The following is a 130,561-nucleotide window of genomic DNA, read 5'->3' as shown; positions in this document are numbered from 1 at the left end:
GGAGCGACGTGTCTATCCTGAAAGCTTCCAGTGCGCCTTTGAACTTGGCTTGGCTGCGGATGAAAACCTCCCCCAGCCTCCCACAGATCCCAGACCAGCCCGCTGCGCGTCAGAACGCTGTTCCCGGTCCCTGCGGCCAGAAGCAGCCCCTGCAGTGCGCCCTGCAACCGCCAGCTGGCGCTCAGGTGCCGAGGCGCCGGCTCGGAGGCCGGGAAGCCGCGCGGTGCCGAGCGCATCACATCGCTTCCCTCCCCCGCCGCTCGCTCCCTTCGGGGCAGACCTGCGAAACGAGAGGCATCCTTTCGGAAGCTGGGCGGTTCACTCACGTCTCACTTGTCTACGCCTGCCTCTTTGTTCCATTATCAAAGGTGGCTTTAGGGGTTTATTTTTTTTATTTTTAAATTCAGATTCTTTTTTTTTTAACTGTATTTTATTTATTTTTTTCCCACCAAAGCCCCAGAGGATAGTTGTATGTCATAGCTGCACATCCTTCTAGTTGCTGTATGTGGGACATGGCCTCAGCACCGCCAGAGAAGCGGTGCATCGGGGCACGCCTGGGATCCGAACCCGGGCCACCAGCAGCGGAGCGCGTGCACTTAACTGCCAAGCCACGGCCTGGCCCGCTTCAGGGGTTTAATAAAACCAGTCTGAAACATTGCCAAAGGAAAGGGATCCGAAGGTAGAGAGGGCTGCAGAGTGGCCATTACTTCATTCACTGGGAAACATTTACAGACCCCCTACCAGGTGTCAGACCAGGAGCCAGACGCTGGGGATGCCGAGTTGAGTAAGATAATCCCTGCCTCCAAAAGGCCTCAGTCTGAATAATAATAGGGTAAAAGATAGTTAAGATGGGGCAGGCCCAGTGATGTATCTGTTAAGTGCGCGCATTGCGCTTTGGCGACCAGGGGTTCCAGATGCGGATCCCGGACGTGAACAGACGCACTGTCAAGCCATGCTGTGGCGGTGTCCCATACAAAGTAGAGGAAGATGGGCACAGATGTTAGCCCAGGGCCAATCTTCCTCAGCAAAAAGAGGAGGATTGGCAACAGATGTTAGCTCAGGGCTAATCTTCTTCACACACACACAAAAAGGATTAAAATGAAACCATTTTGTTCTGCTTTTGGCTGAAATGCCACAATAATAGATGTCACATATCAATGTGATGTGTGAGATCACCGTGAAAGACTTGAGAAAGGGATGGCTTTGAGACGCTGAAGCCTTCACCCCAATTGAAAGGGACCAGAAGGGGAAATTAAAGGAAAAGAGAGTGTTTAGAGACAGCTGTTGATGAGTTGAGTCCTCCCCCCAGCCCACCCTCACTCCCAGAGAGGGTGTGTGAGAGTACCTCCTAGTCATCTTAGAGAGGCTAGGGGTACAGTGGACTCCTGCCTGAGTGATCTACAACGTGTGGCACTGGGGCTGGGCTAGCTGTCCTGACTTAGGAGCAAAAAGACGTTACCACACTGGGGGCAGTCTTGCCCCCTGGTTTGTGGGGGCAAAGTATGGTGAGTGTTTCCAGGGGACCAGATGTAGATCACCTGCTAGAGAGAACTGGGGTGGGGCTGTCTTTGGTCTTGTCCCTGGAGGCCTCCTGGTGGGGTAAGGAGACCTCAGCAGAAAAAAGATAGACTCCTGGATACTCCAGATTCTAAAGGAAGGAATCCTTAAGCCACCAGCTGGAATAGAGATATGTTCCCTGAACCCAGTGAATTGCAGTGAGCTATTTCCAGTGCTCTGAGAAAGAGTCAGCCTGAAACAACGGCCTTGCCTAGAAAGTTCCAGCATCTATGGTGGCAATGTTGGTCAAGTCAACACTTTCTGGCCCCCTTAACTCTGCCCCCCACACCCTACTCCGTGCCACCACGAGTTCTGATGCTTCCTGGGCAGGGTGACCACATGCCCCAGTTTGACCAGGACATTTCTGATCTGCAGTCCTGGCATAATTATTAACAACACCCCCTTTCACTCTCAAAAAGGTCCCATTTTGGATGATAAATTACATGTTCATCCAACTAATGGAAAAATAGGGGTAGCTGCTTAGGCAGGGGTTATGGACTGAACTGTGTCCCCCCAAAATGGTATGTTGAAATGCTAATCTCCAGTACCTCAGAATGTAACCTTATCCAGAAATAAGGTCTTTACAGAGGTAATCAAGTTAAAATGAAGTCATCAGGGTGGGCCCTCCTCCAATACAACTGGTGTCCTTATAAAAAGCGGAAATTTGGACACAGAGACAGGCACACACACAGGGAGGGTGCCATGGAAGATGAAACCAGAGATAGACTGATGCATCTACCAGCCAAGGAATGCACAGATTGCCAGCAAATCACCAGAAGCTGAGGGAGAGGCCTGGAACACAGTCTCCCTCTCTGCCCTCAGAAGGAACCAACCCCACTCACACCTCGATCTTGGACTTACAGCCTCCAGAACCATGAAACAATACACTTCCATTGTTTAAGCTGCCCGGTTTGTGGGCCTTTGATATGGCAGCCCTAGGAAGGGAACCCACCAGGAAACAGAAACAGCCAGTCTTGCCCTCGGTCCCTTCCCAAATGTCCAGTCTGCAGCTGGCTCCAACTGGGGGGCAGGAGAAATTTTTATCTGAAATAAATTTTTTGGTTTTTTCGATTTCTTAAGACTAGACCTATTTGTTACTGATCCTGAAGTGTGTGCAGTGATTTAAAGTGACTGCAGGATGTTTTTGTTACATAAGAGTGACAGGGACAGGGGAAGAACCAGAGCACAGAGCGATGGCATGGCGGGGGCGGGGAGGGGATGCTGGGTGCAGCAATAAAGGGGTGCATTGTCTGTAGAGAAGGTAAACGCAATAACAAATCAACAGCTGATCTGCATTTTATTACGGCTGTGCTGGCAATATTGAACAGTGTCAGTGATAAGACACTCCTCCTGCCTGGGGGCCAGCCCTGCTGCTCCCACCTCTTGGTAGCCATGGCCCCAGAGTGGATTTAAAGAACACGACTGTGGGAAATAGAAAAAAAAAAAAACTATTGTCGAATCCAGTGGTTTTTAACGAGGAGCAATTTTGCCCACCAGGATATCTGACGATGGCTGGAGACATGTTTCGATGTGACAACTGGGGGCGAGGATGAGCTACCGGAACCTAGTGGGTGGAAGCCAGGGATGCTGCTAAAGATCCTACAGTGCGCAGGACACAACACAGAATTATCCAGCCCCAGATGCCAATAGTGCCGAGGCTGAGAAACCCTGGCCTCGACATTGCAACCACAGGACGTGTACGAAGTGCTCCTAAGGTGCCGATGAGGACAGCTCAGAGAGGACTGCCAGGGCACATTGCTGTAGACTGTGGACCCTTAGAAGAAGAGGATTGTGTGTGTCATTTTCTGGTAGGAAACACAGGAATGCAGAAAAGGGAATTTCCACATTAGGCATGAATCTCGGATGTGAGAAGTAAGAACAGTCCGATTTAATGAGCACTTTCTATGGGCAGGGCACCATGCTAAGAGATTTTGCTACATTGTTGCATTTGACCTTCATGACAACCCTGAGAGGGAGCTCTTGTCCCCATTTTAGGCTCAGGAAGGTGAAATAATTTGCCAAAAGTGGGAAGTGAGAGAAGTGGGATGCAACGTCATACCTACTTGACTCCAAAATACATGCTTTTACCCATCAAACCATATACTGACTAGTAATCAAATCCACCAAAAAGCAGTGATGACCTGGATGAAGCAGAGACCCATTTTAAAAAATTTAATGCTTCTATCCTATACTTCTATGTTCTTTGATTTTTCTATCGTTTCCTCTGCTTTGCTGCATTTTCTTTCATTTTCCTACCTCTTTTTGTTCTTTTTATAGATAGTCTTTGTTTTTGTTTTGAGTCTTAAATCTATTTTAGACAGGATTCTTACCAGAGCACTTGACGGAAACTCAGATCCAACTGGTTTAAGGGGAGAGAGAGAGAGTGGTTTTCTCATATAATTGAAAACTTCAGAATAACAGCTTCAGGCCTGGCTGAATCAGGGTGCTCCAACAAACAAAAATTCTTTGGATCCTTTCTCCTCTGCCAAATGGTCATGTAGAAGTTGCTGAGTTGCACCGATGACTCTTTTTTTAGTTTTTTTTGTGCCACTTGATGTTTCTTTGTTTCTTTTAAATATTAAAAATCATAGACTATCAAAGTTGAGAGAGATATCTCATGGATTTTTAGGGCATTCTGTATCATACAGTAAGGTGTATACATGACATTATGCACTTGTCAAAATCCATAGAACTGTACCACACAAAGAGTGAACTCTGAGGTACCCTACAGACTTTAGTTAATAATAATGTAGCAATATTGGTTCACTAGTTGTAATAAATGTAACAAATGTAATTAGTGAAGCTGGAGGGAGGAGAGGGTTATGAGAGCTCTCTGTACTGTCCGCTCATTTTTCTGTAAACCTAAAACTCCCCTACAAAAATAAAGGCTATTAAAAAAAAAGGAATTATTTCCTTTCCCATATAGGAATCCCTTCCTGAACATTTCATTCAGGCTGCTACGAAATCAGAAGATTTTAGAGATAAGAGCTTCTTGAATTTTATCTTATCCAAACCCTTCACTTCATAGATAGGGAAACTGAAGCCCAGAGAGGGGAAGTGGCTTGCCCAAGGTCACACAGCTATTTAGTTTTTAAAGCCAGAATGAGAACTTTCTATTCAAGATAAGGCTTTTCCTTCCTAGCAGAGTGCTCTTTGCATCACTCCACACTGTACTGAGTATCTGTTTCTACCTCTGGAATTCTCACACGATTGACTTTTCTTAAAATGGAATTGACTAGCTCAGTTTTAGAATAATGAGGAATGTTCCTCTAAAGAGAACTCCCTAACTAGTCCTTTCTTCCCTTTTTCTGAAGGCTGATCCTCTCCTTTTAAAAGAAAGAGCTGACATTCTACCCCTTGCAAATTTGGGGGGCTGTCTACATGACGTGGGGTGACATCCATGGCTAATGGAAAAATTCTAGCTCCTTGACTGACTTGGCCAAAATGCAGAAATGGCCTTTGGAGAAGGCCCATGTGCTGTCATTTTAAGATGCTATGAGGCTGATAATTAGGCGAGTGGGAACGTATGGAATGTGTCAGACCCATTTTATTCTTTGGCCAAAGCTATTATCCCCTTAGACAAATGCAAAGCCACCAAAACAGATGCCCGAGAGACGAGATTTCAGAGTCCCCATACTGACCGACTCGTTTACTCAAAATGACTTTATTGATTTAAGTAGAAATGGTCCCTGTTCTTAAGGAGATTGTAATTTAAAATCGCATCTCTAAGTGTGATATTGCGTCCACTGTGCCCCCCGTTTTCTGAGAGCTGAAGTTAGAATGGTCTTCGAGGATGCGTCCAGCTCTGATACCAGGGAATGTTACCTTTCTCACACAACAGCCTTATTGCAAGCTCACAGGTCAGTCTTACCTCTTGCCCCTGTCTCCCATCCACATCCCCAGGACACTGGGGTTCCTAACCTTTACATATGACTTGTGAATGTGTTTGAGCACAGGACCCTGCATTCCCACTCTTTTAACCTAATTCTAGACAGAGTTCAAAGGCAGTAGAGCACCCACAGGACTTTGTACACTATTGGACTGACTCCAGCAGAAAATGCCTCCTCAGTTAAAACATCAGATAAAGGTAGTATCCTTACCCCTATTTTATGGATGAGAAAGTGAGCCCCTGAGTTGTTAACCAAATGTTCCAAGCCACTATGTTCCAGAAATAATAACTAGCATTTAATGAATGTTAATGCTGTGCCAGGCACTATTATAAGAACTGTACGTGAACTCATGCATTCACTCCTCACAGTAATCCTTTGAGGCAGATAACAATATTATCTCCCTTTACAATAAATGCAGGCACAGAGAGGTTAAGCAACTTGCAGAGTTCACACAGCTGACGGGTAGAGGAGCTGGTAGCAGAATCAGTCATTCTAACTATGTAGGCTATATGCAGTAAGTATGTCATCCTGCCTTTCATTACTTTACTTAATCTAATTTAATATTATTTTATTGAGTCTTCATTCTATGCTCTGAATTAGGTATTATCAGAGGTGTGCTGGTAAATGCCTAACAACTGGCTCTCTGGGGAAGGGTGGGGAATCCTGATTTGTAGTGTTTGCCAATTTCCATGGTGTAGATATTCCCACTATGGCCGATTTCAAGCTGCCAATGTGACATCAATGAACACAGAGTCAGGAAGAGATGTTCAGTAGCTCTCTGTTATGTGGTATTTCCACCATACGGATACAATACACAGAAATAGCTTCAAGAACATAGATAATAGTAAACTGTAGTAAAATAATTAGTAAATGATGAGTTTTGAGTATTTATTGCCCTTATTTTCAATAAAATGTATTTAACTGTAAGTTAAGTGAACAAAGGAAGCTATAGAGTAATGCCTAGAACACGTTCCCATTTTTTATATATAAGACAAAACTCTCCACCCCACTTATGTGTATAAGTGTTAATTTGATCAAAAAGGGTAGACTGTCAAAATGAGTTACTTCCAAGATTAGAGATTGAGACAGGTTACCGTTTTCTTATCACACCTCCGTATTTGATTTTTTACAACCATCATATTGTGCTTTATGATAAAAAATTATAAAGTTCTTTTAAAATGGGAAGCTAGAATTGGAAGATAAGAAGTGACTTTTTCATGACACAATTTTAGAGATGAAGGGAATTACAATAATTGTAAAGGTTAAGGAATGTCCACTTTCTCATTTTGAAATGAGTTTATTTATTTGTTTACTTGTTCATTGTCTTTCCTGCCAGAATGGAAGCTCCATGATGATCAATACCTGAGTACCTGCAAAGTATTGGTCCTGGCCCCCATCATCACCCCCTTAAACTAACACAACAGCCTCCTACCCCATCTCACTGCTTCTGCTCTTTCCCTCTGTATCAGTTTGCTAGCGCTGCAGTAACAAAGGACCTTATATGCACTGGGTGGCTTAAGACCACAGAAATTTCTTGTCTCACAGTTCTGGAGGCTAGAAGTCCAAGATTAAGGTATTGGCAGGGTTGGTTCCTTCTGAGGCTGTGAGAGAGAATCTGTGCTATGCCTCTCCCCTCGCTCCAGGTGGTTCGCTGGCAATTCCTTGGTGTTCCCTGGCTTGCAGCTGCTACACTTCAGTCTCTGCCGCTGTCGTCACATGGCCTTCTCCCTTCTTGCATCTGCGTCTCTTCTCTTCTTCCAGCCATTTTGGATGAAGGGCCCACTCTGCTCCTGTAGGACCATCATAACTGATTACATCTGCAGTGGCCTTGTTTCCTAACAAGGTCACACTCTGAGGTACTGGGGGTTAGGATGCCAACATATCTTTTGGGGGTTGGGGACGCAATTCAACACATAATGCCTTCCTACAGCCAATCCTTCATGGAGCTGCCAAAGTGAACTTTTAAAAACGTAAACGGGCTCACTCTCCTGACTTCTCATCACACCAAGAATAAAATCTGAACTAGGGCCACTACTCCCTGTTTCATCTGGTCCCTGCCTTTTTCTCTATCTGCATGTCTTCCCCCTCCCTGCTTTATTAATGTGAGCTAGCCGCACTCATCGCCTTTCTATTCGTAGAGCGTTCCAGCTCCTTTCCCCTTCAGTGTCTTTGCTGCCCTTCTGTCTGGAATGTGCTTCCACCAGAATGTGCCTGGCTCTCCTTGTCACTTCTTCTCAAACCAGGGCCGCCTCCTCCGAGAGGTCTACTCTGAGCTTCTTGTCTCCTTCTGTTGTTCAGTTTTCTTTATAAATCTCAGTACTACGTGGCATTATATCATATATTTATTTGTTTATTATGTTACATGTCTCCTCACTAGAATGTAAGCTCCATGAGGGTGGGGATTGTTTTTGAATTTGAAAGCCTCATAGTATTTTTATTTATTTTTCAATTAAATTAGACTTTTGAGCAGGCAACTCATTTACGTTGTTGAAAGTCACAACGATGTAAAAAGATATCTAGAGAAGTCTCATTCTCATTCCTGCCTCTGCCTATCCGATTTCCTCCTCCTCCATAGGAAACCATTTTTATTAGTCTTCTAGTATTTCTTTATGCAAATACAATACATATTTGCATATATGTACATATATTCTTATTTTCCCAACTCACACTGAAAATATTATATACATATTCTGTACCTTGCATTTATGTTGTTGAAAATATTTCTTGGACATCATTCCATACCAGCTTATAGAGAACTTCCTCATTCTCTTTTTACAGCTGCATAGCATTCCTTTTGGAGGACCTACTATAGTTTATTTAATCAATTCCCTCCTGATAAACATTTGTGGCTTCCCATCTGTTGCTATTATGAAAAATGTAGGACAGGGATTTTTTTGCGTCTGTGTGAGGAAGACTGGCTCTGAGCTAACATCCATGGCCAATCCTCCTCTTTTTGCTGAAGAAGATTAGCTCTGAGCTAACGTCTGTGCCCATCTTCCTCTGTTTTGTATGTGGGATGCCGCCACAGGATAACTCGGTGAGTGGTGCCTCTGTTCGTGCCCGGGGTTCGGAACCTGTGAACACTGGGCAAGAGATGACGGACGCGTGAACTTAACCACTAAGACAGGGGGCCGGCCCCCAGCACAGGGATTTTTTTTGTGTGTGAGGGGATCGGCCCTGTGCTAACATCTGCCAATCCTCCTCTTTTATTGCTGAGGAAGACTGGCCCTGGGCTAACAACCATGCCCATCTTCCTCCACTTTATATGGGACACCGCCACAGCATGGCTTGCCAAGCGATGCGTCAGTGTGTGCCGCAGATCCGAACCCGCGAACCCCAGGCCGCTGCAGCGAAGCGCACACACTTAACCGCTTGGGCCACTGGGCGGGCCCCAAGACAGGGATTTTTATGCTAAATCCCCCAGAGTCTTGAAGTCTTTCTGCACAGAGTTGACTGTCAATAAACAATCGTAAAAAGAATGAACGATGAATTAACCAACATTAATGAGCGGAGGAGGGACGGTAGGAAAGGGAGCCCCAGGGCGGCCCGCGGGTACGCCCTGCTGCGGGGAGGCCCCACAAGGTGGCGCTGCAGGCGGCGGACGCGCCTGGCCGGGCGGGGCCCGCCGCTCTTGCCGTGGGCGCCCACGGCGGCGTGGGGAAGAGCGTAGGGGGCAGGGCGAGTCATATGACCCGCTCGGCTTCCTGGCTCCGGCCGCCGCCGCCGCCCGTGTCCGTGAGTGTGGTGCCGGGGCCCCGAGGAGCCGTTGAGGGGTCCGGGCCGAGGTGCGCTCGCGTGGAAGTCGTCGCTGCCGCTGGCCGCCCGCTCGCCTGTCCGTCCTCGCTCCCCGCCGCCATCATGCTGGCGCTCATCTCCCGCCTGCTGGACTGGTTCCGCTCGCTCTTCTGGAAGGAGGAGATGGAGCTGACGCTCGTGGGGCTGCAGTACTCGGGCAAGACCACCTTCGTCAATGTCATCGCGGTGAGTGCCCCCGGCTCACCCGCCCGGGGCCCGCAGCGCGCGAGTCCGGCCCAGCGTCGGCCCGAAGGCCCGGGTCGGGGCTCCCCTTGGCGCGGTGGGGCTAATGGGAGTGTTGGGGGGTGGGGATTGTGCAAGCCGTGCCTGTCACCTCCCCGAGGACCGGGAGTTGGAGTTTCCCGCGGGTTGGTGGCTGAGGTGTAGCGCCGAGATCGGCAGCCGAAGGGTTAATTCCATTTCGTTGTGTTCTTCAAAGGGCTGTGTCCTCAACGCAGCTGGGGCTTGGAAAGGGCGAGATGGGGCTTGCCACATTTTTGGAGCGATTGGGGTTTCCTTCGGGTTTGTTCTGTGGGGGCAGCTGAAGGGTTAACTCCAGCCTGTCACTTTCCCGAAGGGTGGGATTCGGCGAGTCCGTCTGTCCGGTGAGAAAGCGTAAGAATTGAGAGGCAGCCTAAGTCGCCGCTCGTGGACGAAGAGCCCTCTTGTGAGGAAAGCGGGAGACCTGTGTGGGCTCCTTCCTGAATTGTGTGGGCAGCTTGTCTCCTGTAATTCAGTTACTGGTTTTCAGTCGTTTCCCTTGGGGCCGAGATCAGGTTGATTGCTGCTGCGCTCACTGGGCGAAAGTGGGGAGAGACTTCCAGCCAGTCTGTAGTAGTCCACAGCATTTATGAAGCCAAGCAGTTAGGCGTCTCTGCTGTTCCCGAGCTAGTTGTCTTCAGCGAGAGGCTAAGATGGATCTGCAGTCAGCATCAAGTTAACTAGCTTGAAAAAGAAGGGTTGGTCTTTGTGAGGGTGTTTCTTACTTGAAGAGAAAACAGGGGACTGGGCAGGAACATAGCTTATTCCAGGCCCACGGAATGGGTGTCTGGGAGGGAGATTGCCCTGGGAACTAATATAGGATGTGGTGTGTATTCAGCAGTGACTGAAGGGAAGGATGTTTATTAAATTTTGCTTGTTTGGTTGGCTGGGGAAGGCATCAGCGGGAAAGATTCTCGTCAGTCTTGATTTAGAGCCCAGGAGTTGCTGTGACTCAGTCTTAGCCGATAGGGGCCTGTAGTTGTCAGGGATGAACTTTAGAACTGTTGTCAAGAAAGATGGCAGCAGTTCTTCTACCTTTTAGATGATGGTTGAAATCTTTATTTAATAAGAGACTAGCTGTCCAACTGGTTTGGTTACAGGAATGATTGAAATACAGCTCTCTTATTGGAGAAAATATGTAACTTGTGACTCTTCGTCTTTGTGTAATAGAGCAACAGGAAGTAGTACGAGTTGGAGAAAAAGAGATTAGCAGAAATCCAAACTTCCTTTGAGGAATGTTGCCTATAAGTATGAAGAAAAGTTACCTACTTGTTTGTTTTTGTAGTATGATTTTTTTTTTTTTTTTGGCTTGGGATGACTGTGTTTTCAGCAGGTATGGTAGAGTGGAGTGTGTATCTGATACCACTAAAATTGAAAAGGAGAAACTTTGGGCTAAGTATCCATACTAGAACTTTTATATGATGTGGAAAACATCAACCCGAGTGCAGCTGAGCTCAATTAACTGTAAAGTTTCTGGTATTCCCTTAAGAATTGGAGTCTCCTTATAAATCTTGTCCTTTTGACAAGATTGAATTAATTTATAGTGTAGATAGGTGTATTACAACAATCAGTTGTTGTATTTTTTGTAGAAAAATAGTTATGCATGGGAAACCTAAAAAAGTTTGGTGAATCTTTGAGGACTGTCTAAAAACATAGGCAGGATTTTCATGCATGTGTTGTTAGTAGACAGTGTAGCTTAATATAATGCGCATGAACTTTGAAGTCAAGCAACTCTGGGTTTGCAATATGGCTCTGCCATTTAGCAGCCTTGTATCCTCTTTCAGTCCTTGCTTCTCTTCTATTAAACATAGATAATAATAAGTTTCTTACAGAGTTACTCTGAGGAGTAAGTGAAATGACAGATGTTAAGTACTGGCACCATGCCTGCCCATAGAAGGGGCTAGGTAAATGGTAACCATTGTTATTATTTGTAATGGGCACACGTGTTTAATGCAGAAACAATATTTTTAAAACTTCAGAAGGGAATTAGTTGGGGTCCTTTCCTTCTTTGACTCTGTGTGTGTATCGAAATGTGGGCTGCCATAGTGGATTTATGGATTGTGGCAAGTAATCGCATCATGTATCCCCACCCTCCCTTTCTCTTTTGTATTAAATTGTTTTAACAACAACAAAACTTCTGGAAAACTGTTGAATTCAAAATGAACCAGTGGTTCCACTATTATTTTAACATTACACTATTCTTTTTGGATTATGATAATATGGGTAGGTTCTGTTAATAAAGAAAATCTGGGGTGTAATAGGCTATGGCCTTTAAGATGCTGAAAAAAAGAGACCTCAGTAAACTTCATACCTTTTTTTTTTTTTTAAACCTTAGACTGCACCCTAATCTGTGGTTCTTATGGAATATATTGAGGGTGAGGAAAAGGTTAGTAGGTAAAGGTGATTTTGCAGACTTTTAGATAGAAGCAGTGTCCAAAATAGCAAATTTAGCCGTATCTTTTAAAAAAACCAATTGCACTGTTCTTTGTATTTTGTGTAAGATGTTTGATTAATAGACTCAGAAATACAGATGTGTTGAGCACTGTTGTGTCACTTTAGAGTGTTGGCTATTTATTTACTCAGATTCAACAAGTAACTTCACAGGTATGAAAAGCTTCAGATGAAACTGTTTTTCTTTTAGTAAAAATGAACTTTTTGTAAACATCAAATTAAAATGTGGCTATATCTTCTGCCTTAAAAGTTAAGAAAAATGCAATAAATGTCATTTAACTTTCTCCAGAGGTTTGTGAAGCTGAATTTCTTCTATGTAGGGTTTGGTCCATTCTGAAATTAGGCAGTTTCCTTACAGAGGAATTCATTCCTAAACTTCATCTTCTTATGGTGTTACTTCATAAACAGTAGTTAATTTTATATAATATTTTATGAGAGACACTTAATATACCTAATGTTTATTAAACGTAGATAATAATATCTTTCTTACAGAGTTATTTTTTGTATATTTTTGGGTATTAAAGAAAGAAACACCTCTAGTCTGCAGTTTTCTGATTAGTGTTAGGGCATGAAATACTGCTGGTTGCTAAGTATTCTGGCAGTTATTGCATAATAAATCATGTGCCCTGCACGTGTAATGTATGTTGAGTAATTTCTGTTTTTAACTGAGCCTCTCAGATGGGTTATAGGATGGTTAATAAGAAATGTTTAGGAGGCCAGCCCTGTGGCTTAGTGGTTAAGTGTGCGCGCTCCACTACTGTTGGCCGGGGTTGAGATACCGGGTGCGCACCGACGCACCGCTTCTCCGGCCATGCTGAGGCCGCGTCCCACATACAGCAACTAGAAGGATGTGCAACTATGACATATAACTGTCTCCTGGGGCTTTGGGGGGGGAGGGGAAAGGAAGAGGATTGGCAATAGATGTTAGCTCAGGGCCGGTCTTCCTCAGCAAAAAGAGGAGGATTGGCACCGATGTTAGCTCAAGGCTGACCTTCCTCACAAACAAACAAACAAAAAAGAAATGTTTAATAGGATTTACCAATGTTATAGGATAAGTTTTATAGATATTGTGTATTTTTGAAATGAGTAGCTTAAAAATTTGTCTACGTTTTTGTGAAGTGTTGATACGTCAAAGCTAAATGCAAAGAAAAGTTGATTACTGCTGAGAATTAGGTAAAGGAAATATTTGGGAAGATTGTAGAAATCTGAACCTAGAATCAGTTTTTAAGAGTTTGTAGAAACGTTAAATAAGTGGTTTCATTTTACCTTCATTTTATAGATGTATCTGGGAGATCCAGAAAGGTTAAGTGAAATTCCTAAGGCAGCAAAGCTCATTAGTGGCAGAGATAAAATGAGAACCCAAGGCCAGTGCACTTTCTGTTTTTCTTCTCTCTCTCTGTAGATCCAGCTAAGGTTAGAACCACCAAGCTGTGAATTGTGATATGGTAATCCTTTAAAAATCCCTTTTGTATATAAATTTACTCCTTTTATGAATCTGGATAGCATTTTAAATCCAAGCATCTTAAGCATGTTGACTAACATTTGAGGACTATATATATACAATATGTGTTTATATATAAGTGTTTGTGTATATATATATTTGAGGACATGGATTATGGGAAGGAATGATAATCTATGGCAAGTAGGAGTAGTGGAATATTATAATATCATATTTGGACATTTAAATAATTGGCTAACAGGCATTGTTGGGATTTTGAACCGTGTTTAATATCTTTAGAAAGCAGAAATAATTTTGTTTATCAGAGCTCTTATTATTTAATTACTTTGGAGTAAGAAAGGCAAAAACAGTTTTTAAATAAAATATGCTGTGGCTCAAGTCTGAAGTTTAACACATCTGAAACTTTGCTATGGAAGCTAGCCTTCCAATGATACAGTCTTCAAATATAGATTCGGAGTTGTGGAACATGAGGTGTCCTGCCAGGGAGCACCTCTTCAAAGTTCCCTGTCCCCATCCCCTCTCCAGATATTTTTTCCATTCAGACCTAGAATCTCAAAAGCCAAATGTTCTAGCTAAGAAGCTGTTCGAGTGCAATAATGCATTTTAAATTAGTGACTTAGAGGATATTTCACCACTTAAAGCACTTTTTAAGTTTCTAAAAAGATAAAGTGGATCGTCACTGAACATGGATACAAAATGCATTGCACCTATAAAAACTAGTTATTTAAATGTTATTTTTAGGATCTTTTTTTCTGATTATCAAAATAATACAGGGCAATTAGTAGAAATTTGAAGAGTATAGAGTAGAAGAAACCACTTGTTATCTCCACCTTCCGAGGTTAACTACTGTCCACATTTCAAAGTATTTTCTTTTTGTCTTTTTAAAACGTGTATATCCAAATTCCTTTTAAAAGTTTTGAGATGATGCTATTTGTACTGTTTTTATCCTGGTTTGTTTTCTTTTAATTCTGGTGTATGCATTTTTCTTTTAATTCTGGTGTATGCATTTTTCTTTTAATTCTGGTGTATGCATTTTTCTACATCTAAAACCGTTTTTAATGCCTTCATAATTTATTCTATAATGGCCTGTCTTGTGGATATATCATAATATATTTGATCATTTCCTCATTATTGGACACTTGAGTGGTTTCCAGGGTTTTGCTGTTGTATAGCAATTTGATCTGCATTTCCTGAAGATGGGCTCCAGAGTTGGCATCACTGGGCCAAAGGATATGAACATATTTCATGTTAAATGGCCAAATTGCTTCCCAGAAAGGATGCCCTTCTACTAGGTCTTCTGAACAGATTTCATGTACAAAATTGGCCTTCAGTTAAGCACTTTGTCCTTTGCTATTTTTAGGGCAAAACATATTTAGTTTTGTTGCTAAGGTAAAGTAAACCAGCAGTATGTTTAAACTATCCTGTTAGATAATTGTTTCTGTGTTTAATGTTTTAAGAAGTACCTATTTATGTTTCAGCAACTGCTGAGACTATAGAGAACATAATTCTTTTTTCAATTTTCTGTTTTATTGAACTTTGTAGGCAAGCCGTATAAATGCAGCTCATCCCCTTTAGCTATCATGATCAAATTTGTTTTAAACTTGTTGGTGGATTGCATTAGGAGTTTGTATTCCAGGATTCTGGTATATTTCCACACAGTCCTTACCTAATCTTGTCCTGTTATAGTGGGATGCTGCTTTTCTTTTGGGGGGCGGGGTGTTAAAAAATATTCTTTTCTAAACCAGAGGCTAAGAAAGTTTGCCAGGTAGACCACTTTTTGAGTGTATGGCATATGAACTTTTTTTTAATTCATGATTTGAGTGTCATGTATAATTATATTATAAAAGTTGATTCATGTCCTTTAGGCTTGTATATGAAAAAACTAAGGAAAAAAATATTAATCTATTTGCTGAATAGGTCAAAATTAAGTGATAATTTAAGGCATTTAGTTTTTCTAAGATGTGACAAACCAAAATTGAAATCTCTAATGGAGTAATTTGAGTGAATTTCTTTCTTCAAAGTCAAAACCACAAGGCTTAAGTTCTATTGTGCTGTTTTTTTTTAAAGTTACATTGTTTCTTAAATTAGATATTGGATCTTGTATTTGGATCCCATTTCATAGTTTGCCCAGTGTTATACAGTAGAATCACATTCTTATTTTATATCTTGAAAGGAACTTTTAAAAAAATTTAAAAAATCAACAAAGCTTTAGAGTTTATTTAAAAATCATCTCTAAGAATACTGTATTTTTAAAAAATTATAGTACTGGTAAAACAATTTAGGTTTTGGGTATCTAAGTAGTGACATTTCTGCTTGAAAATTGAGGCCTTTCCTCGTAAACTGGGTTAGAAAATAATCATTTGTTGTAAAAAATAGCAGCAACAACACAAAAAAAGTTGGATAATGGACAAAATGATACTAAAAATGTCTTTTGTAACAATTTACTGGATAACAATTACTTTAGGATCTACCAAAATAGGATTACTTTAAGAATATTTTTTGAGCCTAAACTCTTGGCATATGAATGTGGTGTGGTTGATATGGTGGCATATTTATTTGGAATACGTTTAAATTAGGTGGCTATGTGAGTTTGAATGGCATGGAGGTTAGGAGCTGAGAGCCAGACTGTTTAGGTTTAAATCCTGACTCTTCCACTTGTGTTATTTTTGGCAAGTTATTTACCCCTGCAGTGTCTGTTTCCTTACTTGTAAGATAGGAATAACAGTAGCTTCTACCTCGTAGAGTTGTTATGAGTGAATAGTTGTAAAACACTGAACAGTGTTCAAAACAAGGCGTGATATGGAAGCACTTCATGTTAGCTGCTGCGTTACTCTAATGTCTCCTTGAGGGCAGGGATTTCTGTCTCTTTTGTTCGCTGATGTATTCCAAATGCCTGAAACAGTGCCTGGTACGTGCTAGGTGCTCAACTATATTTTTGAATGGAAAATATTATTATATTCAAAATATAAAATTAAGAAAAAATGTCTTTATAAGCTTATATTCATATTTCAGTATGCAAAGTGTAGCATAATGTTAAGGAGAGTTCTGGAGTCCTACCATTTGGAATTGAATATTGACTTGGCCATCTATCACTTGTGTTAGCGTCTCTGTGTTTCCTTTTTTCCTCCTCTGTAAAATGTAGATGATCATCGAGCTGCCTCTTAGAGTCGTTGTCAGAATTAAGTGAATGTATGCAAAGTGCTTAGCACAGTGCCTGGCACCTAGAAAGCACTCTGTAAATGGTGACTGTTATGTATCTGGAGTAGTGGTAATTATGAGCTGTGTTCAATTCCATTTAGATTTCTCTTGATTATGTTTTAAATATTAGTAGCTTTTGTTTAGGAAGTAAGCGTTTTTTGTTTGCTTAATTCTTGGGAAAATTTTGAACATGTTATAATTTATCATGTTGATGAATTTAATTGATAGCAGAGATGGGCTGGTGGAAGAAATGTTTCAGCCTCCAGGGCAGGCTAGTAACTTTTGATGGACGTACTCGTATGGTTCTTCCTTTTAGAAGATGAAATTAGATCTGATATGCTTGTCCTTGGTCAGTATATAATTAGAGTATTTGTTGTGGGAACAGTTCTGAGGAAAGAGTTGGAAATATGAGTTGTCCTTTTGCTTGTCCCACCACTGACTAATGGCGGAACTGGGGACAAGTCATTTAACTTCTCTGTTCTTCAGTTTTGATCTTTGTGCGGAGTGAATAATCACCGTGAGAACCTTGCAGTTTGAGAGTGAGTGGTGCTTTCTTGTACGTGGAGTTAGAACTCTTAGGGATCGATTGTAGAGTTAAATAAAAGTGTAAGGGCTCCAATATAAGACGCTGGTTATAAAATTCCAGCCTCTTGCCAGAACAAAAACTGAGTGGTTTGCAGCTTTATGGTAGGAGGTGGAAAGGTGCACTGATCTGAACAGGAGGAAGAGAGCACCTTGGCAGTAGTACCTGCCCTCTGGAATTTAGGTGCCCTGTACAAGTGTATGCTTAGATTCTAATTTTAAATTTGGGTAAGCCCATAATATTGCTGTCCATTTGCATGTGTTTGTTGTAATATTTGAAGCAGAATTTAAGATCAGAGTGGGTTTAATCACTGTTGACAGCCGTAAATTTGCAAGCTCCTACAAACAATGTTCTGTGTCTGCCTTAGCCCGTGGTCTCCCAGATGAGAAGTGGGCTCTGTAGACTGCTCGTGGGCTGGGCCAGAAAGAGCTTTTGGCAGAAAGAGTTGCCTCTCTTAAGGTGGCTTAAGGTCTGGTTTAGACACTGATCATTAGGCCTACTTTTTCTTTCCTTTTTTCTTGAAAGCTCGTTTTGTCTGGAGAATGTTTTAATGCAAATATATAGACTTGATTATTTCTAAATGGTTCGTTTCAGAGGAAAAACTAGGAAATGGAGGAAACTCACTTTTTTCCCCCTCCAAAATCTAGCTGTTTCACTCCACTAGCTTTTGGTTTCCTTATCTTGATCTTATTTCTTCTTTCAATGGCTAAATTCAAAAACTTAAAACATTTGTTTCTTTAAAAGAACGCACATAATTCATATTGTTTAAAAACATAGTACAGATACACAAACAGCAAAACATCGTCTTTAACACCATTAAGATTTAATAGAAAAAATAAACAAATGGGACTACATCAAACGAAAAAGCTTCTGCACAGCAAAGGAAACCATCAACAAAACGAAAAGACAACCTAACAGTTGGGAGAAGATATTTGCAAACCATACATCTGATAAGGGCGTAATCTCCAAAATATACAAAGAACTGATGCATCTCAACAACAAAAAAACTAACAACCCAATCAAAAAATGGGCAAAAGACCTGAACAGACATTTCTCCAAGGAAGATATACAGATGGCCAACAGACGCATGAAAAGAAGTTCAAAATCATTAACTATCAGGGAAATGCAAATCAAAACTACAATGAGAGATCACCTCATGCCCGTCAGAATGGCTACAATTAACAAGACAGGAAACAACATGTGTTGGAGAGGTTGTGGAGAGAAAGGAACTCTCATACACTGCTGGTGGGAGTGCAAACTGGTGCAGCCACTATGGAAAACAGTATGGAGATTCCTCAAAAAATCAAGGATAGAACTACCATATGATCCAGCTATTCCACTGCTGGGTATTTATCCAAAGAACTTGAAAACACCAATGCATAAAGATACATGCACTCCTGGGTTCATTGCAGCACTATTCACAATAGCCAAGACTTGGAAGCAACCTAAGTGCCCATCAAGGGACGATTGGATAAAGAAGATGTGGTATATATACACAATGGAATACTACTCAGCCATAAGAAACGATGAAATCCAGCCATTAGTGACAACATGGATGGACATTGAGGGTATTATGCAAAGTGAAATAAGTCAGAGGGAGAAGGTCAAATACCGTATGATTTCCTTCATTAAGTAGTAGATAATAACAACAATAAACAAACACATAGAGACAGAGATTGGATTGGTGGTTACCAGAGGGGAAGAGGGGAGGGAGGAGGGAGGAGGGTGAAAGGGATAGGATAATTCAGCACATGTGTGTGGTGATGGGTTGTAATTAGTATTTGGGTGGTGAACATGATGTAATCTATGCAGAAGTAGAAGTATAATGATGTACACCTGAAATTTATTCAATGTTATAAATCAATGTTACTGCAATAAATAAAAAATTAAAAAAAAAAGATTTAATCACTATTAATATTAAGCTGTATATCCTTCTCAGTTTTCCCTGCCCTTATATATATACAAATATATGCTTTCTTTTTTTAAATTGAGGTATCATTGACATATAACATATTAATTTCACGTGTATAATATACTGATTCTATATTTGTGTATGTTTTGAAATGATCACCACAATAAGTCTAGTTAACATCATCACTACACATAGTTATAAATTTTTTTTCTTGTGATGAGAACTTTTAAGATTTATTCTCTTAACAATAAATCTTAGTAAGCAGTAAATAATTCTTGGGAAAATTTGAACATGTTATAATTTATCATGTTGAATTTCGTTGATAGCAGAGATGGACTGGTAGAAAAAATGTTTCAGCCTCCAGGGTAGGCTAGTAATTTTTGATGGACTTACTCATATGGTTCTTCCTTTTAGAAGATGAAATTAGCAAAAAATCTTAATAAAAGCAATAAATTTCTCTTTCAAATATGCAGTACAGTGTTATTAGCTATAGTCACCATGCTGTACATTACATCCCATGACTTATTTATTTTAGAACTGGAAGTTTGCACCTTTTGATCCTCTTCTCCCATTTCACCCACTCACCCACCCTTCGCCTCGGGCAACCACCAATCTGTTCTCTTTATCTATGAGTTCGGTTTGCTTTTTGTTTTAGATTTCACATATATGTCTCTCTCCGTCTGACTTATTTGACTTAGCATAATGCCCCATAAATGCTTTCTTGATAATAGTGACGGGATCATGCTGTACATACTGAGTGATCTCATGCTGTCTACTTGATATCTCTACTTTGATGGGTAATAGGGAACTCAAGTTCAGTCAGTACACAGTGGAATTCTTTTTTTTTTTTTTTTTTGTGAGGAATATCAGCCCTGAGCTAACATCCGTGCTAATCCTCCTCTTTTTGCTGAGGAAGACCGGCTCTGAGCTGACATCTATTACCAGTCCTCCTCCTTTTTTTCCCCAAAGCCCCAGTAGATAGTTGTACGTCATAGTTGCACATCCTTCTAGTTGCTGTATGTGGGACATGGCCTCAGCATGGCCTGAGGAGTGGTGCGTCGGTGCGCGCCTGGATCCAAACCCCGGGCTGCCGGTAGCAGAGCGTGGGCACTTAACCACTAAGCCACAGGGCCGGCCCCACAGTGGAATTCTTGATCCCCTCCTCCCTCAATCCAAGGAACCAGTATCTACCTTTTTCTTAAAAATATTCAATCAAATGGATGTTGTAGGCTTTAATTAACTCTTAGATGTATATTTTGGTTACAGACATTATTTTCCATTGATCGAAATGTTTGTGCCTAAAACTTTCATTTTTGTGATTTTCTTCGGAGTTTCAGAAAGTAGGCCAAACGGTTTGACCAGTTTTAGCCTTTTGGTTTTCTTGTCATCCTGTCTGTAGTAGGTATCTTCTCAAGTCAGGATTGATCATATCAACTCCATCATAATTTTTACCACACTTCTCATCATCAGAACTTATCTTGTTTATTGTCTTTGTCTCCTTTATGAATATAAGTTTCAGTAGGGCAAGGCTATTAATCAGATTCTTACTGATATACCAATCAGATATATATTCCTGTTATATGACTCAAGAGAAATGTTAGATTCACTGATTATGTTGCAATGTGATTAATCTTCTGATTGATTTGGCTAAAAGATACAACTGGAAAGTATTTTCAGAATCATGCAAAATGTTGGCATATCTGGACTTATATTCCTTTGAACATTCTAAGCAATATTTCTTACTTTGTTTAGACATACAAGCAAGAACAGACAAAGCGCGATTCCACACCCACGATATCGTCCCTGGAAAGTGACCATTTAAATGCAACTGTTGAGGAATGTGCAAAGAGGGTGAGAGTTTTGCCATCATATTATCCTTAGAAACCTGTCTGACATTCAGAACATAGCAAATTGAAAGAAAAAAGATTGAATTTAAGACAACATTGAAAATGAACGAGACACGTCGGTACTTTCTTTCAGCAAGGTTACTGAAAACCTCTCTTTCCAGTACTAACCACAGAAATAAAGGAAAGGAAAAAAATCTTTTAAAGAATATTGCTTTAATCTAAATGAGAAGACTGCAAAGCATGCAATTATAAGTGTATAAAAAGTCAGGAAGTGAAAAAGCCAAAATAATGAGAGATTCTTATATCTAGTGTTACAAAGTTGCAGTTTTGTCAGAAGTTTTGGTCTCAAGAGGTGTCTTGGAAAGGAAAAAAAAAGCCTCAGGAAATAATAACTAGAACTTGGCTAGGAAAGCTCCTTTATGAGAAGTGTCTGCAGGGCAGAAATAATTGGAAGCAGAGGCTTCCTTGCCCTGACAGGTGCTCCTAGGTTCCACCAGGAGTGGACTCCCTGAAAGATCCAAAACAGTATGATAAAGAATCATCTGGGGGTGATCCTGACATTGTATTTGGACAAACAGAGGGAAAAGTGAAGAGAGACATTTACGTAAGTGGACGTTCAAACCATGTCCACTGTGGAGCTAGAAGGCAGTTATTGGGATAGCTCAGGCCAAAACATGCTTTAGCCTGAAGTATCCAGTGGGTGTGCCCCTCGAGTGACTGGGATAATTGTTTCCATGCCCCCATCCATTTTTTTTGAGTGTTGAGCTGGTGTGAGAAACGTTAATGTTTGGTGGAAGGAAGCTTTTTTCTTGGTGACAGTGCAGACAGTGCCTTTGAGAGTTCATTTCATCTAGTGGAAGGGTCAGCACTCATAAGAGCATACTGGTGGAGAAGAAGGTATGATATCAGTGACTACCGTTTCAGCTCCAGTGATGGTTTAGCTGCCAAGATAGCACCAAAAATTTGACTCCAGTAAAACAAGTCTGAGTGCTTTCATAATGTATAAAAACGATAAACAAACACATAGAGACAGAGATTGGACTGGTGGTTACCAGAGGGGAAGGAGGGAGAGAGGAGGGCGAAAGGGATAATTGGGCACATGTGTGTGGTCATGGGTTGTATTAGTATTTGGGTGGTGAACATGATGTAATCTATGCAGAAATAGAAGTATAATGATGTACACCTGAAATTTATACAATGTTATGAACCAATGTTACTGCAATAAACAAAAAATTAAAAAAAAAAAAGAATACAGTATCAGAACTTCAATTTCTTATTATGTAATGAAGCAGTTTAAAATCATCTATCATCTGTCTACCTACCTACCTATTTATCTACCTACCTACCTACCTATCTGTCTGTCTGTCTATCTATCTATCTATCTATCTGTCTGTCTCTGTATCTATCTATCCCAGCTAGCTAGCTATAGAGAAAAAAGTAGAACAAGCGAGATAGAGAGGAATCTAAACAGCTATTTTATGAACATCTTCACAGTAAAGAGCATTGCATATTTTTAAAAGGTTTGGTGGATGAGAGACATTGAAAGGGACTGAGGTTCATTGAGGCTCATAATAATATTATGGAAATTAAAAAATATTTGTAAAACTTATATTTCACTCGTTTCACTTCAGAACTTTGTTCTAAAAATAATTGATTTAGCAGAGTGATGCCTGAAGAATTTTACATTTAGAAGGTCAAAGGATACCATTTGGGGTGGTTTTATTGTGACAGCCTGGTTAAACTTGAAACTCTATTTCCCAGAATCCCCTTCACTGTATGGTGACAGGTTAAATTTGGCCAAAAGAGAAACGTGTGTGAGATTTTGATGGTGTGAGTGAAGTAGCGACTATTACTTTCTGGAGCTTATTTTAGTCAGATGCAGTCCTTAGGTATCCTCTCTCATCTACTCTGTGTCTGCTATTCTTCCTGACTCATGGCCTGTTGACCACAATGGTCCCATGTCTATCACCAGATGCTTGGCTGCATAACCACAGAGGAGTCACATCTTTCCGTTGATCTTCCTCCCTTCCTTTCATCATGCTGTAGAGAAAAAAGTACTGGATTAGGAAGTAGGATGGTCTCCATTCTTATCCAGATTTTGCCATAGCTTCATGACCTCAGGCAATCACTTACTCTGTACCTCAGTTTCCTCAATTATGTAATAAAGGTATTGGACTAGAGAAGCTCTCAGGTCCTTTACAGTTCTAAAGGTTGATCTGTGTCTTTGCTAGACTTTTAAAATTACCAGTTCCTTTGGGAGGGAGGTGAATCAAGTGAATGATTTCATCACTTCCTCAGGTATGCATACATGCTTGACCCAACAAAGGCTGCTGCCTTCTGAAATCAATTTAGTGTTCGATGCTTTACTTCTGCTCTGATAGACAAAACACTAGATACTCTGCTTTAAGAAATTTATTTTACTGTCCTGGACTATTTTTTTAATGGATGAAGAAGATGAATGCAAGTGACTTTTTCTGAGTAGGATGAAATAATTACCTTGTGGGCATAGGAAAACATTGATGTAGCAGTTTTCTATGTTTTTAGTTATTTTCAAATAAATACAAATTATGCCACAGTTCAGTCTATATGTTTAGAGTTAAAAGAGCGAAAGAGAGTTGTAAGGAGAGATTTAAAATACGGACAGATTGGACTCTTTTATTGTTTGGAGTAAAATTGAGAGATAAAAGTAAAAAGATTTCAGAGTGTTCTTAATAGTCAAGAAAGAAAATATTTCAATTGGAAAGTCATTAGTAATAATTATTTAATTATTATAGTAAACAAAACACTGATATAATCAATCAAAAATACTTCTAAAGAGAGATCTTGTATGTTTTACTTTGTAATGATTGAATAATATCAAGTCCAGTCTACATCTGTTTTGACCCTAAGCTAAGCTCATAAGATTTGCAACCAAATAACATGCTCAGGTCACCAATCCTCAGTTCAGCTCAGAGCTTAGTACCACACTCGTTCATCTTCCTTTAGTCATGATAGTTAGCTTATAATTATTTTAAATCATTTAGGGAAAACTGGGGTATCTAACCATTCATTCACTCATTTGATGGCTAATGTGAAACCACTTACCATGTGCTAGAAACGTGCAAGGGACTCAATGCATTTTCCCATTTAATCTTTATTGGAACTAAGGTAGGTAATATTATTATCTGCTTTCTACATATTAAGAAATTGAGGCTGAGAAAGTTCAAGGATTGGCCAGATAGCACATAGCTAGAAAGTCTGGAACAAGGATTTGTAATCCAGTGTCTGAATGCAAAATCCACACTTAACATTTACAATATACTGGCTGTTAAGTATAATCACATATAGCATTCAAATTTAACAGTATATAAGTCTCCTGCTCGTGGTTGTGGAAAATGAGTCCAGTGAAGTTAAGATTAAGAGACTTGTCCCTGGGTTACATAGTCAGAGGCTACAGCACACTCAAAAGATTGGAGATGCTTGTGTGTAGATACAGATAGAGTTCAACTGGGAGGGGGAGTATCAATTGTATTCACTCAAGATCTCTTCTTTTAACCTCTGTTATTTCAAATGACTAGTCCCTTGCTGTTTTGTGTACACAGTCTAAAAATGTCACTAAATATAGAATTCTGATGAGAGAAAGATTCCATCTAAAGTCAGAAAGATGAACCAGATGACCTTTCATATTCTTTCAAGACAGCCAAATGATCTTTATATTTTCCTAAGGTTATTGAACAATTCTGAGTAAAAGTTCATGACCATTTGTTTTTATTTTTGTATTGATATAATCATTCATTTTTGTTATTTTCTTATGTATTAGGATGTTTAAAACTCCTATTATTTCTAAAAATTTTTAGTGAGAAGGGAAAACTTGAACACATGGTTAACATCGACAATTGCTATTTTTTTTAGAAAGTTCGGTAAACTACAACATGATAATATATGCCTGTGACATTCCTAATTGTGCCAGTCTGACACTTGTACAATCTCTCGGGTTGAATCCACAATTAAATCCTTTGGGCTCTGTTGTAGCTAACTATGGAAATCTTACAAATAGTAGATAAACTATATTAAAATTACATTTTAAATTTAATCAGTTCATTTAATAAATGTAATTTCTTCTTTACTTCATTTTTTTCAACCATTAACATTTACTAGAAATTAAAATTAGAACATTTTTCTTCATAAAGTTAATATCGTAAAGCTTCAATTATTTGCATTATTAGTACTCTACCCCTTTATCTCCAAATGTGCCAGACCACTCCTTTTTTTTATTGTTGCATACATAGCATTCATCTAACTCTTCAGCTTAGCTCAACTGTGACCTCTTTAGAGAGATTTTCTCTGATACCTCCCAGTCTAATTTCTACTCCAGTAGGCTGGTTAAAAACATGTCCCCAACTCATCACCTCTTTCTATTTCCAAGCCCTTTGCAATGTGACTTTATAGCTCTTCCCTTCATGAGTAGAGTCTGTTTCTCTACCCCTTGAATCTAGGCTGGTTGTGTGAATTGTTTTGCAAATAGAATACAATGTATGTCAAACTGTGCCAGTTCCAAGGCCCTGCCCGCCACTGCTTACTCTCTTGATACTACCGTGAAAACATACTCAGGATAATCTGCTGGATAATAAAAGACACAAGGCCTAGTCGTCGTGCCAGATGACTGCCAGCCAATCGTCAAGATGTGAATGAGGTCCATGCTAGGACCCCTAGCCCCCAGCTCACACGCAGCTGAGCACAGATCCCAAGATGGGCCAAGCCTGACCCAGATCAGCAGGACCATCTAGCTTACTCATACATGTAAGAGCAACCATGAATGCAGATGAGTTTAAACTACTAAGTTTTGGGGATAGCGTCTTACACAGTATTATATGATAGACCTTCCTTTGTTGATGTCAAGTGCTTATTCCTCTTCCCTCACAATTAACACTTTTTACATTTGATTTTAATCTCTAATCATTTCAGCTATGCATATCTTGAATCCTCAAGTATTTTAAAGACCATATAAGAAGAGCTGTGTGTTAACCATTTTTTAAAAGTTATTTTTAATACTCAACAAAGGACCTGTAATAGTGGGAGGTTGCATGGGGTAAAGAAAAGAACTTTGGGAGAAGCATCTGCTAGGCTAACTGCCTGTACTGCTTCTTTCACATAAGCGACCTTGTTGGGCAAGACTCTTAACCTCTCTGAACCTTCTAATTTTAAGCCTAGAGTGTTAGCCACCACACCATGCTTTGGAGAGAACAGTATCTGGATACTATCCTCCTGCTTTGGTAATGAAGCCAGAGGACGTGCAGTTCTATTTTCCATTTTACAACATGGACCCAAATTTGAAACCCTTACTCCAGACTCTCTTGGACATCTCTATCACTTTGTACCACATTAGCGTTTCAAATCATCCCTCTTTCCAGCAGCTCTTGCCTTTGCCAATATGTTGAACAGGATAGATGTAAATGAACTGATTTTTTTGATCAGGAATGTAAATAATATTGATGTATTACTTGTAGACCTGGTTAATGATATACTGAATGTTGTCTCCTCTTGTGTTAAACACGTGCTTATATTCCTGGGTAATTTCACTCACTGTTTCCATACAAAAGCTTAAAACCATAGTGGAGTTTAACTGAAAGAAACATACTATTCTGAGGATGCTTGAACTATGCATATGTGGATATTAAAAGTACTGATATAAAACAAGCAGAAAAAAATCATCTGATAACTAGCTAATCACTAGTGATTATACTCGATTTTGAGAGAAATTTGTAGGTGTCACAAATCTCATCATGCTTTTGCTTAGCTACATTTAATTATAACTATTTGCAGATTGCAAATAATTATTTACATATAGATGGATCTAAATAGCAGATTGTAAACACAAATGGTATATTTTATAAATAGTGAGCTGTCAGTAGAACTACATTATGAATCGCTTAGCAAGAAAACTACTTTCATACCCTAATATTAGCCAAATTTTTTAAAGAAAATGGTTGGCTCTCATAATTCTAGAGCACTTGTTTTTTGAAACAGTGCACTTGGTTTGAAACCAGAGTAATTAGCTGGATTTGGCCAAGTTTCCGTGGTTACAGGACATGTTTGTGGTCATCGCGAATGCATAGGGACCTACCATTCAGCGGTAGCTCTTGTGTTTATTCTTCAGGAAATTTGGAACTATAGATAAGCAAATGAGCTTACAAGAATCTTAGAAACCTCTGGATGATATCCCACCCCAACAATTATTAGACTTGCTTGATACCATCAGATTCAACTTGCAGAGCCCAGATACTTATAAAAATTTTATTCATTTCCTCACACTAAATAGAGAGCTTTTCAGAGCTGTGTTGATGTGTGAAGTGCTGGCACAGTATAAGTTTTCATTCATGTTATTTAGGGCTTAGGCAATGGAAGTAACCAGCCAACTAGTTTGGTTTGTGATTCTCATTCAATTCCTTCACTCTAGGTAGGCAGGGTCGAATTCTTTAATTTAGAAAGGCTCTAATATGACTTTGACATGGCCTTTGGGTAGGGGGAAAAATGTAATTCACCTATATCCTACTGGATGTCACTGTTGGATCCATCAAGAAACCAAAATGTGCTGATTAAATTATTCTGGGTCTAGAACAATATGCACTGATAATTGAGATACAATTTTACCAGTAATACCATATTTTATTGATTCTAGTATGCATATTTTTCACAATTTAACATCTCTAAAATAGAGATGCGCCACAATCAGAAACATCTTAAAATTTCTATTGGCCAGACAGCATTTATGAGGTAGTTGCTTGCACACATGCAAATTTTGTAATTTTTTTTGGTGGCATCATTGGATTCCAGAAACCCTTTAACATGTAAATTGTTAAACCACTTGAGAATCACTGGAGAAGGACTGTGAGTTCCAGATATTGTCTAAAAACCTTCAATTGTTATCATCTGGTAAAGTCAGGAAAGCAGTAAAACTTGCAGAACCAGTACCAGAGCTTAAAAGAGAATCTTGGAGATGACAGTGAAGTAATCTTTCAAGAAAATTGCGCCTCCAGTGCCTTGGGTGGTACAGAAGACAAACGGTGTAGAAAACCACTGACGTCAACAACTCGAGTTCAAAAGTGATTCAAAAGTATTGTATTTTTAATGGTAAGACATTTTGGAAGTACCTTAACTGTTTTCAAAGTTGTTTCCCTTTTTATATACACACAAGAGTTTAGTTTTTAATTGTCTAAAAAACCTAAATTATCTTATTTAATAAGTATAAGATTGTATGGGGCTGGCCCTGTGGCGTAACGGTTAAGTGTGCGCACTCCACTGCTGGCGGCCTGGGTTCGGATCCTGGGCGCGCACCGAGGCACCGCTTGTCAGGCCATGCTGTGGCGGCGTCCCATGTAAAATGGAGAAAGATAGACACAGATGTTAGCCCAGGGCCAGTCTTCTTCAGCAAAAAGAGGAAGATTGGCATGGGTGTTAGCTCAGGGCTGATCTTCCTCACATACACACAAAAAACTATTAATAAGTATAAGATTTTAGTGAGAAGACGACACAATGAAACAATAAGAGAGTGTTGGGGGCCAGCCCAGTGGCATAGTGATTAAGTTCACGTGCTCCTCTTCAGCGGCCCAGGGTTTGCAGGTTCGGGTCCCAGGTGCAGACCTACCTGCCACTTATCAAGCCATGCTGTGGCAGGCGTCCCACACATAAAGTAGAGGAAGATGGGCACGGATGTTAGCCCAGGGCCAATCTTCATGAGCAAAAAGAGGGGGATTGGCAACAGATGTTAGCTCAGGGCTAATCTTCCTCACCAAAAACAAAACAAAACAAAACAAAACAAAACAGAGTGTTGTATCATAGTTGATTTGGCAGCAATTTGTCTTTTTTTAGCTTTACGAAAAATAATGTGTCAATCAGTGGCATCTTAGATTTAATAAATAGGGTACTATTTATTTGAGAAAGCATATTAATATTTGCACTCTAGGAATATGAGTTTAGCTTTAACATGGTCATAAAATTGACACTGACTCAAGCATGCTGTAATAAACCCAATAGTATATTGCATGAAGAGAAAATTATTAGTCAACTCATTACTGGACATTGTAAAAATATTGCTTAGGATAGTAAAAGTCATCCTTATGTTTTATTAAATTTGAAACTTATTTTTAAAAAAAATTTTTTAAAATATAACATGCCTTAAAATCCATAAAGAGTTTTTTGTCTCACTGAACAGTTCTAAGGCACTGCTTTATATATTCGGGGAAGAAAGATATGACTTTAAGAAGGATATGACTTTACTTGAAACACTTTCTTAATCTGAGAATCCTGGAGATGCTGGGAAGAGAGAGAGTTTTATTTATGAATCCAGCAAGTCTTGGATCTGCTTTATTTAACACGTCCTCATTTAGCTTATCCTCTTCTTTAGCATTTTATTATAAGCAGCTGGAAGCCAAGGGGCATCTTCTATATCCTGCTTAGAAATATCCTTAGATAAATTATCTATTTCATTAGGTACATTTTCTACTTGCTACTTTATCACAAGTAGTATTGCTAAACTTTCTGCCAGGACATAACAATGATTCTCTTTCTTTCACTTCCAAATTTTCTTCCTTTTTCTATAAGCTCTCACTGACAGCCTCCTCAGAGGCAATCAGGTTTCTCCTAACAATCTATTCAAAGCCCTTTCGAATTCTGTCTCTCTCTCCTCTATAGCCACTGTCAGTCATTCTTTATGCTCCTCACTTATTCTTCAATTTCTTCCTCAAGGATAGTGATGTTTTATCACTACCTACTTGAAGATCACTTAATGCATTTAATTCTTTCCAATGGTCGGGAAACTCGGAAACAACCTTTGTACATACTTTCTATAGGTTTTGATAGTTTGCATTGGTTGTTTTTGGTGTTATCACATCTACTGCATATTTAATATGAATAAGGAAATAGGGGCATATCTTGTGCATAAAATTAAATTTGTGTAAGTTAAATACATTAATTATGCAATTTCATTGTATTGCTTCTTAAGTGAATATAATTAGCTTAACAACTTAAAAAAAAAGACCCATCTCCCAATAGTTTTATTAAAACTTCCAAATTCCCCCACATCTTTGTTTCTTTCACATATATTCATCATCTTGAAAAGTAGTGAGTGAGTGGTTTCTTTTGGACTTTGACATTGCGTTCATAACCAATAGCCACAGCATAGTAGCCAAACTAGCCTGTACCCGTTCTCTCCCTTCACAGTAACTTGCTTTTCTATATGCAGACTGTCACATTGTTGTGTTTACAGGATTGCTTCCAGCAGCTAATTATTGTAAACAACATAATGCTATATGGTACTGACAAGAGTAAATATGATAATGACCATGCATACTCATCATAGCTTCATCTTTGGAAAACTATTTCTGAAAGTAAGCAATTGATGATAGTTGGAATACAAAGTGAGGGAGAGGGGGAGAATTTGATTACTAGGTTTTAGAGGTTTCAGTTTGCTGAAAAAGTAAATCTCCAACCTAATGACATGCAAGAATGTGGAAGAAAAGGCTCCATCACCACTTGGGCAGCTGTTTACATTTTCTTCCATCTGGAGCACAAGTGAAAAGAATAAAATTTTGTTTGATTGCAGCGACGCAGGTCAGGGAGTTAAAAATGCAACAAAATTTCCCTAAAGCAGTATGGTCCACAGACTGATTTCCCCTAAGCCACCACAAATTTATTTCCTTCCCAAAGCAATCGGCCTTCTGGGCATTGAATAAGATGGAGATTTTCCAGCCGTTGTTTTTCCCTTCTCCCAACCTCTGTTGTCATTCATTGTTTCCTTTTGAGGTACCATGTCAACCACAAGCCTCATTTCCATGTAGTTGGATCAAACAAGACAACATTCTTAACCATAGGGAGACAATGATATAAGTTTTGGGAAATTCTAACAGATCTTCTTTGTCTAATCATACACAATGAGATAGACACTGATTCCTGGTGAGCAGCGTAAGACAAATTACATTAGTAGAGAAATAAACAAACACAAAGAGAAGTTGGTCTACAGCGAAATCAAATTTACTATGATATGGAAAACAAATTGAGGCTTTAAGCTTACTTACCAAGCTAACCATAAAGGCATTAACATCTACAGTTAATTCCAAATAACAAACAAGCATACAGAATGAAGAGTTAACTTCTATATGAGCCGAAATTTTGACGAGAAAGAAAGACTTTACCCATAAACAAAAGGACAAATAAGCTTCTAATTGAGGAATAAAGTATCTCTATGATGTTTCCATATTGTATTACAAATGTCTCAGAGTATTTGTATACACATTACTCTCCTCTCATTTCATACTGCTGTAAAATGAATTGAAAACAGTTTGAAAATTATATAGTCATTCTGCATGTGTAAAAAAGTAACTGCATTACTTTTGCGATGAAAAATATAAATATGTAATACATTGTGGCTTTTAACATTCTTTGATTGTTTAACTCAGTTACCGTATCAGTCATTTTCAGTCTTCTTCCTTCACGTGATTTTCTCAAAACCTGGGTATATTTAGACCTATATTAGTTTTCTATTGCTGTTGTAACAAATTGCCACAAACTCAATGGTTTAAAGTAACATGAATTTCTTACTCTATAGTTTTGGAGGTCAGAATCCCAAAATCAAGGTGTTGGCAAGGCTGCATTCCTTCTGGAAGCTTTGAGGGAGAATCCATTTCCTTGCCTTTTTTAGCTGCCTGCATTCTTTGGCTGTTGGCCTTTGCCTTACACTACTCCAGCTTCTTGTCTCCGTAGTCCCACCTCCTACTACCAACTCTGGTCTCCCTGTTTCCCTCCTATACGGACCCTTGTGATGGATTACGTTGGGTTCACCCAGATAATCGAGGATAATCTCCCCATCTCAAGATTCTTTGCCTTGCGGCCGGCCCGGTGGTGCAAGTGGTTAAGTGCGCACATTCTGCTGCAGCGGCCCGGGGTTCGCCGGTTCGGATCCTGGGCACGCACCGACGCACCGCTTGTCAAACCATGATGTGGCGGTGTCCCATATAAAGTGGAGGAAGATGGGCACGGATGTTAGCCCAGGGCCAGTCTTCCTCAACAAAAAAAGAGGATGATTGGCAGATGTTAGCTCAGGGCCAATCTTCCTCACACACACACAAAAAAAGATTCTTTACCTAACCACGTCAGAAAGGTCACACAAGCTAACATATTGACAGGTTCTGAGGATTAGAACATGGACATTTCTGAGAGCCCGCTATTTGGCCTATTGCAAGACCTTATAATTTAAGTATGAATTGATTCTTTTCCACGTCACCTAATGCCATGTAAATATCACATTAATCTTTGCTCATTACTCATCTTTCATTTTTGGAATGTTTAACAATTTTCTATTAAAGTTTTATATTTCTATACTATAACAACAAAAATCTCATTCAGGGGGCCAGCCTGGTGGCACAGCGGTTAAGTGCACGCACTCCGCTTCGGTGGCCCGGGGTTGGCAGGTTCGGATCCTGGGCGCGCACTGACGCCTCGCTTGTCAAGCCATATTGTGGCAGCATCCCATATAAACTAGAGAAAGCTGGGCAAGGATGTTAGCCCAGGACCAATCTTCCTCAGCAAAAAAGAGGAGGATTGGCATCAGATGTTAGCTCAGGGCTGGTCTTCCTTACAAAAAAAAAAAAAAAACTCATTCAAGTTTGCAGTCCATATTCTCAAGCTGTCATTTAAAATTCTTTTCCTTTCACAAAAATAAGAAGTCATTTTATAATGCTTTCACAGAGAATATGTGTTATATATACATATATTTATCATTTATCTTAAAATAGTAAATTTTTCTGAAAGCTGCTTTTCAGATGTGATGACCAATATCTTATAGGTAAGGGAACAATTAAACTACCACTTTGTGTATACCTACTATGCGCTAGAAATTATAGATACCTAATTTTAAATTATCAGAACAAAATTCTAAAGGTAGATATTATTATGTCCTTTTTAAGAATGACAAAACTGAGACTGAGAATGGACTGATGAGTTCTTCAAGGCTGTGCGGTTGGTAGACTATGGACTTATCATTTGAATCTAGACCTTAGTCAAAAGATAGATTCCATTAGTAGAAAATGGCTAAAATCCATTCTGCAGATTATATTATTGACAGAGTTTTACATAACGGTTATTTAAAAAAGTATTCTTGTATGTATTCTAGTCTGGCTTCTGGGTTCTCTTATGAATGACTGCTTCCCCCATAAGTCTCCAAATGAGTTTATTACAATAATGGTATAATAAGTGAAATGTATCATAACATGAAGTGGACTTCAAGTTTCCATGGACACTCCAGGGGAAGTTGTCTGCTCCTTTGTCATTCTGTTTTTTTCTTGGAGGTCTTCAAAGGTTGTTTTCATATGTGATTTTCTCTTGGAGGCTGTCCTGACCCTCTCCCCCTTGGACAAAGTTAGTCGTCATTGCTTCTGTGCAGTTTTCTGGTCCTGTTCTCCATCGTCTCCCCACTCAGCAGACTGAGTGCCGCTCTTCCTTTTTATCCCTCTGCTGCAAGCTCAGGGAAGGAAGGTCCTTGCTCATCTGGTTTAAAAACCGCATCACCATAACCAGGGCTTAGGTGCTAGAATGCCTCTCATGGGCACTAAATTCTGGTAAGTACTAGATGCATAATTGATGATAGAATGGATAAATGAATAAATTAATGAAATGTCAGTTTTGCAGAAATTTTGAAAATAATTGCCAGGACTTTATGTTGGGTTAATATTTAATGGTGTTTTTCTAATTTTTCTTTTGATTTGCAATATGTTCAACATATCCCTGACACGGTGCTGCATTGTTTGTAAATCTGCTCAGTTGGGTTAACACCCCTAAAAACTTTGATAAGAAAATAAAAAGTTTTTTTTTTTGGCAGTATTTCGTGTAAGAATGACAGTGTAGAGAAAAAAAGCACATCTTGGGGACCCATTCAATAGACACAGTGATTAAGTAAAACCTGTACTTTAACAATTGTATTTACTCAATGGAAGATAAGTAGTTATTTTTGTTAGAAAATAAGCGGATTGTTTTATTAAAATGATAAATTGATTAACTGATTTTAATTTTTTTTAATTTTTAAATTAATATTTGTATGTCTCCCAAATTGGAAACTAAGTCACACTATGTAAAGGGACCACAGTTCAGATTTTTACAGGAATCTTTCCTGCATTATCTTTTTTTTTTTTTTTTTTGTGAGGAAGATCAGCCCTGAGCTAACATCCATGCCAATCCTCCTCTTTTTGCTGAGGGAGTCTGGCCCAGGACTAACATCCATGCCCATCTTCCTCTACTTTATATGGGACGCCGCCACAGCACGGCCTGACAAGCGGTGCGTCGGTGCGCGCCCGGGATCCGGACCTGGCCGCCAGCAGCGGAGCAAGTGCACTTAACCGCTATGCCAGGGGACCAGCCCCATCCTGCATTGTCTTTTATACAGCTATAAGTTCTTATTCTAAAGCAAACATTTGGCCCAGATTAATCTTTTTTTATAAATTTATGTTTTCTTATATAGATCTTGCTTAAGGCAAGGTACACCTGCATAGGCAAAAGCCATTTTAATTTTACAACACTTTCTTAAAGAAGAAGAAAAATAGCTACAAGGCACTTCTTAGGGATTGGAAAATGACAGGTTATTCACAATTGAACTACCGCAAAGTGACTAAGTTGCTTTTTTTCCCCAGAGAAGATCAGTTGGATTCTTCTTTCTCCTGGAAAAAATCCATTTGTCAGAAGAGAATTGAAACTACATCTAGTAGAAACTGTTCACATATTTTTATATGACAAAATCTCAGTGACCTCAAAAAAAATTTTCAGTATATTCATTGATACTTTTCCTTTATCAAGTTTTTATTTCAAAGACCTTGGTTACATTTTTATCTGAATTTGTGCTGAACTCAAATTCTGGCCCAGGATTTCTCAACCTCACGCTGTTGACATTTGGGTGTCAAAGGAGCGTCCCTGGTCTTCACCCATTAGATGCCAGGTGTGAAGATCAAAAATGTCTTCAGACATTGCCAGATGTCCCCTGGGGATGAGGAGGACGGCAAATTCACCCCTTCTTGAGAACCACAGTAGTCCTCCCTTATCCAAGGTTTCGCTTTCCACGGTTTCAGTTATCCGTGGTCAACTGTGGTCTGAAAATATTTAATGAAAAATTCCAGAAATAAACAATTCAAAGGTTTTAAATTGTGTACCGTTCTGAGTAGTGTCATGAAATCTCTTGTGGTCCTGCTCTGTCCTGCCCAGGATGTGAATCATCCCTTTGTCCAGCGTATGCATGCTCCATAGGCTATGCGCCCTTAGTCACTTAGTAGCTGTCTTGGTTATCAGATCAACCGTGGTGGTATGGCAGTCCTTATGTTCAAGTCAACCCTTATTTTACTTAATAACAGCCCCAAAGTGCAAGAATAGGGATGCTGCCAATTCGGATATGCCAAAGAGAAGTTATTGTTGTTAATCTCTTACTGTGTCTAATTTATAAATTAAATATTATCATAGGTATGTATGTATAGGAAAAACACAGTATATATAGGGTTTGGTACTATCTGATATTTCAGGCATCCACTGGGGGTCTTCAAAAGTCTCCACACACCCTAGCCCCTTGCCGCAATAAGGGGGGACTACTGTTTGGCCTAGCCAAATGGAAGAACCAAATAGAATCAGTTCTGTGTGAAACAGAGAGACATGGTCTCTGATATTTCTGGACAGCACAGAATGAAGCACTTTATTCAGTAATGATCAGGGTCACTGCCTGTGCTCTAAACCGTGGATTTTGTGCCTGACTTTGAAAACCCGAGAGATACATTATACTCTGAAACTGGGCAGAGGGCGTGTACAGATATTCCCTGGAAACAGAACTAACCCATTTGATTATTTCTCCTGCTGAGATTTATGACTTTAGAGTCAAAACCTCCCCCTCACTTTCCAACCCTTAGTTATGACAGCTACCCTAGTTAACCCAAGTGAAAGCGTGACGTGAATTCGGCCACTCTGACCCTACGCATAGTTCCTGGCTTTTCTCAACAAATTCCAAACATTGCTGAAGTGAAACTGCTGCAAGTATTAGTCATAGATTTACACAGTGAGGGAACAAAAACAACAACAACACACACACACACACACACACACACGCTTAAATTTTGCATCAAAAGTTTATAATATATGCCCCTCTCCAATAATGTGTTACATATCTACAACACGTACTGGTTTTAACTTTCTTTCTCCCTGTGATCGTATTAAATTAGTTGTTTGTGTTTTGGCCTAGTGTCCTCTCTAAAATGAGGAAATGGCTTTCTCCTTTCAGGTCCAGTTCTTCCATTTATGGTGTTCCTGAAATGCTGACAAACAGACTGGCCTTTTCAAACTCGTCTGCCTCCTAGGTGAGCAGCTACCTGTTCTTCAGTGATTATCTAATTATTTCCACCAAAAGGGAGTGCTCTGAAAGGACTAACACTTCAAAGCTGGGTTTTGTTTTGTTTGTAAGTAAACAGGGAGCTGGGAGGCAATATTTACCTAAGGGATTTCAAGTAGGGTCACAAGAAATATTATTCGCTGAATCTTGTTACCTTGTTCGAGGTAAGGCAGTGAGTATGTGCATTGAGTATTAGCAAAAGTTACCAGAAGTAAAGAGCCTACACTTTTTAACTAATTTGATAAAATGCAGAGATAATTAATTGGATTATGGATTAATTATCCATACACACCAAATTATGGGTTTGGGGTCTAATTCTCCAAGTTTAGCTGGTTCCCTTGACTGTATAGAGCAAAACATGTATGTTGTTCCTTTGTAGTAGCCTGGTAGGTGCGTTTGTTTGGGTAGAGGGAGAATGAGGCCCAAATTCTGCCAAAACACTTCAGAGGGTTAATTAAACTCAGACAAAAGAATTAGCGGTAGTTTAGTCATCTCCTTAAATCTCCAATCTTCGCCTACGCAAGGGTGTAGCATCAATTTCTTTTCTTGAGGGCTGACAAAAATTTGTAATATTTGGCTGGGATTTTTCCGATTTGTCTGTTTTTGGGGTAGATGTTGCTTCACAACTTAGTTCAAACTCTGAAGTGGCTTTGCCCTCAATATGTGGTTTATATTGAAGCATGACAATTATCTGACACTGTGAGGTTATCTTGTGAAGCAAAATGTATATACAATGTTATAAAGGAGTTTCAGTCCATCTGATGATGCACATTAGAATATCATTTCAATTAAAAAAATCAATGGCTCACTTACATCACCTCATTTATTCCTCACAGCAACTAAATGGGATAAATTTTATTAACTCCATTACATGGATGAGGAAACTGAGTCTTAGTTTCATGAACTGGGTATTACATGGAAGCTGGCCCTTGTTCGTACAGCTTCAAGTAGAACCAAGACTCAGAACTATTTGTCTGAATCAAAACCATATTCTTATCTAAGAATTCTTTCTTTTTTCCAACTACCCACCAATTTCTTCCATTTGAAAGTAGGTGAGTATGCGTACCAGATAATTTAAAAAACATCTTCCACAATGCTTAATAGAAAAGAGCTCTAGACTCAAGCTTATTTTCACCTAAAAACGATTCTATTAAGAAAGTAAGTTGATTAAATACGCACAAGAGAAGTTCGTACTTCCATTAGACACATTCCTATAGAGATTTGAAGACCAATACTTGCAATTTATTTCCATTGAACAAAAATGTATTGAGGGCCGGCCCCGTGGCTTAGCAGTTAAGTGAGCGCGCTCCGCTGCTGGCGGCCCGGGGTTCGGATCCCGGGCACGCACCGACGCACCGCTTCTCCGGCCATGCTGAGGCCGCATCCCACATACAGCAACTAGAAGGATGTGCAGCTATAACATGCAACTATCTACTGGGGCTTTGGGGAAAAAAAAATAAATAAATAAAATTATTTAAAAAAAAAAATGTATTGAGTGTCTCAGGGACAAGGCGACAAGCACCATGAGGCTACAATCATTCGCGTATGTGCAAAGCATAGAGTCAGTTAGCTTACCTTATAAGCCTGGGTATAAGACTCCAGCACTTGAATTTTGATATGGGACAGGAAATCTATTAATAAGAAGCCAGATTTCTTGTGGATAACCTTATTTCAATATTAACCTAGAATTTCATCTTTCTACAACGTGTATCTTTGAGTTTCTCCTTAGCTTTAAAAGAGAAGAAGAATCTGTAATCTTCCATAAACAAAGTATAAATAACACTTAAATCGAAGTCAAAATCACAATATATTTTAGGACACATGGATCAAATCTATGTATCTCAGAAGTTCACTTTTTAAAATGTACATCAAATATATTACAAGTAACATATTGTTATGTTTGGCTTTGCTCAGAAAGCAATAAATAAAATCTGCGTCTAATGGCATTTACAAATTAGTAGTAGCTAAAATTTTATAGATGCAGTTTTATTGCCAAAAAAGCAGTTATTTTGGGATCTCTACAGCTATAAACCTGCACATAGATTTTTATAGTGCTGAGTAAGCTTGGATAATACTAAAGCATAAAATTTCCCCACACGGCTACTTTGGTTATCTTTGGGAATATTATTCATTTGAGGATTTTTATTTCAAATAACAAATGTGTGGAAGTACTTTTTTTTTCTTTTCTTGATGTGGACCGAATTAATGAAACTAATATAACAAGCAGACAGAACTAATCTGTCAAAGACGCTTGCAAGACATTTTACATAGCAATGCCCTTGTGTTTGAACATTCTGATTTCTTGTTTTCTGACAATGTTGTAATTTGCTTTAAGAATTGTTTTAATCAGTTGCCAAATGTTTCTTATGCTGTGCTGGATAGAAATAATTGAATTTTGTAAAGATGGAGCAGAGTAACTGGGGGTCTGTTAATATTTTTTTCATTGACTCTTCTTGCTTTCAAAGCCAGCTTCTAATTAAAAACAATGCTTCCTAAAAGAGATGATCACCAAAGATAGTTTTAATAAATCTTTACAGGTTAGTTCTGATGACACTGTCGGGGTTTTTTTTAACTAGAGGACCGATGTCATTGCTGCAATGACAAAAGTCAGTAATTAAACATCTCTTAGCTAGCCCATGTTAAACCTACAATTTCTGAGAGTTTATAAAAGCATGAAAATAAACCTCTCTGGGGCCATCTCAACTCAAGAAGGATATTTTTAAATGAGCTATAGAATTGAACCTTGCTCTTTCCCTAAAGTGTGTCGCAGATTGCAGAACGCTTATTTATAGAACTACTTTAAATACAATCATGGCCTCTTCTTTTGAAAAAAATATGTTTTCACTAAATTTTTCTCATCTCACTTTGAGATGAAAGCCGTCTTCCTTTATTTATGAGATTCTATTCACATAAGGCAGGGTTGTATATTAAAGAAAAGAAAGAACACCTAAAAAAGGTGAAACACCATATCATGATCTTATATCTGTTTCTAGAATTTTTACAACTTGTAAAGGCCTTAGAAATCACCTAAGGAGTAAGAGGTGCTTTGGGGACAAACATTTTCCTTTACCTGTCCAGTATTAATTGTCTTTTCTGTTAGTGATAACACAGCACATAGTCCATTTTCTCCTAATTCCTGCTACCTAGCTGTCTGGAATTCATTGGCCTGTGGTCTTTCCAAGTCCTGGTTTTCCAGCTTCCCATTCCAGTCTGTCAGCTACCCTGGGCCCTTCTAATTAAGTTGTTTTTGGCTGGTGAGACCTCAAGTTGGTTTCTGTTGCTTCCTCTCAAAGAATCTTTGTTGACTTTAGCCCATTAAATAAAAACTCAATTAGGACAAGAACTGTGTCTATCATTGCTTCATGCCCTAGTGTCTGAAACACAATAGGTGCTAAAACAATATTTGTAGACTTAATGAATAAAACTTAGAGGAATAGAGTGACATGTCAGGTCTCACAGCCAGATTGTGCCCGAGTTTGAGTCAGAGATTAAGTTCTCTTTGACTTTTTCTTACATTATTTCTTCCCAATAGACAGCCTTCTCTTAAACTATCCACACCCTTCTCCAGTGTTTCTGAAGACAGAGCTGGTTCTGGATATGTGTGCCATTTCTTTAACATGGTCAATTTACACTCTCCCGATGCTTCTGGTGTTTTATCTGAGCATAAAAGTATTCCAGGAATGCCATTGGATGACAAATTTATTAAAGTCATAATCCTTTAAATCCTCTAAAAGTCATAAACTAAAAAATTATAACATAAAGTTAAATACAGATTGTGACCAATTATTTTCTCATTCATATTCATTCAACACACAGCATACTGTACACTGTTTAGATAGAAAAAAGTACAAGATCACGCAAATTTAGGTAAGAATATAGATAGAACATAACTCCTTGGCTTAAAAGATTATTTTCCAAAGGGTAAAGTTAAACTCCTGAACGTATCCTACAAGGTTGCCCACTGTCTGGTCTCACTTTTTCTTTTTCATCTCAAGTCCCTCTTGCTGTGAACAACCAGAGCCTTCTAGCCCCACTCCCATTTTACCACACATCCTCCACATACACTGGAATCTCAAAGAAATGTCGTAGGCCCTTACTCATACCCTTGCACATACTGCTTGCTCCAGCTCTAATGCCATTCTCTGGGCATCATGTTGTCATCCTCTGAGTCACAGAAAAACATCGACTCATTCATGAGCTCTTTTCCAGTTGACTCAGATGTATTTATGTCTCCCTCCTTTATCTCTTACAACACATTTTATAAACATCCATTCTAATATTAAATACATTTGACCATAATTATTCTTACATGTTTCTCTCTGAATATTTTACATGCTCTTCAATGATAAGAAATGGATCTTGTCCGTTTAATTATTTCCTCCACTTCTCTCCATGCTAACTGGCACATTGTAGGCTCAACGTGTATTTGACAAATAGAAGCATAAATGAATAGCAACAAGATAAAAAGCAAGAATTCTTAACTCTCAGACCAGGGTTCTTTCCATTGCACCAAGCTGACTTTATCCATAACAGACATGGCGACAGATAATATGTTATATCTAACTATAAATCAAAGTAATTTCCTTTAATTCCAGACATATTTATGAGTCAATTGTGTAAGACTAGAAAGAGGAACATAGACAATTATTTTGATGATTTAGGCTACACATTTTCTAATTCAAATATCTATATGTTTCAGAATATATTCTTTTGGTTAGAAATACCTGTTTAATTATTTCACTTCTTGACTTTACTTTGTGTTGGATATGTGCAAACCTTAAGTTCATCTTAATATTGTGGTTAATAGTCACTCAATTCCAACTACAAATGTAATTCAAACTAGATAAATAAATAAACAAATCTCAACCCTCAAGCTTTGCTTTGGTTGAATATTATGAAATAAACACATTTTGTAATCCTGGTTGACTGGGTAATTGGTACTGCGTAGACTTGGTCTGTGTTTGCTTGTTAGTACATCTTCATTCTCAAGCCATGGTTTCTATTAGACTTAATTATGCTCCCCTGCTACTTTAAATTGAGGGTATCCTCAAAATGAGGATTGTGTCTATTAAATTTAATTACTTCCCTCTGTGGATCAGGTGCCTAAGATGCCGCTATTAAAAGGAGTTTGTTATTGAGAAGCTGCTCCTAAACTGGAACATACATTTATAAAACAACTCCCAATTTCTTCGCATCATGGTTCCAACCAGCTGTGCGCAGTTCCTGCATGAGTCCATTCTTTTTCAGTAAACATGCTTTATGGAGTAAAATACTCCAAATAAATATGCATACGTTTTTCTTCCCTCTGCATGTCCTCTGAACATTGATCATTTAGTTCTACTTGACTGGTATTTCAACAGGGAAATGGCATATCTATTCTAGGCATATTGTGGCTGATGGCTACTGGTACATGAACCTTGAGGCTATATATGCTTTTGCAATAATTAATTTATTAATAATACCCTGCAGGGAGTTGTAATAGAAACCGAAGGGTGGTGGAAGGAGGAAAAACACAACCGAGAATTGTGCCAGCTGTTATTAATAATAAGGTCTATTATTTCAAACACCTTTAACTCAGATAATTGAACTCTGGGGGATTTCATCACTTGAATTTTCATTTTAGAATTGTCCCAACTTAATTCCATTGATCTTCAGATGCGTTTACGAGCAACCTTAATACTGATGATTTGTCTAAAATATCTCAAGCAACATTAGAAAAATAGAATACATGACACTATTTCTGTTAATAAGAACACTTACTTGGAGTTATAATACCTCCAAGTCCTACCAAGTCTCTGCCTGCCATCTACTAGCTGGGTGACTGAGCAAATTCCTTTGGTAAAATATAGGTGGTAATTATAATTCTTGTCTTATTTATCTTCCAAGATTGTAAAGATAATGAAATAAGAATTTCCATGTTAAATTTCTGTGTTAAAATTAATTTAAGATATTACTATTCATAAAAGTATATTAGTTCAAGATAGAAAAGAAGAAAACAGCAGAGATGAAGCCAAGCTTCATACATGGCACGTTTGGTGAAAAATGCCCATCCTGTAACCCAACTTTGTTTACATGATTCTGAATAAGTTTGACTGAATTTTTGACCCAACTGATGGGATGTTTTGGCATCCTGAAGACATCGCTTAAAATAGCAATTATTGGGGCCGGTCCTGTGGCTTAGCGGTTAAGTGTGCACACTCCGCTACTGGCAGCCCAAGTTCGGATCCTGGGCATGCACCAATGCACCACTTGTCAGGCCATGCTGAGGCAGCGTCCCACGTACAGCAACTAGAAGGATGTGCAACTATGACATACAACTATCTACTGGGGCTTTGGGGAGAAAAAGTGGAAAAAGGGAGGAGGATTGGCAATAGATGTTAGCTCAGGGCCAGTCTTCCTCAGCAAAAAGAGGAGGATTGGCATGGATGTTAGCTCAGGGCTGATCTTCCTCACTAAATAAATAAATAAATAAATAAATAAATAAATAGCAATTATTTTCTCACCTTTTATTACCTTCTCCCAGACAATAGCATATGCCAGAAAATTAATTATTAAAAGCAGTTTTCACCATGTAAAAAAGGTGTTCAGTTTATTTGGGTCAGTTCCCAAATAAGTAGTTTTATATGATCTAGATATATCTAACTATATATATAATCTCAATAGGTATAAAGTTATTAAACTTTTAATATTTCCTGAGAATTCAAAAACTCCAAATATATGTTGCTAGTTCTACATTATTTTTCATCCTGAATAGAAAAGAGACATGTTATGGTGTGAAAGTTATCATTAGGGGCAATAAAAAATAAAAAAGGTAAGATTCATAACAGATACTATATTATTAGTCTTTATGGTGAATTGTGATCACATTGTCACTTATACATTTAAAATGAATTCCAAGTCTTTCTATCTCAGAGAGAAGCAGGGAAAACAGGAATTTCAGGAGCTGTCAGATACTCAAGAAGTGACCACTGACACAGTTGGTGAATTGGAAGTTTTTCAAGGTCAAAGTATTAAGGAAGTGCCTAAATGGATGCCTCTATTACGTGCAATAGGCTTATCCAGCTGTTTGTAACTTTGAATCACTGACTTTGTATCAAGACCTGTGAACAATGGACTGACTTTATGGAGGTCAAGGCATAGAGGTCAAGGGAATTATTGAATAGATTGATTACACAGCAAGCTTAGTGTGAGATTATGTCTAATTTTCTTAAGTGCTACTTAGACAATAAATAGACCTGGAAGAAGCTCACAACATGCTAATATTGTGATATGTCTCTAGACAGCTTTCAAAATATAGGTAGTCACATCAAAAACACTAAGTTCTTTCAAACTATGACTGAGGGATAAAATTCTATTTTCAGTTGATTTATTGCACCAAGGTGACTCTCCTCTATGAGTGATTACAACTTAATTTGTTAAAGAAAAATCTGTAAACTGGAAAGAGAATTAAAAACCACTCCATGCTTCTCATACCTCCCTCCAGTTTTAGTAATTAAAAACAAGATTCAGCACCAAAATATCAGCTGCACTTTTCCTATGAATTCACAGCCTTAAACTAGTGGTGTCCCTTCAAGAAAACATATTAAAAATGACAAGGACAGAATATCACTAGGCAAAGAGCCATTAACTTTCAACTCTTCCACCGTTCTCTAATGTTTTGTGAAAAATATGGTAGTAACAGATAATTTATCTGCCTCATTCTAAGCCACTCCTCACCAAGCCATCCAATCTTTTGGGGCATCTTTCTTTCTCCCAGGTTCACATTTTTGCATATCGTTCCTGCATGGAGCCTCCTTTGACTTTCAATAGAGATTCATATTTTAGAAAATGAAGTCAAAGCAAACAAAAATATGGACTTGGATGGGAAAAGAATTCAACCAAAAATGGAGTCAAAATTAAGAAAAACGATGAAAATATATAGACCCGAATAACTTCAATTTCAGTTATTAGGATCATCCAACGTTTTGTGTCTTTAGGAGATTGCTTCCTAATTTATCATTCATTTTGATGACAACAAACATGATATTATCAAGTAAAATTTTATGAAAGAAGAAGGGATAACGTAGCTTATTATATAGGTTGGGAATTTTATTACTTTTTGAGGAGGCTTGAGGAATAATGAATGTTCTCCTTGGTACACAGTTGTACACCACTGTTGTCCCTCTCATCATTGCCATCATCATCATCACCATCATTCCTTCATTAGTTAACAAATACCAAGTTCTATGCTCATCACTTTACATGATTATCTTCTTAACCTGACAGAGAAGTAGGAAAAAGAGATGGCAACTAATCCATCAGGTAGGTAGTAAAATCATCTGAAATTTGCTTATAAAGAGAAGTAAATAGGGCTGGCCCCGCGGTTTAGCGGTTAAGTGTGCACACTCCGCTACTGGCGCCCCAGGTTCGAATCCTGGGCAGGCACCGATGCACTGCTTCTCCGGCCATGCTGAGACCGCATCCCACATACAGCAACTAGAAGGATGTGTAACTATGACGTACAACTATCTACTGGGGCTTTGGGGAAAAAAAAAGGAGGAGGATTGGCAACAGATGTTAGCTCAGAGCCAGTCTTCCTCAGCAAAAAAAAAAAAGAGGAGGATTAGCATGGATGTTAGCTTAGGGCTTATCTTCCTCACACACAAAAAAATGAAGTAAATAAATGCTCAGACACCTAGAAAGAACTGGTATAGAACCCAAGATTTGAACTCAAGCAGTTTGAGAGTCTTGCTTTCAATCCAAGTTCTTCATTCAGCACCACGTAGCATTATGTGACATAATGTAAAATGTAAAATTTTTCAATAGTATGTAAATTAAATGTTACTCAAAAAGTGAAGATTACTGAAATTTGAAAGCTTCTCAACACTTTCAGAAAGTTGCTTGAGGGCAAGGCTTTATTCCTAGCATCTATCACAGTAGCCAAGCACAAGTAATGTTGCCAAATAACTTTTAATTAATACTTTATCAAAGTAGAACAAGCATAGGGTTTAAAGAATTAAATAGTGCCAAGTGTTTAGAATAAGCACCATAATTTCCTGCTACTCTTATCCCAACCTTAGAAGAAAAAACTTGCTTCTCTATTTCCAAATAACATGCTTACATTGCTGTCCCTGGATGGATATATATATATAGACTGATATTTATTAAAAATTTTCTATTGCGGGTGAGGATTTTAGCTCTCTTGCTGTCTACTTTCTCTAGGTCTATTTTCCCCACATAGTTATATCAAATCTTTTGTTAATTCCATGTTCAGCATTTTAATTATCATGATCATGTAAATATTGTTCACTATTGAGTCACAGTGTACTATGATTACACTTTGTTGTTATTCCCTCTTTTATTTTTCCTGCAGTTAAGCATCGTTCATTTTTATTGCTTAATAGTCTTTGATCTTTTGCCAAGACTTCCCACACTCTCCAAGAGATCTGAAAATCTTCTCAATACTGTATTCATATACTCAGACCTGTAAAGAAACTCTGTCAATTTCATTTTTTTTTTTTAATCCCTTGTAGATCTCTCTTCTGGAGTCACTTTCTTTCTGCTCCAAATTATGCTAATTGCTTTTATCAAGGCCTGTCGTCCAGATATTATTACAGGTTTTTCTTTGACCTCATCTTGTGAATTCTCCAGATCTCTCTCCTGCAGTAGATCCTCTGTTCTCTGGATCCAATGCCTCTTCTTTCTTGTCTTCTTTCTCAGTACCTTTGGAGTGCTTTCAATTCCCATAAAAGAGTGGATGAAAGGAAAATTTTTGAGACACTGAATATCTCAAAACATCGTTATTCTAGCTTCTTACCTAATGTGTAAATCTATATTCAGTCATATTATTTATTAGAATAAATAAATAAAAAGAAAATCTTCACTCTGGTTTTGAACACATTTGATCCAATTTTCTTCTAGCTTTCAATGGGGATGCTAAAGAGTTTCCTGCCATACTGATTTTCAATTCTTTGTATGAAACTTTCTTATTATCAGTATCTGGAAGATTTCAGGATCTTCTTTTTGTGTGTGTAAGGAAGATCAGCCCTGAGCTAACATCCATGAGCATCATCCTCTACTTTATATGGGGCGCCGCCACAGCATGGCTTAACAAGCGGCGTGTCGGTGTGCGCCTGGGATCCAAACCTGCGAACCCCAGGCCTCCAAAGCAGAGCGTGCACACTTAACCGCTTGCACCACCTGGCTGGCCCCAGGATCTTCTTTTTTATAACTAGTATTTTGAAAAATAAAATCATGACCATGTGCCGCAGAGTGGATCTTGTCGAATTCGTTTTCTTAGATACTTGGTGGACTCTTCTAATGGGAAGACTTGTTTACCTCAGTTCTGAGATTGTTTTTTCCTATATTATTTCTCTATAAATTTCCATTATTTTCTCTGTTGTCTCCTTCTGGAATAACTCTTAGAGGAATAGTGGACTGGCTGACTCATTCACTGAATTTTCTTATATGTTCCCTGCTGTTATCTAGATCTCTGTCCCCCTAATTTCCAAGAGAATTACAGATTTATAGTTTGTAAAATTTTACAGATGTTTTTAATTTCATCTAATCATTTCTTTAATTTCTAAGATCCTTATCTTGTTCTCTAATTGCAATTTGTATAGCTTTTGTAAAGCTTCCTGCTCTTATTTTGAGATTTCTCTGAGGATACTGATTATACATTTTGTTTGAAATGTTCTACTTTCTGCAAAGTCTTGTTCATCCTGAGTTAGTTTTTTTTTTTTTAATTTATTCATTTGGTCATCTTCCACCTTGGAGAGGTTCCCAAATGTGTTCCTCATTATGGCTAATTGTTTTTATTTCATTTGGTACTCCCTAATATCAATATCTAGATGTCTCTTCTCAGGAGTGGTTCAATTTAGCCAGAAAAGAATGCTCCTATATCTTTCATTGAAGATTATGAGCCTCTCTGCCAGTTTTATAAAAAACAGGAAGGAAAAAAGAGCTCAAGTCCCACAATTCCGTAAGCAGCATCCTACATTCCCCTGATCCTCGATTTGGGAGTAGCTAATTCAATTATTCCAGAGATTAGATCTCCCATCTCTTGGGATGTAGAAGATTTATCCACCTGACTATGAATAAAGGAGTGACAGTCGTGGTTTCCTCTTGCTCTATCTACAGACTTTTAATCAATATCTCTTTGAAGTATATCCACCACCAACCTCAACTATATGTTTTTCAGCAATCTGTGCCCTCCAACTTGCAGCCTTCCGGGAGTCCTGTGGAGTAAGTCATCTTCTACCTTGTTAGTATTTTCTTCATCTACCATGGAGATTTGACTTTTTTTTCTGTTTTGCTTATTCTATTTCCATGTCTTCAATTCTCTATCTTTTTATATTGTGATTTGGAGATATTGCTTTATCTTAAATTTATTAAGGCCAGAGTTTGCATTTCTGTTTCACATACTTCTTACAGTATAGGAGGAGAAAGGGCCTAAAAACATTTCTTTACCACCTTAAAACTAAAAGTCTGCTAACTATAAGATGGTAGCTATCAATGAATAAATGGATTAATAAATGACTAGAAATATCAGTGGAACTGTTGGTTTGGTGGTCATTGTAAATGTGCCTCAAACACTTGTTGAAAATTGAGTATGAAGCCACAACGAAATAGTAAAATCAGATTGACTACATTTTTTCCTTTCCAACAAAGCTTCTCTCCTTTCTAATTTCATAGGAGATGCTGAAATTGACTAGTGAGTGTGGAAAAAAAGGAAATTGATGGTTAAGTAAACACAGTGCTTAAGTTTAAATATATCTAAGAGTTCAGCTATTATTCTTAAGTACCTCCGCCATCTCCCCAAAGTCTATCCATCCAATTATTAAGAATGCAAGGAGATTCCACTGGTTACTCCACTATCTTCAGCGGATAGACAATTACATCTATAACTACAAAAATGCTGCTTTGCAATCTACACCATACTCTCTAGGAATTTTACGTGACAAATTTGGGTGATTCAAGCAATGGTACTTGCTAACTGGTCACAATTGCTGATTGGCTGCTCCTTCAAACAGAATCTTGTGTTAAATTTCTCAAAGATTGAGAAAGATAGGGCATCTTTCTTTGTATCTTTGTTCTTATGTAGAACAAAGATATTATGAAAAAAATAAAAATATGACTTTTAGAATTGATGATATAAAACAATATATTTAGCATAGAAAATTATAATATACACACTGTAGTTTAGGAAGTACTCAGCTTTGCAGAGTCCAAATTAAGCAGGCGTTAAAACTTATTGGCACATATAGAGCTCAAACATGCTCTTCAATGTTTCAAAACTTCAGTAACTTTTACCATAACTATTTAACATTGTGGTATACACAGTTGCTTACTTAATGGAGAATTCTCTGAAATATCACCAAACAACCTGTTAATAAGTCAAAACTAACTTTTTAAGAACACACAGTAAATGAGAACACTATCTTAACAGAATCTTACCAGTTTCTCAGAAAGGGAAAGTCATAAGGGGGGTATTTACAAGACTTGGGGTCTGGATTCAGATATTTCAAGGCAAGGCTTTCAGGGCAGGAAAATGATTGGGCTAGAACTTTGTGTGTGTGTGTGTGTGTGTGTGTGTGAAGAAGATTAGCCCTAAGCTAACATCTGTTGCCAATCCTCCTCTTTTTGCTGAGGAAGATTGGCCCTGGGCTAGCATCCATGCCCATCTTCCCCTACTTTATATAGGATGCTGCCACAGTATAGCTTGATAAGCAGTGTGCAGGTCCACGCCTGGGATCTGAACGTGTGAACCCCAGGCCGCTGGAAGCGGAGTGTGCGAACTTAACCACTATGCCACCGGGCCGGCCCCCTCTTGTAAACTTTTTTGACTTGAAGTCTATTTCATCACATATTAGTACAGGAACCTCAGCTCTCTTTTGGTTACTATTTGCGTGGACTGTCATTTTCCACTCTTTCATGTTCAACTTTTTTGTGTCGTTGGGTCTAAAGCGAGTCTCTTGTAGACAACAGACAGTTGGAGAATGATTTTCTATCCGTTCTGCCAGTCTGTCTTCTGATTGGAGAGTCGAATGCATTTACATTTAAAGTAAAGGAGAGACTTACCTCTGTCATTCTGCTGTTTGTCTTCTATATGCCTTATGGCTTTTTTTGTCGTTACCGCGTGACTGTCTTCTTTTCCATTTAGTTCATTTTTGGTAGGGAAACATTTCAATTACCTTCTCAATTCCTTTTGTGTATATTCTATAGCTTTTTCCTTTGTGGTCACCATGGGATTACACTTAACATCCTGAAGTTACAGCACTCTAATATCAATTTATACCAGCTTAACTTCAGTAACACACAGAAACCCGGCCCCTATGCAGCTCTGACTCCACCCCACTTCAGTTATTAATGTCACAAAATTACATCTTCAGGCATTGTGTGTCCAAAAACGTATATTAACAATTGGGTTTTTTGATACTTTAGTCTCCTAATGTAGAAAACAGAAAGGGGAGCTACACACCAAAGTTCCAATAGCCCTAGCTTTTGTAATCGTCCACGTGCTTGCTTTGACCAGAGATCTTCATTTCTTCATAAGGCGTTGAGTTACTGTCCCCTGTCCTTTGGTTTCAACCTGAAGGACTCCCGTCATCGGAGGGCAGGTCTAGTGGCAAGAACTCTCTCGGCTTTGATTTATGTGGGAGTGTCTTAATTTCTCCCCCCAATTTTGAAGGACAGTTTTTCCAGATACAGGATTCTCGGTTGGATTCTTTTTTCCTTCAGCACTTGGAATACGTCAACCTGTGCCATCTGGGCTCCAAGGTTTCTGTTGAGAAATCTGCTCATGATCTTATTGGGGAAAATACAGTGAAAGTTGTTTTCCTCTCAGCTTTATAAATGCTGATGATGTCCCCTCACGAGTCTTACGTGACAGAACGTTTTCTTATAGTATTGTAATATCAGTTAAGTTATAGGAGCGTTTTGAGACTAATCAGAGTTTAAGGAAAAGGAATTGAATATTTTAAAGTGTAGACATTATGAGGTCTTTAAAAGCCAAAAATTATTACAGATTTTTAAATTAGAAATGAAAAGGCCACTGAAGCATCCTACAGATTTTAATTTCTAATAAAGTAAATATCATTCTCTAATATTCCACATAAATAAAAAGCTCTCTGGGGTCCTTTATTTTAAGAGTAAAGGGTCTTGAGACCAAATGCTGAGAAAACTACTATGGTTTATCCCCAGCCGTGACTGGCCCATTTGTTGCTCTGACCTCGTAAGGAGCCACTGTGATGGGGTTTACAAATACCTGTATAAGTCTCTGGCCGGGCCTAGGTTTTTTGTCCTTATAGCCCAGGAAGCTACTTGTGGTGACCTGTCGGACTTGGACTGCGGTTAGTTAGCTTGTTTTCCCGTTTGTCTTTTTTCCCATTTTGCTTATTTTTCCTCATTTTGTTGTTTTCCTTTTTCCCCATTTTGTTTATTTTTTCCCTTTTTTTCCCCTCCCCATTTTGTTTTTTTTTCCTTTTTCCCCATTTTGTTTATTTTTTCCCCATTTTGTTTTTTCCCCATTTTGTTTTTTCCTTTTTTCCCCATTTTATTTTTTCCCCATTTTGTTTTTTTCCCATTTTGTTTTTTTGTTCCCCTTTTGTTGATAAATTTATTTTGTTATTTAGTGTTAGTATTGTTAGTACAGTCAGTATAGTTAGTATTGTTGGTACAGTTAGTATAGTTAGTATTATTTACTAGTGTAGTTAGTAAGTGTAGGTGGCATTGTTCGTATCATTAGTTAGTATTAGTTAGCATACTATAGTTTTGTTTGTTAGCATAGTTAGCATCGTTAGTTAGTATAGTCAGATAGTGTTAGCAGGTCACCATGCTTCCGGGCCATGAGGCCACCTCTTCTGAGAAGAGGACCAGTATTAACCATTACAAGTTCATTAAGACCATAGGCGAGGGCAGCTTTGCCAAGGTAAAGTTAGCCCTCCACATCCCGACCGGGACAGAGGTGGCCGTTAAAGTCCTTGAAAAGAACCAACAGAGCTCCTCCAACATCAAGATACTTGCCCGTGAAGTCCGCAGCCTGAAGGCGCTGCGGCACCCGAATATCGTCCAATTGTTTGAGGTGATTGACACCAAAGACAGGTTATGCCTTGTGATGGAGCACGTTACGGGAGGAGACATGTATGATTTCTTAAGAATCCACGGCCGCATGACGGAAGAAGAGGCCCGAGGGAAATTTCGACAACTAGTTTCCGCGCTCCACCACTGCCACCGGAGAGGCATTGTACACAGGGACCTGAAGCCGGAGAACATTCTTCTCGACGACGACCTGAACATAAAGCTGACAGACTTCGGTCTGAGCACTATGTTCCTGGGCCGGAAGCTGACTAGCTTCTGCGGCACCCTCTCTTATGTGGCCCCGGAGATCTTGCGGGGCCTAGAATACGACGGCCCCGCGGTCGATGTCTGGAGCCTGGGTGTCGTCCTGTACGTCATGGTCACTGGGTACCTGCCTTTCCCGGGGGACGACATAGGTACCGTGAAGCGGCGGGTCCTGACGGGGCGAGTCCATCTTCCTTTATTTTTATCAGGTGAATGTAGAAATCTCCTGAGAAAAATGTTGACCATTGAACCCAGCGAGAGAGCAACTCTAAAAGACATCCTGAACGACCCGTGGGTGAATGTGGGCCACGAGAAACTCAGGCCTCACAGGGAGCTGCCCTGTGTCAACATGGACCCCTCGGTGACAGAGGTAATGGTGAGGGACCTGGGCTTTGAGTGGGGCAAGATCCGGCCTTCATTAAGGGCAAGAAAATACGACCACCTGATGGCCACGTACCTCATCTTGAAATCCAAGCAACAGGAGGAGGGCCCCCCGACTGTAATCCCTTCCGCTGGCCCCCAATCTTTCCCAACCGGCGAGGGGCAGCTGCTCTCTGCATCTTCACTGAGACGAAGTCACAGCGAACCTCTTCTTCCCACCTGGTTCCACAAAGAAGATCAGCGGCCCGAGGAGAAGCAGGAGTCAGGGCTGAAGGCCGAAGAGCCCGCCAGTGCCCTCCCCAGCCTGGAGTCGAGGACCGCCAGGCCCAGCTCAACCCCTTCGAGGAGCCCTGGGGCCTGCCCCCGCACCCACAGCACCAGCAACGGGACTGGAGCCCCAGAGGAAACCAGCTGCCCCCAGGGTGTATCCTACCACAGAAACTCCCCCCACGCCGGGCAGCCTGATGGGGAGACCCCAGCCTCTCCCTCGGGCCCCAGCCAGGGCTGGCGGGGTGCCGCTGGGAGATTCATAAACTTTATAAGTCGCTTCTGTTTTTGTCTGCCCAGCAAGAAGAAGCACGTCAAACTCAACCAAGTAAAGCCGCTTTAAGCTCTGGCAGGGACAAATCAACGATTGTGGGGAGGTCAAGCTGCATCGCCCCCATTTTAAATGGAGAGCCAGCTGCTGAGCTCCAGGGAGGCTGGCAGCGTGGTGTGGGAGTTTGGCCAGAGGCTGGAGGCCTTCAGCGGGGAGTGGGAGCAGGACAAGCAGTACGGGCCGTACGTGCACGGACTTCCTGGCGAGAGGACTTGGTCAGGTGGACGACGGAGGGGTGCAAACTGCTGAGGGATTCAAGTCAAAATGGTATCTGGCACCTCCGTGGCCTTCAGAAGCATCGTATCCAGAACACTTGGTGAACTTAGAGGACAGCCTGGAGGCGCCTGGGGGGCGCAAGAAGAGGCCTCCCTAGCTGCAGGTCTGCCAGAACGGACTGTTTTTCCTGGGGCACTTCTTCCCTCCCCTGTCCTCTCTGTCTCTTCTTCCATGTTTGTGGGGAAGAGGCACGGTTCTTATAAAGTACTTGGTTTTCCAAGCCTTTAATAAACTTGAAGTTCTAGAAAGATGTGTCACAGAGACGCTGTTTTGCATCCTCCTTGCACAGGATGGGGCTGTGCATGCTGCAGTGTGAGAAGCGTGTAGTGATGTAGTGCTTGGAGTTAGTCAGAACGACTAAATGGGAAAGTGACTTAGAATTATGATGGTAACTCACAACAGCAACGAATGTGGTTCTGAAGGGAAAAGGCTGTGAGGCATATTGCAGGGCAGAAAGACAGAAACTGGGTACTGACATTACCTAACGTTTTCAGAAGGACCAAGGGAAACTTCTGATCCTGTGGCCTTGATTAACTACAACCAAGAGGTCCATAATAGGATAACAAAGTCCCGTGAGCTAGCCTGTGTGGGGCGTCAGACAAGTGACAAGGGTGTGGGCCCCCAGAGCAGTTTAAGGGTCACTTACAAGTGCAGCTGAGTTTTCTGACTATAATGCAGGAGTTAGGCCTTTCCACTGTGAGGATTTCTCCTGTTTATAACAGTGGCACAGAGCAGTCCCTCTAAGAGGCCCGCCTGAGGTGTGGGCTGTTCAGCCAGCTCAAGGTTCCAGGGGAGCTCCACTGGCAGCCAGACATCCTGGGCGGGGGGTGGTTCATCAGAGGGAGGCTTCATCTATCAGGGAACGTCCACATGGGCTCCTAAGAAGCCCAAGGAATGTCCAGAAGGCCGCTGGCTGCTGCTCGTGAGGCTGGGTTGCAGTGTGTGCAGAGTCTGTCAACATGCTCATGAGACTGCCCAGGGACGGTCTTAGCGTCTGGCCGGTCAGAGAAGATTTTCCTTCTCCCTCTGAGAGCAGGGCCAGGATAGGTAAGAAGAGGGCTGGGGATGGGCTGGGTGTCTTGTCACTCCCCCTTCACGTCCCCTGTTTTGGTTTTCTTTAAACAGCCCGATGTGTGGTCACCCAGTGTTGCTCTCCTTGAAATCTGTGCATGGCTCTCATTCCCTTCAGGGCAAGTCCCAGTTCCTCAGTGGGCTTTGGGGACCCTCTGTGACCTGTCCTCCTGTGGACCTTTTCACTACCACCCCCTCCTTGCACTTGACTCACACTGAATGGTTCCGTTTCCCACAGACGCTCTGCCCATGACGTTTACTCTCTGGGAAGCCCACACGCCGGGCACTTGGCCAGACTCCATTGGGCATTCAGCCTGTAGGCGGGGAGGGGAATTTGAAGAACTGGAGCGTGCGTGGAGCAAGGGGTGAGGTGGTGTTTTAGTTATCGGTCGTTGTGTAACAAACCACCCCTAAACTTAGTGGTTTAAAACGAGAATCATCATTTATTTACTCAAGATTTCACAGTTTGGGCAAGGCCCAGGGGGCACAGCTCCTCTCTGCCCTTTGTGACATCAGCTGAGGCCTTGCTCACAATGGCTGGCAAGGGGGTGCTGGCTGACAGCTGGGCGCTCGGCAGGGCTGATGGCCAGGGGCCTTGGTCCTCCTCCACGTGGCTGCGTGGCCTTCCTCACCGCGTGGTGGCTGGTATCTAAGAGTGAGAAAGCACAAGTTGCCAGTCCCTTTAAAGGTTGGGCCTGAGCCTGGCAGGAGTGTCATTCCTGCCATCGTAGAAGTCACAGAGTCCAGGTACAGCTACTGGGCGTTCATATCACAGACCTCGTCTTTTTGTGTGTGTGAATAAAGATGGTATATATTTAAGGCATACAACATGTTTTGGTATACAGATACATAGGGAAATGGTTGCTACAATAAAGCTAGTTAACGTGTCCATCTCTTTACATAAATGTCTTTTTTTTATGCAAGCACCTGAAATCTGTTCTTACCAAATTTCCAGTATATGAAACGGCACTGTTAACTCCAGTCATCGTGCACACTTAACCGCTAAGCCACAGGGCTTGCCCTGAAATTGCATTTTTAAATTAACATATATTGCTGGTATATTTGCTTATTTGTAAAAATAAAATTAATCTATACAAGGAAAGCTTAATTCAGTGTATAAGAAAGAGAATGGAAAAAATGGAGCCATGCTTTTCATGCTTAGATCATGGTGAAATGGGTTGATTTGGTCATCTGAAAATATAGTTATTAATTCATTCAATTAACTTCCATATTTTAAAGTCTTGTATGATCCCTTTGTAAGTTCTTTCCCAATCTGAATGATAGCATTGAATAGATAAAATACACTTTTTTCCTATCACTCTAAAAATACTTTCCCAAAACTCATCATATTCAGAGAAAAATCAGATTCTGTGTTGCTTCAAATGACTTTTGTAGCAAAACTGTTGTTGAATAAAATCATATCATTTTGGTTAGGGACTAAATCTTGGTAGTCTGCCCCAAAATAATAATAACAGTAATTATATATATATGGGGGGTGGCATTGGTTAAGAAGAAACTAGAAAATGGAATCCTCTTGTGAATTTACTATTTCATCATTTTTTAAAACTAAGGCAGTATGCCAAATGTATTGATCCTACACAGTTATATCCTTCTCAGTGGGGACTTTATTTTCAGATGTATCTTTTTTTGTGTGTGTGTGAGGAAGATCCGCCCTGAGCTAACATCTGCCAATTCTCCTCTTTTTGCTGAGTAAGACTGGCCCTGGGCTAACATCCATGCCCATCTTCCTCCACTTTATATGGGACGCCGCCACAGCATGGCTTGCCAAGCGGTGCCTCGGTGTGCACCTGGGATCCAAATCGGCGAACCCCGGGCCGCAGCAGCAGAGCGCAAGCACTTAACCGCTTGCTCACGGGCCTGCCCCCAGATACATCTTCTGTAAGTCAGTCAGATTTATTATTATATTTCCTTGTTTATGTTACTCAATTTTTATTAAAAGGATAATATTGTTATGTTTTCATTGTATACATTTTACAATTAGCTCTTATTTATGGCAAACAGGGATTTTCCAGTTGTTTTAGCCATATAAAATCTCCATTTGAAATAAATTTAAGAATATTAATTGAGTCAATTTAGATAATATTATTAAATATGTATTAGTACATGGAAATGGCAAAAATAGATGGAATGTGACTACAGCAGAAGAAACTTCGTCTTAAAATTAAAACAAGATACTTTCACACTTGGAAGAACATAGTTCTGGGACTATCCCTTGTGACCTGTATGAACTTATTCACTTTATCCTCTTGGCTACAGTTCCCCCTCTGAAACTATTGTCCCTTCTAACCTAATATTTTTTGATTTTGTAATTACTAGTCATAAAACTTCCTATTTTTCAGTAACCTTGCACATATATAATTAAAGTTTCATTTTTATATTTTTCTACATGTCAACCTTGAGGGAGTGCTGAATCTCCTACTTCTTCATTCTGCTAATTATGCCTCATATTGGATCACACTTTTGGCTGTGATTTTCAATGAAAACTCATCTTTAGTGGGTTCTTTTTTTTTTTTTTTTTTCCTATGGGAGACCCAGAGCATCAGGAACTTTTTACTACTTGAAATAATTTCTTTGTTGCTAGCATCTTGAGATTTTCTTTCTTTCTTTCCTTTTTTCCTTCCTTCCTTCTTCCTTCTGCTTTTGTTATATTTTATCCAGAAAATTTCTACGTACTTTTAGGGGAGGGAGGCATCATTCCACATTAGGTCAGCTGCCATATTACTAAAAGTTCATTCATATTATATAATATAATGAGAGCTTAGCTTTGTATTCATATTAGGCAATAAATATGTTTGTAGCTAGATCAACTTTTTATTTTTTCATCATAACTAGATTCCATTATAAAATCTATCTATTCACATTAAAAGATGTTAAAACAAGTAGAGAAAGCTATTTTTCACAGCATTCTCACTATCTTTAGTTACTTATATTTCAGCATATAATTCTTTTGTTAAAATCCCAAGGTTTCAAAAAATCTAAGTAGTGTTAAGAAAATTCACAATCCCATTTAAGGGTACATAATTCTTTTCATTTAGTTATGTAATGTGTTTTCCTGTCAAATGTGATTTACTATGTAATTGAATAGATTTTCATTTCAACATGAAGCATTTTCTGAAAATCATTGACATGTGGAAATGGCAACAATTCCCCTTAAGCTTTGAAAACAATTATGTTAAAGGACCAATTTTGATTGACTTTAAGAAGTTCAAGAGTTCAGTAAATAAAGTAGGTCAAGTATTAGTCATATTTTTATCCTGTAGCAAATGCAGGTGGCCCTTGGACACATTAATATTTCACTAAGTTCTATGTCCTCAATCACACTCAATCGTTACCTTTTGGTTTCTGCTAATAAATATTAGTCCTTCAGAACTTAGCTTAAACATTTTTTATTACAGGAAAACTCCTATGACCACTTAAATTGGGTTATGATATATGCTTATATAATACCTGATCATGGGGTGTATCACACTTCATTGGGGTTACATGTTTAACACCTGTCTTTTTTCCACCACCCTATAAGCTCTCTGAGGTCAATGACTGTGTTATGTGGTTTCCCTCTCTATCTCCAATCCTTAGACTCTTTGAACCAGGAAGGTGCTCAAGAAATAGATGTTAAATGCAAGAATAGATGAATAAACAAATATATATTCAGAACTATTCCTACACGTAATTTCAAGACACATCAGGTTAAAAGGTTTTGAAAAAGAACAATGTGATGTAACGAAATCAGAATAACTGCTACTTTCAAGTGTTGGTCAAATGTGATCTCTGGAACCATGAGCTTGACTGATCATAAAGACCATAACTGTTCTTGGCTGACACTTCTGATATAGCTTTTATTGTTTCTATGGTTGAAAAATATGAGTCTTCACTAAGCCAAACTCATGTGTTCATCTTCTTTTGTGTTATCCTTAATGCTTGGGTCTCAACTTCCTTTTATATAAAACGAGGACAATGCACTGGAATGATGATCTCTAGGGAACATTTTGCGATTAATTTACTAATCCAGACTTTTCGTGTTTGAGATTCACATTTTCTAAAGTATACCTTGTTAGTTTCTTTCTAATATTACAGAAATTCCTGCATTCCAAATGAGTGCTGAACAAAAACAAAAAAAGAAATAGCTGTCGATCTTGAGTCTATATTTTTCTTTTTTGGCATTTTTATTCCAGGAAAAGTCATTTGATTGATCCAGGATTTTCATACATCTTGACCATCCAGCCTATTTGAGTACCTTTAAAGGAGCTGCTTATTTAGGCAATAGAAAAGGAGACCAGAAATCAAGTTAATTGATGCTTCCATGTCCATGATACATATTTTATGAGCAAAATCTCTTTTTTTTTTTTTTTTTTTTGGTGAGGAAGATTGACCCTGAGCTGACATTTATTGCCAATCTTCTTCTTTTTGCTTGAGGAAGATTGTTGCTGAGCTAACATTTGTGCCAGTCTTCCTCTATTTTGCATGTGGGATGCCACCACAATGTGGCTTGATGAGTGGTGTGTAGGTCTGTGCCCAGGATCCGAACCTGTGAACCCCAGGCCACCAGAGTGCAGCGTGGGAACTTAACCACTACGCTACCAAGCCAGCCCCAAAATCTCATTTTTGCTAACAAATCTCACTACTCTGTAGGGGTTTCTCAGAAAGACATTAAATTCTGTTCACTTTTGTAGACTTTTTCTTCCCCCAGCTTACAGCATTTAGATGGTCCCTGACTCTGTTTTCCATTACTTCCATTGTTGCAAGTTTGTAGCAGACAATTTTCTAGTCTATTTATTTAAAGACCACTTTTGAATACAGCTAAAAGAAATATGATGTGGTAACCTATAAATTAGAATTAAGATAGAAAATGTACCATTGTCCAGGCAGGATTTTACTGGTATATTCATTCTTATTGTTGCCTCAGATAACTGGGTTATAAATAGGCACATATCATAAACAATTCAACTCCCTACAAGTTTAGAAATACTTAAAACTGCTTTTTCAGGGCCTCGTTCATTCATTTGACTAAATAAATCTGTAAAGTGCAGTTGCAAACTACCAATGAATCTATGATACTGCATTAAAAAAGAAAGAGCAGAAAATTTCTGTTTATGCACTCCTGGGAACCAATGTGTTATTTGTGGAATATTCTTTGTAGCTAAAATTAATACCTGGACACTTCAGAGTTATTTAGTGCTATACAAATCAGCATTTGAATCTTATTAGTAATTCTCCCCCTACATTTTTTTTTTAATTATAGTTATTTCATTCTAGTACAAAACACTTCAAGTTTAATTTGAATATTAAAGAGGTTTATCGCAGCATTTTGGCTACTTCTTATAGTGAGTTCTGTTTGGAATTGCAGTCTTAAGTTTCATAAGGCTTTTTAAGGAAGTGATTAATTATTTTGCTGTGGTGGTCTGTAATGTGTGACTCTGATTACTTCAGCATTACATAGGCTCTAGTGTTGAATTTATCTCTTTTTCACTTAGTTTGAAGGCTCTCTTTACTTTGCTGTTTCTTAAATCTGAGAAAAAAGAAAAAGGAAAAAGGAAACAAAAGTCAGCCATTGGAATCACGTATGAAATTTGAGACCACATAGGAATCCAAGAAGAGAAGTTGGAATTTTTAACTCTGAAATCTAGAGAGGTAACCCAGAAGTATAAAGAATCTTATTTTAAAGTTCAAAGGGACTTTAAAAATCATCTTATTCAATCATAATACAGTTCCATTAAGGATCCCATGTTTTGATATATCCTGTCTCCCATATAATCTATACTTTAAGAACTAGTTATTAATATAGTTCCTATTTTCTTTTCACCGAAGTCATGTGTACCTAACATGCAGAATTTCTAATCAATATATAACAATGATTGGAACATCAAAGAATTAATTTCACCCCAAAGCACAGAAACTTGATTTTTTGGTACAGTTTGTGCTTGTTTATTAAAAGCTCAATTTTTTTGAAATAATAAAAAGAGCCTGCACGCACCCTATTACTACTGTCAAGAATTTCATTTCATAAGGAACAAAGGGCAGAGTAAGTAGCCTGCATTAACATGGATTGGTCATTCAGATAATTGTTACCTTAGAAAACTGAGACCAAGGGATTGCATAAAACAGGCTATATCACAGAGATTCAGAGCTTGGGTCATTGCTGGTATTTAAGTTTCTTAATAATGTGGACTATTGTTTTATTCCCAGAATCTGCACTGTGCCTGGCATATAATGGGTGTCCAATGAAAGTTTCTTGAATGAAAAAAACACCAAGGAACTTTAGGATTGTGTTGTGAGTGGAAATTTGAGATATGTGTGTTCCTACATTGGGGGGTGGAGAAGGGTAATCTTAGAAATCTAGATGAAAGAGAATTTAAAAATAATTTAGTCTAAATTCCTCCTTCTACAGTCCCAGGATATTGATGTCATGTGATCAAGATCACACAGCTGGCTACCTAACCGAGAACATAGCCAAGTCTTGAACTCAAGGCTTCCAGGTGTGATGAAAATAATTTTGCTTACTTCATTTTTCACATACAGCAAAGAAAGATGAGTGTATTTATACAACAAGAAAGTGAAATCAATGCCTAAAGACCCCTGTTTTATACATTCTGCTTCCGTTCAGTTCAGCTTCAAGTCATGAGAAAGGTTGTTAGCAATCCTGATAGAAGACGTTGCTGTTGAATTTCTTGATCATAGTGTTTATAACGCTTCAAGCAATATCATTCAGTAGGCAGCTTAGTTGATATTGATTTTACTAAAGAGAAAAATTTCTCCATATAGGATTTCTGAATCATCTGTTGGCAGACTGGCTGTTAGTCATGGTCTTTATCTATTACATTTAGCTCTGGTCAAATGGCAACGTAGGTGCGGTAGTTGAATCCTCTCTATCAAGGATGATGTGGGATATATTTTAATTTAACAGAATGCATCTAGTTTGAGCCACAAAATTGAAAATTGGCTGTCTATGCACCACATTGAATCTTCTGGTCATTAGGAGGTATCTTTGGTGAGGATTTGAAGCCAAGAACATAAAATCACAGATTGTTCTGCCAACTACTACTGGGTACCACTTGTACCACTGTAGCCACAAGACAACAGGACTCTAAATAGCTATTTTTAACAGCTAGCAGGAAGGTCCTACTCAATCAGATTGAATTAGCCAGAAATGGAAAACTTTATGTGTCTCACTTCTCCATGGCTCACTTCTCCCTGTGCCTAGACACATCTTTTAGATCATGTTTTTGCCACAAAAGAGATGTTTCTCTAAAACTATAATATCTTTTTCCTCTAATCTCCTTGGTAAGAAAGAATAGGAAAACCCACTTTCATTCTCAGTTATCCCATAAAAAGTCTGATTCTGGATAAGTGATTTATTACCTCATTTGTAATATCAGAGGGTTGAAATATATGATTGTATGTACTATAATATTAACATCTATATGTTAGATTCAGTAAAAAATCTTTAACCTAGGTGACCTCACCTAATTGTTATAAAACCTTAAATATAGTTATCTTCATTTTATTGATATGGAAACTGAGATTCAAATACAATTTGTTACTTATCTAAATTACAACAGAGCCAGGCTCTGAATGCTGGTGGCTGTGGTTCCAAAGACCACTTTTACTATATCCTACTGATACCCTGCTCATTAAGGATGCTTGTGTTTTAGTCACTTCTGGAATATATATTGTAGAGTGATGTCCTTGGATTCCTGTGGCAAAGTAAGCCACTCACTCAGTGAATCTGTCTAATTTACAAATGGAAAATGGAATTCAAACACAAATAACATTTGCAAGGTTAAAAATCTAAGAGAAGATGGTTTCCATACATGCTCTGTAATGTTTCTGAATTGACTATGGGTTTGTGTGTGATCCTTGGAGGGATCTGAGGGCTTCTCTGGGGTAATCCTTGTTCAACCAAGATTTTTCTGATTTCTAACTGAAAAATTTTCTCGCCTTGGTATGCTTCCTCAAGTTTTCTCTATGATCTCCATCTCACATCATCCCCCTAAAGAGATTACATGAGAAAAATCTGGCTCACAATAATAGATGGCATTAGTTAACATCAACAGTTCCATTTGTTTAAAAAGCATCAATTTTCCCTTTATGTAGAGTTAAAAAGAAAATAATATTTAAGTAGTATAAGTAGTGTTTAAAGCTTACAAATTTATGCTTTAATTATTAGTGTCCCAATGGTCTTTTCAATTGACTTGAAGTTGTACAATTATCCAAAATTTATTTACGTATAATTAAAAGTGTCAATTTTTAGTTTATTTTGTAATTAGATTATTTTGATTGTGCAAATGTATACATGCAGACACACATGCAAACACACATTACTTTAGAACCCAAATTAGACAGATTGCAGGTTCAAAGGGGTAATTTTAAGTTACACATAAGTGCTATTGCTCTGAACTTGAGCAGGCCAGATCTACAAAACAGTATTAAAATTAAGGGGATGCTCAATCATAGAGTTTCAGAATTAATCAGATATATATTCCTTCTATGTGACCCAAGAGAAATATTAGATTCACTGATTGTGTTGCAATACAGTTAATCTTCTGACTGATTTGGCTAAAAGATACAACCGGAAAGTATTTTCAGAATCACGCAAAGTGTTGGCATATCTGCAACTTATTTTCCTTTGAACGTTCTCTTTCTAAGCAATATTTCTTACTTTGTTTAGACATACAAGCAAGAACAGACAAAGTGTGATTCCACACCCACGCTATCGTCCCTGGAAAGTTTCCCTTTAAATGCAACTGTCTAGGAATGTGCAAAGAGGGTGAAAGTTTTGCCGTCATATTATCCTTAGAAACCTGTATGACATTCAAAACATAGCAAATTGAAAGAAAAAAGATTGAATTTAAGACAACATTAAAAATGAACGAGACACATTGGTACTTTCTTTCAACAAGGTTGCTGGACACCTCTCTTTCCAATAATAACCACAGAAATAAAGGAAAGGAAAAAAATCTTTTAAAGAATTCTGCTTTAATATAAATGGAAAGACTGCAAAGCATGCAATTACAAGTGTGTAAAAAGTCAGGAAGTGAAAAAGCCAAAATAATGAGAGATTCCTATACTATCTGGTGTCACAAGTTGCAGTTCTGTCAGAAGTTTTGGTCTCAAGAGGTATCTTGGAAAGGGAAAAAAAAGGCTCAGGAAATAATAACTAGAACTTGGCTAGGAAAGCTCCTTTATGAGAAGTGTCTGCAGGGCAGAAGTCATTGGAAGCAGAGGCTTCCTTGCCCTGACAGGTGCTCCTTGGTTCCACCAGGAGAGGACTCCCTGAAAGATCCAAAACAGAGTATGATGATGAATCATCTGGGGGTGATCCTGATATTGTATTTGGACAAAGAGAGAGAATAGTGAAGAAAGACATTAACTTAAGTGGACATTCAAACCATGTCCATTGTGGAGCTAGGAGGCAATTATTGGGGTAGCTCAGGCCAAAACATGCTTTAGCCTGAAGTATCCAGTGGGTGTGCCCTCGAGTGACTGGGATAATTGTTTCCATGCCCCCAACCATTTTTAATGAGTGCTAAGCTGGTGTGAGAAACATTAATGTTTAGTGGAAGGAACGTTTTCTCTTGGCGGCCGTGCAAACAGTGCCTTTGAGAGTTCGTTTCATCTAGTGGAAGGGTCAACACTCATAAGAACATCCTGGTGGAGAAGAAGGTGTGATATCAATGACCACACTTTCGGCTCCAATGATGTTTTAGCTGCCAAGATAACACCAAAAATTTGACTCCAGTAAAACAAAAGTCTGAGTGATTTTATAATGTATAAAAACGATAAACAAACACATAGAGACAGAGATTGGATTGGTGGTTACCAGAGGGGAAGGAGGGAGAGAGGAGGGCGAAAGGGATAATTGGGCACATGTGTGTGGTCATGGGTTGTATTAGTATTTGGGTGGAGAACATGATGTAATCTATGCAGAAATAGAAGTATAATGATGTACACCTGAAATTTATACAATGTTATGAACCAATGTTACTGCAATAAACAAAAAATTAAAAAAAAAAAAGAATACAGTATCAGAACTTCAATTTCTTATCATGTAATGAAGTAGTTTAAAATCATCCATTATCTACCTATTTATCTATCTATCTATCCATTCTGGCTAGCTTTTTATGGAGAAAAAGTAGAAAAAGAGAGCTAGAGAGATATCCAAACAGCTATTTTATGAACATCTTCACAGTAAGGAGCACTGAGTGTTTTTAAAAGATTTGGTTGATGGGAGATGTTGAAAGGGACTGATGTTCATTGAGGCTCATAATAATATTATAACATGGAAATTAAAAAATATTTGGAAAACATATATTTCACTCTATTCACCTTAGAACTTTGTTGTTCTAAAAATAATTAATTTAGCAGAGTGATGCCTGAAGAATTTCACATTTAGAGTAGGTCAAAGGATACCATTTGGGGTGGTTTTACTGTGACAGCATGGTTAAACTTGAAACTCTATTTCCCAGAATCCCCTTCACTGTATGGTTACAGGTTAAATTTGGCCAAAAGAGAAATGTGTGTGAGATTTGGATGGTGTAAGTGAAGTAGCGACTATTACTTTCTGGAGCTTATCTTAGTCAGATGCAGTCCTTAGGTATCCTGTCTCATCTACTCTGTGTCTGCTATTCTTGCTGACTCATGGCCTGTTGACCACAATGGTCCCATGTCTGTCACCAGATGCTTGGCTGCGTAACCACAGAGGAGTCACATCTTTCCATTGATCTCCCTCCCTTCCTTTCATCATGCTGTAGAGAAAAAAGTACTGGATCAGGAAGTCAGATGGTCTCCATTCTTATCCAGATTTTGCCATAGCTTCATGACCTTAGGCAATCACTTACTTACTCTGTGCCTCAGTTTCCTCAATTATATAATAAAGATATTGGATTAGAGAAGCTCTCAGGTCCTTTCCAGTTCTAAAGGTTGATTTGTGTCTTTGCTACACTTTTATTACCAGTTCCTTTGGGAGGGAGGTGAATCGAGTGAATGATTTCATCACTTCCTCAGGTATGCATACATGCTTGACCCAACAAAGGCTGCTGCCTTCTGAAATCAATTTAGTGCTCCATGCTTTACTTCTGCTCTGATAGACAACACACTAGACACTCAGCTTTAATAAATTTATTTTACTGTCCTGGACTATTTTTTTAATGGATGAGAAAGATGAGTGTAAGTGACTTTTTATGAGTAGGATGAAATAATTACATTATGGGCATAGGGAGACATTAATGCAGCAGTTTTCTATATCTTTAGTTATTTTCAAATAAATACAAATTATGCCACAGATCAGTCTATATGTTTAGAGTTAAAAGAGCAAAAGAGAGTTGTAAGGAGAGATTTAAAATAAGGAAAGATTGGACTCTTTTACTGTTTGGAGTAAAATTGAGAGATAAAAGTAAAAAGATTTCAGAATGTTCTTAATAGTCGATAAAGAAAATATTTCAATTGGAAAGTCATTGGTAATAATTATTTAATTATTATAGTAAACAAAACACTGACATAATAAAAAATACTTCTAGAGAGATGTTGTATATTTCACTTTGCAATGATTGAATAATATCAAGTCCAGTGTACGTCTATTTTGACCTTAGGCTAAGCTCATAATATTTGCAACCAAATAGCGTGGTCAGGTCACCGATCCTCAGTTCAGCTCAGAGCTTAGTACCATACTCTTTCATCTTCCTTTAGTCATGATAGTTAGCTTATAATTATTTTAAATCATTTTAGGAAAACTGGTATCTAAACATTCATTCATTCACTCATTCACTCATTTGATGGCTAATGTGAAAGTACTTACTATGTGCTGGAATGCGCAAGGGACTCGATGCATGCATTGTCCCATTTAATCTTTATTGGGACTAAGGTAGGTAATATTATTATCTGCCTTCTACATATTAAGAAATTGAGGCTGAGAAAGTTCAAGAGTTGGCCAGATTGCACATAACTAGAAAGTCTGGAACAAGGATGTGAAATCCAGTGTGTCTGAATGCAAAATCCACACTTAACATTTACAATATACTGGCTTTCAAGTATAATCACATACAGCATCCGAATTTAACAGTATATAAGTCTCCTGCTCATGGGTGTGGAACGTGAATCCAGTGAAGTTCAGTGACTTGTCCCAGGGTTACATGGTCAGAGGCTACAGCACAATCAAAAGATTGGAGATGCTTGTGTGTAGATACAGATAGAGTTCAACTGCGAGGGGGAGTATCAATTGTACTCACTCAAGATCTCTTCTTTTAACCTCTGTCATTTCAAATGACTAGTCCCTTGCTGTTTTGTATACACAGTCTAAAAATGTCACTAAATATAGAATTCTGATGAGAGGAATATTCCGTCTAAAGTCAGAAAGATGAACCAGATGACCTTTCATATTCTTTCAAGACAGCCAAGTGATCTTTATATTTTCCTAAGGTTATCGAACAATTCTCAGTAAAAGTTCATGACCATTTGTTTTTATTTTTGTATTGATGTAATCATTCATTTTTGTTATTTTCTTATGTATTAGGATGTTAAAAACTATTCTAAAAATTTTTAGTGAGAAGCAAAAACTTGAACACGTGCTTAACATTGACAATTAATATTTTTTTTAAAAAGTGCAATAAACTACAATATGATAATATGTGCCTGTGATTTTCGTAATTGTGCCAGTCTGACACTTGTACAATCTTTCAGGTTGAATCCACAATTAAATCCTTTGGGCTCCGTTGTAGCTAAATATGGAAATCTTACAAATAGTAGATAAACTATATTAAAATTACATTTTAAATTTAATCAGTTCATTTAATAAATGTAATTTCTTCTTTACTTCATTTTTTCAACCATTAACATTTACTAGAAATTAAAATTAGAACACTTTTCTTCATAAAGTTAATATCATAAAGCTTCAGTTATTTGCATTATTAGTACTCTACCCCTTTATCTCCAAATGTACCAAACCACTCCTTTTTTTTATTGTTGCATACATAGCATTCATCTAACTCTTCAGCTTAGCTCAACTGTGACCTCTTTAGAGAGATTTTCTCTGATACCTCCCAGTCTAATTTCTGCTCCAGTAGGCTGGTTAAAAACATGTCCCCAACTCATCACCTCTTTCTATTTCCAAGCCCCTTGCAATGTGACTTTATAGCTCTTCCCTTCATGAGTAGAGTCTGTTTCTCTACCCCTTGAATCTAGGCTGGTTGTGTGAATTGTTCTGCAAATAGAATACAGTACATGTGAAACTGCGCCAGTTCCAAGGCCCTGAACGCTACTGCTTACTCTCGTGATACTACCGTGAAAACATACTCAGGATAATCTGCTGGATAATGAAAGTACTCTCTTGATACTACCGTGAAAACATACTCAGGATAATCTGCTGGATAATGAAAGACACAAGGCCTAGTCGTCGTGCCAGATGACTGCCAGCCAAGTGTCAGACGTGAATGAGGTCCGTGCTAGGACCCCTAGCCCCCAGCTCACACGCAGCTGAGCACCGATGCCAGGATGGGCCAAGCCTGACCCAGATCAGCAGAACCATCCAGCTTACTCATAGATGTAAGAGCAACCATGAATGCAGATGAGTTTAAACTACTAAGTTTTGGGGATAGCGTCTTACACAGTATTATATGATAGACCTTCCTTTGTTGATGTCAAGTGCTTATTCCTCTTCCCTCACAATTAACACTTTTTACACACGATTTTAATCTCTAATCATTTCAGCTACGCATATCTTGAATCCTTAAGTATTTTAAAGACCATATAAGAAGAGCTATGTTAACCATTTTCTACAAGTTATTTATTTATTTTTTTTGTGAGGAAGATCAGCCCTGAGCTAACATCCATGCTAATCCTCCTCTTTTTGCTGAGGATGACCGGCTCTGAGCTAACATCTATTGCCAATCCTCCTCCTTTTTTTTTTCCCCAAAGCCCCAGTAGATAGTTGTATGTCATAGCTGCACATCCTTCTAGTTGCTGCATGTGGGACCCGGCCCCAGCATGGCCGGAGAAGCGGTGCGTTGGCGCACGCCCGGGATCCGAACCAGGACCACCAGTAGCGGAGCGCGCACACTTAACCGCTAAGCCACGGGGCCGGCCCAAAAGTTATTTTCAATACTCAACAAAGGACCTATAATAGTGGGAGGTTTCATAGGGTAAAGAAAAGAACTTTGGAAGAAGCATCTGGTAGGCTAACTGCCTGCACTGCTTCTTTCACATAAACGACCTTGGGCAAGACTCTTAACCTCTCTGAACTTTCTAATTTTAAGCCTAGAGTATTAGCCACCACACCATGCTTTGGAGAGAACAGTATCCGGATACTATCCTCCCGTTTTGGTAACGAAGCCAGAGGACATGCACTTTTGTTTTCCATTTTACATCATGGACCCAGATTTGAAAGCCTTACCCACTCCAAACCCTCTTGGACATCTCTATCACTTTGTACTACATTAGCATTTCAAATTATCTCTCTTTCCATCAGCTCTTGCCTTTGCCAGTATGTTGAACAGGATCAAATGTAAATGAACGTATTTTTTTGATCAAGAATGTAAATAATATTAGTATATTACTTGTAGACCTGGTTAAACGATATACTGAATGTTGTCGCCTCTTGTGTTAAACATGTGCTTATATATCTGGGTAATTTCACTCACTGTTTCCATCCAAAGGCTTAAAACTGTTTAACTGAAAGAAACACACTATTCTGAGGATGCTTGAAATAGGCATATGTTGATATTAAAAGTACTGATATAAAACAAGCAGAAAAAAATCACCTGATAACTAGCTAATCACTAGTGATTATACTCAATTTTGAGAGAAATTTGTAGGTGTCACAAATCTCATCATGCTTTTGCTTAGCTATATTTAATTAATAAAATTATAACTATATGCAGGTTGCAAATAATCATATACATATAGTTGGATCTAAATGGGAGATTGTAGATACAAATGGTATATTTTATAAATAGTGAGCTATCAGTAGAATTACATTATGAATCTCTTAGCAAGAAAAGAACTTTCATGCCCTAATATTAGCTAAACAAATTTTTTAAAGAAAATGTTTGGCTCTTATAATTCTAGAGCGCTTGTTTTTTGGAACACTGCAGTTGGTTTGAAACCAGGGTAATTCGCCAGATTCAGCCAAGTTTCCGTGGTTAGAGGACATGTTTGTGGTCATCGCGAATGCATAGGGACCTACCATTCAGCAGTAGCTCTTGTGTTTATTCTTCAGGAAATTTGGAACTATAGGTAAGCAAATGAGCTTACAAGCATCTTAGAAACCTTGGGTTGATATCCCACCCCAACAATTATTAGACTTGCTTGATACCAGCAGATTCCACGTGTAGAGCCCAGACACTTATAAAAATTTTATTCATTTCCTCAAACTAAATAGATAGCTTTTCAGAGCTGTGTTGATGTGTGAAGCACTGGCACAGTATAAATTTCATTCATATGATTTAGGGCCTAGGCAACAGAAGTAATCAACCAACTAGTTCTGTTTGTGATTCTCAATGAATTCATTCACTCTAGGTTGGCAGGGTCTCATTCTTTAATTTAGAAAGACTCTAATATGACTTTGAGATTGCCTTTGGGTAGGGGAAAATCTAATTCACCTTTATCCTACTGGATGTCACTCTTGGATCCATCAAGAAACCAAAATGTGCTTATTAAATTATTCTGGGTCTAGAACAATATATGCTGATAATTGAGATACAATTTTACCAGTAAAACCGTATTTTATTGATTCTAATATGCATATTTTTCACAATTTAACATCTCTAAAATAGACATGCATCACAATCAGAAACATCTTAAAATTACTATTGGCCAGACAGCATTTATGAGGTAGTTTCTTGCACACATGCGAATTTTGTAAATTTTTTTGGTGGCATCACTGGATTCCAGAAACCCTTTGACGTGTAAATTATTAAACCACTTGAGAATCACTGGAGAAGGACTATGAGTTGCAGATACTGTCTAAAAACCTTCAATTGTTATCATCTGATAAAGTCAGGAAAGCAGTAAAACTTGCAGAAGCAGTGTCGGAGCTTGAAAGAGAATCCTGGAGACGACAGTGAAGTAACCTTCCAACGAAGTTGCCTTTCCAATGCCTTGGGTGGCACAGAAGACAAAAGGTGTGGAAAACCACTGACGTCAACAACTTTGAGTTGAAAAGTGATTCAAAAGTATTGTATTTTTAATGATAAGATATGTTAAGAGTACCTTAACTGTTTTCAAAGTTATTTCCCATTTTATATACACACAAGAGTTTATTTTTTAATTGTCTAAAAATCCTTCTAAATTATCTTATTTAATAAGATTTTAGTGAGAAGAAGACACAATGAAACAATAAGAGAGTGTTAGATCACAGTTGATTTGGCAGCAATTTTTCTTTTTTTAGTTTTACAAAAAATAATGGGTCAATCAACGGCATCTTAGATTTAATAAATAGAGTACTATTTATTTGAGAAATCACGTTAATATTTGCACTCTAGGACTATAAGTTTAGCTTTAACCTGGTCATAAAATGGACACTGAAGACTCAAGCATGCTGTAATAAACCAAATGGTATATTCCCTGAAGAGAAAATTATCAGTCAACTCATTACTGGACATTGTAAAAATATTGCTTATGACAGTAAAAGTCATCCTTATGTTTTATTAAATTTTAATTTGAAACTTATTTTTAAAAATAGTTTTTAAAAATACAATATGCCTTTAAAATCCATAAAGAGATTTTTGTTTCACTGAACAATTCTAAGGCACTGCCTTATATATTCGGGGAAGAAAGATATGACTTTGAGAAGGGTATGACTTTACTTGAAACACTTTCTTAATCTGAGAATCCTGGAGATGCTGGGAAGAGAGACAATTTTATTTATGAATCCAGCAAGTCTTGGATCTGCTTTATTTAACGAGTCCTCATTTAGCTTATCCTCTTCTCTAGCATTTTATTATAAGCAGCTGGAAGCCAAGAGGCAGCTTCTACATCCTGCTTAGAAATCTCCTTAGATAAATTATCTATTTCATTAAGCACGTTTTCTACTTGCTACTTTATCACAAGTAGTATTGCTAAACTTTCTGTCAGGACATAACAATGATTCTCTTTCTTTCAGTTCCAAGTTTTCTTCCTTTTTCTGTAAGCTCTCACTGACAGCCTCCTCAGCGGCCATCAGGTTTCTGCTAACAGTCTATTCAAAGTCTTTTCAAATTCTGTCTGTCTCTCATCCATAGCCACTGTCAGTTTTTAAAGTTTTTGTTGCATAGGACCCCACTTGTGGTACCGAAATCTTTCAGTTATTATAATTAGAATACAAAAATTCTCAATACTTAGTGGCTTAAAACAACATCGTATGTTATCTCGCACAGTTTCTGTGGGTGAGGAGCTTAGACAGGATATAGTGGGGACAGTTTGTCTTGGCTCCCTGACGTTTGGAATCTCAGGTGGAAGACTGAAAGGCTGGGGAATGAAAACCTTGCAAGGCTTGTTTTCTCACCTGACTGAAAGCGGGTGCTGCCTGTTGACCGAGGACTTCACTTTCTCTTCCTGTGGCATTCTCCACGTTCTAGTTTGGGCTTCTCCATAGCGTGCTTGGGTTCTTTTTTTTTTTTTTAAAGATTTTATTTATTCATTTTTTCCCCCCAAAGCCCCAGTAGATAGTTGTATGTCATAGGTTCACATCCTTCTAGTTGCTGTACGTGGGACTCGGCCTCAGGGTAGACGGAGAAGTGGTGCCTTGGGGCGTGCCCGGGATCCGAACCCGGGCCGCCAGCATCAGAGCGCGCGCACTTAACCGCTAAGCCACGGAGCCGGCCCGCGTGCTTGGGTTCTAAAGGCGAAATTTCAGAGAAAGAGCGGGGAGGGGTGATGAGAGAGGAAGAGAGAGAGAGTGTGTCAGAAGAGAATCATTTTATGACTTTACCGTGGAAGTCTCACAGTACTTCCATGTACTGTGTACTTCTGCCATACTTATTTATCAGAAGACTCACAAAACCCAACTAGATTTAAGGGAGAGAACATAGACCCTCTCTCAGCGTGGGAGTGATGCCAGTCACACTGGTAGAAGAGCACGTTTGGAAAATGCAGGCTGACTCAGTGGGGTTCTACAGGTAAATTCTCTCAAGTTTTGTTTCGTGAAACATACCTTTATTTCACCTTTGTGAGTGAACAGTGTTTTCACTGAATATGATATAATTCTAGGTTAGGAGTTTTTTTTTTAATACATCGATAATACCATTCCAGTGTCTTCATTGTCACTTTCTAGAATTTAGTTGTCATTCTAGTTGTTGCTCCTTTGAAGGCATCCTGTTGTTTTTTCCTTTTTTTCTCCCAGATTCATTTATAATTTTATGTTTTTATTTGTTTTTCTGTCATTTTGCTATAATATGACTAGGTGTTAATTTTTGCTTATACTGCTTGATATTTGTTAGGCCTGTTGATTCTGTTGATTCATGTCTTTTATTATTTGGGGGCAACCATCAGCGATTATCTCGTCAAATATTGCTTTTGCTCCATTCTCTTTCTTCTTTGCTTCCATGCCTCTTCTGTTAGACCTTCTCATTATATCTTTTTGTTTTTTACAAAATTTTCTGTATTTTGCCCCTTTGACTATCTTTAATCTGGATAGTTTCTTTGAACATTTCTCTCAGCTTATTACTTCTTCTGTTAACTAGATATCCTTCAGCCAAATCTAGTTTGTCACTGAAACATCCATTATGTTCTTAATTTAAATTATTTTATTTTTCTATTATTGAATTTTATTTGGTTATTTATTAGATATGTTATATTAGATTTTATAGTTTCCCATTCACAGGAAAGTTGCAAAATTACCTGTTATTTTTTTAAATGGATTTTATTTTTTAGAGTAGTTTTAGGTTCACAGAAAAATTGAGAGAAAGGTACAGAGATTTCCCCAATACCCTTTTCTCCCACACATACACAGCTTCCCCATTATCAGTCACCCACCAGAGCGGTACATTTGTTACAATTGAACCTACGTTGACACATCATTATCACCTAAAGTCCACAGTTTACATTAGAATTCTTTCTTAGTGTTGTACTTTATATGGGTTTGGACAAATGAATAATGGTATGTATCCACCATTATTGTATCTCAGTGGCGTCACTGCCCTAAAAATCCTCTGTGTCTGTTCATCCCTCCCTTCTCCCAATGCCTGGCTCCCACCGATCTTTTTACTGTCTCCATAGTTTTGCCTTTTTAAGAATGTTGTATAGTTGAAATCACACAGTATGTAACCTTTCACGTTGGCTTCTTTCATTTAATAAGATGCATTTAAGTTTCCTTCATGTCTTGTCTTTGCTTGATAGCTCATTTCTTTTTAGTGCAGAATAATATTCCATTGTCTGAATGTACCACAGTTTATTTACCCATGTACTCACTGAAGGACATCTTGGTTGCTTCCAATTTTTGTCAGTTGTGAATAAAGCTTCTATAAACATCTGTGTGCAGGTTTTTGTGTGGACAAAATTTTCAGCTCCTTTGGATAAATGCTTAGGAGTGCAATTGCTGAATCATATGGTAAAAGTATGTTTAGTTTTGTAAGAAACCACAAACTATCTTCCCAATTGACTGTACCATTTTGCATTCTCACAGGCAGTGAATGAGATTTCCTGTTGCTCCACATCCTAGCCAGTATTGGGTGTTGTCAGTATTCTGGATTCTGGCCATTCTAATAGGTATGTAGTGGTATCTCCTTGTTTTAATTTACATTTCCCTAATGACATATGATATGGAGCATCTCGTTAGCCCATTTTGTAATCAGGTTGTTTGTTTTCTTTTTGTTGAGTTTAAGAGTTCTTTGTATGTTTTGGAAAATCATCCTTTATCATAGATGTGTTTTGCAAAAATTTTCTCCTAGTCCATGACTTGTCTTTTCATTCTCCTAACTGTGTCTTATATCTTTTCTATTTCCAATACCTAGAGTACCTGTACTTCTGTTTCTTCTATCTGTTGTTTATGTACCAGTTTCTTCATCTGCCTGGATATCTTTCATTCTGTGCTGGACATGTATTTGAAATAATAATTGTAGAAATAATTTGAGATCTTGGGTGATGTTATCTGCTTCCAGAAAGGATTTTCGTTTGCTTCTGTCAGGTACCAGGGCACTATCAATCCTGAATCTTAGTGAAAACATATCTGTAAAGTACCTATCATATGCTGGGCATACTTTTGGATTCTGAAATATAGTAGTAAACTAAGTAGACAGAGTCCTTGCCTCATGGAAGTTATATTCTACTTTGAATTTATCAAACTTTGAATAAAGGGAAACTGTTCTATTTTTGCTATTTATATCAAATCCACACTCTTGGCATAAAAATCTTTATTTCCTCCTAAGTGACTACTTTTATCCATTAAAAATATTTCTAATGGAGCTATAAATTATGGGTCCCTTCTGTAGTGTTTTGTGGACATGAGGAGGCAAAATTATAATAAATCTAAATATTAGTTGTTTCAGCAGTAACTTTATACCCTGAGGAAAATATGGTAAGTAACCAATTATTTTTAAAACAATAAATATCTTGAATTTATCCCTTTAGATTGAATATTAAATTATATAATGTGCATATTTATAGAGAGACTATATTGTTCTTTCTTTGAAATGTGAATTTGATCTTTTTATAGTAACCTCTCATAGACAAAAAAATTTAAAAGGCTCAGGTATATTTAATATATTTACATAATCTTTGTTATGTTTACAAATATACAAAATTTGCTAATTTTTCAATTAGCTTCTCCATAGGAGAAATAAGTTTACAACAAAAGTGATTAACATCCAAATTCTCTGCTGCTAGAAATACTTAAAAAATGCCTATCATAATTGCAAGTCCTTTGAATAAGGTTTATCATCTGTGATATAATAGGCCAAAAAAAAAATTACTGTTTTTATTCTGAAAATGTTAGTTGAAGCTATGCTCTTTGTGTGTCTATTCAAAACTATCAGTGAAGTTAAGATTATAAACTTACAGCACAATGAACGTACTTTACATTTAAAGTGCTTAACTTTTTGTAAAGCATTTTATATTCATAATTCTATTTGGTATCTAAATAACTCTTAAATGCAATGCTGGTATTACATATGCCATTTTACAGATGAAGAGACTGAGGCTCGGAGAAGTTACTTCCCAAAGTTTACGTGGATGGCAGTGTTTGAGTTAAAATCAACAAACTTCTGACTCCTAGTCTTGTTCCTTTCTTAGACTTTACTAAATATACTCTGGAGACCACTATCCTGAAGGATGCAACATTAAACGTATTCTTTTAAAGCCTCTATGGCAGATAAATTTGAAAAATGCCAATTACTGCAGATTCACAATGTATGTTAACATATGAAAAACTCTGAGAAGTCTGTTGGTACTGTTTAACTTTGTTTAGTGCCCCCTTTCTCATATTTATTTGTGCATGGAATTCTTTTTCATGAAGATACACATTCATATTCTGGGTAAAGGGGTTCTGTAAAATATATTACCCAAAGAGCAATGCTGTATTATGTTCTATTGCTGGTCTTATCTTTTATCCATTGTTTGTTTTTTATAGACCAAAAGCACCATACCAGATTCCAACAGATGTGCCATGTAGTTTCTATCCCCAGATTGTTTTCAGTTCTCCTAGGAGATAAATAACTTCACTGACCTGAAACGTTTCACAAATTTCATTATATCACAATGGACACAGCTAATAAGTGATGTGGTTGCTGAGAAGATGGGGAGATGGAGTGATCAACAAGGGCAAAACTTTCTCAGGTATGTTTTCATGGGGAAGGCTGTTGTAAAAGACTACTGAACGGATTTCTATTTTAATTTTTGCCTCCACTTCTCTGTGTGATCCTGGATAATTCCATTCATTTAACATCTCCATATTTTTTTTCATTCTTCTATAAACTGGTGTTTAACGAGATCATTAGTTTTCAAACTGTAGCTGATAAAGTTCTTGAGAGGCCATGGCAGGGAGGAAGTTAGGAAACGTTTTGTAGCGCCCAGGTCCCTTCTGATTCACCCAGAGAAGCTCCTCTGCTTTTCGTGTTGGTCTTGTTCATCAGACTTCATGTGAACAATGTGTTCACTGGATGAAACTGACTTTGAAACCAATTCCTTTGGAAAACCATTCCTTTCTCTTTTAACATTCTAAGCATCTCACTCTATGGAAAACTGAGAATGAAAAATATGACCTCTTTTCATTTTTGTAATATATAATTGATCTGTATACAGTATTTATATGTTCAAACTTTTCTTAAAATATTTATAAGAATGGTATCATTAACTGATAAACAAAATTTCTTAACTGATCAGTTTGGGGCACTCAGAATTTGAATCTTGAGTATTTCACACTAATATGTGATTACTGACAAAGCAAAATTGCAGAGTATTCACTTACTGTTCAATATAACGTTAAATGCTAATTTAGAAAGTAGTCTTTTTATATTTTGGTTTCTGGAATTTTTGATCAATCACCAGCAGAAAGTTTGCACACTGAGGAGAAATTACTTTGACTATTCCTAAAGACTAATTCAGAGTGCAGGATAAATTCCTTATGACCATGGATTTATAGCAGTATCAGAAACAAAGACGCATTTGAGCTTTAGAAGAAGTAAGATCTGGGGAAGGATTTCATTTTTCAAAGACTATTTAAATATCCAATTGTCCTTCTCTTGAAGTGATTCAGATTTTCCAAAAGGGGACATTTCAAGATGAAGCAAAAGGTGTTCATTCCTTTTCATCTCAACAATGACTCTGAATAAAATTATATCTAAATTGTACTACCCGAAATAAATGAGACTCCACCATCACATTCTGTGGGATTTATCAGGCGGGTCAATAAAGCTAAGTGGGAGTAGACTGCCTTTTGGAGATATGTTAATGGGCTTCTGCTGTAGAATGGTTCTCTAATTACTTACCTTGATGTATTTTCAAAAATTAAACAATTTATCCCTTATCTCCTGAGAAACTTAAATATTGGGGATTTTTCATTCCTGTGTCCACATTGTTTAGGATGAATTTCTTTTCAGGACAGTGATGAGGTTGGAAAAATATACAGATTTACTGCTTAAAATCCCTTTGTTATAAAAAAATTGTTGAGTCCCTAAAGTACTATGAAAAAGTTTAATCTGTAGATGTATAAAGCAACAGAAATAATAACAATAACTTTTAGTTAGAAGATTTCCCCCAAACTACTTTTTTTTCCTGTGTAACATTTTTTTTTTAAATTTTTTGTTTATTGCAATAACATTGGTTTATAACATTGTAAAAACTTCAGGTGTATATCATTATACTTCTATTTCTGCATAGATTACATCATGTTCACTCCCCCAAACTACTTTTATGCTGTTCCCATCACGTTTTTTTCCTTAGCCAACATACATGGAGAAAACAAAAAAATAAAATTATTCTGCCACAAGATGCAACATGCATCTTCTCTTTTGATTTTGTTACTGTATGGATTGATCAGTAGTCAACTGAAACCCACATTGGAATGGGGTTGATAGGTATACAGTTAAACACAGCCTGATTCTATGCATGTCGCCAGGCTTAAAGTGAATTATTTCTGTTACACACAGAGAGCAAACTACATGACAGTCTGTTGTACAGTATACAGTGTTACAAAAGAAAAGAAAGAAACAATAGGCCCAAAATGGAGTCACTTGCCACTTTGCCACAAACCAAGACTTAAGTGCAGTTTCAGCCTCTCCCAGGAATGTGACCTTGAGCCAGTCAATCTGAAATTACCTGATCAGCACTAGTGAGGTCTTCTACATCCTAGACCCCTGCTCTTCCCCCAAAGGAAGGTGACCTTGCCTGAAAGAATCCACTTTTTGTTTGAAACTTCTTTTTTCCACCCACTTCTGACTACAAAAACCTTCCATTTTGTACAGCTCCTTGGAGCTCCTCTCTATTTGCTAGATGGGATGCTGCCCGATTCATGAAGCCTGTTAGATCTTTAAATTTACTCGGTTGAATTTTGTTTTTTAACACCAGCGATGAAACCTACAATCTGTGCAGGTTTGAAGCAATTCACTTAATTTGTCTGAGCATCAGTTGCTTAATCTACGGAAGGCTTACATCAGAAAAGCCAAGTAAGTGCAAGTGCTGAGGATAGTTATGATGGATACGTAAACAAAACATTTCTTACCCTTGAGAGGCTTCACTCCCTGACCATGACACCTAGGGTACGGAGTGGTCGGCTGGTGGGAAAGAACATTAAAAGGGGTGTGGCAGAGGTAGCCGATTTTGCCCTCTGTACCCTGCCTCTCACCATCATTTTGAAGGACGTCTGGGCCGTGCCCTTGGGGGCACCTGGGTGTGGCAGGAGCCAAGCAGGTTCCATGCGTCCTGCTCCATTGCCCAGGAGATGCGTCTGCTGGCCCCGTCCTCGAGCCATCCCTCCCTGGTGTGCCGAGATCCCTCTCCTCATTGCTCTATTCAGCCCCAGCTCAGATTGCCTCCTAAGTTTTCCCTAATTAAATGTTCGCTTCCTCCCTCTAGACTGAGCAGCTCCTCCCCTGGAAGGGAAGAGGAAGAGTTAACATTAATCGAATGTGTGCCACATGTGGCCTTGGGGAGGTGTACAGGGAGCCCAGAGAGGTTACATGCCCACCTGAGGGCAGACAGCGTACAGACCACAGAGCTGGGATCTGGGGTTGGGACCCTCCCTCGATCCCCTGCCCCACCTGCCCTATGTCGTATCCTCATGGGAGAGGGCAGGCATGAGGAACACAGAGAGGAGTCAGAGAGACCTGGGTTGAGAGTGCCCCTCTTCCACCAAGCCTCTGCTTGCTCATCTGTAAACTGGGCACAGTGATGGTCACCACCTCACAGAGTGGTCCTGAGGATCCAATGAGGTCGGGAGGGAAGGAGGAGGGACAGAGAGTCCTTGTCCTGTCTTTTCAGGGTCTGAAGGTCACTGCTGCTGCAGACTGCTCAGCTGGCGTTGCGTGCACCCTCATCCCTGAGCTGGAGTGGTTGGCAGTGTGTGTGCATTTAGCTCCTCACATTGTCCCTGTGCCAAAGGAAGGCCTTCCAAGGAAGGTGCCGCCAAGGCCAAAGACAGTTTTCAGAGCCTTCCCAGCGGAGGGAGAGCCAGTGGAGGTCCATCCCTCTCCCCCAGCCCAGTCTTTGGCCACCTCCCAGGCAGGGCCGCAGAGAATGGAGGAGGTTGTGCTGGGCTAATGAGGTGGGGCACGGGGGGCCCCCCATTCTTACAGAGAGGCCGACAGGAATGCCATGCTGCCTTGCAAGAACCACAGCTGTGCCATGTGGCAAAATCAGAGTTCTGGGTCCACACTGAACCCTGCTGCCCCTCTGTCAGCTTCGTCGTCATCCGTCCTGATCATTACGTCCACAGCGCCCTTATTCTGCACCCACTCAGAGCCAGCTGTTCTCGACACTCTGTGCCAGGGGTCCAGAAACCACAGTGTATCCAGCCCACTGACTGCTCTTCTCTTTCTTTTGTGAAAGGTTTTGACATTTTTTTCCTAAAAACATCAGTCATCACGGGAAAAAAAACCCAGAACTTTGTTGGTCTTTCTTATGCCTATTCTGCAGTTTATTAATATCTCTATATTAAATTAGAAACCATGAAATGCAACATGGAGACAGTATCATGCCATCTTAGGTTAACGCTGCTCACCGTTCAAAACCTACAACCAGTTCCCCTCGCCCTGCTTCCGTCACCACAGAACTGTCTTTACAAGTTTGTTCTTTAAATTATTGTTGGCAGAAGCAGATTTCCAGCTAAAGAAGCTTTAGCCTTGAGCCTCTCAGTTCCCTGGGTCCGTTTTTAAGGATGCGGTTGGAGGGACTGAACAATATGTTTACATGGGCATATGCTTTTTTTTTTTTTGCAGTAAAATATACATAATATTAAATGTGTCCATTTTTAAGTGTCCAGTTCAGTAGCATTAAGTATATTCACATTGTTCTGCAACCCTCACCACCATCCATCTCCAGAACTTTTCCATCTTCCCAACCTGAAACTCTGTGCCCATTAAACACAACTCCCCATTCCCCTCCCCCAGCCCCTGGCAACCCCCTTCTACTTTCTGTCTGTAGGAATCTGACAACTCTAGGGGCCTCATGTGAGTAGGATCATACAGTATTTGTCCTTTTGTGACTGGCATATGTCACTGAGTATAATGTCTTCAGAGTTCACCCATGTTGTAGCATATGCCAGACTTTTCTTCCTTTTTAAGGCTGAATAATATTCTATTGTAAGGATAGACCACATTTTGTTTATCCATTCATCCTCTGATGGACATTTGAGTTGTTCCTACCTGTTAGCTATTGTGAAGAATGCTGCTAATAAACATGAGTGTGCAAATATCTTTTCAAGACCATGATTTGAATTCTTCTGGGTATCTACCCAGAAGTGGAATTGCTGGATCATATGGTAATTCTATGATTAGTTTTTTGAGGAACCACAATACCATTTTCTGCAGCAGCTGCACCATTTTACATTCCCATTACCAATGCACAAGGGTTCTAATTTTTCTACATTCTCACCAACACTTGTTTTTTTGTTTGTTTTTTTAATAATAGCCATCCTAATGGGTGTAAAGTGGCATTTCATTGTGGTTTTGATTTGCATTCCCCTAATGTCCAGTCATGTTGAGCATCTTTTCACGTGCACATTGGTCATTTGTATATCTGTTCAAGCCCTTTGCCCGTTTTTGAATTGGATTGTTTGGTTTTTTTGTTGTTGAGTTGTAGGAGTTCTTTATATATTCCGAATACTAGACCCTTATCAGACATGTGATTTGCAAATATTTTCTGTCATTCTGTGGGTCTTCTTTTCATTGTATTGATTGTCCTTTGATGTACAGAAGTTTTTAATTTTGATGAAGTCCAATTTAACTGTTTTTTCCTTTCTTGCTTGTGCCTTTGGTGTTGTATCCAAGAAATCATTGCCAAATCCAAGGTCATGAAGCTTTTCTCTGTTTTCTTCTAAAATTTTTATAGCTTTAGCTCTTACGTTTAGATCCTTGATCCATTTTTAACTGCTTTTGTATGTAGTGTGAAGTATTGTCTTGACATGAATAGAGCCATGTTTGGCTGCTCCATTGACCTACAGCCACCAGCACAAAAAGAAATATAAAAGCTGCTTTCTGCGTGGTGGGAACCGGCCCTTCTCCCATGGAGATAGTTGCAATGTGTAAAAATTTCAAGGCTTTTCAGGCGCCGAAGCCTGGGACAGACTGGCCATCTGTGCCGGGCTGGGACGATAAGCAAGGTAAACAATGCATGTACACAACTACTGGGCTGGGACAACAGCTGGGGGGGCCTCAGTACACGTACGCCACTGATAACCATTTGTGCATGGGAACACTAGATGCTTGCTCTGCAAACTCTGTAACAGCTTATATAAACTGCGGGAAACCGAGGCCTGGTGAGAGTTCCACCTGTGGAAGGGACGCCTTGCCCAGGACGTGTGACCCTTGCCCAGCCGCATCGATTGACAGGACTCTCCCGGCAGTGGGGTGTGGATATTGTGAGTAATTGATCTGATGTATTGTCTTTTCGGTCAACCTGGTGTTTCTCTTTCTGGTTGATTTGTGTCATTTCTCTTCAGTCGATGTGGATGTTTTCCCTTTCCAGTCGAGCTGATGTTTTTTCCCTCTTAATATTTGACCTATTCGGATCTGTTTGCAGACTATCACCTTTACTATCCTCTATATAATAAAATATACCTTCAGTTCATTTGTTTGGAGTGGAGAGTGTCTTTTATGTCTCCGATCGAATCCCCGAACCTCTCATAACAGGTATGGGTTCTACTTTATTCTTTTGCATGTGGAATTCAGTTTTCCTGGCACCATTTGCTGAAGACAGACCTTTCCCCATTGAGTGGTTGTGGCACCCTTGTCAAAGATCATTTGAATATGTCTGTGAGGGTTTATTTCAGGGGTGTCTATTCTATTCTGTCTCTCTAAGTAAAGTTTTATTGGAACACGTCCACGTCCGTTCATTTATGTATTGTCTAAGGCTACTTTCAAGAGAAAACTGGCAGGGTCAGAGTAGTTGCGACAGAATGTTTGGCTCCTGAAGCCAAAAATACTGAGGCACCTGGTCAGCCCTCCCTGGGCCATGAGCTCCCTGGCTGGTCCCATCTGTCTCCCCCTACAGGCAGCACAAGGCCCAGCACGGAGCAGGGCGTCAGTCAACCTTATTGGTTTGCTGCCCTCTCCTCAATCAGGAGGATCTCCAACTGCCTCTGGCCTGGTTCATTCCCAGGGATAAAGTGACAAAAAGGTTAAAGTGTTACAAGACCCTTCATTCATTCCCTGAGGGCTCCTCCTCCCTATTGATTTAGCTAGAGGAGAAACTGAGAGGCAGGGGCATCATTGCAGAGGAGTGGTTAAACTATTTCACAGCATCTTGGAGGCTCGCTGCTGTGCCAGATGTTATACTTTTAGTTGCTGAATTGTGGCAGAGTGAGGAGCAGGTCCAGGCAGGTGACCAGGTAGTGCAAGGGGCTCAGGGCAATGGCTGCTTACCAGTAGGACGAAGGTGTTTTACTGTTTAACGGTGGGCATCAGCCTTCAATAATAGTACCCACCTCATCTGGTGAGATGGGCCTGGGGCGGGCTCTCGCCCACAGTAAGTGCCCCTCCAGGCGCCTGGCCCTGGCCACTTGTTGGGGCCACAGATGCAGAAATAGGGGCCATAATGTTCTGACAGGTCCAGGTCAGGTCCAGCAGCCAGTGTGTGCCACTCTCAATTGCCTTTGTGGGCAAGACGATGCAGTATTGTTCCTGCTGTACAGATGAGGAAACACCTTCAGAGAGCGGGGGAGACTTATCCACGGTCATGGAGGGGATGGTGCGCTCCGCCAGGGACATCTTGGGGCCCCAGACCTCTGAGGGACGCAGTGAATCAGCCCCATTTCTCATCTTGAAACTGGGGCCTGCTGAGCACGTGGTGAGGTGGGACACCCCAGAGGAGGAAAGGAGAGGATTTGGCTGGGGACAGGGGAGCGGGTGCAGGGGGGAACCGCCCCTGGATTGGGGAGGAAAGCTTGCTCAGTTGGGCCAGACGCTCTGGGTATTTGATTGCTCACTCGGCCTTGGCACGCACCAGCTCAAAAATCATCTATGGCTCCCTATGGATGACAGAAGACAATTCAAATCCTATGGCCCTATATTCTAGGCCTTTCCTGAGCTTGCCAGCCCCCTGCAGCCCACCTGCCCAGCACCCGCAAGGTCTTACCACACTGCCCAGCCGTGCCCTCCTGCTTCTCCCGCCCCCCTCATGCGGGTCCCAGCCTCTCCTGCGGCTGGGGCTGTGGTGGTCCCCACGCCGTCCCTCCCACCACATTGGCTGAAACACCTCCTCTACGAATCGCCTTGGTGCCTGGCCCTCCTCTTCGGCATGGGGCACCATTTGTTCCAGGTCACGTATTCTTAAATTCTTTTGTTTTGAAAAATGTCAAACTCCTGGAAAAGCTGAAACAACAACATAATATATACCCATATAGACCTTGCCTGGGTTCCCCGGCTGGTAGCGTCTTCTGCGGCCACTCCATCTCTCTCTGGAAATACATACCCATGTACCCCTTTTGCCAACCTGCAGGCTGCGGACGCCGTGACACCCCACCCCACCCCAACACTTGAGCGCGCATCTCCCTGAGAACAGGGACGCTGTCCTAGAGAACCACACCTAAGGAAAACGACACTAATTCAGTAACTTCATCCACAGCATCCACATTTAATAAACAACACACAAGCACATTCTCCTGATGACTAATTAAAGCGGTCAGGAGGCTGGAGCGCCTTTGGCCGGTGTTCCCAGCCGGGCCCCTCCTACAGGTACCCACTGTCGTCTGTTTGAGTGTATCCTTGCAGAAGTTTTTTGGGCCGTGGTACACACACACGTTAAGCCTACAGTGTTCTGCGTCAGTGTTGCCCTCTTATGAAGAGAATCGCATTGTACACAGAAAGTTCTACAGCTGGCTTTGTTCTCCCAGGACTTTCCCACACGTCATTCTGTGACGTGCAGCTGAGCATGCGTCACAGAATGTCTTAACCAGTCCCCCACCAAGGGAGATCCAGGCCGCTTTCCTGTTCTGCTTTCCTTTATCTGACGAGCCCCTGCCACGTGGGCAGGATGGGAGGCTCGTGAGGGGTCCCTCACGGCCAGCACCCACCACCTCACATTCCTGCAGCCACGTCCCCTCCTCAGCTCCCTCAGGAGACTGAACTCCCGAGGTCGGAGGTCTTGTTCCCTCGCGGCCCCCCATGCCTAGGGCAGCGCCCCCTTCAGTATGCCCAGGAGGGGATGTTGGCAGAGTCCTGGTTGTGTGCCATGCTCTCCTTTGGGTGCTGCACCTGCTGTGACTTCCCTAATCCTCACCACACCCTGCTGCGGTGGGCAGGCATCACCCTCACTTTACAGATGCACCTGCTGAGGCCCGGAGAGGTCACGAGCTGGTCAAGGTCGTGTGGCAGTAAGGAGCAGGCGGATTGGCTCCAGGGCCTGTGGACTTGACTGCTGCCTTCGACACCGAATCACCCAGAAGAATTGAATCCACCTGTCCCCTCGACCACCTCAGCGACAGCCTTTTCATCTCTAGCACCTGCCTTCTTGCCTCACCCTAGACCAAGGCAGAGGGGCAGCAGACCAGGGTTCAAATCCAGCCCTGCCTCTTCCTCTGAGGCGTGTGACCGCAGCTGGTTACTTGCCTTCTCTGAGCCTTCATTTCCTCACCGTAAGAGGGGCTGGCAGCAGGACCCTCCTTGTGGAGGATGACGTTGGAGAGCCCCCCCAGGCCAGGCGCACAATAGGAGCCTGATAAGTGAGCGTTGCTCAGCCAAGAGCAATTCGGGGATCCGCTGCTTACAACCCAATGACTGATGTTCAGCCCTGCAGCCGGAAGCCAGAGTGAGTTTATGATGCTCTGGCTGGTTTTTAATCACAGTAAGATGAAATTTGGCAGATTCAGATGCTGATTCATGTGACAACAATGTCTCAGTCTCGGCTTTCCCTGGCCTTGGTGGTGATGTGGGGGGGTTCTGTCTAGAGCACCCCTAAACTCCCTCGGGCATCCTCCACCTCCCCCATGCCTACTGCACATCGAGTTAGGGAGAGGGATGTGAGGACAGGTGTGGCGGGAACCTCCTAACTCACCGCCCAGTAGCTGCTTACCCCCTGCTGCCTCTCTCTGAGCAGCACAGCCACACACCGGCTCTGGACCAGCAGACAGCCCCCTGGCCCGCCAGCCCTCGCTCTTCTGCTGGAGGGACTGCCTGGCCCACCGCTAGCGGGAACCACAGCCTAAGAACCTGTATCCATGATGGCAGGCGCTCAGAGGTGTCCAGGTCACCTCCACTCAAGTGTTGCCTCTTCAGGGAAGCCCTCCCTGACCACCCTAGACAGACTGTTCCCTTCATAGCTCTCAGGGCTGGGGCAGAACTTTCTGCATGCCTGTCTACTTGTTGGTTGTTCCTCCCACTGAGAGCCATCACCAGCACCTACACTGCACTTGAAGACACTTGTTTACACATGTTAACAGTCCTAGGACAGCCTCACTTTTCATACGGGACCCAGAGAAGTTCAGGAATTGCCACAGGTCAGCCAGCTCAGAAAGAGCTGGGCTGGTTGGTCACCTCTGCATTCCTGGCCTGTCTGTGCTTGTCACTGTGTAACTCCAGTGGCGAGAACACTGCCAGACACCTGGCGGGTGCGCCATCAGTGTCGGCTGACTGTTGCACTCACGAATGCTATTCAAAATGCTGGGGTCCCGGGAGGAAGCAGCTAACTCTGCATCGGGGCACCAGGAAAGATGTCAGGAATGACACTGGAGGAGGGATGGCCATTCAGCTCTGCCTTAGAGGCTAAGAGTCCAGCTGGCATGGATGAAAGGAAGGGCAGCCCAGGCAGAGGGAACAGCATGTGCAAAGGCCTGGCAAGTGCAGGGAACAGGGATGAGGGTGGAAGGGCTGGGGCGGGGAGGGCTGCCCAGTGTAAAGGTTGGGAGATGGTGCAAACAACAAAATCGCTCAGTGTATTAGTCACCTCGGGCTGCTGTGGCAAAACACCACAGACTGGGTGGCTTAAGCAACAGACATTTATTTCTCACAGTTCTGGAGGCTGGAAGTCCCAGATGCAGATGCCAGTTGATTCAATTCCTGGCGAGAGCTCTTTTCCCAGCTTGCAGGTGGCTGCCTTCTTGCTGCGTCCTCACCTGTGAGAGGAAGGGAGAGGGAGGGGGAGAGAGATCAAGCAAGCTTTGTCCTCACCTGTGAGAGGAGTGGAGCGGGAGGGAGAGATCAAGCAAGCTCTGGTCTCTCTTTCCCTTGTTATAAGGACACTAACCCCATCATAGGGGCTCTACCCTAATGACCTCATCTAGCTTAATCCCTGCCAAAGGCCCCACCTCCAAAACCCATCACATTGGGGGTTAGGGCTTCAACTTAGGAGTTTTGATGGGGGACATGAACATTCAGTGCATAACACTCAGCTGTCTTACACAGGAGCTTTAATACGGACAGTTAGGTGTTTACCCACATCGTTGGGAAGTCGGGAGGCACAGGCTCTGGGCAGGCCTCCAGGAACAAGCCCAGAGCAGCACTACAGAACTGGCCCACCTAGGGAACTGCAGCCTCTGCCACAATCAGGAAGGTGGGGCTGGGGGGTGGTGAGGGGTGGGCAGGAGGCTGCCAGTGGAAGTGTTGCCGTCCCTCACCGCCTAGGAAGCCGGCGACTGGGCCCCCAGACACTGCTGTAGGAAAACCCAGAGCCTCAGAGACACGCTGGAAGCCACAGCCCAGGCAGCAGAGAGCTGGGCTTCCCCTCACTCCTGCCTCACCACTTTCTCTCAAATAAGAGCAGGGAGAGGCCAGCCCTAGGCAGTGGTGAACCCATGGGTGGGCTGGGGAGGAGGCTGCAGGGGCAGAAAGCCCAGGTCGGGACACCCCAGCCCTCACCGCAGGGAAGGAGCTATCCAGTGTCCGCAGGGCAGGCAGGAGGTTGGCTGCACTCTCTCCTCACTGGTGGCAGGGCCCCTGGCATTCCTTCTTGTTTCTTACCTGCTTCCTAGGCTGTCATCTCCATGTTCCTCCAGCCCCCTCCACTTACGTTTTCCTCTTACAGGGTTAAAGCTGGGCCCAGTAAATCCCCCCGAGCCACCATCATCGTTTACTGCTGGGCCAGGCTGTTCCCTCTGTAAGCTCTTTAAGATGGGTTCGTTTGCACTGTCCCTGTCATTGGTGTCCCACCCCACCCAGTGTAAAGCTCCAAGCCCAGGACTGGATGAATCCCGCTGGCCTTTGAGGCTGGGTCGCCTGCCCTCGCTCTGCCTTTGTCTCAGACAGGCGGCAGCCGAGAAAGTGCCTATGACCAGAGTATCAGGCAGGGCTTTCATGTTCAGGAGACAGAAACCGACTTTGGCTAAAATCAAGCCAAAGAGAATTGGCTCTGGGGCGGGGCGGGAGTGGGGGGTGGTCACATGGTCGGAGGCGTGGTGGGCGCAGAACCAGAGCCAGGGCAGCTTGCAGGGGGCCGGGGGCTCAGGAGGAGGAACTGGTGGAACAGGCTGGTCGGGACATCCCTGTTGGAATAACTCAGTTCCAGTTGTATGAGTTTTTTAGATTACAAAATATTTCAAGCCTAGGGAAAATAAAAATAATAGCCTATATAGTCGGGTGTTGCCTAATGACAGGTCTTTGTTCTGAGAAACGCGTCGTTAGGTGATTTCATCATTGTGCGAACATCATAGAGTGTACTTACACAAACTTGGATGGTACAGCCTACTACACCCCTAGGATATGTGGTACTAAACTTATGGGACCACTGTCACATATGTGGCCTGTTGTTGACCAAAATATCGTCATGTGGTGCATGGCTGTACTTGTATAACACCTCCTGTGTGCCTGGAACTGTTCTAAGCACTTTATAAACAAAAATTTCTTTGATCCTCATAACAACCCCTTGAGGAAAGTACAGTGTTTTCAAGTGAGGCAACCGAGGCCCAGAGCAGCTACCTAGGTCCTAGGTGAGCTCCTCAGGAAGTGGCAGAGTCTGGATGTGAACCCAGGCAGTGTGGATGGAGAGCCCTGTACATCCACACACTCACCATCCAGATTAGCTGGTGTTTGTATTTTGCCTTAAAAAGGAGGATGGGAGGGAAGGAGAAGAAGCTACTGCTCAAAGCTGCCCCTGCCCCTCCAGGGGTGGACAGTCCCTTGTGTATTGGCTGTGGAGTCCCCGTGTGTGTGAGGACCCATGTAGACCTTTTCTATACCGCCCTCCTGCCCAGGCTCTGGACAAGCCCTTCCATTGTTGCTCTCCGGAGGTGTGCATCTGCAGTCAAGTCCCCAGAGGGACATGTTGGCCGTGTGACACCTGAACTTGGAGGAGGCCACACTCTCCTGACCCACATCCTGTCCGCTGTCCCTCACGTTTACCTTCAGGATGTTTCGCGACTCAGGGGCCGTAACCTGCAGGTCCCACCTCATCCCCAGCAGAGGGGCTGTGTGGTCCATAGGCTACTGTTTCATCTGTGAGATGTATACAGATTCCATCAGATGGTGCCTATCTTTCTGCAGCTTGCTGTTTGAATCACTGCTGTGTTTGTAAGCTTTGCCTGTGCTAAGAAGACCCAAATAGGGGCCGGCCCCGTGGCTTAGCAGTTAAGTGCACGCGCTCTGCTGCTGGCAGCCCGGGTTCGGATTCCGGGCGCGCACCGACGCACCGCTTGTCTGGCCATGCTGAGGCGGCGTCCCACATGCAGCAACTAGAAGGGTGTGCAACTGTGACATACAACTATCTACTGGGGCTTTGGGCGCAGAAAAAAGAGGAGGATTGGCATGGATGTTAGCTCAGGGCTGATCTTCCTCACAAAAAAAAAAAAAAGAAGAAGATCCGAATAGCAAACAAGCCCATGCAAAGATGTGTCTCCCAGGTTCTCTACTTTGGAGCCATTCAGCTTAGGATTTCAAACTCAGAGGGATAAGTCTATCCACCCTAAGCTGGCAAGGGAGATTCCCACCTAGACTGACTCACAATGGTAGCGAGGTGATTCCCTCAAAAGGGGAATTTTGGCAAGAGGGGTGATGGGTGCGTGTGGCTGCAAAGGTGTGGCAAAGACACCATCACCATGTCCGTGCCCACCCTCATTGCAGCCTGGGAAAGGGAGACTGGAGGGCAGCGTGGGCATTTGTATTGAGGGTCCCCAAAATGTCCATACATTTTGACCCATAATTCTGCTTCTTAGAATGCTCCTAAAGGATCTCCTCATAGATGAAAACAAGGAAATGTCTCACCACATTGCTTTATGATCACAAAATATTAGCAGTAATATTGATAGCTAAAAATAGAGGTTTCATTTCATAATTTGCATTTCAGCCACATACATGAGTGTAAGAGTCATTAAAAATTAGGATTTCAAAAAAATGAGGGGGAAGGATGCTCGTGAAATAATAGGCAGTGAAAAATTAGAAGGCGAAACTAAAAACTGCAGTGGGACATCAATCAGGTCAAAACAGACACCTCGAAAAAATGACTGGGAGAAAATTCACAGAAAGGCAGAGTAGTGCATTCCAGGTGGTGGGATTATGGGTGACTTTGGTTTCTTTTGTTCTTTTCTGTAATTTTCTAGATTTTTAGATTTAAAAGGCCCTAAGATATTAGTGGCAGCATGAAGGTGCCCACTGGGTAGGTAGTCAGGGGGCTCAGCCCAGGGCCATGGCATGCCAGGCTGGCACACAGCATGGGGAGGGGTGGGTCCCTCACACGTCTTGCTGGCCAGGTTCTGAGCCCAGCTGGCATTGAGGCAAAGACACCATCATCATGTCTGTGCCCACTTGGGCTCAATCAGAGCCTCAGACCCAGCGGCTCAGGGTTCTGGGGGGTCAGGCAGTCAGCAGCAGGGTCCTAGACCCAAGACTGAAGGTCTTGGCAAAACCGTACTGATAAGCACAAACCACCATGACACGAGCAGAAATTATACCAGCTGCCGTATTTTGGATTCCAAGTCAGTGCTGAGCAAAGCCTTCTCTTCGAATGTGAGTGTTGGAACCAACCTTGGTCCTAATCCTATGACATCTGTCACCTACTAGCTGTGTGACCTTGGGCAAGTGACTTAACCTCTCTGAGCCTCAGTTTAGTTTTCTCATGCATACAGTGAAGATGATAACATTTAACTGAATTGGTTACTGGGAAGATCAAACTCATAGGAAGTTCGTGTGTGCTGGCCATACAGTAGGCGCTCAATGAAGTGTAGCTGCCACAGGCATGGTGGTCATTGGGGATGCCTGTGGCTTTTACTCATCTGCATGATTTCTGGAGGGTCTGGGCCTCAGGGTTAGAAGTGGGAAACGGCTTTATTTTTTTCTGGCCACCACTCTGACCACCTGGCTGCTCTTTCTTCCTGAGGCCCCCAGGTCTCTGTCCTTGGTGGTCACCCTAGCCATTGCACCCCTTCTCCACTCCAAAAAGGCACAAGTGACGAGAGATGGCGGGGCTCTGCCCACTCTGTGGTGTTTCCTCTGGTCGTTACTTCTGGTTGGCATTTCATTATGATTAAGCCTTTCCATTACCCCACCCGAGCCTTTTACTGTTTTCATCATTCCTGCTGACTCTGTGCGGCTGGTTAACTGTAATGGGCCGTGGAGCTCGCATTTGGTGTCTCTTCTCAAGCAGACTTGAAATGATGTATTTCGGGGGGAAAATGTGTAGTTAGGATTTTAAGGTTGGGAACTCCAAGATATTCTGACTTCCAGAAATGGCCGTCCACCAGGAGGTTTGCTCAGTCACTCGTGTTGTGAACGTGTTTTGAGCGTACACTCGGGCCCAGCCCTGCGCTAACCCACGGGAGTAGAAAAGAATAAGAACTCGTTTCCAAGCCTGGGGCCCGTGGTCTACAGGAGGCCACAGGCAGTGCACACTCATTTATTCTTCACTGCCGGTCACCCATCCAGACACGCACACAGCCACTCAGCACGGGGGAGCCGCGCTCTGTTGAGAGGCAGTGCTGCCCAGTGGTTAAGGGCGTGGAGTGGTTAAGGTTTGAATTCCTGCGTGCCTCCCACTACTGTGAGATCTGGGCAAGTTACTTGGCCTCAGTCTCCTCATCTGTACAATTTCATGGGGTTGTCCTCAAGACTAAATGAGATAAAAAGCTCGTAACCATACCTACCATTTAGTAAGCACTCAAAAATGGAGACTGATTCCCCTGGGCCCAGGGCTGGGTTCCCAAATAAGAAGGGGAATTAGCAGGGTCCTCAGCCTTGAGGAGCTGGCCTCGGGGTGGGGGCTTGGGAGGCAGACACGGAGGCAGAGATTCACAATGGAGTGTGGGCAGTGGGAGGCCTGGGGTGGGGGGGGCACTTCCTGGAAGGGTGTGGTTGGGGCCCCGCCAGAGATGAGGGAGGGGTTCCAGGCAGTGGGTAGAGGTTCATTTCTCTCTATTGAAAAGTCCAGAGGTGGGCAGGCAGCGTGGGGAGCGGGACTGTGCTCCACAGAGTCACCCAGGAGCCCAGGTCCCTCCGTCTTGGAGCCCTGCTGTTCCCTCGCTCTGCACCTTCCGCCTGGGGAGGGGAGAGAGGATGTGACCCAGAAGCTGAACACGTACATCCCCTGGGCCAGAATTCAGTCCCATGGCCGTGCTTGCCTGGTCAGCCAGGTGCCCTGCGGAAGCTAGGGGAAGGGAGAAGGAACACCAAGGCGAGGGGACTGAGGAGCGTGGAGGGGCGAGAGCGCGCGTGTGTGTGTGCGTGAGGTGGTGTTTTCTGGTCACTGGGTGATATTTTAAAATGCAAACGCCAACTTGACTGTGTGGTTTCTGGGACTCACAGTGCACCTGAAGCCTCTGCCCCCGCGCTCTCTGCCCCTGAAGCCTCTGTCCTCCGCGCTCTCTGCCCCTGAAGCCTCTGTCCTCCGCGCTCTCTGCCCCTGAAGCCTCTGTCCTCCGCGCTCTCTGCCCCTGAAGTCTCTGTCCTCCGCGCTCTCTGCTCCTGAAGTCTCTGTCCTCCGTGCTCTCTGCCCTTGAAGTCTCTGTCCTCCGTGTTCTCCGCCCCTGCTGATGGCAGTGGGGCTTTGGGGAAGGGGTGCTTGCCCCTGAGCGGCATCTTGTTTGCTGACCCTCCCTGAGGGCAGCAGAAGGAACCTGGGACTTGTGGTCAGGACCCTGGGCTCCAGACCAGGCTCTGCCCCTGGCTGCTGGTGGGGCCTGAGTGGGAGAATCTGAGGTACTGGAGAGATGCTTGTGGTGGATTCTGCCGGGGAGTGGGGGGCAATCAGGGATGGCTTCCTAGAGGAGGCAGCATCATTCTGGGCAGAGGGGGCAGGCCCGAGACAGGGAAGTATCATCATATCTAGCAAATCACTCTGGATACCAAGGGGCCAGACATGAAAGGCCTTGAATGCCAAGCTGAGAATTTGCCCCGACTGAGGCAGAAATCACAAACCAGCAGCTGACAAACTGCCTCTGGCCTGCAGAATGTGGGTTAAAATTTTAAAGTTTTTAAAATGATGTAATGTGACTACCTATTGACATTGGAAAATCAGAAGATTTCAGGTGAAATGCTGGGTTTCTGTCTTCTCTTGATGGCTCAGAACATCTGGCAGCCCTGGGTGGGTTCTCTCCTGGCCACCATGGGCTGGAGTCCCTCCAGTCTCCCCTTACACACAGCAGGTGATCTCCAGCCTATCCCCGCCCCCCGCACTCATTTCACCCCCACCAGGCCGGTGCCTGTAAGCCAGCCCCTGCAGCCCCTGCCATGTGTCTGGGAGGGCCCTGGAGGGCACAAGCCCAGGAGGACCCCGCGGTCGTCCAGGTCAGCCTCTGGTGGTGCTGGGGAGTGGGGAGGGGGCCGTGATGGACCGTGCACTGTGTCCCATGAGAGCAACTGAGTCCAGAGCAAGGACTGGAGGGGGGTGGAGGGGAGGGGAGAGGTGGGGAGGGGAGAGGATGAGGCAGGGACGTGGAGATCAGGTGCTGAGATCTGGCCCCCAATGAGCACAGGGAAAGACAGGGCGACATCCGGTGGTTTCTGCCCAGATCCTGGGTCAACAGTAATCCACTTACCTCACTGGAAAGTTTTAAGACTCCACATGAAAACAAAATCATGGCTCTGAGCCCACTTTATAGACTGCAGAGAGCCCAGATATAAGGAATTGGTGAGGAGGGAGATGGGGTGGGATCAGAGGGTACCTAGTGATGGCCCCCAGTGTGCCTTCACTGGGACTTCAGGGTCCCCCAAGGAGACTCACCTCTTCTTTCTCTTTCATCCTCAGCCAGGGTAGGTACTCTAGATTTGCCCCAATAGACTGGCTCACTGTGCTGTGTTTCAAAGAAGCAAGGATTGGAGAATTCACTCATTTATTCACTCAACAAACACATCTATATGATTGGTGTATGTCGTGGAAGTTACATGGGCACAGGACCCAGTCCCTGCCCTTCAGAGCTGACAGGCAGGGGGAGCACGTGGGGAGTGAGCTCGGAGTTGGATGGCGTGGTCTGAATCTCAGCTCCACCACTTACTGGCTGCGTGACCTTTGGCAAGTCATTTAACCTCCCTATGGCTCAGTTTTCCCACCTATAAAATGAAGATACTAGTAGTGCCCACCTCAGGGACTGCTGTGAAGATTAAGTGAGATAATTTACTGAAGCTCTCAGAACAATGCCCGGCACAAAGAGAATGTTCTAAGTGTTGGCAAGTAGTGCTGGTCATTTAGCAAGGATTTACTGAGCCCCTAGTCCGTGCCATGCACCGAGGACAGAGCAGTGATGGAGACAGGCACGGCCCCTACCGAGGAGCCCCAGGCGTGGGAGGCAGACCCTCCAGGCGCTCACGCCCTCCTACCCTCTCCTGCTCAGATGCTGCAGCTGCTGGCCCCTCCGGGTCCCTGCCAGCCAGCCCCTCCTGTCCTGCAGCATCTGGAGAGCTTTTGCAAATTGCCTCCCTCCAAAGGCGCACTCGCCCTAGCTCTGCCAGCTGGGGGGCCTTAGGCACTGCCTTGACCTCTCTGATCCTCTGCTTTCTCTCTGTGATGGAAGACGCAGTCCCTTCCTCAGGGCTTCGGAGAGGAGCAGGGATCAGACATAGCATCCAGACGGCGGGGTCGGCTTCTCCAGGGACAGGAAGAATAACTGGTCAGCTTTAAACCCACCTGCAGCTGCCCCAAGGCTCGTGGAGCCTGTGGTCTGTGGTCTGCGGAGGCAGATGGGAGAGGGGCATCTGTCAGTGCCTCGGGTCTGTTGGAGGGGGGTTAATTAAAAAGGCGGCTGTGAGGTGAATTTCTAGAAACACAAATTGGAAACCAGTGGAAGCTATTGATCTACTTTATGGAAAGCTGATGGTATCTGAGTGAGCAGACAGCCCTGACTCAGGGGGGCGGCAGGAATCGATGCGGGCCCGTTCCCCGGAGCTGACGTGCCCAGGCGGGCTGAGGACATGGGCCAGGGAGGGGCCCCCAGCCTCCTAGCAGGACCCCAGGGTGCTGACTTCAGAGCAGGGGAGCAAGCTGCATTTGTGCTGGGGGTTCGAGCCTCCTAGCTGGCAGAGCTGGACCAGGTAACGAACCTCTTCGTGCCTCAGTTTCCTCACCTGGAAACTCCTGACTCCTGGGCTATTGTAGGATTAAATGTGATCACAGGTGGGCTGTGGCAGCCACCATCCTCAGTGCTCGGGGTCCAGTAGTGAATAAACTGCCCCCAATCCCGGCCCTCCTAGAGTTCACATTTTAGTGGGTAAGGTGGATCACAAGGAAACAAGTCTGCTTACAACACGGTGTTGGGGAGAACTCATATGTGCATAGGCCTGGAAGGGTGGGAACCTGGTGGCCTGCAGTTGACGACTGCAGCCTGTGATGTGAGTGGGACATCGTCATGGCAACTGATAAACACCCCCTGAATTTCCAACCCTGCCCCACCGCTGTGGGAACCACTGACATGGGTCTGCTCACCTCCTCCTGACAGAATCTCCGTGACATGCATGTGTTTATGCCCATTTCACAGATGAGCAAACGAAAGCTCAGGGACGTGCAGCCATGGGCCCCAGCCCAACAGCTGGGACATCAGGCCTCGGATGCTGTCCTTCACCCCGACTCGTGCAGCAGGCGTTGGCTGTATTTTGTTGGTGTCCCCACGTACCAAAGCAGGGCTGGGCCCAGGGCCTGGCTCCCCAGCCTCTGCCGGTCTCAGGCTGGGCTGTTCTGGAATGTGTGTGGGTGATTGTTGGTGTCCCCCTTGGTGAGTGAAGGCCATCGAGGCGCGGGCAGAGTTCACTAAGCACAGCTGGTGACCAGGCTCCTGCCTCACTGCGCCCCTCCCTCCCTCCTAGGGCCAGAGTCATTTTGAAAGCACTTACTCGTGAAATGCTCTCCCAGGATCTGAGTGGGGAAGATGGCCAGTGTTAGTCTGTTCACTGAGTCCTGGACTTGATAAGGTTTATCTCTGAAACAATAAAATTAAAAGATGGCCTCCAAGTTTATGTCTCCAGCCTGTACCACCCCCGCCTCCACTGCCCTCTGAACTCTGGGCTCCTGCATCAGCGCCTCCTCGGTCACCACCATCGCCCACCCACCCAGGGCCCTCCGAGGTCTCCCTGTTTCCTTTCTACCTTCTCAGCAGCCAGGGAAAGCTTCTAAAAACACGAACCACATCGTGTCACTGGCTTGAAACCCTCCGATGGGTTCCCCCTGCACTTAGCATGAAATCCAGACTCCCCACCACACCTGGCCTGCCTCCCCCCAACCTCCTCTTCCCCAGTGCACTCCACTCCAGGCACTCTGCTCTCCTTGCAGCTCTTCCAGTGCATGGGGTGTTCTCTGGCCTCAGGGCCTTTGCACTTGCTGCGCCCTGTCTGGACCGCTCGTGCCTCAGGTCTTCCATGGCTGGTGTCTTGTCACTGTTCAGGTCTCAGCTCAAATTCGCCTCCTAGGGAGGCCCTCCCTGACCACCCCCTTACAGCTTCACAGCACGTAGTGCCCTCTCAAAGTATCTTATGTGTGCATGTGTGTATGAGTTTACCGTCTATCCCCCACCCCCATGACGGCAGGAACTGTCTTTCCTCATTACTGCCCAATCCCCAGGGCCTAGACCAGAGTTCAGTAAACATTTGTAGATTTAATCAATGAACAAAACATGAGGCTCTGCAAGAATTCAGCCGGAGACGCAACCTGACCCAGAATTCTGGGCTTTACTGCGTTTACCAGCACTTGGTGGCACTGTGCTGAGTCTACACCACCCCCAGCCACTGACCTGAGGATCGATGACACTGTGACCTCAGCCCTGACTGTGTCCCAGCTCCCAGAGGCAGGGCTTGAGGAGATCCTGGAGGCTGGTCTGCGCTGAAAGCCCAAATCCTCCAAGGGAAGCCCCCAACCTTGAGGTGCCAACTCCAGCAGAGGGAGTAACTCTTCCACCCGAGGGGTAGGGACTTGAGGATGAACATTCACCAGGCAGATGAGGAGAGAGGGAAGAGTGTTTTGGGCAGAGGGAACAGCACGTTCGAAGGCCTGGATGTAGGAGAAACATTGTATAAAGAGAGAAGAGGAAGGAGCCCCACGCCCTGTTTTGGAAGGAGGACTGTGGTCCTTATCTGCCTCATTTAATCCCGGCCCCCCACCTCAGGAGGTGCGTGGCTCTTCACTCAAGCCCAGGGGGAGGTCTTTTTCTGTGGCTTCTTGCACCAGCCTCCTCCCTGGTCTCCCGGCTCCTGCTCTCCCCACCTCACTGTCTGTTCAGCACAAAGCCAGAGGGACCCTTCTTAGCCTGTGCTCAGGATCCTCCCAGAGTAAAGGCTAAGGCCTTCTAAACTCTGGGTCAGCCAGTCCCAGTTACCCCTAACCTCTCCCTGCACTCTCCCCGTCACTCCCTCTGCTACAGCACACCTGCCTCCTCGCTGTTCCTGGAGCATCCCAGGCGCACGCCCACCGCGGCCTTTGCACACGCTGTGCCTCCACCAGGAGGGCTGGGGTACAGCGCCCTCCCTCAGTGTGGGTTCTTGTGCACACGGGGAGAGGAGGAGAGCTTTGGGGAGAGGAGGAGAGCAGGCATGAAAAGCGATACTTTGACGTAGAGGGGACTTTCCTAGCATTGGAAGCCGCCCCAGGGGACCTCTAGGGAAACACTGACGGCTGTTTTCCTACAACTGAGAGCCGAAGAGCCGTCCCAGAGATGGAGCCCCACGGTGGTCTGGGAGAGTCCCCCACCTGGGCCTGGTTATAGAGGCGGACTTGTGCTTCCTGGGACGGGGAGTTCTGCCGCTGGCAGGAATGAAGCGGGGCTCCTGAGGGCTGCCCATGGTGTGTGGGCACTCAGGCGAGGGGTCACTACTGCCTGAGCCCTGAGTAGTGCCGCCTTCGCTCTCTCTGAGCAGAGGATGGCAGTGACCTCTGCGACTACCCAAGCGACCTGAGCCTAAAAACCGTTAGTCCCACCAGCTTTGAGATGATGTAATTCTTGGTGATTTTAAAATGTCAAATTCTCATAAAATGCAATCCTGCACATCTGAAACTTCATCTTCTCACACCCCGCCAAGTACTTTCCGGCGTCCCCAAGTGGAGTCTGATGTGGCCCACAGGCCTGACGCTGCCTCAGCTTCCCCAGACGGCTCCCTCGGCTCCCCCACCTGCCTGCCCAGCCCAGGGCCACACACACTGTGCCCTAGATGGCAGGCGCAGGGTGGGCGAGTCCAGCTGTCACCCCCTTCCTGGACCCAAAGCTCTGCTCAGGTCTCTGCTCAAATGTCACCTCCTTGGGGACACCCCCTGACCTCCCTCCCCCATCCCTTCTCTTTCATGGCACTGCTCAGTACCCTACATATGACATGGTTATTATGTAACAGCTTTACTGATCTGTAATTTACATATTATAAAGTTCACGCATTTAAAGCATAGAATTCAGTGGATTTAGTATATTCACAGAGTTGTGCAACCACCACCACTATCTAATTTCAGAACATTTTCATCACCCCAAAAAGAAACCCTGTACCCCCAACAATCATTTCCCATTTCCCCTCTCTCCCAAGCCCCAGCAACCACTAATCTACTTTCTGTTTCTATGGACTTGCCTGTTCTGGACGTTCGTAGAAATGGAGCCCGATGTGGCCTTTTGTGACTGGCTTCTTTTGTGTTGTGAAGTGTTTTCTTTAATGGCCCATTTCCCTCTGCCTTAGGGCCTGTGTGCTGCTGCTCCTCTGCCGCAAACGCTCTTCCCCAGGTGTCTCCGTGGCACCTTCCCTCACTCCCCAACTCAGCGAGGTCTTCTCTGCCCCGCTGTATAAGTTAGTAACTCTTGCCCCCGCCTCCAGTCGCTCCCAATCTTACCAGCTTTTCTTTTCTTCCATTGATTGTCAGCTGCCCCAAAGAGTCAGGGACCGTGTCTTGTTCTCTGCTGTGCCCTCAGTGCCCAGAAAGATGGCTGTACATAACGGCTGCTCAGTCAATGCTTGTTGAGTGAATGAAGAAATTCTGGGGTCTTCTGGATCCCCTGCCTTATTCAGGCCCAGCCTGGGGCCAGATGAGGCCACATTGGGGCAGGCAGATGTCTGGGGCACCATCACCCTGGGACGCTCAGTCTTGGCCTCTAGAAGCCCCCACAGTGCTCAGGGCACCAGGGGCTGAGGCCAGCCGGGGCCTTAAGTGTCCAGGGCCTTGCGTGCCCGCGCGGGACAGAGGGGCATCTCCTACGATGCCCCGGAGCTGGTCATGAAGAAGAGGCTACAAGCAGGCGGCTCTAGCCTTCCTCAGTGACAAGTGGCTGATAATTCATGTTGGGCCTGCACGTTATTAATCAATTTAAAGTTGAGTGTGCAGCCAGAAATGATTCCAAGAAAAAAATGCTCAGCCCCACATCCTCCTCATTCTTACTCATCAATCACCAATTTTGCAAGCAGCTTATTAAAATATAGATAAAAGCATGGCTGGTGAAATAAAAGGCCCTTAAAGGCCCAGAGATGGTTTATCAGGGTTTTGCAGATACGGGTGTGGGGAGTGGGGCAGTGGGGGGAGGGGGAGCCGGGAGTGGCAGAGCTGAGGGGCCCCATTCACAGAGGGAAAGACTGAAGCTGCAGCAGGGTAGCAGAGTGAAATTCGGAAAAGTTAACACCAGCCCAGGGGTGTGGCCAAGGGCTGGGATCCCTGGTTGGAGGCCCTGGGGGACATATGATGGACAACCAGGCAGAGCACAGATCCCATGCAGAGGACTTAGTGACTGGAGGACATGGGAGCCACGCACTGATGCAGGGCAGGGGAAGAGCATTACTTCAGAATCAGGCAGATTTGGATTCTAATCCCAGCTCTTCTCCCAACTGACGGTGTCAGGGGACAAGGCACCTTCCCTCTCTGAGCCTCAGTGTCCTTTTGAGCCAGGAGGAAATTAGACCCCTCTTGAAGGTTTGCAAAGATGAAGGGAGGCCACGTATGCAAAGGCCTAGGCGAGTACCTTAGGCACACAGTAGGTGCTCAGTAAATGATAGCTGTCTTCCCACTGATCTGAAGGCACAGAACTGGTCCTAAGGGGCAACTGGGGTTGCTCGTGTACTTCCCTGGGGCATGACGGCAATATTCTGGGTCTGGAGCCAAGCGAGTTGCCCTCTGCCAAGATGGTCTTTCAAAGCACCAGGAGGCTGCTGTGCCTTTGCTCATGCTGTTGCCTCTCTGGAAATGTGCTTTCTTCACATTTCTCCTCCCTGTACCGCCCCCCCGCCGCCACCCAGGGAACTCCTGTGCATCTTTCCAAACCCACCTCACGTGGCACCTCCTCTGTGGTGCCTTCCCAATGCTGAGTCAGCTTCTTGCTTTCTGTGCTTCAAAAATATTTGATTCTTGCTTGACTGTGACTCCCCTGTGGGAAGGATCTGTGCCCTATGTGGCCTAGTGTGCAGTGACATAATACATGTTGTTGGATGAATCAGTAAAGGAATGAGTGAATGAATGAATGGATAGCTTTCACAACACTTACCCCTGCCCTGACATCACTTAGAGGAGCGTCCCTCATTACCCCCTGCCTCCAGGACTGTGAACTCCCCAAAAGCCAAGGCCTGGCCTGGGGGTCTTGTCTGTCTGTCTCCCACTGCCCAGGTCGGTTCTTGGTACACACTAGGTCGTCAATAGGTGTGAGCATGACTGAGAAGGAAAAGAGTGGCCTGGGAAGCTTAGCCCACATTTAGTAAGCCCCTACTAAGCGTCAGGGATGGTGCTGGGCATTTCCGCCCATTGTGTTCTTTCTCGGCCTCATACCAACCAAGGCCATTTCACAAATGTGATGCTGAGGAGGAGGGACTCGAGTATGTGGAGGAGCCAGAACTTGTCTGGAGTCTGGACGGCTCTGAGCGCTCTCGCCACTCCATCATGTTGCTTCCGAAGGAGCTAATGCGTGCGCGCGTGAGTGAGTGAACAGGTGGATCAACGAATGATGGAGCTCTCCCTGGAATCTTGCCGCCTCCTCCTCCGTCTCACTCCAAGCCAGTGGCCTGCTGCCGAGGCCTCTCTCCTCTGCAGCTGGCACTGCATTTTTCTTTGGGGCTGCAGAATGAGACCTCCCCCACCCCTCCCCATGCCACTGCAGGAGCCCCCCCCACACACACACTGCCAGGTTGTCCTGTGGGGGCTCCGCCCCTCCTGCCCCCCACCTTTCCCTGCTCCGAAGCTGCAGCTGCCGGCTGGCCTGCTCCCCTGCCAATCAGACCCCCATTGTCCTGCCACATCTGGGGTGCTCTGCAAATTGCCAGCCCCAAAAGGTTTGCTCAGCATCCTCCGCAAGAATATGTCCACACTTCATTCACAAGCACCAGTTCCTAAAAGACTGGTTATTGCATCCTCAGCGTCCCCACCCGGCCTACCGGGAGCCTTGGAGTGGTGGAATAAGCCCCAGATGGCTGGGGAGGCGGGGGTGTCAATGGTTATCACCAAACAGGAAGTGTGCGTGGCCTCCCAGAAAGCGCCAGGCGTGCGTTAAGTAGGGAACGCATTTCTAAAATATCCTTTGCTCTGTCTGTGCCAAAAGCCTGTGCTGCTGCTTCCCCGAAGTAGTGTCTCCCTGATGGGGCGGTATCGATGTCACTGGAAAGGCTGTTACCACTCGAGGGCTGGGCCCAGCCCCTTGTTCAGGTTTGGGAGGTCTGGGATGGCCCTGAGATGTGCCATTCTCACCAATTCCCCTTTGATGCTTCAGGTTAGGGGACCACACCTTGGGAAACACAAGGGGCTTCAGGAAGGACAGGGACCAGGCCGGGCTGGGCTCACCTCTGGGGAAGGCAGTGAGTGGTTGGATGCACTCGCAGCCAGGGCCGGTGCAGGGACTGAGGCAGCCGCTGGCTTGTTCACTGTGGAGCGTCTTTCCTGAGCCGCACTGAGCCAAGAGCAAGGTGGAGAGGAGGGTGGGTGCTCAGAGGGCAAGGCCTGGCCCTGGTCCCAGCTCACACTGATGATCATGGTCACCACCACTGTAAAACAGCAGCTGCAGCAGCGCCCCTTCCGAGCCCCAGACTACCTCTTAGGGTGTGATTTCATGTCATTGAAGTCTGTGTTCGTGAAGCATCTACATGCATCCCCCACCTGGGGAAGCAACGAATGAACTGAACTCTCCCACCCTCCCTGAGTTTTCAGCGGAGGCCCAGAGTGGTTGTATGCTTCACCACAGGTCACACAGCTTAATGGCTGCAGGACTGATTGGGAGAAAGCCCCAGGGCTTGTGGTCGCTGGAGCCCGTCGGCCTGCGTTTCTTCCTGTACCCGTCTGCCCAGCAGTATGGCCGTGGGCGGGCCCCTAACCTCCCTGTCCGCAGTCTCTGCATCTGGCCTGAGGAGAAGGGAGAGGCTGCCGCAACCGCTTGCCCTGAGCCGTGTCAGCGGTCCAGTTGCTCCCCTGTCGCTACCTCTTCATGGCAAACCTCAGGGGCGGGGTGCCACCCCTGTGCCCGCTTAGCAGATGAGGAGCCTGAGGGTCAGGGTGAGGCGATCCCACAGGGCCACACGGTGTGAGTCCCCTCCCTGAGACGTGGATCTTCCTTTGGAAGCTGAGTGGCCCGTGGCCTCTCGGGGGCTGTGGCCTCCTTGGGGATGGCGTCTAGCCCGTGCTCACCCTGAACCTGGGGCTCTGGTGTCAGACCTGGGGTGGGGTCTCGCCCAGCACAAGAAGGGCGGGGCCTGGCCTACAGCCCCCCACAGGCTCACAAAGTGTCTTGGGTGAAAATACATAAGGAAAACAGACAATGGAAATTGGTAAATGCTGAATTCAGTGTCCTCAAGGTGAGATATGTCAGCTGACCAGATGCAGCTCTACTGCTGCCCCAGGCTCTCAGAGAGAGGCTGCTGAGGGATGCAGTAGGACTGAGGACCCGGGTGGGTCACTGAGTGTGACTTACGACCTGGGTGGGGCCTCCGAGGGGTGACGTAGTACCTGGGTAGAGGTCACCAGGGTGTCGTTCATTGCCTGGGTCAGGCTAAAATCCTCCCAGGTACTAAGATGCTACCAAGAGGGTCCCAAACGGAGAGGAGACCTGAGGAGTGGGAAGGACGTTGCCTGGGGTTCAGGGAGGGCCTCTGAGCATGTGGCATTTGAGCCAAGGACTCACTGATGGCAGGAGCCAGCTGTGGGACTCGAAGGGTGTTCAAGCAGAGGGAACAAGGGCAAAGGCCTTGAGGCTTGAAGAAGTTGTGAGATGGAAAGAAGGCCAGCCTCCCCGGGGCAGAGGGAGAGAAGGGCCGAGCACTGGGAGGGGAGCCCAGAGAGGTGGCCAGAGTGTGCAGGGCCTGAAGGCCATGTTGGTGACTGTGTTCTATGCATGGGGGATGGGGATGGGGGGGTGGAGAGACAAGGCCATTGACCCTTTAGGAGCTTGAGGGAGCAGAGGGTTTGGGGTTGTCAGAGACAGAGACTGGAGAGGGCACTGTAGCCAGAGAATAAGGCATGGGCATGGGTGTGGAGGGAGGTAGGCTCAGGGGCAGGCCTTGGGGGAGCCAGGTGGATCGGACCTCTCCAGATCTCCTTGGGTACCAGGGGTTTGGTGTTTTGCAGGCAATCCTTTCCAGCACTTTGTAGCGGCCAAGAGCTGCCCTCTGCTGTGATATCTGAGTATTACACCCAGTGACCTTGGGCTGGACCAACCCCAAAACTTCCCTGAGAACTTCATGGGAACATTCCTGGGATCTAGGGTCTTTAGGGATGGCAGGTGCTCCTGAGGTCTTCTCCTGCTCCTGCTTGCTTGCTTACTCCTAGGTGCAGGGAGCTCACTCCTTTTTGAGGCAGTCTGTTTTGACCCTGCGTGACGCAGATCAGCTTGACCACAGAAGGAGTTGCCCTTGGCTTCCTCCTGGTCTCGGCCCTGCTCTCTAGGTCTCAGGACTGTCTGCAGGGCCTGGGGGCACTGACATCCCCCACAACCCAGCTGCCCTGCTCCAGGCTGGGCCCCCCCAGTTCCTCCAGGCCCTGCCCACTGTGACCCACCCAAACTGCCTTATGCCCATCCATCTTCCATACAAGAGTCCTGGACCAAAAAGAGGGCTGGTGGGAGGTCCAACTGGCCTAGGCCCCCACAGAGGATGTGGCTTTCTCAGGAAAATCCCTGCAGACTTCCCAAATGTGCCTGTGTCTTTGTCTCTATGTCGGAGCCACGGGTACCTCTCAGTTCCCTGAGTCCAGAGGGAGGTTGACGGTGGGACTTGTCTTGGGGAATGGCCAGGTGTGAACAGAGAGGCAAGCAGCTGAGTCAGAGAGGCCAGCTGGGGTGAGGCTGCAGCACAGGGCTTCTCTGGAGCATCATGGGCCCATCCCACGCTGGGATTCCAGGACCTTCCATGGCTCCAGCCCCTGCTTCTGCAGTAACCGCAAAGGAGGGTGTTGTCAAGGAGGCTGAGAGGAAAGGAGCAGAGAGGAGGGAGGCTGGCAGGCTTGGTGGCAGAGGAGTGAAACCAGCAAACAGTTAGCCACTGGTGATTAAGTAGCTAGTAACTAAAGTTTTTTTCCTTTTTGCGATTACTGATTATAGCTTTTAAGTTGTTCCCCCGCCCATTGTTAACTGTGCTGCTTAGGCAGTATGCTATCTGACTCCCACTAGGTTCCTGTAGATAACATCTCCCTGGAGCCTGGGTCACCATGGTAATGGGTGTTTGAACTGTTTTTCAGGAATTAGAACTCCTTGTCCACTTCAGGCCGGTTAAGACCACAAACCCATCAACTGGGCCCTCGCAGATGTCCGATAAGCAACCTTTTGATGTCAAGAGGCTAGAAACTCCACCCTCCAGTCATGCTAATACCGCCATTTTGTCAACATGGGTCCTATGAAGAGGCATGAAGTCTAACTATGGTTGCGCAGATCATCAATTACCTCACCTCTCCTCACCTCCCATCATCTGTCTCCACATTTCAGACCACCTTGCCCCCTACCCCATAAATATCCCTGAGTCCCCATTATCGGGGAGATGGCTTTGAGACTCATTCTCCCATTTCCTCACTTGGCTGCCTTGTGCTTAAAAAACCTTCTCTCTGCTGAAATCTTATCATCTCGGTGTTTGGCTTTCTGGGTGACGTGCAAAAACGAACCTGGTTCAGTAACAGGAGGACCAGTTATTTGGAGTAAAAAACCCAGCAACTTTGTTCGTCAAGTAAGGAGATTCATTTATTCATCAAATATTTTTTGAGTACCTAGTATGTGCTAGGCACAGTCCTAAGCCTTGAGGCTGCATCAGTGAATAAAGCAAACAGAATTCCCTGCCCTCATGGAGTCTACACCTTAATGAGGAAGACAAATCCTCACCAAACAACAAGTAAGATGCTTTCAGAAAGTGGTAGTGCTCTGAAGACAATAGCTTTAGTGATCAAGTGGAGCATGGCAGGGGACAGGCGGGCAGAGGAGCCTCTCTGAGAAGAGACCTGAATGATGAGAAGAGCTGGCCAGGTGAAAATCTGGAGGAATATATTATTTATACATACTTGCTTACAAACAGCTGGAGATATAATGCATATAGCATAGAGTTCACCCACTTAGGGTATACAGTTTAATGGTTTTTAGTACATTCAGAGTTGTGTGGCCATCACCACAGTCAGTTTTAGGACATTTTCATCATACCCCAACATAACCCCATATCCACCAGCAATCACCCCCCATTTCCACTCTCCCTCCATCCCATGTCTTTATGGGTTCGCCACTTCTGGACATTTCATATAATATAATACAATATGTGGTTTTTGGTGACTGGTTTCTCTTACTTAACATAATGTGTTTAAGGCTCATCCATGTTGTAGCATGTCTCAATGCTTCATTCCTTTTTATAGTCAAATCATATTCCATTGTGTGTGTATGACACATTTTATTTATCCATTCCTCAGTTGACAGGCATTTGGGTGGTTTCCACTTTTGGGCTCTTGTGACTAATGCTGCTGTGAAGATTCATGTACATGTCCATTTTGTGTGGATGTATGTTTCCAACTCTCCTGGGCATATATCTAGGAGTGGAACTGCTGGGTCATATGGTAACTCCATGTTTAATATTGTGGGGAACTGGCAAACTATTTTCCAGAGTGGCTGCACCATTTCACATTCCCACTAGTGGTGTGTGAGGGTTCCCATTTCTCCACATCCTCTCCAACACTTGTTATTGTCTCTTTTTGATTCTAGCTGTCCTTGTGGGTTTCTCATTGTGGTTTTGATTTGCATTTCCCTAGTGACAACTAATGTTGAGCATCTTTTCATGTGCTTATTGGCCATTTGTATATTTTCTTTGGAGAAATGTCTACTCAGATTCTTTGCCCCTTAGTTGCTTGTTTTTGAAAACAAAAACCCATTTCTACACAAGAAAGCTACCAAAGAAATTAACAGAAGTGGCCACCTTTCTGGACGTGAGCCACAGGACTGAGAAGGTAGGGAGAGAGGAAGGAACCAGACTTTTCACTATAAACCTTTTACATTTTTTTGCATTTGAATCCTGCAAATGTGTGACAAAAGTACATTTTTGAAAGGTAAACATGAAAAACAGTAACTGCATCGAGCTGTCCAGGTTAGCCCTCAGCAGCCCCTGGATGCGAAAATCCAAAGCTCGCTGAAAGAAACCCATTTGGGGCCCCTGGCTGGGTTGAGTGAGGTCCTCTCCTCCTGAGGTCCTCCCCCGGGTCATTCTCCCTGCCCAGGGAGAGTTCCTTGATTTTCTCCTCCTGCAGAATCTTCGACCTCCGCGTCCCTCTCAGCTAACTCTTACATAAAAACCACTTTGGGGGAGGGCAATAGGAATGAGCCCAGAACGAGTCATCAGGAGATGGGAATCCGGGCGGTGAGAAGGGGAAAGTCAGTGCAGTCCCCAGGTGCTGCCCCTGTGGCCGGGGCACAAGGCAGCCATGGCGCCGTGGACACCTAGGTCTGGTCTCAGCCCTTTTGCAATTGAGTGGACCAGGCCAGGCATTGGGGATGTGGGCCACCTGGGCCTGGGGGGGCCCAAGTCAGAGATCTCCCCTGAGTCCATACCAGTCACAAGGTGTGAGGTCCCTTGTGCATCCTCCTCATGCCCAGCAGGGGGCCTGGCACACACAGAGAAGGACAGCCAGGCTGTCATGAGAGGAGGATGTGGTGGGCCTGCGGAGGACCCGGGACCATAGAATCCTTTTGGAGAAACCCTTTTTGAGTAAATTTACTGCTCTAAGACCTGGTTTATTGAGTCCCACCCTATACCAGGTTTGCTTGATCCTTTCTCGGTGAGTGTCGTGTCCTTACTTTACAGATGAGGAAAGTGGACACTCAAGTCACCCAGCTGGCTGGCAGCACCGGTGAGGATCATAACTCAGGTCTCCTAATAACTTTTACAGAAATCCTTGTAATAAAGGCTGGGCTCTTATACATTGACACATGTTCTGATATTTCACAATTGAGGAGCAAGCCAGCACTACGCCCAGTTCCTGTGGACAGCTCAGGTTGGATGGTAACTTGGTGGCCCAGGGTGAAGTATTCAGTTTCCACTGAGGACCAGTAGCAAACCCAAACTGCTTCTCAAAAGGAGAGTAGTTGTCTGCTTATAATAGTTATCATCTGTTTCTGAATACACAGCTTTGCCCCCCAATCCTAAGTTTCTATGCTGTGATTCCCCTAGAGGGGGCCTAGCAAGGCCTCCAAAAAGCATTTCTCTGCCGCAGACACTTCATGCGCCATCCGGTCAGCAGCCTGATCCTGTTGCACAGTTTTCTGGTGTTGTAGGCCCCAGATAAAACTGACAGCTTTTTGGGTTACACAGTAGCGTGTTAGGAATGGAGGTTTGGGCACTAGCAAGGAGACATGACCAGTGTGCTTGCTAAGGACAAAGGTAATGTGGAATGGATAGTGGGAAAAAGCAGTTATAAATACCAGCTACGACCATGTGACCAGTTGCAGAAACCAGGACTGTAATAGTTATGAGCATTTCTTCCTTATTTTGACATGAATATATTTACTTATATACAAACCAATTTTTTTCTTCCCCTCTTTCATTGCCCTACCATCTAACATAAGATGTATTAATCTTATATTTCAGTATTTAAGTTACAGGATATCAAAGGGGCAGTGTGACTCAGCTAGAAAAAAAATGAACATCACCCAAAAATGGATAAAGGGACTTTGAACCCCTTATTGGGGAGAGGTTTGGCATGTTTTTGGATGTGTGAGAGATGATTTTATTGTTTCAACGGTAGCATTTCTCAGTGGTTAAGTTGCCAGCTATCAAAGAAATACTGAGTATGAGAAGGGAAAGAGACTGAAAGGAGTCTAATTTGGCCAGTACTCATATTAACTTAGAAATAATATTGCATTTGTCCATGTGACATAATTCAGCATCTTTGAAAAGCAAGTGTAGCAACAAAGCTCAAGGAAATTGAGGTCTTTGTACTGGAGGATAAATAACCAGATACCGCTTGGGGGAACTCCCGCTCTTAGCCTTCTTAGAACTTACAAGAAGCAGAGACTTTTCGTTGATACCAAGAGATGTGTTGTCGGAGGGAGGTTCTGTGCAGAAATGGTTTTCAGTGCCAGGTGACTCATTTTTAAACAACTTCCACATTCAGCAGATGGTGATAATGCCAGCACTTAACGACAGAGCTGAGTAAATCAGGACGGCATGTTTCCACACTTCTCAGATGCTTATTTCTAAACATTATGTAAAAACCATGTCTTTGAGTACCGCTCTCTCCAGTGAGTCATGGAGCCTGATCGAGGCTGCTGCCTCTGAAGTCCGTCTTGCCCTCCTGTTGGGAGTTCTGTAATGGACCACACTGACTGGAACTTAGAAAACAGATCCGGACACTCTCACTTTTCAGATGCTGAAAACATTAGGCCACAGAGTGCACTTACCACAGACATTTTCTGTCTTGATCATTTCTCGCATGAATACTGCCATGTTGAAAGGACCTTCAAGTCTTCATCAAATTCCCATGCATTCCAGGCAAATTAATTTATGAAAGTACAGAATTTATGGGATAGAAGGAACTTAAGCTCATTGAGGCAGGGCAGAAATAACTTTTTACCAAATATTTTATGCTCCCCCTTCTGTGGTGCAGAATTGATGCTGAGAAGTGGCTGCCTGGGGAGGGAATACATTTCCTAATGCCCCTTCGTTTATGCAAGGCCATGTGACTAGAATTGGCCAATAGAATGTGAGCAGAAGTGGTGTCTGTCGCTGGGCCAAGGCAGTGAAGAAGAGAGTGCCACTTCCTTTCCCTCCCCTTCCTCCTGGATGCAGAGGTTTCCACTGCCCTAAGGGAAGGCAGAGCCAGGAGATGAGACCAGCCTGGGATCCTGAATCACTACATGGAGGAAAGCCACCAGGAACACCTTCATCAGATTACTGTATGAGTAAAAAATACATTTTTTAGTATTAAGCCACTGAAATTGGGAGTTTAATCATTATAGTAGCTAGCATTTCCCTAATTAATATAGAGGCCAACTTCCATCTCCCTATCTCCAACTAATGTTTTAATTCTCTTTACAGCTCCTCATGAGGAGATGAGTAGGAATAACCGGAAGCAGTTTGTATAATGGCCAAGATCATGGACACTGGTGTCAGGCAGACTAGAGATTGAATTCCATTTTCAATACTAAACTAGCTATGTGTTCTTGGGCAAGTCGATTAACTTCTCTGGGCTTTGGTTTCCTCATCTGTAAAATGGGCATAATAATAGTACTTGTGTCATAATGTTGTTGACAGAAGTAAATGAGCTCATCCACATAAGGCACTAAGTATTCAAAAAATGGAGGCTTCTGTTCTTATTGGTGTCATCCTATAGGATCATCCAGCCTACACAGGTGGTAGTATTAAAGAGATCAATTTGCAGGGTTTTGTTATAATCAGACATTTTCTAGAGGGCCAGAGGATCTTAGGGATACAGGTGGCTTCCCTAGTTAGAAACGAGGACCTTAGAAAACTGGGTGGGGAGGTGGAATAGGAAACACGTCCTAGCGGACTCAGGCACCAGGAACCCAGAGAGAATCAGCATCAGAGTCTCTGGGCACTAACACATCTTCAGTGGAGAGGAGATGGGAGCTGTTGTTTGCAAGATGTAGGGGTGAGATAATGTGGACTGTGAATGGACAGAGGGCTCTCAGCACAGGGCTCTTCTCTGACTGGGTCTCAGGAAGTGGGGCCCTTTCCTATGGTCCCTAAGGAAATCCCAGCGATGCTCTCAGGTGACACTGAGAAGAGGAAGCTCCAGCACAGGAGAAGTCTTGGGAGGAACACTGCTGAGAGTGCAGGAGTGGGATGGAGAACAAGGGGCAGGGCAAGTAGCCCGAAGTCCACACTCCCTGAGAGAATCAGCAGCTTCTGGCCTTCGATTCCTATACCAGCTCTGCATTGGGTCCCACCAGCACCAAGGGCCGTGGGGCCCTGTCTCTTTGCCCTCTTAGCAGAAGTCTCAAGTTTCGTGCAGACTTTCTGCTGACCCCTCTGTCACCCCCTGACTCAGGCCAGTCCTCATTTGGCATGAGGAGTCTGAAAGAAGCCTCTCCCCTCCCCTCCTTCGCCCAGCTGCTGAGAGTTGGAAAAGCAAAAGCAGATGTTTGGCTCAAAACTGCTCCAAAGAAAGATGAGAACAGCCTAGATCCTGCCGCCCCTGTGGGCAGCAAGTGATAGACCATGTCCCTGTGCCCATTTTCAAGGTCCCTTCAGCCAGGCTACTGAAGCAGCCTTTGTGAAACTGGACCCACCAGCTACTTCAGACCCCCCTCTGAAGAGAAAGGAGGAAAGAAAAGAAAAAGCAGAAACAGAAGCTCCTGTTCAGTGTCTCGGGCGTCTGCACCAAGTGACACTGCTGGCCCGGGCTGCCTTCTCCATCTGGTTTCCTTTTTTCTGTGCTTTTGTTTTGCTGCTGTATTTTTAAGTATTTGAATTTGAACAGAATAGCGAGGGTGAGGGATGGGGGAAGAGTTTCCACAATGTGAGGGAGAACTAAGCAAATTTCAAATACACTGCATTCCTGTCTTTACACCAAAATAAAGTATTGACACTCACTGAAAGAAGAAAGAAAGAAAGGGAGGGAGGGAGGAAGTGGGGGAGGGAAGGAGGAAGGAAGGAAAGAAGGAAGGAAGAAAGGAAGAAAAAGAGAGAGGAGGGAACAGACTCAGGGTAGATATGTTAGGAGGCACGAGAGGTGATCCAGTTTGTGCTGGAGTGCAGCAAAACAGCCCCCCAAAATACTGGAGATGCTTGTATCCAATTAGCACAGATCACGGCTACCCATCATCACTAATGCCACACGTGTGGGACAGAAACTGGAAGTCAAAACACCTCCCTCCACCAATCCTGTCCAGACATGTATCACTCGGCCCAGTTCTCCCTGATGCCCTCACCTCTGTCACTGTCTTCTCTTCTAAAATGCTCCTTCCAGGGGCTGGTCCCATGGCTTAGAGGTTAAGTGCTCGTGCTCCGCTACTGGTGGTCTGGGTTCAGATCCCGGGCATGCACCAATGCACCAATGCACCACTTCTTCGGCCATGCTGAGGCCGCATCCCACATACAGCAAGTAGAAGGGTGTGCAACTATGACATGCAACTATCTATTGGGGCTTTGGGGAGAAAAAGGAAAAAAAGGAGGAAGATTGGCAATAGATGTTAGCTCAGGGCCAGTCTTCCTCAGCAAAAAAAAAGAGGAGGATTGGCATGGATGTTAGCTCAGGGCTGATCTTCCTCACAAAACAAAACAAAACAAAAAAAAAACTTTAAAATGCTCCTTCCCACAACTGTTTCAGATGTTGGCAGAGATAAAAGGAAAGAAGAGAAAAGAGAGGACATTGGCTATTTATTCAGGAACTTAAACTCCCTAAAGTCTGCTTATTCTTTTTTTTTTCTTTTCTTTTTTCTTTTTTTTTTTTTGTGAGTAAGATCAGCCCTGAGCTAACATCTGTAGCCAATCTTCCTCTTTTTTGGCTGAGGAAGATTGGCCCTGAGCTAACATCCGTGCCCATCTTCCTCCACTTTATATGGGACGCCACCACGTGGCTTGACAAGCGGTGGGTCAGTGCACGACCGGTCCAAACCTCGGGCCGCCGCAGTGGAGCGCGCGCACTTAATCACTGCGCCACCGGGCCAGCCCCAAGTCTGCTTATTCTTAATTCTCCTTGGAAAGACCTTACTATTCGGATTTTCTCAGGCTTCTACTCATATCTTCCCAAGATGACAAACATTGCTTGCTCATCTGACACCCCTTTTCCTTTCTCATGGCAAAAGCTTCCTGAGTTTCCTGTGATGAGCCACCCTTCTCCGTCCACGTGGTTCCTTCAAGACCGATCACACACAACTCACCATTTCAGGGCTGAACTGAAGACCAAGATCTGACCAACCAGAGTCATGGTGGTTGGTTTAGGGACTGAAATGTGACGGGATCCAGCCCAGTGAGAGTCTATAGGCTGGGACTTTTCTGGAACTCTTAGAAAAGATGTGCTGAAGTTGCTAAGCTAATAGGATGTAAACCTGGAGCTGCTGATGGTCAGCGTCACCCCCGCCCGGGGAAAGCCTGCTGAGCAGGAAGCCAACACTAAGGGGGGAAGGACGAGGGTGAAGAACGACCAACTTTGGCTATGGCTGTTCAAGTTGGCTTTGTCTCTTTCATCCAAAAGAATTCTGAGTAATACTCAACCCCAGTGATTCTCAAGAAGCCTTTTGGTCTCAGGACGCCTTTGCATTTTTCAAGTTTATTGATGACCCCAAAGAACTTTTGTTTATGTGAATTATTTTCATTGATATTTATCATATTAGAAATTAAAATTGAGAAATTTTAAAAATTGTTACTTAATAAAACTAACAAACCCATTACATGTAAAAATATTAATAACATATTTTTATGAAAAATAACTGCATTTTCCAAAACAATATATTTAGTGAGAAGTGTGACACTGTTTTACATTTTTTCCATTCTCTTGCAGTGTCTGGCTTAGTAGAAGACAACTGAATTTTCTAATATGTTTCTGCATTAATATATTGCCACATGTTGTTTTGGTTAAAGTATTGAGGAAAACCCGACCTCACAGAGACGTATGTCATTGAAAAAGAGAGGGGTATTTTAATAGACTTTTCAGAGAGTTGTGGATATTCTTTTGTGATATTACCCCAAAACTTGACAAGTGGTAGTTTCTTAAAGGTTAAATCTGAACCTATAAAAATGAACTTTCCATATTCTGTATACTCGTAATGAGAGTGATAAAAGGCAAAATGATACCTTAGAATTAACAGGAAAATAGTTTTGATCTTGTAGACCCCCTGAAAGGGTTTCAGGAAGCTCGAGGAACCTACTCCTCCACCCTAATCCTTATCGACTCTGACTTTCTCTGTGCGTATTTTTCTAATTTAAATTTCTAATCTAAAAAAGGGGAACTGATGTGGCTCATTCAGGTATCATTCAATAAGGAAATCCCTATTAGTTATTCAACAGATACTCCTGGGTGCTCCCTGTGTTCCAAGCACTGTGCTAGGAGCTGAGAGCGCACTGGCGAGCAAACAGAAGTGGAGCCTTCTCTCAGGGGCTGCCAGCCTACTGCCACACACAGACATTAACTAACCAATCCTCATGTAGGTTTCCAAACCGGGGTAAGTGCTGTGAAGGGAACCACCAAGAGCATCAAGTCAGAGAGAGGTAAGGGACTGCTGGTTCCTTAATGAAGTGAGTTTTAGGAGCAAAAAAGGACATTTGCTAGGAAGGAAGAGTAGAGACATGGGGAGGAGGGGAGTGCAGCTTGCTCGGGGCAGAGGCAATGACGTGTGAAATGTCGAAGGAGAAGCTGCAGGAAGCCAGTCTGATGGAAAGCGAAGGTAGAGAAGAACACGTTGCAGGAAGAGTCTGGAGAGGTAGACAGAAGCTGTCTGTTGGAACGCTCACAAAAGGCCATCTCGTCAGCTGCTGGCCGACCTATAGGGGACCACCTTTGAGCCAGGCACCTGTCCCTGGTCTGTCAGCTGGAGCCACAGATGCAGGGTCGTGCAGTGGCTCCTGCAGAAGGGACCACTCAGAAGGGACTGTGGGAGTATGGCAAGAACTCCAAGAGGAGTCCTGTCTCCTCTAAACATCATATTCCAGCTCTCGTTGCTTCACAGTTGCCTGATGCACAGCCATCCTCCGGTTTGGAAGCCTTGAAGATCTTCTGCATTTGCGGGTTCACTCATGCTCGATTTTCAGGAGGGACCTTGTCACAGGTGCGGCTCCCGAGAGGCAGATTCCGAGATGGAGATTAGCAGCAGGGTGTGTATTAGGTAGTGCTCTTGCAGACTACACTTGTGAAAAGGAAGGGACAGAAGCAGGATGGGATGGAGGGAGGAGGTGACCTGCAAGGCAGTCTCAGCAAAGGTCTCAGCCAACCTCTGGGACAGCCCTGAAGCTGGTCCTTCTGAATTGTCCCGAGTTGCAGCAAGAGGGTCAGACTTTAAACCCTTATGTCTCCCCGTCACTGGATGTGGGCTTCTCCGGAAGGAAGCGTGATCTAGGAAGGAAGCATGACAAAGCAAGACAGTCAGCCAAAGTGGGCTGACAACAGAGCACTGTCTTCCAGCATCATTCCCAACTCCTGGGGGAATAATCCTCCTTTCCTGAAGGAGGATCTGCGTGGTGCATCACAGAGCCCACCACACTCATGGATTCACTCAACAAGAATCACAGTGGTGTTTATGAGGAGAGCAGTGGCCAGGGAGTCAGTGGTACTGAGTTTTAGGGCTGACCTTCCATAAATCAAACACACATAAACACTTGTAGCTGACGACCTGGGTCCACTCTGCCTGTTTCCCCAACCTTATCTCACACCCTTTCTCCTTCATCAACCCGCTTTGTCAACGCAGGTCTCCATTCTATTCTCTCAGCCCTCCAAGCTCATTTCTACCTTGGGGTCTTTGCACTGTCGATAGGAATTATCTTATGTGCTAGACTAGAATATATGTCCCATGAGTCTAGGTACTTCGTGTTGTTCATCTTTGTATCCTCAGAGCCTGGAATACAGTAGGCATAAAAATATTTGCTGAAAAAATGAATGAGTACCAGGCAGAGTGGGTGTACGGGTTTGTTAGGGCTGCCGTAACAAAGGACCTTAGACCGGGTGGCTTAAACAACAGAAATGTATTTTCTCACAGTTCTGGAGGCTAGAAGTCTGAGGTAAAAGTATCAGCAGGGTTGGTTTCTTCTGAGGCCTCTCTCATTGGTTTGCAGATGGCTGCCTTCTCCCTCTGTCTTCACGTGGTCTTTCCTCTGTGCCTGCGTGTGTCCAGATTTCCTCATCTTAGAAAGACACCAGTCATATTGGGTTAGGACCCCCCTAATGACCTCCTTTTACCTTAATTACCTTTTTACAGACCCTGTCTCCAAATACAGTCACATTCTGAGGCACTGGGGGTTAGGACTTCAACATACAAATTTGGGCAGGACATAGGCAAACCGTAACATAGTGGGGGACACAAAAAGGCTATGTCATGGGTTTAGAAGCATAGCTATACCACACTGAAGAAGGGGTGACAGCACTAGCCAACGTCTTTCGAGTCCTTCCTACATATGAGGCACTGTGCTGGTGCTTTACAGGTGTTATCTTATTTCTCCATACAACCATCTGTTGAGGCGGGTAGCATTATGCCCATTTTACTGACAAGAAGACAGAGGCTCAGAAATCTTAAGTGCTTGCTCAAGGTCAGACAGTGAGTGAGTGGGGAAGCTAGAACTTGAATCCAGGCCTTCCGTCTCTAAGCCTACAGGGTTAACCACTTCTAGAGAGTACCTCTTGTTTATCTTCATAGCTTCCTAATCCCGTGTCTTAAAATTTGAACATCCTGCATAACAGAGCCATAATTAGTTTAATTACATGGTATTTTGTGATGTTCTCTCTAAGTCACCTGTAGCCCTCTCCAAGGAGAAGGAACCATCTGGGGAAATAATAGAAGCCCAGATGTTGCCCACATTCAGGATAGGGAAGCATGAACAAACATTTTTTTTTTTTGCTCCCAGATTGTTGAGGCCAATGCTATGTTCCCCTCCCTGAAACGTAAACCAAAATCAGAACTTACTTCACTCTCTGTTTCATTAGCTTGGAATAGGCCCAGGATAAGGTTAACCAATCAAAGAGTCTGAGAAAACTGCAACTAATTACCCTGAAAAATATGCTAAGCCTGAACAGATTTATTCAGCTTTGCTTAGTGGGTGGCTTCACAAGACAGAGGCCAAGATTTATCATCTGCTTGGCTTTGCCTTTGATTATTCATTGACTGGGATGACTTTCTTACCATAAGCTGATACAGTCTCTGGTCTCAGAAAGAGGGGGAAAAGATACAAAACACCACATTTACTGATTCATTCGAAACAGAATGTTTTTAAGAGAGACAGACCTATGGTGCTAATGAATATTCCCTGTTTTTCCTTTTGAATTCACAGCAGGAGATTAATGAAAAATTTAGTGATGGGTGGAGGGGGGCTGATGGATGTTCTACTGATTCCATTGGGTGTATATCCAAACACATATTATAACTGCCTGTTCTAAGCCATGCACTGTGCAAGATGGTATCCCAAATTATCTCATTTAGCTTACAAAGAACCTCATAGGTTGGTGTTGTCACCCCCATTGAACAGATGAGGAAACTGAGTCTCTGCAACTGTGTTGTCCAATATGGTAGTCACTAGCCACAGGTGGCTATTTAAACTTAAATTGAAAGCAATTGAAATTTTAAAAGTCAGTTCCTTTGTTACACCAGCCACATTTCAAATGCTCAACAGCCACACGTGGCTAGTGACTACCACATTGTACAGTGCAGATATAGAACATTTCCAGCATCACAGAAAGTTTTATTGGACACGCTGCCTAGATTCTAGAGGCGAAGAGACTTACCATTTGCTTAAGCAAAGGTGAGATTCAAATCTGACTGTCTCTACTCCAAACCCAGGTTCTTCCCACTCTTCTGCCACACCCACGGCATCTGTGATCTTCCCAGTGAGACACTGTTAGCTACTGGGGGCAGCAACCTTGACTCTGATTTCTTTGGCATTCCCATGGCAGCTTATAATGTCGATGAACTAAAAACTGCTTTCTGCCCTGAGGGGCATGTTGGAAAAATGCTAAGAAATGACCAGCAGGTGGTGTGCGTGTCCCACGTCTCATAAAATTGTGCCATCTCAAGGCCCTGAACTTGTTTTGTTGCAAGACGGAGCCTATAGATAAAATTGGAATCGTGCACTCTCTGTTTCTTTCCCTCCCCTTCCTCCATCCTCTCTTTAAGTTCTTTTTCTTACCACTCAGAAACTTTGCAATGTAGATGTTTAAACAGGGGAAAATACAGCCACCTTCTGATGTCAACATCCTTGGCTTTAAATGGATCTGTACGGGGATTACTCTGAAATTTACATCTCCAGACAGACCTGTACCTGAAATTCTAAGTGTATTTATCTAACTACCTACTTGGTATCTTACTTAGGTGTCAAAGAGGCATTTCAAAATGAATTTGACCAAAAAAGAATTCTTACTTCCCTGACCCCTCTGCCTGCCAAACTTGTTCTTTACCCATCTTCCCTATTTCTACAAATAGTACCACCATCCACACAGTTACTCGGGTCCAGATCCTAGCCATTGGTTCTTTGGTGATCCCCTTCTTTCACACTCATGCGTGCGCGTGCGCGCGCACGCGCGCACACACACACACACACACACACACCCGCATCACTCCATCAGCAAATCCTTGTGGTTCTACCTCAGAAACAGATCTTGGATCCCTTTACTTCTTCCCATCTCCATTGCACCTCCCTCATCCAAGTTGTCATCCTCTCTTGCCTAGACAGCAACAATGGCTCCTAACTGGTCTCCATGCTTTAACTTTGTCCTTCTCTAACTCATTCTCTAGAGAGGTCATTTGAGACCAGATCAGAACAAGTTACTCCCTTTAGAATAAAATCCTAACTCCTTATCATGGAGTTCTTGTAAGCCTACAAGACCCTACGAGGTCTTGCCCCTGCCTGCCTCTCTGATCTCACCTCCTAGGACTCCCCTCGTTGGTCACTAATCCCTCGTGCCTCATGTGGTTCCTCAAGCACACCAAGCCCTCTCCTACCTCAGGGCCTTTGCATGATCTCTGGTCTCCATTCGGGGGTCACCTTCTCAGAGAGGCCTTCCCTGATGACTCTATCTAAAGTGGACTTCTCCTTCCAATCTCTAAACCATCATGCTATTGCTATCTTTCAGAACATTTACCTGAATTATAAATGACGTTGACTTTGTTTCCTTATTTGTTCACCTGTTTAGTGTTGGTCTCCCGCACTAGAATATAAACTTTTCTTCCCCACTGAAATTTGAACTCAAATCTACCAACTCCAAAGTTCCAGTACATTTCAAAAGAGGAGGAAAAATGCATTCATAAGAACTCATACATCTGAAAGCATATTTTCCACTAAAATTGTCCTCTTGTCTTCCTACCTTCAAAACATCTTCGGCATTTTTGCTTTGAAATTTCCTTCAAAGCCAAGCTGCTCTAAACACTTGATCACAACGCCATTCTAAATAGGCTGTGATACAGGAAGTGCAAAAGAGCACATTTTAGAACAGTATTGTGATATAATCTCATTTCTTTAAATTGAAGAAATACATGAAAATATCTTTCGCTCTCCAGGAACATACCCCCTTCACACACACACACACCTTCCGTGGATATGTTTTAAGTCTGGAAGGAGACTCACTAAATTGTTAACAGTGTTTACTGCAAGGAGAGGAGAACTTTCAAGATCCGCCATTACTCCTAGCAGTTACCTCTGGGAAGTGGAATTCCCAAGGGAATGGACAGGGAGGAATGGGGCTAATCTTCAACTGGAATGCACCGATGCGGGGTTGCCTGCTAGTCATGGCCAGCATCCACCCTTATTGGACTGGGCCCCTGCCACACCACCTTTTAAATGTTTCCACTGACACTCAGAGGAGGAGGTTTTGCTTTCTGCTACAGTAGACACTTCTGTATTATTTAAACTCAGTAGCTGGGCCGGCCCCGTGGCTTAGCGGTTGAGTGCGCACGCTCCGCTGCTGGCGGCCCGGGTTCGGATCCCAGGCGCGCACCGACGTGCCGCTTCTCTGGCCATGCTGAGGCCGCGTCCCACATGCAGCAACTAGAGTGATGTGCAGCTATGACATACAACTATCTACTGGGGCTTTGGGGGAAAAATAAATAAATAAATAAAATTAAACTCAGTAGGATACACATGCATTGATTCAGTTCTTTTACCCCAAGCTTACATCACATATTTGACAAAATTCGGTTCAACTCAGTACTGAGCATCTACTGTACCAGGTACTAAGTGCTTGGGTGGAGAGACAAAGACAGATAAACACAATCCCTGCCCCCAGATCTCACATTCGGTGACCAAGAATATCATCATCCAACTTGCTCTCCCACCTTGGTGGTGACAATTTGCTCTGAAAAACTGTTTCAAAAATCAAAATCAAAATCTTCCTCAATGAGCAAAACCCTAGAAAATTCTCAAGGGGGGGGGAACAAATAAAATCCTGCCTCTCCTCTGAAGACAGTTTCAAGAGAAGAATACCAAAAGTCTTTGGAGCAAAAACAGCCAATAAAATAAGTCCTTGGATGCCGAGGAGGGTTGGATGGGACTATCATTTATTTGGTGTATAAATTCTGGCACCAAAAAAAAAAACGGTCATTCTCATTTCCTTGAAACTGTAGTTCTTAGTTCCATCACAACCCCTATTCCTTAAATATTTTTGTAACATTGCCTTTACTATTCTGAATTGAAATTCATAAATCTACTAATTTTTAAAAATCAATATCTTGTTCTAAATGTCATATAAAGGAGAAATAAAAGATATAAATTATAGTACAATATGTATTTCAATATGAAAGTACTCAGATAATTGAAGAAGACAGTGAGTAGTCAAATGTCTGTACCTACTTTTGATGAATACATCTAGATTTCAGAGGAGTGAGACAATATTCAACCAAATATTGTTGACTCTTTTGCTTGTATTTGCTGTTTCCAAATAAGGGCTAAATAAGCATACACAAAATCTCCGTGAATGAAATATCTGTGAGTGAAGACTGATGCAATTCTGTGGCACTGGTGACTCAGATCCCAGGGTGGTACTGCCATTAGTGACGCCATTTTCCAAAATGGCAAACAACTCTTGGTAAAGTGATAGAGACTTCCTTCCATTTATACAGTAGTAGCAATCCTGGGAAGCTTGGTGGCTATTAAAACCACACTCACATTTGTGTTTATATGAAAAAAAAAAAAAAAAGAGTTAGGATCTATGCTCAGATAATTAAAAATAAGTTCTCACGTGTGTAAATGTCTAGTGGGACATTTCAAATCTTGAGGCCACACAAGACAACTCTTTGCCCTGCAGGCCTGTCTCAAACTGGCCCCCAAAGCCAGTGGGACATGAGACTTCCCCATCTCCACCCCCCACACCACTGTAATCCTTGTGAAAACCAAAAGCACCTTCACAAGGAAACATCCCCTAAGAATGGTGCCACCCCTTTTGAGAAACACTTCCTTGAATTCACAACTCTTAGGAGAAGTTCAGGTCTTTCAGTCACTCTTGGAGTTACTGCAGCGCCCACTCTGTACTCTGTCGCCCAGCTGGGAATACAAGGGTTGGCAACAGGCAAGTGGAGTGGACTGAGAAGAAATGATGATAACTCTAGAAAAGAGACCACCTGCCCCTTTGAGTGATAGGCTGAACCTCAGGCAGGAGGTGAGACTCCAGCTCCAAAGAGCACAGAGTACTGGGGAAATACATGGTGACAGGAGGAAACTAGGCCAAAGATGACACGAACGGAGAGGCCCTGCAAGACACAGTAGGGCACGTAAGAACAGGAAGGTGAGCTGTAGCCACAGGAAAGCATGGGGGTGTGGAGCAGGATTCCACCGCAAGACAAGGCCCCAGTCGTAGGGGAACCACAGTCTAAGGACACTTCCAGAAAAGCACAGAGAGAGAGTTGAGTGGAGGGAACAGAGGGTACTAGTTAAGAACTTGGGATTTAAGATTGAACAGGTTCAAATCCTAGCCTCTCCACTGATGAGAAGTATGACCTTGGGCCATTTTCTTAACCTCTCTTTGACTCAGTTTCCTCATCTATAAAATGGGCACTAAGTACAGGTCCTACTGCATGGAGTTGTTCTGGGGTTGAGATGGGATCATAGGTGAGGTATGTAGCCTGGTGCCTGGGGGGCCTGGAAGCTGCTCAAAAGCAGGGCTGTTTAGTTTTGTTCCCATTTGTACCCTGGAATACACGACATTGAGCAGCCACGGGTCAGACCTTGTCCAATGAACTGACTAGGAGGGCCCTGTGGAAGGCAGCCATTTTCACTATTATGAGTGATATCGAGAGAAAGAACCAGATACTGGGTAGGAAGTGGGGACTTGGTTTCTTTACTGGGACACAAGATCACAGGCAGTACCGGTCACAAGAAGAGGAAAGCAGACCACCCAAGTAACTGAACCAATGTTCCTGAACTCTGAGTGAGGACAGCACTAGTCTGAGCTCCCAGGAGAAAGCTGTGCAGCCCCATCATGGTGAAAAGAGAGCTGAGGGGCCAGACAGCCCCTGGGCGCAACGCACTGGGAGGAGGCCTCAACCGGACCCTGTGGAGTGCTCTGTTGGGAGACCTGTGGCTCCACAACAGGTAGGGAAGGCCTGCCTCTCCCCTCTGGGAACTGAACACACCAGAACTAAACAGGAGCCATACAAAGTGAGAGGAAAATAGGCCAGGCCTGGCTCCTACCCTCTCCCCAGCTCCGTATCACGTCACTCTCCCCTTTGGGTTCTGAGCTCCAGCCACACTGGCCATTTCCTTGTTGCTTGAAAACACAAAGCTTCCCCACCCACATCCCCACCACCCACTCTTTGCCTGGCTAATTTCTGCTCATCCTTTAAGTCTCGGTTCAAACATCACTTCCTCAGAGAGGCTGTCCCTGAACCACTAGATGATGTGCGGTGGCCTTCTTACTCACTTTTATCCTTATCTGTTCCAGCCTTTGCCTTCTTAGCATCTATTGCAATTATTCCATCTCTTCCACTAGACGGGACACTGCTGAGGATGCTACATGGAGTGCATTACCCCATATCCTCTGGTATGCTCCTCTGGTATGCAGCCCAGTGCCCCGTGCAGGGTTAGCCCTCAGTAGATATCAGTGGAAAGGAAAATGGATAGGAAGGGGGAAGGAGTCCCGAAACTCAGAGCAGGATTACTGGGTTTGTCCTAAAAGATAATCAGATCCATAGACAAACTTGACTCTTAAGAAAACCAGGCCAGGGCCGGCCCCGCAGCTTAGCGGTTAAGTGCGCGCGCTCCACTACTGGCGGCCGGGGTTCGGATCCTGGGCGCGCACCGATGCACCGTTCCTCCGGCCATGCTGAGACCGCATCCCACATACAGCAACTAGAAGGATGTGCAGCTATGACATATAACTATCTACTGGGGCTTTGGGGAAAAAAGGAGAGGATTGGCAATAGATGTTAGCTCAGAGCTGGTCTTCCTCAGCAAAAAGAGGAGGATTAGCACAGATGTTAGCTCAGGGCTGATCTTCCTCACACACAAAAAAACCCAAGAAAACCAGGCCACTGACATTCCTGCTTGAATATTTATTTTGCAGCAATTTCTCACCCTATTTCAAGGCCTAGCTCGCAGCAAAGATTGATGTCTTCCTTTCCTCTCAAACACAAATGGTTGTGGTTGCAAATACTTTGATTTATTTCCCTCTCCTCCCTGCCATCCAGCAGGATGCCATGAGCGATGTCAGGTCAACCATTGCTTTGATCTTGCTGGTGAGAAAATATGTTCGGTACTAAATCCTAGGCAGAAATGAAAGCTGAACAATAGATTTCTCCCTACCTCCTTGTGTCCTCCGCCATCCCACCACCACCACTCAAACCCTTGCCAAGCTAACATCTGCCAAGCAAGACATCTGAGCACCATCTTCTGGCTCATGAGCAAGAAATGATAGTTCATTTCTAGAGATTATTTCATTCTTTGTTTTTCCTTCTGCATCATCACTAATGGGAAGCTCAGACCCTTTCAGATGCTTATAGGGTAACAGGCAGAGAACAGTTGGCCCTAGAAGGTCAACTCTTCTTGAAGGCACAGAAATGGCAATTTCCCAGCATTTTACTTCTAGTAGCTAAATATCACCTCCAACCTCTGAGCCCTCATTCTGAGCCAACAACTATGCTATTAAGTGCTTTACATACATGATCTTATTTAATCCTCCCAACAGCTAAATGGAACAGATACCATTATTGTCTCCATTTTACAGATGAGGAAAACTGAGGCCTAGCAAGTTGAAGTAACTTCCCAGACTCACGTGACCAGGAAGAGGTGACAGTTAGAGTCAAATCTAGGTCTCTTTGCCCCCACAGCCGGATCTCTAAGAATCGGCTGTGTTGCAAGAATAATTGCTTCTTATAGGGTATTTTGATGGTTAAATTAGTTAATTAATGGCGTAACAGTAGCAACAACACCAACGAGCATAATCACAGCTAAGTGTTCAGTGAGTGTTAGCTGCCACTGTTATTGTTGTCGTTATATTATTATCCCTGATTTAGAACTATCGCCTTGAAGGGAAGGATGGACCATCACCCTAAAGAGTCTTATCTACTCTTTAGCTGCATGTGTGACTCAGGCATCTGTCAGCTGAGGTGGCCATCACCCAATTGCTCAGTTCCCCCTGGGTCAAGGGTGCACCAGCTCATGGGCCCCAGACAAGCACCCAAGTAAGGTTTGAGACGCACCCATGAAGGCGACAAACCCCAGCTTCTATTACCGGTTCCTAGAACTAGGCTGTTTCCCCACGTACAGTCTTGTTATGATTCATACAAAGTGAGAGCTGAGTGGCAAGGTCAGGTCTTTCTTTTTTTAAATGTGCTGACCTGAAGAGACCTTGGGAAAATGGATAGGGCATTTTTAATAGCAGAAGATTCCTTTAGACAACGTGGAGCTATTTCAAAGAGGGGGAAATTTTATAAAATTTGGTTTATATCTCAAAACCAGCTTGTAATGTCAAACTAATCCTTTCTGTTTCATTATGTTTTTAAATATGGCAATTCTCTATTATAAAGAAGCTGGTTATCCAGGTGGAGGGGAGGATGCTAGGATCCTCAGCTCATGTACAGGGGGAGGCAATTCATGGATGGAGGGGGCTGTGGGTGTGGGGCCATGCAGACCTGGGTTCAAATCCTGGCTCCACCACTTACTAGTTGTGCAACTTGGGGCAAGTTTTTGTAACTCCTCTGAACTGATATGGGATGGTCACATCCGATCCACCTGGTAGACTTTTCGTGGAGATTTTGAAATAAAATCAAGTTTTTCAGATGAGCAGAGGAAGTAGCGTATAGCAGTTAAGAGTGTCAAGTTTGCAACCAGACCTGAGATAAAATCCCAGCTCCGTCACTTCCTTGTGACTTTGGACAGGTTGCTTGGCTTTCTTGAGCTTCTGTTTACTCATCCATGGGAAAGCCACCCACCTCTGAGGGCTGGAGTAAGAACCATGTGCGATGTATAAGCAATGTGCTTAACTCAGTGCCTGGCACTTAGGACAGACTCCAAAAAACGGAGTGCCACCTTTCAGGCGTGGGAAGATCAGACCCTGGGCTTCTTCATTTTCTGGCCAGAGGTTTGAGGTTAAGTGCTCACCTAGAGTCGGGCAGCAAGCAACTCTGGGCGAGCTGTGGGGTTCCCCATGGAGGTAAGCGCAGCACGTCAGTGAGCACTTCTCTGCTCCACCCAGAACCCTCCTAAGAGCTGCCTGCCCCATTTCTCCATCCCACCAACTGGATGCTTAGATTTGGGCTCTTAGAACATGTATCAGTGTGCCTACCAGCAAAGGCTGAGGAAAGGGCTGAATTTTAAATCGATGCCAACTTTTCATATGGAGATGAGGCTAATAAAAAATTTAGTGAGGGGAGAGTCACAAGACATTTTGAGGCCAGCCTGGTGGCGCAAACGGTTAAGTGCGCGTGCTCCGCTGTGGTGGCCCAGGGTTCACCAGTTCGGATCCCGGGCGCGCACCAATGCACAGCTTGTCAAGACATGCTGTGGCGGCATCCCACATAAAGTGGAGGAAGATGGGCACGGATGTTAGCCCAGGGCCAGTCTTCCTCAGCAAAAAAGGAGGAGAATTGGCAGATGTTAGCACAGGGCTGATCTCCTCACACACACACACAAAAAAGACATTTTCCCTCGACCCTGAAGTAATGGAGAGTTGCTTCAAAGACAACTTGGGCACATTCCTTTTCTAGGTAAATTTAGTCCTGGGTAAATCACAGATGAACACACCTGCTCTTTTTTCTTCGCCTCGAAGTGGGCACTGTCCCTAGTTAAAAAGGACTCTTTGGTTGACTTCAGTAAAGGAATTTAGCGATTAGCCAATTTGACCAAGGAAATCCTATTTGTCCCAGGGCTAATTGTTGATTAACTGAAAGCGAGGATTCACCTCTTCCTCCTCTGCCTTCCCCAAAGGGCTTTTTAAAAAATTAATTCTGACATTTCACTCTGTAGTTGTACTTGATGGATAAACAGCCAGGCCAAGTGTAAGAAGGAGGATGTTGGAGGCAGATAGACCTATGGGTATCTAATGCCACATTTCTTATCTGTGGAACAGGACAGAAAACCTACCTTATAAGTTTAATGTGAAGATTCAGTGAGATCAGACACGTGAGGCAAAATGGTTTTCCCCCACTCACCTCTCCCTGCCTGGAGCCTGGGGCAGCAGACACTGGTAGAATCCAACTGTGATTCCTTATCCCTCCTGTCTTAACAACAGGATCCCAGTTGGTTCACTCTCCTGTTAGTGGCCATGCCCTTTATTTTGGGGGGCGGGAGGACTGGCCCTCTAGGCAGTTCTAAGAAATAAATCTTGTTTCATTTAAGCCAGTTCTGGCAGTCTCCATCCTACTGCCAAGTGGGTAGTTTAGACAAGAGCACATGATACAATTCTGGCCAATGAGATGGGGGAAATCTGCTGCGGAGCCTCTGGGAAGGTTTTCATTATTTTAAAAAAGGGATATGAGACAGACATGTTTCCTTTTCTATCTCTGAGTGTTATCACCTGTATGCAATAACTAAAAGAAGGCAGCCACCTTCAGACCATGAAGAGAGCCATCCTATGAGGTCAGGGCAACAAACTGAGAAAGGCAGGGCAGAAAACAGAAGGAACCTTGGTGCAGGATGATGGCGTTGGGCCAGTGAATGAACCAAGCCAGCAACTCCCTGTTATTTGGGACACTCGTTATATAAGATAATAAATCTCCTTGTTGTTTTAGCCACCTCTAATTACCTGTTTTTCTACTTGCAGCCTAAAGTATCCCCACGGTGGTTATCAGGGCCGTTTGCAAATATTTGCGTTCTCTTTCTGGGCACGTGATAAGATTGCACTTCCCTACTTCCTTTGAAATAAGGTGCAAATATTTGGCTTGTTTTGGCCAATGAAATGTGATTGGAAGTGGTGTGTGTCATTTCCAGGCAAAAGCTTGTATGTGCCAGTATGATTTTCCACACCTTCTTTCCCTGCCTGAACCATCAAGAAAATATAGATGGAGCCTCTATCAACTTGGGTTCCCCAGTGACTACAACAAATAGAGGCTTCTGCAGCCAATGTAGCATGAGTAAGAAATAAACTTGTTTGTATTAACCCAATGAGATTTGAGGATTGTTTGTTGCTGCAGCACAACCTAGCCTTTCCTGACTGATACACATCCAAACTGATACATTCAAATAATAGGATGGAGACTCTGGCAGAGAAGGTGATGGGAGGCATAAGAGATTTACCAGTAGAAGGTTGTAGTGTGAAAAGTCTGATTCCTTTCTAGATCCTTCACTCTAAGACCAGACTACTGTGCAGAATTCTTATCCCCTTTCCACATTGCCTTTAAGATTGAGGCCCCATCCATCGGTAGAACTTGACCGAGAAGCCACACTAGAAATTAAATGAAAGAAAAGGATAGACCATGGGTACAAGGAGGGGAGTAATGAGAGGGAAGGGACTGAGGGAGCCTGGGAGACAGAAGAAAAGGAAAGGTTCAGGTGACAGAAAGGGAGGTCACTTCGGGCTCCCAGAGTGTTGAGACCCAAGGCCTTGCACCTACTCAAGTAGCTGGCAATGGATTGACTAGAGTAGAGAAGTCACTCCTGAATTTCTCCATCCTGGTTTAGAATCAGCCACTCAAACCCAAAGTCAACAACTCTTCTAGTTATGATGTGTGTAATTTGGCTAAAAGTAAGCCATTTCCTTATGAATGGTGTGTTAGTTTGCTAGGGCTGCCATAAAATACCACAGATTGGTTGGCTTAAACAACAAAATGTTATTTTCTCAGAGTCCTGGAGGCTAGGAGTCCAAGATCAATGTGCCAGCAGGGTTGGTTTCCTCTGAGGCTCTCCTTGGCTTGTAGATAACCATCTTATCTCTGTGGGTGACATGGTCTTCCATCTGTGTGTGTCTGTGTCCTAATCTCCTCTTCTTATAAGGGCGTCAGTCAGATTGGAGTAGGGCCCACCCATATGAGCTCATTTTACCTTAATTATCTCTTTAAAGGCCCTTTCTCCAAATACAGCCACATTCTGATGTTCTGAGAGTTGGGACTTCAACACATGAATTTGGGGGGGTGGATAGGGAATGATCCAGTTCAGCCTATAACAACAGATGGTAACATCCTTCCTTTTCACAATAAGGGTGATAGTGTGAAGATTACATGTGTGAAATTCCTGGCACTCAGTTGTTCCAATAAAAAGTTCATAAATTCCTTGAGACTAGGCACTATGTTCTTGTGCTTCCTTGTGGCCTGCACAGCCCATCACTGCATCATACACACGGCACTCAAACAACACAGTGCAGTGATTAAGAGCATGAGCTTTACAGCCAACCACACTCAAGCTCAAATTCTGACCTTGCCGCTTAGTGGCTGTATAACCTTGGACAAGTCACTGAAATGTTCTGACTGTGTCCTCCTCAACAAATTAGGTGTATAGTGCCTACCTATATTAGTTTCCTATTGCTGCTGCAACAAATTACCACAAATTTAGTGGCTTAAAACAACACAAATTTATTACCTTATGATTGTGGAAGTCAGAAGTCCAAAATTAGTCTCCTACTGGGATAAAATCAAGGTGTTTGTAGGGCTGTGATCTTTCTGGGGGCTTTAGGAGAGAATCCGTTTTCTTGCTTCTAGAGGCCTCCTGCGTTCCTTGATTCATGGCCCTTTTCCATCTTTAAGTCGAGCAACTGCATCACTCTGACCTCGGCTTCTGTCACCACATCTCCTTCTCTGAGTCTAAATCTCCTGTCTCACTCCTTCACATGTAAGGATCCTGGTGATGACAGCGGGATAACCCAGGATGATCTCACATCTCAAGGTCAGCTGACTAGCAACCTTAATTCCTCTTTGCGGTGTAACCTGCCATATTCACAGGTTCCAGGGAGTAGGATGTGGTCATCATTGGGTGGGGAGAGGTCATTATTTTGCCTACCATACTACGTCTCAGAATTGTGAAAGCCAAATGAAATAATCTATGTAAAAAGTTTAGGACAATGTTTGGCACAGTGAGTAATCAATAATGGTTTTTGCTTCCTAAGAATTCACTCTGTGAAATTACTCATTGAAGGTCAATGTCCTTTGAGAAAATATAGGCCTGTGCAAATGAGTTACTTTGAAATTCAAGCAGAATTTGTTTTGGTGTAGTGATGTGCCAGGCCATAGCATTTTTGAGCAGAAAGAGATGTTATAAACTATCAGAGCCAACTCTCTAATTTTATCAAAGAATTAACTGAGGCCTGGAGATGTCTGAAAATGGCAGAACAAGGACTGAAAGCTAGAATTTCTGTACAACACAAGAGTTTAATGTCTAATTACTAGGCAATATTTCAAGACATCTTATACTTCTTTTCTCCTCATAATCTAGGAAGACTGGAGTCTGGATGGCAGTCCAGATCTGTCATCAAAATCATAATTTCTTGCGTTTGTGTAGCATTGTTCTCCCAGTGAATTCAAAGAACCTTATATAGAACTTTCCTCTAGGAGTAAAGAGCCTAGTTGTTCACGGATAGTGACTATTTGTTTTTTGGTCTGATCGGTAGTATTTCCTTTGGGTTCCACTCTTCATTCTACTGCATAATAAACATACTCAGGGCCAGCCCCGTGGCTTAGTGGTTAAGTGCACACGTTCCGCTACTGGCAGCCTGGGTTCGGATCCCGGGTGCGCACCAACGCACCACTTCTCTGGCCATGCTGAGGCCGCGTCCCACATACAGCAACTAGAAGGATGTGCAGCTATGACATACAACTATCTACTGGGGCTTTCGGGGAAAAAAGGGAGGAGGATTGGCAATAGATGTTAGCTCAGAGCCGGTCTTCCTCAGCAAAAAGAAGGGGATTAGCATGGATGTTAGCTCACGGCTGATGTCCCGCACAAAAAATAAATAAATAAATAAATAAAAATAAACATACTCAGTCCATTGCCTTCAACTTCCTTCCAAGGATGGCCACATAACCAGGCTCGACCAGTCAGAGGCTTCCCTGGGATTTTTGCCAGAACCATTGGAAAAGATCTCTTTCTTTCAGATTGCAACCTTGGCCCACTGGCGGCCACCTCATTTATTGGATATAAAGAGAGAAGTATGATGAAATCACTTGTGCCCCTAAAAAAACCAAACACCCAGGGTCTCTTACTTATAAGAGCCAAAATAAATCTTTTTTTTTTTTTTGGCTAAAACCAGTTTCATTTGAATATCTGGGACTTGTGTCTAAAAGAGTCCTCACTAATACAACTGGTATCAATATAAAGCCTTAGTTTTAAATTTTAATCTTTAATAGAAAATGTCTTATAAATTTGAAAGTTTCAGTTCTTAGCAAGTGATGTATGAAACAATACTGAAAGAATTTAGGGAACCATTTATTTTTAGACCTTTAAGTGTGGTAATTCTTGGTAAATTAAAGAACCATATTTTGATGTGAATAAAGTTTCCTAAAGTGTATGGCCTGGGAACATGAATGTCCATTCAGTTATTCTAAAAATATTTACTGTGCATTTACCACATGCCAGACACTGCTAGGAGCAGGCCAGCAATCAAGGCTCATTTTCTTTCTTCTTTTTACGCAGGTAATTTACATTCACTGTGGCAATTTACAAAATATAGCATGCAGAAAGTAAACTAAAATCGTTTATAACCCAGTCACCCAGAGAGAGCTATTATTACTATTTTGATGTATACTGACCCAGACTTTCTTCTCTGCACATGTAATAATAATAGCGATCATTTTTTGAGTGACTCATCTATGCTAACCATTAGGCTCTATGCTTTATGTAGATTATTTCCTTTATCCCCACAATAACCCAATGGAGCAGTGAATTTCATTATCCCAGTTTTATAGTTTGGGAAACAAAGACACAGCAAAGTTAAGGAATTTGTACAAGATCACACAGCTAATAAATGGTGGTGCTGGGATTGAATAAAAGTAGTCTTTTTAAAAGTTATTTTAATACAAAAAATAGGATCATACCCTTTTGTATCTTGCTTTCTTTGCTCAAAAATATATCTTGAAGATATTTCCATGTAATAAACCTATCACTTCACTTTTAAGCACTGCAGTGTATTCTAAGATAGGGGTGAACTCCAGGTCACTCAACCAAATGCTCATACGGACTTTTAGGCTGATTCGAAGTTTCCCACAACCGTGGTGCCCATAGTCCAGAATAGGCCTGGTGGTTTCCATGAGCATCATTTACCAACTAGAAATACACAGCCCTTATAACCTGACACTCACCTGTCCCTACAGCATGACTTCTACCTTCTAGCCACCCTGACTACTAGCCCTTCCTCGATAAGGCATGCCCTTTCACATAGCTACATCTTCACTCAAAGCGCTTCTACTATTCCTCTGCCAGAGATTCCCAGTCCTCAAATGTCACTTGTACCATTTCCTGATGCCTGGCTAGGTGCTTCCTTACCTGGGCTTACCACTTGGGGCACCAACGGTATGGAAAGAGAGAGGCCGCTACTGCCCCCAGCACATGACGCTATCATTATTTGCTCTTATGCGTTTCTAAAGTGCAAGGCATGTCTTATTCATCTTGGAAACCCCAGTGCCTAGCACTGTGCCTGGCACATGGCTCAGGAATTGTTTGCTGAATTAAAGGAAACTGAATTATTATTAATAATAACCACAGCAATAATGCTAGCT

The 130,561-nt window shown here is 42.9% G+C and overlaps 1 protein-coding gene and 1 pseudogene across 7 annotated transcripts; both read left to right on the top strand.

Annotated features, from left to right (window-relative positions):
- Window positions 1-9,109: 9,109 nt before the first annotated feature.
- On the top strand, window positions 9,110-76,184 carry LOC147917096 (uncharacterized). 7 transcript variants are annotated; one of them, XR_015552261.1, is made up of 4 exons: window positions 9,110-9,428; window positions 36,231-36,306; window positions 73,595-73,677; window positions 75,536-76,184. XR_015552261.1 is itself a non-coding variant. In XM_087431377.1 (3 exons), the coding sequence occupies exons 1-2, from the start codon at window positions 9,135-9,137 to the stop codon at window positions 73,628-73,630; spliced, it is 330 nt and encodes a 109-aa protein (XP_087287503.1). In that variant the 5' UTR covers window positions 9,110-9,134; the 3' UTR covers window positions 73,631-73,677; window positions 75,536-76,184. The 7 variants fall into 7 exon arrangements, 6 of the variants coding, with proteins under 6 accessions (XP_087287503.1, XP_087287504.1, XP_087287506.1 ...); XM_087431377.1 differs by lacking the exon at window positions 36,231-36,306; XM_087431378.1 differs by lacking the exon at window positions 75,536-76,184 and having other exon boundaries at window positions 73,595-74,548.
- On the top strand, window positions 50,765-53,174 carry LOC147917097 (serine/threonine-protein kinase MARK2 pseudogene; annotated as a pseudogene).
- Window positions 76,185-130,561: the final 54,377 nt, after the last annotated feature.

The sequence above is a fragment of the Ceratotherium simum genome, chromosome 5 (genome assembly GCF_057802395.1).
Source record: "Ceratotherium simum simum isolate JZ-2026a chromosome 5, ASM5780239v1, whole genome shotgun sequence".
Lineage (NCBI taxonomy): Eukaryota > Metazoa > Chordata > Mammalia > Perissodactyla > Rhinocerotidae > Ceratotherium > Ceratotherium simum.
Note: the sequence above shows the minus strand (reverse complement) of the source record. Positions and strands in the feature narration are given on the sequence as shown.

What these genes read in the sequence shown, in the direction of transcription:
- LOC147917096 (XM_087431375.1), top strand. Translation starts at nt 9,135, where the DNA reads ATGACCCGCTCGGCTTCCTGGCTCCGGCCGCCGCCGCCGCCCGTGTCC. An exon ending in CCTTCGTCAATGTCATCGCG is followed by an intron (nt 9,429 to 20,858) that starts GTGAGTGCCCCC and finishes TACTTTGTTTAG; the next exon opens with ACATACAAGCAAGAACAGAC.